General features: G+C 43.8%; 1 protein-coding gene across 4 annotated transcripts; it reads left to right on the top strand.

Moving 5' to 3' along the window:
• The first annotated feature begins 7,371 nt into the window (after nt 1–7,371).
• On the top strand, nt 7,372–91,089 carry LOC140203946 (TNF receptor-associated factor 3-like). Of its 4 annotated transcripts, none has more exons than XM_072270136.1 (11): nt 7,372–7,584; nt 37,467–37,735; nt 42,014–42,065; nt 43,457–43,561; nt 45,994–46,158; nt 57,532–57,609; nt 68,792–68,866; nt 70,558–70,650; nt 82,213–82,353; nt 83,346–83,538; nt 89,245–91,088. In XM_072270136.1, exons 2-11 carry the CDS (start codon nt 37,485–37,487, stop codon nt 89,820–89,822), a joined length of 1,731 nt encoding a protein of 576 aa, XP_072126237.1. In that variant the 5' UTR covers nt 7,372–7,584; nt 37,467–37,484; the 3' UTR covers nt 89,823–91,088. The 4 variants fall into 4 exon arrangements, with proteins under 4 accessions (XP_072126237.1, XP_072126239.1, XP_072126241.1 ...); XM_072270137.1 differs by lacking the exon at nt 7,372–7,584 and adding an exon at nt 20,034–21,047; XM_072270138.1 differs by lacking the exon at nt 68,792–68,866 and having other exon boundaries at nt 89,245–91,089.
• Nucleotides 91,090–144,179: the final 53,090 nt, after the last annotated feature.

The following is a 144,179-nucleotide window of genomic DNA, read 5'->3' on the forward strand; positions in this document are numbered from 1 at the left end:
AGTAGAGGGACACCAGGGGGAGGTGATAGGTAGGTGAGGAGGAGGAGAATGACACCAGGGGGAGGTGATAGGCAGGTGAGGAGAAGTAGAGGGACACCAGGGGGAGATGGTAGGTAGGTGAGGAGGAGAAGAGGGGTCCAGGGGGAGCTGATAGGTAGGTGAGGAGAAGTAGAGAGACACCATGGGGAGGTGATAGGTAGGTGAGGAGGAGGAGAGTGACACCAGGGGGAGGTGATAGGCAGGTGAAGAGGAGAAGAGGGGCACCGGGGAAGTGATAGGTAGGTGAGGAGGAGAAGAGGGGCAGCAGGGGGAGGTGATAGGCAGGTGAGGAGGAGAAGAGGGGCAGCAGGGGGAGGTGATAGGTTGGTGAGGAGCTGAAGAAGAGGGGACACCAGTGGACGTGATAGGTTGGTGAGGAGCTGAAGAAGAGGGGACACCAGGGGGAGGTGATAGGTAGGTGAGGAGGAGAAGAGGGACACCATGGGGAGTTGATAGGTAGGTGAGGAGGAGAAGAGGGACACCATGGGGAGGTGATAGGTAGGCAAAGAGAAGTAGTGGGACACCAGGGGGAGGTGATAGGTAGGTGAGGAGAAGTAGAGGGACACCAGGGGGAGGTGATAGGTAGGTGAGGAGGAGAAGTCGAGGGACTCCATGGGGAGGTGATAGGTAGGTGAGGAGAAGTCAAGGGACACCATGGGGAGGTGATAGGTAGGTGAGGAGGAGAAGAGGGACAACAGGGGTGGTGATAGGTAGGTGAGGAGGAGAAGAGGGACACCATGGGGAGGTGGTAGGTAGGTGAGGAGGAGAAGAGGGACACCATGGGAAGGTGATAGGTAGGCAAAGAGAGGTAGTGGGACACCAGGGGGAGGTGATAGGTAGGTGAGGAGAAGTAGAGGGATACCAGGGGGAGGTGATAGGTAGGTGAGGAGGAGAAGAGGGGCAGCAGGGGGAGGTGATAGGCAGGTGAGGAGGAGAAGAGGGGCATCAGGGGGAGGTGATAGGTTGGTGAGGAGCTGAAGAAGAGGGGACACCAGGGGGAGGTGATAGGTAGGTGAGGAGGAGAAGAGGGACACAATGGGGAGGTGATAGGTAGGTGAGGAGGAGAAGAGGGACACCATGGGGAGGTGATAGGTAGGGAAGTAGAAGTAGTGGGACACCAGGGGGAGGTGATAGGTAGGTGAGGAGAAGTCGAGGGACACCATGGGGAGGTGATAGGTAGGTGAGGAGGAGTAGAGGGACAACAGGGGTGGTGATAGGTAGGTGAGGAGGAGAAGTGGGACAACAGGGGTGGTGATAGGTAGGTGAGGAGGAGAAGAGGGGCACCAGGGGAGATGATAGGTTGGTGAGGAGGAGAAGAGGGACAGCAGAGGGAGGTGATAGGTAGGTGAGGAGGAGAAGAGGGGCAGCAGGGGGAGGTGATAGGCAGTTGAGGAAGAGAAGAGGGACAGCAGGGTGCGGTGATAGGTAGGTGAGGATGAGTAGCGGGGCAGCAGTGGAGGTGATAGGTTGGTGAGGAGCTGAAGAAGATGGATACTAGGGGGAAGTGATAGGTAGGTGAGGGGATGAAGAGAGCAGGGTGGGGAATAAAAGAAGAGAACAGGGAACCTTTTGGTCACCTATCTTGTTCTTCTCTTGTGGGATGAAAGGTGACTTGCTTCCGCTTCTTGGAGAGGTACTGCGCAGCCCAGAAACAGGGCCTTCAGACGAACAAACCAATGCCAGCTATTTACAATAATCTGCTATTAATTCCCACACTCTCACCCTCTCACCCCTAAATTCTACCACACACCCACTTTTGGGATGTAGGGAGAACCTGGTGCACCCGGAGAAACCCACACAGACACTGGGAGAACATAGAGACAGCACCCAAGGTCAGGATTGAACCCAGGTCTCTGGCACCATGGGACGGTGGCTCTACCTGCTGCTGCACTGTGCTGCCCAGCACCAACATCTCAGAGGATCAATCCTGATATTGGCGCAATCACAAAGAAGGTAATCAACAGGTATACTTCATTAGGAGTTTGAAGAGATTTAATAAGTCACAAAGACATTTACCAGTGGACTGTGGAGAGCATTCTATGTGGTGGCAGAATGGGACTGTCTGGTGTGAAGGCTCCTACACACAGGATGGAAAGAGGCTGCAGACCCAACCAGATCCATCACAGCCACAACCCTCCCCACCATCGAGGACATCTTCAAAAGGTGGTGCCTCAGAAAGATGGCACCTGCCATTAAGGACTGTCACCATCCAGGGCATGCCCTCTTCTCATTACTACCATCAGGGAGAAGGTACAGGAGACTGAAGACACACGTTCAATGTTTCAGGAACAGCCTCTTCCTATCTGCCATCAGATTTCTAAACCGTCCATGAACGCTACTGCAAATTGCGAGGTTCTGCAAATAGATTCTTTGTCAAGTACCTCCACTCCATCTGCCGAGAGCGGAATTTCCTGGTGGCCAAACACTTTAATTCCTCTCTCCATTCCCATTCTGACACGTTGCGTATACCCTCCCCTTTTGGCCATGATGAGGCTTCTCTCAGGATGGAGGAGCACCATTCCGTCTGGGTAGCCTCAACCTGATGGCATGAACATTGAGTTGTCCTTTCAGAAAAAAATTCCTTCCCCCTTCCCTCTTTGATTCCCTACTCTAGCCTCCTACCTTCTTCTCCAGCCCTTTACCTTTTCCACCCACCTGGCTTCACCTATCATATTCTTGCTGGTCCTCGGAGGCCAACCTCAGAACATCTTTCAAGAGGGCAAACCCTCGCAAGATGACAGGCCTTGATGGTAGGGCTCTGAAAACTTGCATCAAACGACTGGTAGGTGTATTCAAAGATATTTTCGGTCTCTCTTTGCTATAGTTGGAAGTTCCCACCTGCTTCAAAAGGGCACGAATCATACCAGTACCCAATAAGAATAGTTGTCACTGCCTTAACATCTATTGTTCAGTAGCACTCACCTCTATGATGATAAAGTGCTTTGAGAGGTTAGTTATAGCTTGAATCACCTTCTGCCTAAGCAAGGACCTGGATCCACTACAATTTGCCAGCACCACAATAGCAGATGAGATCTCAGTGGTTCTCCATGCAGCCTTGGATCACCTGGACAATACTAAATCTTACATCGAGCTGATGTTTATTAACTGCCGCTCAGTGTTAAACACAATCATTTCGACAGTTCTGATCAAAAAATCCAAAACCTGGGCCTTTGTACCTCCTGCTGCAACTGGATCCTCGACTTCCTCACTGGAAGACTGCAATCTATCTGGATTGGAAATAATATCTCCATCTCACTGATAATCGACACTGGCACACCTCAGGGATGTGTGCTTAGACCACCGCCCTACCCTCTCTACACCCATGACTGTGTGGCCGGGCACAGCTCAAATGCGAGAAGGCGTACAGGAGTGAGATACATCAGCTGGTTGACTGGTGTCGCAGCAACAACCTTGCTCTCAATGTCAGTAAGACCAAAGAATTGTTTGTGGAATTCAGGAAGGGTAGGATGAGGGAACACATACCAGTCCTCACCGAGGGATCAGAGGTGGAAAAGGTGAGCAATATCCCTCCCCACCGATCTCGCTCCTGGTACTGATCTTTGCAAGGGGATAAGTGCCACACCTGTCCCTACATCTCCTCCCTCATTACCATTCAGGGCCCCAAAAACTCCTGCCAGGTGAGGTGACGCTTTGCCTGTGAGTCTGTTGGGGTCACCTACTCTATCCGGAGCTCCTGGTGCGGCCTCTAGTATATCGGTGAGACCCGTCGTAGATTGGGAGACCACTTTGCCGAGCACCTACCACCGGAAAAATCGGGATTTCCCAGTGGCCACCCATTTCAATTCTGCTTCCCATTTCGACATGTCAGTCCATGGCCTCCTCATGCTGAAATGAGGTCTCACTCAGGATGGAGGCACCACGCTTTATATTCCGTCTGGGTAGCCTCTAATCTGATGTCATGAACATTGACTTCTCAAACTTCCAGTAATGGCCAACCTCCCCCGCCCCACTCCTCCCACTTCACCATTCCCCATTCCCTTTTCCCTCTCTCACCATAAACTCCTTACCTGCCCATCACCTCCCTCTGGTGCTCCTCCCCCTCCCCCTTTCTTTCATGATTTTCTGTCCTCTCCTATCAGATTCCCCCTTCTCCAGCCCTGTATCTCTTTCACCAATCAGCTTCCCAGCACTTTACTTCACCACCCCCCAACCCTCCACCGGTTTCCTGCTTTCACCTATCACCTACCACCTTGTACAGCTCCCTCCCCTCCCCTCCCCTCCACCAACCTTCTTACCCTGATTACTCATCTTTTTTTACAGTCGTGATGAAGGGTCTCAGCCTGAAACATCGACTGTTTACTCTTTTCCACAGATGCTACCTGGCCTATTGGAGTTCCTCCAACATTTTGTGTGTGTTGCTTTGGATTTCGAGCATTTCTCATGTCTGTCAGAATTACATCCTTGTTTTTATATTCTAGTCCTCTTCAAATGAATGCTAACATTGCATTTGCCTTCCTCACCTCTGACTCAACCTGCAAATTAACATGTGACATGTAAAGCTAATCTTTAACTCTTTCCTTCTCTTTGCCTGGATGACTGTTTGTTCCTGGTCCATTGGCACAAGGTTTTCAATATTATCCCAAACACTCCTTCCTTACTTTGAATGTTTGTAGGCTAAAGACTCCCAGCAGTGAGTGGGAATGGTGCATATCTTCAAGGAGAGTTGGAGAACATCCCTGAATTGTTTCCTCTGTTTATCTGGCATTCTCTACCCCGATAGAGAGTTGGGAGTCTGGTTGTAGAGACTGTGAAGGATATGGACTAACCAACTGAGTTTAACATGAGTTAAACGAGTTGAATCGGTCACAGGGAGAAATTGAAAACTAACGTAGGCAGCACCCGTGGGCAGGATCAATCTGGGGTCACTGGAAAAGACTCGACTAATTGCACTGCTCTGTCCACTGACAGTCTTTAATAATGAGATTGGGCTCCCATCACTGAATAGGCAAAGATATATGTGAACACAAGAAAAATTCCTGCGGAGCTCCCAGCAACACATTGGACTGTCGCCATGAACCACTTCTTTCTGGAATCATTACATCAAGCCCTTCTAAACACTGCAGAGATTTTACCAGGGAAGTCCCCAGATCCTCCATTTCCATGACAACGAGTAGTCAGTGCTCTCCCCTAGCCCGATGTCCCAGCGTCCAGGCTCCAAATACACCCAGCTGAGAAGTAAGGCTGACGCCAGTCTCCTAAAGCAGGTGATCTACACAGCCTTCATCCAGGTGGGAGATCAACAAGAGGAAAGAGGAAGTAAGTCATAATTATTTCTCAAGTCTCCTTGAAAATGTTCAATATCTTTGCCCGTCACTGGGAATCCTTTGCCAGTGACCACTCATAATACAGGGGAGTGCTAGGCCATAAGACCAAAAGTCACAGGTCTCAAAATTCAAAGTTCAAAGTAAATTTATTATTTATTTTATTTTATTTCACGATACAGCATGGACAAGGCCCGTCTGCCCCAACAAGTCTCACAACCCAGCAACACCCGATTTAACCCTAGCCTAATCACAGGACAATTTACAATGACCAGTTAAGCTTCCTACTGGTACGTCTTTGGACTCTGGAAGGAAACTGGATCACGCAGAGTGAACCCACACGGTCACGGGGAGAACGTACAAACTCCTACTAGAGGTCGCTGGAATCAAACTCTGAACTCCTACGCCCTGAGCTATAATAGCGTTGTGCTAACCGTGAAGTCAGTATATATCAACGAGGACAAATATAAATAAACAAACAGACATGTACGTAAATAACACTGAGGACATGGGTTACTGTGCACTTGGAAATGAGTGTTGTGGAATCAGTTCAGTGTTGAGGTGAATGAAGTTGTCCGTGCTGGTTCAGGAGACTGTTGGTGAAGAGTAATAACTGTTCCTGGTGGTACAGGACTTAAGGCCTGCTGGTAGTAGCGAGAAGAGAGCATGGCCTGGGTGGTGGGAATATCCTCAACATATTCACTCCATCCAGGCCTTTCAGTGTTTGGTAGGGTTAAATGAGAAACCCCTTCATTTGGTTAAACCACAGCAAGTGCAGGATCACACCCCTCAAACACTCATACATTAACCCTTTCTTTCCTGGAATCATCCTTGTAAACCTCCTTTGGACCTTCTCCAATGGCAACTCATCCTTCCTTAGATAAGGGGGCCAAAACTGCTCACAATCCTCCAAATGTGATATGACCAGTGCCTTATAAAGCCTCAATATTACATCATCAGGGATCAGATCTCTGTGAACCTGTTATGGCCAAAAGATTGTATATCAACTCAACCCCTGTCCTGTCAAGCTCCTCTGATCGAGGCTAACAGTCCCACAGCGACCCTAGAAGGGGTGGGGGAGGGGTGGGAGAGAAAGTCTTCCTGAGCCCTGAGGGGAAGACAGAAGATTTCTACAATGGTGCGTCCTACGTGCTCCAGCAGATAAATTCCGGAAAAAAACTCCATCTCAGTTTGAGGCGGCACACAGGGACTCACCCGATAGACCCCCTACCTCACTGACTCCCGGTACAATCCTGAACTCCAGTGTGGATTTCCCCCAGGCACTCTCCCCAACAATGTGTGTGTGTGGGGCGGGGGGGGAGGGTGGTGTTGGTGGGTTGTTTGGCCACAGCAGATTGCTTCTTGGTGGGTGTGTGTGTGTGTGTGTGTGAGAGAGAGAGAGAGAGAGAGAGAGAGAGCGAGCCAGCCAGCCAGAATCTGGGGCAGGTGGGGGGAGTTGATGGGGATGTGGGAGGATAATGTGGGATTAGTTAAGAATAGTGGATGTCGGATTAGTGAAATAGGAGGATCAGTCAGAAATGGGGCCGAGCAGGTAAGTGAGTGATTGTAACTGTGGTGAGCTGATGGGAAAGTGCGGAGAATGAACCACTATTGTAAATGGGTGCCTGATGTTCAGTTCGGTGGATGGAAGGGACTTCTTCTGCACCCTGAGAATCTCTCAAGATATATTTTTGGAAGCAATGTTCTTATTACTGTCTGTAGTAGCTTGCTGCACATAATGAGCTGCCTAGAGTTTGGCATTCTAACAGCAGAAAAGCTGCTGGAGACACTTTGAGAAACTCAGGCAAAGCGCTATGGACCTGGGCCTTTTACTATCTCAGATTTAGCTTGAGAAGTTGAGAGAGAGAGTTCTCTCATGGGGGCTGTGCACTCTCAGTTACACTGGTATTTTGCATCTTCCCCTTTGAGAGGCACAAATGAAATACTCTGTCTTGTACTGAAAGGGTTACAGACCAGATACAGAATGGGGATTTCCAAAGGAAATCATTTTTTTCTCTCTCTACACGCCTTTTTGGAAAGGGCCAATTAAGAAAGGGTACTTTCCGCAGCAGCAAGCAGAAAGTGAACAGTTGTGAGAAGGACTCCTTTGAGGACAGCTTAACTCAACTGTGCTCTCTGACTGAGCCCAGTCATTCATTGATAGGGTTCTCCAGGATGGGATGTGCATTGACCTGGGTCACAAATGGATTTTTAGCCTGACTGCGGAGACTACCCTGGTAATGGTTCCAAGGATCCTCTTAAGGTGAGTGTGTCCTAACGGATTCACTTCAACGTCCACTATCATTGTAGATAGTGATATTACTTAGCTTACTCCTTTGGGCAGGAATGTGTATCTTGTTCAGGGTGCTCCATTGAGGATGCTCTGATCATCACTGATCTGCGTTTTACATCGTTCTCTCTTCCTGGTGTCTTAGTGCCAGCTCTGAATGGTTAATCCTTCTGTGAAGCTGCTTTTACTGTGGGAAAGCAGCTATATCAATGTAAATTGTTGCTTTACATGTTTCCTTTTGGTATATATAGGCCTCCAAGTAGTAGCCAAGATGTGGGGTTGAGATTGCAAAGGGAGCTGGAAAAGGCATGTAATGAGGGTAATGTCACAATTGTAATGGGGGACTTCAATATGCAAGGGCATTGGGAAAATCAGGTTGGTGTCAGATCACAAGAGAGGGCATTGGTTGAATGCTTTTGAGATGGCTTTTTAGAGCAGCTTGTGCTCGAGCCTGCTCGGAAAGGCGATCTTAGATTGGGTGTTGTGTAAAACCTAAATCTTATTAAGGAGCTTAACATAGAGGAACCCTTAGGAGGCAATGATCATAATATGATATCATTCATACTGCAATTTGAGGAGAAGCTTAAATCACATGTATCAGTATCACAGTGGAATAAAGGGAATTACAGAGGCATGAGAGAGGAACTTGCCCACGTGGATTGGAGGGGGTTACTGGTGGAGATGACGGTGGAGCAGAAGTGGCTGGAGTTTCTGGGAATAGTTCACAAGGCACAGGATAGATATGTCCCACAGAAGAAGAAGTTCTCAAATGGCAGGGGTAGGCAATCGTGGCTGACAAAGGAAGTTAAGAACCGCATAAAAGCCAAGGAAAGGGCATATAAAGTAGCAGAAGTGAGTAGGAAGTTGAATGATTGGGAAGTTTTTAAAATACAACAAAAGGCAACTAAAAAAGCTATATGAAGGGAAAAGATGAAATTTGAGGGCAGACTAGCCAATAATATAAAGCAGGATACTGAAAGTTTTTTCAATTATGTGAAGAGTATAAGGGAGGTGAGAGTTGGGTACTTTGCATCTGTCTTCACTGTGGAAGACACCAGCAGTGTGCCAGAGGTCTGTGAGTGTCAGGGAGCAGGAGTGAGTGCCATTGTTATTACAAAACGTGCTAGGCAAACTCAGAGGTCTTAAGGTGGATAAATCACCTGGATCAGATGGATGCCATCCCAGAGTCCTGAAAAAGTTTGCTGAAGAGATTGCAGATACATTGGTCATGATCTTTCAAAAATCACTTGATTCTGGCATGGTTCCGGAGGACTGGAAAATTGCAAGTGTCACTCAACTCTTTAAGAAGGGAGGAAGGCAAAAGAAAGAAAATTATAGGCCAGTTAGCCTAACCTCAGTGGTTGCAAAGTGTTGGAGTCTTTTATTAAGGATGAGGTTTTGAGGTACTTGGAAATTAATGATAAAATAAGTCAAAGTCAGCATGATTTCTGTAAAGGGAGATCTTTCCTCATAAATCTGTTAGAGTCCTCAGAGGAAGTAACAAGCAGTATGGACAAAGGAGAAGCAGTGGATGTCATTTACTTAGATTTTCAGAAGGTATTTGAAAGGTGTTACACATGAGGTTTCTTAACAAGGTAAAACCCTATGGCGTTACAAGAAAGATACTGGCATGGTTAGAAGAATGGCTGGCAGGCAAGAGGTAGCGAGTGGGAATAAAAAGGGTTTTTTTCTGGTTGGTTGCTGGTGACTAATGGTGTTCCTCAGGGGGTCAGTATTTGGACCGGTACTTTTCACATTGTTTGTCAATGATTTCGATCATGGAATTGATGGTTTTGTGGAGGAGTAGGTAGTGGTGAGGAAGCAATGCGATTGCAGCAGGACTTAGACAAATTGGAAGAATGGGTAAAAAAGTGGCAGATGGAATACAATGTTGGGAAATGTATAATAATGCGTTTTGGAAAAAGGACTATTATCTAAATGGGGAGAAAATTCAAAGATCAGCAGTGCAAAGGGACTTAGGGGTCCTTGTGTAAGACTCCCAGAAGGTTAATTTACAGGTTGATTATGTGGTAAAGAAGGCAAATGCAATGTTGGCATTTATTTCAAGAGGAATAAAATATAAAAGCAAGGAGATAATGCTGAGGCTTTATAAGACAAAAGGCCTCACATGGAGTATTGTCAACAGTTTTGGGCCCATATCTCAGAAATGATGTGTTGTCATGGAGAGAGTCCAGAGGAGGTTAACGAGGATGATTCCAGGAATGAAGGGACTAACACATGAGAATCATTTGGCATCTTTGGTCCTGTACTCACTGGAATTTAGAAGAGTGCAGGAGATCTCATTGAAACCTACCGAATGTTGAAAGGACTGGATAAGGTGGACGTGGAGAGGGTGTTTCCTATCATGGGGGTATCCAGAACTTGAAGGCACAGCTTCAAAACTGAGGGGCAATCTTTTAGAACAGAGTTAAGGAGGATTCTTTTTAGCCAAAGAGTAGCGAATCTGTGGAATGCTCTGCCACAGACTGCGGTGGAGGCCAAGTCCGTGGGTATATTTAAGGTGGAAGTTGATAGTTTCCTGATTGGTCAGGGCATCAAAGGAGGAGGTGAGAAGGCAGGTGTATGAGTTGAGTGGGATCCAGGACCAGCTATGATGGAATGGTGGAGCAGACTCAATGGGCTGAATGGCCTAATTCTGCTCCTGTGTCTTATGGTCTTATGGTGTTATTCTGGTGATTTCAATTCTATCACAATGGTTAGTGACCTGTCGATACAGGGTAGTTGTGTCTGCTGGTGGCATTTTAATGGATAATAAAGATGGGCGGAATAGCCCATTCCTAAATTACTAAGTTTGAGAATGCAGGATTGTGGATTGTGTGTAGATAGAAAAACTTGACTATTCATTCCTCTGCCTGATCTGCTGTGCTCCTCCAGCATTTTGTGTTTCTACCTCAGGATTTCCAGCATCTGCAGAGCTCTTGTGTTTAGAAAAATTTGCATTTGTATAGTGTCCCCAACAGCCACAAGGCAACTCAGCACACCCAATGGAACATCTTGTCTGATCCAGTTCTTGTAATAACACAGGACACACATTAGCAGATCCCTATAGCCAATGAACATAAGAGATTGAACTGGAACCAAGCCATTTGCTCTCCTCATGTTGGTGTGACACTTAATACCATGATTGTGATTAGTTCCTCCAGTGCACTAACCCACACCTATTGATTTCCCTGATATACAAGTATACTTGTCCTTACCTTGGTAAAGCTGATTGAACTAACAAAGCTCTCCTGAGCAGAGCATTCCAAGGATTTGTCACCTCTGACCAAAGGAGTTTCTTCTCATCCCTATCCTGAATGATTCTTGAATCCTGGCCAGAGGCAGAATCAGATCGGTATCTTTCCTTTTGTATGGTTCAGTGAGATTAACTCTCACTCTTTTAAAGTAAGGAATGGTTAGGTCCAGTTTGTTTGCTTAGATAACAAACCCAGAAATATGGCTAACTTTCATCGTCTTAAACGTGAAAACCAGCGCCATGCACAATGACCAGGTAACTCTGTCTTACAGTAATGGTGGCTGAGGGGTATGTGTTGACCAGGATGTCATGTCCTTTCTCAGAAGAGTGACTTTTTCATCTCCCCCAAGAAGATTGAGACACAACTCACTGCAGTTGCTGGAATTTGTAGCAACACACACAAACCAAAACCTGGAGAAACTTAATATGTGAGAGAGCATCTGTGGAGAGAAGTGAAGAGCAGACATTTGGGGTCAAAACCCATTAACCTGGACTGATGAAGGATCTCAACCCAAAATGTCAGTTTGTCCATTCTCCTGACCCACTGAGTTCCACCAGCATCTTTTGTGTTGCAGCCAGGAAGATGAATTGGGTGAAAAATGTAAGAACATGAGGAATAGGATGAGGGGTCAGCCAGCCTACTTTAAGCCTGCTCTGCCATTCAATAAGATCATGGCTGATCTGACAGTGGACTCGAATCCAGAAGTTCTTCATGGCAGCAGCATGGTAGAGAGCAAAGAGAGAAGGCACATGGAATGCCAGATGGGGCACAGTGCACAAGTTATGGGAAAGCTTGATAAATTACTGTCGAGGCCACAAGCACTAATATTGTATGGTTTTTGTCATGGGAACATAAAGAAATACGAGCAGGAGTAGGTCATCTGACCTATGGAGCCTACTCCTCTATTCAATAAGATCATGACTGATCTGGCCATGGACTCAACTCCACCTACCTACCTTTCCCCCAAAACCTTTAATTCCCCTCTGTGCAATAATCTATCTAACTGTGCCTTAAATGTACTTAATGAGGTAGAATCTACTGTTTCCCTGGGCAGATAATCCCACAGAGTCACTACTGTCTGGGAAAAGCAGTTTCTCATCTCCGTCCTAAATCTACTCCCTCGAATTGTGAGGTATGTCCCCTAGTTCTAGTCTTACCGGTGGGAACAGCTTCCTTGACTCTATCTTCTCCATCTTTTTCATAAGGGATTTGGTGTGTGTTGCTCCGGACCTCCTGCATCTCAAAAATAATTTGTCACTGGATTCCGTAGGTTGTTGGCTCTCCTGGGTTTGGTGACTGCAGGCGATTTTAGGGACTGCTCTCTTGCAGCAGATGTATATCCAGTGTTCACTTTGATCAGTAAGGTTCTCAGGCTGGCTCCCTGGTTGGTTCCTCAGTGCTATGGACGTGGGTTGGGTGGAGGGGAATTAACTCGTACTCTCTAGAGAGAGTGTTTATGACTTTCCTTTCCTTGGTATTAATGTATGAGTATCATTTCAAGATGGTTTCTTAATCACTAACAAATTGCTTAAAGCTGTACAGAGACCCTGGGGGCTTGATGAAAGGAGTTAAGTCAGAGGACAGTTTTTGAGACAAAGGAGTTTAAGGTGCGATGTTTTAAATGTTGATAAAGATGCAATTAATTCCTCCCAGCCCCTCAAGAAAGGATGTTTGGATGATAAGGGCATAAAATATAGGAGCAGAATTAAGCCTATTATGTCTGCTCCTCCGTTCAATAATGGCTGATTTCTTTTTCAACTTCATTCACCCACCTTTTCCCTGTAACTCTTCGCCCCTTTACCAATCAATAATCTTTCGGTCTTGGCCTTAAATACACCCAATGATTTGGGCTCCACAGTCCTCAGTATAAAGGGAAACTGAGAAGAGGAGGAATTGCTTAAAACAGGGGGTGGTGAACCTGTGACAACAAATTCCACAGATTCACTAAGTTCTGGCTGAAGAAGGTCCTCCTCTTATCAGCTGTGAAAGATCATCCCCTTATTCTGAGGCTGTGCCCTTCAAACCTAGACCCTTTCACTAACTGAAACATTCTTTCCACATCCACCCTACCCAGGCCTTTCAGTGTTAATGAAATCCCACCCACTCTCTAATCCTTCTGAACTCCATTGAGCACAGGCCCAGAGACATCAAAAGTTAACTGTTAACTGTTGTGAGAGATTTTACCAGGATGCTGCCTGGACGAGACAACATATCCTGTAAAGGAAGGTTGAGTGAGCTGGGTGGGCAAAGGAGGATGAGAGGTGATTTAATGCCAGAGACTTTTCCCAAGGTGGAAATGACTAAAGTTAGTCTTGCGAGACCATGGATCTGCGCCTTAAGGTTGTATGGAAGACCAGCAGTTGCAAGTCTCCCCTCTCCACGACACCAATGCTGTCCAAGGCAAGGGCATTAGGACCCATACAGCTTGGCACCAGTGTCACCGTGGAGCAATGTGTGAAGTGTCTTGCTCAAGGACACTACACGCTGCCTCAGCCAAGGCTCGAACTAGTCCAATGCCTTAACCACTTGGCCACGTGCCCACTAATACAAGCAGGCATAATTTTAAGATGGTTGGAGGAAAGTACAAGAGAGATATCAGAGTTAAGTTCTTTACACAGAGAGTGCCACATGAAACGTGCTGCCATGAGTGATGGTAGAGGCAGATACATTAGGGGCCCTTAAGAATCTCTTAGATAGGCACATGGATGAAAGTAAAATGGAGGCTATGGAGAGTGAAGGGTTAGAGTAAGTTAAAATATTGGCACAACGTTGTGGATTAAAGGCTTGCACTGTGCTGTAATGTGTTATATCATGGCTGGGCTGAAGAGCAAGCTGCTAGAGATACCCGACTCAGTATTAATGAGAATAAACATAAAAGGAAAAAACAAAGTTGTCCAGTTTTCCTCTTTCCTCTTCAGAATGAAATTAGAAACATAGAAAATCTACAGCCCAATACAGGCCCTTCGGCCCACAAAATTGTGCCGAACATGTCCCTACCTTAGAAATTACTATGGTTACCCATAGCCCTCTATTTTTTAAGCTCCATGTACCTATCCAAAAGTCACTTAAAAGACCCTATCGTATCCACCTCCACCACCCTTGCCGGCAGCCCATTCCACGCACTCACCACTCTCTGCATTAAAAACTTACCCTGACATCTCCTCTGTACCTACTCCCCAGCACCTTAAACCTGTGTCCTCTTGTGGCAACCATTTCAGTCCTGGGGAAAAGCCTCTGACTGTCCACACGATCAATGCCTCTCATCATCTTACACACTTCTATCAGGTCACCTCTTATCCTCTGTCGCTCCAAGGAGAAAAGGCTGAGTTCACTCAACCTATTCTCATAAGGCATGCTCCCCAATCCAGGCAACATCCTCGTAAATCTCCTCTGCACCTTTTCAATGGTTTCCACATTCTATTTATTGGAGATTTAGTAGAACTTGAAGGTAGAGAGGTTAAATGAAACTGATAAGGCATGCATCAACTTGAGCTGCAGCTCTACCAGATGTATCTATCCAGCTGTCAGGTGTGCAGTTATCTTTGAAGAATAACTAGTCAATGTTTCCACCCAACACCCTTCAGCAAGAGAACAGGGACGTCAGGTTCTTATGAAAGGCCTCAGCCCGAAACATTGGCTCTTTATTCCTCTCCATGGATGCCAAGTTCTGCCAGATTTTGCGTGGGTTGCTCTGGACTTCCAGCATCTGCAGACTCTCGTGTGTTTGTGGATTGATCGTGTGATCACCATTTTGAAAACAGATTATAATGTGCAGCAACAGTACATTGCTTGAACAGAAGGCTCTGGAGGGCCATTCAGCTCACTTTGCCATTCAATGAAAACATCATTTATCTGACTCAACTTCACTCCACGCTTTACCTGCCACTATTTATATAAACGCATTCAGCCTCTGCTTCTACTGCCCTTCGAGAAAAACATTCCAAAGGCTCATGGCTTTCCAAGAAAAATACACTTAGTGCCCATTTATCAGGCATCTTCCTGGTCTCCTGCTGTTGTAGCCCATGCACTTCAAATTTTGAAGCATTGTGCATTCAGAGATGTTCTCCTGCACACCACAGTTGTAATGCATGATTATTGGATTACTGTCACTTCTTGTCAGCTTGAACCTCTCTTCTGACCTCTCTCATCAGCAAGGCATTTTCATCTACAAAACTGCCATTGTCACTGGACTTTTTTTTAATCTCACCATTCTCTGTAAATTCTAGAGACTGTTGCACATGAAAATCCCAGGAGATCGGCAGTTTCTGAGATACTCAAACCACCCTGTCTGGCACCTACAATCATTTCATGGTTAAAGTCTCTTAGATCACATCTCTTCTCCATTCTCATGTTTGATCTGAACAACTGAACTTCTTCACCATGCTTTTATGCATTGAGTTGCTGCTACATGATTGGCTGACTAGATAATTGCATTAACCAGGTGTACAGCTGTACCTAATAAAGTGGGCACCGAGTGTACTTTTCTGTTTTGAATGGAAAAGCTCTCCCTCTCCCTCTCCCTCTCCCTCTCCCTCTCCCTCTCCTCTCCCTCTCCCTCTCCCTCTCCCTCTCCCTCTCCCTCTCCCTCTCCCTCTCCTCTCCCTCTCCCTCTCCCTCTCCCTCTCCCTCTCCCTCTCCCTCTCCCTCTCCCTCTCCCCCCCAACCCCGCATTCACCCACAAGAGGAAATATCTTCTCCATATAGAGCCATACTGCAGGGAAAGAGACCCTCGGCCCAACCTGTCCCTGCAGACTATGTTGCCCAGCAAACTAGTTCCATCTGCTCACATTTAGCCCATAGCTTCTAAACTCCTCGTATCCAAGGTAGTTTTTATATGTCACTATTGTGTCTGTCTTAACCACTATTTCTGGCAACTCATTTCAAATTCACACCCATTTTGTGTGAAGAGGCAGCACTGATGTCTCTCTTAAATCTCCTTAAACTTATGTCCTCTTGCTTTTAGCAGCCCCTCCATGGGGAAAAGACTATGTACTTTCATCCTGTCTGTACCCCATATGGTCTTGTGTAATTTTATCAGGTCTCTCCATCAGGTTAAGGAATAAACTCCTAGTCTACACAAACTTTCCTTGTAACCAAGGCTCTCAAGTCTCGGCACCAGCACTCTTTCCAGTTGATTAACAACTTTCCTACAACAGGATGGTCCCGTACAGGGGCAGCACAGTAGTGTAGTGGTTAGCACGCTTTCCAGTACAGGTTCAATTCCTGTCATCTGTAAGGAGGTTGTACATTCTCCCTATGACTGTGGAGATTTCCTCCAGGTGCTCTGGTTTCCTCCCACGGTCCAGAGACATGCAGTGCCTATAAAAAGTATTCACCTCCCTTGGAAGTTTTCATGTTTTATTGTTTTACAACATTGAATCACAGTGGATTTAATTTGGCCTTTTTTGGCACTGATCAGCAGAAAGAGACTCTTTCATGTCAAGGTGAAAACAGATCTCTACAAAGTGATCTAAATTAATTACAAATATAAAACACAAAATAATTGATTGCACAAGTATTCACCTACTTTAATATGACAAACCAAATTATCACAGGTGCAGCCAATTGTTTTTAGAAGTCACATTATTAGTTAAATGGAGATCACCGTGTGCAGTCAATGTGTTTCGATTGATTGTAGTAAAAATACACCTCTATCTGGAAGGTCCAATTGCTGCTGAGTCAGTAACCTGGCAAAAACTACACCATGAACACAAAAGAACACTCCAAGCAACTCTAGGTAAAGTTTACTGAAAAGCACAAGTCAGGAAATGGATATAAGAAAATTTCCAAGTCCCTGAATATCCCTTGGAATACAGTTAAGTCAGTCATCAAAAAATGGAAAGAATATGGTACAGCTGTAAAACTGCCTAGAGCAGGCTGTCCTCAAAAACTGAGTGACAGTGCAAGAAAGGGACTAGTGAGGGAGGCCATCATGAGATCTGTGACAACTCTGGAGGAGTTACCAGCTTCAGTGGCTGAGATGGGAGAGACTGCACATACAACAACTGTTGTCTGGGTGCTTCACCAGTCACAGCTTTATGGGAGAGTGGCAAAGAGAAAGCCACTGTTGGAATAAAACTCACATGAAATCTCAGCCACAGTTTTCCAGAAGGCATGTGGAAGACTCTGAAGTCAGCTGGAAGAAAGTTCTATGATCTGATGAAACCAAAATTGAGCTTTTTGGCCATCAGACTAAACACTATGTTTGGTGTAAACCAAACACCACACATCATCAAAGACACACCATCCCTATTGTGAAACATGGCTGCATCATGCTGTGGGGATGCTTCACTGCAGTAGGTCCCAGAAGGCTTGTGAAGGTAGAGTGTAAAATGAATGCAACAAAATACAGGGAATTCCTGAAGAAAATCTGACGCAGTGTGCAAGAGAACCACGATTTGGGAGATCTGTTTTCCAGCAAGACAATAACCCCAAGAATAAAGCCAAAGCTACACAGGAATGGCTTAAAAACAGTGAGGTTAATGGCCTTGGGTGGCCAAATCAGAGACCAGACCTCAATACAATTGAGAATTTATGGCTGGACTTGAAAAGGGCTGTTCAGTCATGATCCCCTGTAATCTGACAAAGTTTGAGAAGTTTTGTAAAGAAGAATGGGGAAATTGCAGTGTTCAGATGTGCAAAGCTGATAGAGACCTATCCACACAGGCTCACGGTTGTAATTGCTGCCAAAAGTGCATCTACTAAATATTGATTTGAAGGGGATAAATTATTTTGTGTTTTATATTTGTAGTTAATTTAGATCACTTTGTAGAGATCAGTTTTCACTTTGTCTTTTTCTGTGTCAAAAAAACCAAATTAAATTCACTGCGATTCAATTTTGTAAAACAATAAAACATGAAAACTTCCAAAGGGGGGAATGAATACTTTCTATAGGTGCTGTACCGGTTGATAGGTTAATTGGTCATTATAAATTGTTCTGTGATTAGGCCAGGGTTAAAGTAGAGGGTTGCTGGGCAGCACAGCTTAAAGGGTGGGAAGGTCCTACTCCATAAATAAATTAATAAAACTGTACATCATGTTCCATGTTGACACCAAAATACACCCATGGTGTTTATAGCCCCAAACTCCTTTATACAATGCCTGGACTGATGAATCACCTAATCACCAGCCTGTCTTCCAAGTTCTGTGTTCCATTACACTCCCCAGGGCTGTATAAGTCCTACCCTCCCGAAATGAAACACTTCTCATTTAACTGGATTGAAAGCCATTTCAATCCGCAACCCACAGACTCAGCTCAGCAAGATCCCCTTGTAATTTTTCATAACTTTCCATACTGTCTAGAACAACAATAACTTACTATTTCCCCTAACTTCCACCCTATCAAGATTCTCAGAATTTTTTAAAAAATCAAATCATCTCTCACACCTCTAAACTTCTTCCTCACAAGTCAAGCAGCCCATTCCAGGGATTGGTCCAATGAGCTTTCTCTGAACTGTCTCCATCATGTTAACACTCTTTAAGTAAGGAGAGCAGTGCTGTAAAATATTCCTCTGGCCCTCACCTACCACCCTATGGGCCTTTGTAGGGTAGCAGTTCGCCCAAAACTATTACAGCTCAAGGCATCAAAGTTCAGAGTTCATTTCTGCCATTATCTGTAAGCAGTCTGGTAGAATGCATGGCTTTCCTCTTGATGCTCCGGTTTCCTCCCACAGCCCAAAGACATACTGGTTAGTAGGGTAAATGGGCATTGTAAATTATCCTGTGATTAAGGTGGGGTTGGCATGGCTCGAAGGTCTGGAAGTATATAGTGCACATTGTATCTGAATTAAGCATTCCCTGTAGCTTCCACCAACTTCAACAGGATACTTCCACCAAACACATCTTTCCCTCTCCCCCTCTCGACTTTATGCCTTCCACAGGGAACACTCTCTGCATGACTTCTTTGTCCACTCGTCCCTCCCTGCCTGGCACTATTCTTGCAGCGATACACCGGCTCCTACACCTCTGTCACCACCACTCAGGGCCCCTAACAGTCCTTCTATCTGAGGTAACACTTCATTTGTGAGTCTGTTGGGGTCACCTACAGCATCTGATGCCCCCAGTGAAGCCCCTTCTATGTTGGTGAGACCCAGTGCAGGTTGGGGGACTGCTTCGTCGAGCTCCTTTTTTCCATCCACCACAAAAGGTGGGATTTCTTAGTAGCCATCCATTTTAATTCCCGACTTCCCATTCCCATTCTGTTATATCAGTCCATGGCCTCCACTACTGCCATGATGAGGCCACTCTTAAGATGGACAGTCAACACTTTATGTTCTGTTTGCATAACTTCCATCCCAATGGCATGAACATTGATTTCTCTAACTTCTGGCAATTTATCCACCCTCCCCTTTCTCTCTTCTTCCATTACTCATTCTGGCCCTTCTCTAGCCCCTTCCCTTCTCCACACATGCCCTTCACCTCTCTCTCCCATGGTCTACTCGCCTATCCAATTCCTTCTTTTTCAGCCCTTTATCTCTTCCCAGCTTTTTACTTCAGTCTGCCTTACCCACCTGCCTTCTCCCTCACCTGGTCTCACCCAGCTTCAACTCCTCCCCCTCCCTCACCTTATTCTGGGTCCTTCCCCCTTCTTTTGCAGTCCAGATGAAAGGTCTCTGCCCGAAAAGTTGACTATTTATTCATTTCCGTAGATGCTGCCTGACCTGCTGACAGACGGTCACAAAAACAATAAAGCCAAAGTCCCTGAGTGTCATGAGCTGTAGATTAATGGTGCGTTGGATCTTGTCCTTGAGCTACGTTCCAAAGAACAAGCCCACAGCTGTCCTCGTCATGTGCCAGTGCGGCCGCAGACGACTGCAATTGAGCTCATCTTCCACTGAGCGAAATGGAATGCAGCACTGACAGGAGGGGCCGCCTGCCATGCCACACTGTCTACCCTGGGCTGCTGCAGCAGGCAATCCCGTGGCTTGAGGGCCTGGTCTGTGCAGCTTCCCCCGCCTTCGGTCTCGTCAAAGAACCAGTGAGCTGGGCTTACAGCATTCTGCAGTACAAATGCCCAGCAGGGCCTTGTGAGCACAAGAAAAACGTCCAAGACAATCAGTTCAATTGCTGTACCAGACTGTGATGCAACCATTCAGGAAACTTACAACAGTACTTTTGTAGAACTGCTGTTTTCAATACCAGGAATTGATTGCCACATATATATATAATAACCGCATTGTCTACTTTTGCACTAATGGATTGTGGGAGACTCACCATTGCTGATTCTAGCCAAGGTCTACTTGTCTGTTGGGTAGGGTCTATGAGACCCATTGAGTATGTCACTAAGTGTCCCCGGCAGAGCAAAGGAAACATCCTGTATTTCTGTAAAGAACAGGTACAGAAGAAAGCAACAAGGCCCCTCCACCAATCTCCAAGATCATGGACACAAGAGTTTCTGCAAATGCTGGAAAACCTGAGCAACACACACACAAATGCTGAAGAATCTGATCAGGCTAGGCAGAATCTGTGGAGAGAATAAACATAATGCTGCTGAAGGGTCTCGGCCCAAAATGTCAACCGTTCATTTCCCTCCATAGAGGCTACCTGACTCTCTCTGAAGATTTTGGCTTGCTGACTTTGACCTCAACTCCCCATTCAATTCCTTGCAATCCTCGACACTTCTTCGTGGTGCGAGTATCACCCTCCTTCAGTCCTTAGGGACTTTCATTCAAAGTACTTCTTCTTAAGCTCATCTGGGGCATAGGCCACCAATAACAACTCACCAGAGTCCTCTCTCCTGGACCAGTCTTTCCGTCTTTCAAAGTGTAACCCATCAAAGAGCCGTCCTCTCCCAGGAATGAGATATTGGGACCTTCTGTTGATATTACTGTAGCACTGGGCTTTTTTTGGATGGGATTGCTAGTCCTATGCTGTTTCACAGCCAGGCTTGGAAGTCCATGGCAGCATAGAAACATAGAAATCTACAGCACATTACAGGCCCTTTGGCTCACAATGTTGTGCCAACAACGTAACTACTCTAGAAACTGCCTGGAGTTTCCTTACCGCATTGCCCTCTATTTCTCTAAGCTCCATGTATCTATGTAAGGAAAAGAAAGGTACATCGCATCCGGAGTTTCTCCAGTTAATGAGCAATTTCCCTCCAGGCCTCTCTGACGTAGTGGGGAACCGCATACAAGGCAAGTTGCCAAGCAGCAGTGGGTTGCCATTGCCTTCTGCCAGGTGAGTTTCCAAAGAGATCAGCAGCTCGTAACCCTGCATGGATAGAAAACATGCAGGGGAGCCGGATGGATTCGAACGCGGGATCTTTTGTCCCGAAGTCAGATGCTGATGCCACTACGCCACCAGCCGGGTCACCTATCTAAGAGTCTCTAAAAAGACCCTATTGTATCCACCTCTACCACCATCGCCGGCAGTGCATTCCACGCACCCACCACTCTCTGAGTGAAAAACTTACCTCTGACACCCCCCTTGTACCTACTTCCAAGCACCTTAAAACTATGACCCTCTGTGCTAGCCATTTCAGCCCTGGGAAAAAGCCTCTGGCTATCCACACGATTAATGCCTCTCATCATCTTACCTCTGTCAGGTCATCCTTCATCCTCTGTTGCTCCAAGGAGAAAAAGCCAAGTACACTCAACCTATTCTTATAGAGCATCCAAGCCAGGCAACATCCTTGTAAATCTCCTCTTATATCTCTATAGTATCCACATTCCTCCTGTAGTGAAGTGGCGAGAACTGAGCACAGTACTCCAAGTGGGGTCTAACTAAGGTAACATTACCTCACGGCTCTTGTCAACCTGTGCAGCTGCTTTGAGTGTCCTATGGACATAGACCCCAAGATCTCACTGATTCTCCACACAGCCAAGAGCCTTACCATTAATATTATATTCTGTCTTCAAATTTGACCTACTGAAGTGAACCACTTCACACTTTGAAGTGGTTCAACTTCATCTGCCATGTCTCAGCCAGTTCTGCATCCTATCGCTGTCCCACTGTAAACTCTGACAACCCTCCAGACTATCCACAACACCCTCATCTTTTGTGTCATCAGCAAATTTACTAAGCCATCCCTCCACTCCCTCATCCAGGTCATTTATAAAAATCACGAAGAGTAGGAGTCCCAGAACAGATCCCTGCAAAATACCACTAGTCACTGTCTTTCATGCAGAATATGAACCATCCACAACCACCTCTTGCCTTCTCTGGGCAAGCCAATTCTGGATCCACAAAGCAAGATCTCCTTGGATCCCATAGCGTCTTATTTTTTGAGCCTTGCATGGGGAACCTTATCAAATGCCTTACTGAAATCCGTATACACTACATCCACTGCTCCATCTTCATCAATGTGATTTGCTACCTCCTCAAAGAATTCAATCAGACTTGTAAGGCACAACCTGCCCTTGACAAAGCCATGTTATCTGTCGTCAGATTATGTCTCTCCAAATGCTCATGAATTCTGTCTATCAGGATCTTCTCCAACAACTTGCCCACCACTGAGGTCAGACTCACTGGTCTATAATTTCCTGGGTTATGTCTACTCCCTTTCTTGAACAAGGGAACAACGTTTGCAACCTTCCAGTCCTCTGGTTCTTCTCTTGTCCCCATTGATGATGCAAAGATCATTGCCAGAGGCTCAGCAATCTCCTCCCTCGCCTCCCACAGTAGCCTGGGAGGCTACCCTAACCCTAACCCTGAGCCATCCCCACAATTGTCAAGGTCCTTTTCACTGGTGAATACTGAAGCAAAGTATTCATTAAGTACCTCTGCTACCTCTTCTGGCTCCATGCACATGTTTCCACTATTGCTGCTGATTGGTCCTATTCTCACATGGCTTATCCTCTTGCTCTTCACATACTTTAGGATGCCTTGGGGTTTTCCTTAACCCTGCTCACCAAGGCCTTCTCATGGCCTCTTCTAACTCTCCAAATTTCATTCTTGATCTCCTTCCTGGCACTCTTGTAATTTTCTAGAGCTCTAACAGTACTTAGTTTCTTGAACCTTTTGTAAGTTTTTCTTCTTAACTAGATTTTCTACAGCCTTTGTACACCAAGGTTCTTTTACCCTACCATCCTTTACCTGCCTCAGTGGAACATACCTATGCAGAGCACCAAGCAAGTGTTCCCTGAACATTTGCCAGATTTCTGCTGTGCATTTCCCTGAAAACATCTTCTCCCAGTTTATGCTCCCAAGTTCCTTTGCCTAATAACATCATATTTCTCCTTACCCTAAATGAATGTTTTCCAAATTGTCTGCTCCTATCCCTCTCCAGCACTATGGTAAAGGAGATGGTGTTGTGATCGTTACCTCTCCAATATTTTCTCCCCTCGAGAGGACTGACTTCTGAAGTGCTGTCTCTCCATTAATATAGGAGGTTCAGGGACAAATTGCACATAACAGGATCCCATGATAGGAATGTGATGACTTCCGTATGCCACCATGCTACCTGGTTTATTTATGTAATTTAATTTCTATTTAGAGATAAAGTACTCTAACTCGTCTTTCTGGCACAGTGAGACTGCACCACCCAGTTAACCAATTAACCAACTCACCCAAAAATCTTTGGAATGGGGAGGAATCTGGAGGAATGGAGGAAACCCACATGGTTATAGAAGAGCGTGCACACTGCTCACAGACAGCGGCAGGGATTGACCCAGGTCTCTGGTGTGGTAATACTGTCACGCTACCTGTTATGGAGAAGAGATAGGGATACCTCTGCCAATGATCCTGCAGACGGTGTCCCAGGAAAGTCAATTTTCCAATAGTTCAGGGTTTGGTGCAACGCTTTACAGTACTGGCTATAAGTTTGGGATTCAATTCCCGCTGCTGTCTGTATGGAGAAGAGGTTCTCTCTATGATGGTGTGGTTTAGTTCAGGTGCTCCAGTTTCTTCCAACGTTTCAAAGGCGAACGGTGAGGGTCAGTGAGTTGTGGCGTGCTATGTGGGCAGCGGAAGTGTGGTGATGCTTGTGGGCAGCCCCCCCAACACCCCACCCCAGCACAATCTCACCGATTTGATTTTATACAAATCAGGCATTTCACTGGATGTTTTGATGTACATGTGACAAATAAAGCTAATCTTTATCTCTTATTTCTTCAAAATTGCCATGGGAACAGGGGGCCCAAATCTGGTGCTTGAGTCTGACACTGACTATGGTGGTTCTCTCTCATTCCCTCCCTACCTCTCTGCCTTTCCTTCCATCTTCCTCCCCCTCTTCTTCTCCCTTGCCCCTTACCTCTGCTTCCCCTCATTGTCCCCTTCCCTCCCAATGTCTATACTCTCCCTTCCCCAGGGCATCCTTTATGCTTCCCTATTTGGGACCTGCAGTCACTCCATCCCATCTTTTCTCTGTCTCTTACACTCCCTCCCATCCTCTCACCCCTTCCTCCTTCTCATCTCCCACCAGGAGTGGAGAAAGTAGCAGTGTGAGGTGTGAGGAGGGAGCCAGCTGTGAAGGAGAATCACCGTCTGCCAGATGTGAGGAGGGAGCCCACACTTTCAGATGTTAGGGGCACATCCCTGCCAGATGTGCAGATAAACCACAATATGCCAGATGTGAAGTGGGAGTGCATATGAGAGTACAGGCTGCCTTCAGGCCTCCAACGTTCAGTTCCTGCCCGGACTGACAGACTCGCAGACACTAGGCCATCTGTGCAAATGTAGTAAACTTCCTTACTTGGACGGTCGACAACATTCATAGAGCCATTCAGTGTGGAATCAGGCTCCTTGGCCTACTGAATCCGTCCCGACAAAGTTGCCTGGTTGAGCTAGCCCTGGTCCTCTGATTTGGCCCAAATCCCTTTAAACCTTTCCTATCGATGCAACTCTGTAAATGCCTTGAAATATTCTGATTGTACCTGCCCCTACCACTTTCTCTGGCAGCTCATTTCATACATCCATCATCCTCTGTGTGAAAAATTTACCCCTCAGGCCCTGTTTGAATCTTCCCCTTCTCACCTTAAATCTGTGCCCTCTGGTTTCTGACTCCCCTACCCTGGACTGTGACTGGTCTGATGAAGAGTCTGAGCCCAAAAGGTCGACTGTTTATTCCTCTCCATGGATGCTGCCTGACCTGCTGAGTTCCTCCTGCATTTTGTATGTGTTACTCTGGATTTCCAGTATCTGCGACTCTCATGTTCAAAGTAAGTTTATTATTAAAGTACATACATGTCACCATATAGTATTCACAGCAGAATAGAGAGGTACAATAGCATCAATGAAAAACTACACACACGCACAGACAACTGATGTGGAAAAGAAAACAAACTACAAATAAAAAAATAAGTAATGAAATAATCAGGGAACATGAGTTGTATAATCCTTGAAAGCGAGTCCATTGGTTTGGAATCCATGTGTCTGAGATACTCGTTCAGGAGATAAGCTCCTAGATCATTATTTTTAACCATTCTGTAATTATTAAGCTGCACTGATTGAGTGAAAAAATCTAACTATTCTGAATGATACACATTAGAACGGAAGAAGAACATTAGGAAGTAGCGACAGAGTAGATCATTCTGCCCTGAACTCTGTCCCACACACTCAGAGGCCACTTTATTAGGTACACCTGAACACCTGCTCATTAATGCAAATATCTACTCTGCCAATCACGTGGAACCAACTCAATGCATAAAAGTACTGTGAAGAGGTTCAATTGTTCAGACCAAACATCAGAATGGGGAAGAAGTATGATTTAAGTTACTCTGACCATGGAATGATTGTTGGTGACAATGGTTTGAATATGTCAGAAACTGCTGATCTCCTGGAATTTTCGCACACAACAGTCTCTAGTGTAGGAGTTCCCAATCTCTTTGATGACATGGACCCCTACCATTAACGGGGGGTTCGTGGACTGCAGATTGGGTACCCCTGGTCTAGTATTTACAGAGGACAAAAAAAGTGTAGTTAGTGGCAGTTCTTTTGGTGAAAGCACCAAATGAAGGAGTTCAGAGGAGACTGGGCAGACTGGTTCAAGATGACAAGAAGGCAACAGTAACTCAAATAATCACACGTTACAATTGTGGTGTGCAGAAGAGCATCTCTGTGTGCACAATTCATTGAACCTTGAAGAGGATGGGTTACAATAGCAAAAGACTATGAGATACCTAATGAGTGTATCTGATCTGTCCCAGGTCTCATCCACTTTTCTCTGCCAGTTGTCCATTGTCCTCAGTTCCCCTGGTCTTTTAAACTTTTATCTCCCTCCACCTTAACTAGCTGCCAGTGATCTATCCTCCACGACCCATCTGTGGGGTAGAGAGTTCCAAAGCTTCATCAGCATTTGCATTAAGGGTTTTTGGTGTTAAACCCAATCTTGCTTTGAAGTATTTAATGAAATGCATATGAAATAACCAAATCTGTTTTGTTAAGGAAACACTGCCTTTGTGGTCGTGGGCGCCAGTGTTGTGCAAGTATATTAAAAGTGAACCATGTCCAATTTTATAAATGCATAGGCCTATCAAAACTGCTCCTCCGTTCCATCAAGGCTGATTCATCACCCCTCTCCACTCCATTCTCCTGCATTCTCCCTGTAACCTTTGACACCCTTGCAAATCAACCTCCACTCAGTGACCTGGCCTCCTCAGTCGATGTGGCAATGAATTCCACAGATTCACCACCCTCTGACTCAAGAAATTCCTCCTCTTCTCTGTTCCAAAGGGATATCTGGAGGCTGTGTCCTCTAGTCCGAGACTCTTCCACCATTGGAAACATCCTCTCCATATTCACTCTACCGAGACCTTTCAATATTCAGTGGGAATACATTGCAGGCCGCCTGACTACTAAGGAATGCTTGCTATTGTGCAAGATGGTGTTGTATTCAAAGGATTTTAAACATCTTGGACACATCAACTGACAGACAGGTTCACTGCCCAGTGCTATTAAGTAAACCGTTAATCATTGGATTTTAAAAGCCTTGAGAGGAGCATTTTAAGTCATTAGATAAAGGAGTTTACAAACTGGAATGACATTTTGTTTATTTTAGTTTATACTTTTCATGTACACTTTATATTATTTAAGTCTATGTTAGATCATGGTTTTATGTTTGTAAACTACTGCTGTAAGAAGATAATTTTCATGGCATCTATATCCTGGGTAAACTTCAATTTGATTATCAATGTGCTGTACAGATAGATAGTGGCCACTTTATTTACTACATCAGAATGGAGGAGTCAGATGATTTAGGTGACTTTGACCATGTTGGTGCTAGATGGGGTAGTTTGAGTTCTTCAGAAACTGCTGATCTGGGATTTTCATGCATCACACTCTCTAGAGTTTACAGGAAATGGTGTGAAAAACAAGAAACACCCAGTGAGTGGTGTCATTCTGTGGGTGAAAATGCTTTCTTAATGTGAGAGGTCAGAGGATAATGGCCAGACTGCTTCAAACTGATAGTAACTGAAAAAACCCATATGTTAAATCGAGGTGTGGAGAAGCGCATCCCTGAATGAACATTGAAGTGGATGGGCAGAAGACATGAATATTCACTCAGTGGCTACTTTTTTTTAGATACAGGAGGTAACTGATACAGTGATCACTGAGTGTATTTTCTGGATAGCTTAGTAGGAAGCTCAGGTTGTGATTAAACCATACAGACAAGGACTGGGTCAGTCCTGGGACCAAACTTTGGGAAAACTGAAAAAGTAGAGAGGGTGAAACAGTTGTTACTTTTTATTTTCATTATTATTATTTTTATCCTTTCTGACTCTTTCTTCATTCTTGCTTTCTTTCTTTCTCTCACTCTTTTCTTCTTTTTCTTCTTATCAAGGATCAACTTTATTACCACATACATTTACATGTATTAGGAACTTATAGAGGTGTATTTGTCAGAAAGCAACATGCAGCAGAAGGTAGCAACGTTCAGTAATTATAAAGAATAAATTATATAAAAATAAAGTTAAAGTACAAGTATGGAGTAAAATATACATAAAAGCCAGCATGTCTTTACAATGTAAACTGCATTATAAACAGTGGTTTAACAAGTCTACAGTGCAGTGACAGGGGTCACACATAGAGGGGGTAGGGGTAGCTAACTAAAATGGTTGCTCTGATTAACTGCCTGGGGGGGACAAAACTTTTAAGATGGGGTGGTTTTTGTTTTAATATCCCTATAGTGCTTTCTAGAAGTGAGGTGTTGGAAAGGCAATTTGCTAGGTGGTTAGTATGCACAATGATATCTTTCTACCCACTTTTTTGTTCTGAACACATACTAGTCTTGCAGTGATGGTAGACTGCAGGCAATGAGGTTGTATTATCTTCATTTACACTGTTGTTGTTGCATTCTTCACGGACTACACCCAATCCTTAACTTCATCATGAGTTAACATCAGACCGATGCTTTGAATTGACTTGCCAGTAGCTCGAATTACCTTACTCGTCATAAATGGAAGCACTGAGAACAATAGTTTGATAGAGGGTCAGAGGAGATTTACCAGGATGCTGCCTGGTCTAGAGACTGTGTTTAATGAAGATAAGTTGAAGGAGCTAGGCCTTTTCTCTTTGTAGCAAAGGAGAATGAGCAGTGATTTGATAGAGGTGTACAAGGTGAAGAGGCATAGATAGAGTGAAGTTTTCCCGGGGCAGAAATGGCTCACACAAAGGGGCATAACTTTAAGGTGATTGGAGGAGAGTGTAGGGGCGATGACCAAGGTAGATTTTTTACACAGAGAGTGGAGGGTGGGTGGATCTCCCTGTCGTGTGTGGTGGTAGAGGCAGGTACATCAAGGTCATTTAAAAAACTATTAAATAGACATGTGGATGATAGAAAAATGGAGGGTTACGGAGGGGGGAAGAGTTAGATTGATCCAAGAGTAGGTTATAGGGTTGGGACAACATCATGGGCCAAAGAGCCTGTCCTGGGCTGTGGTGTTCAAAGCGGAGTCTTCCTTTAACATATTTGCCCCATTGTAAAGATCGATCAGCATCAATTGGCTTGGTGTTGATGTTGCAATGTTTCTGATTTAATCTCTGAGTGAGGCCACTTTAACACATGGCCAGGTTGCTAGGTCTGCTGCCTGAGCTGCTTATTTCGAAACCAAAAGGCCGCTATCATGCACAGGCAGGGTAGACCACAATAGTTAGGCTGTTCAACCCAGTCCTTTGGTGCCCTGCCCTTCATAAATGAAAACATTGAGAATAAAAGAATAAAGGTCATGCTGAACCCTTGCGACGTGGTTGGGCCACAGATGGAGCATTGTGTGCAATTCTGGTCAGCTACTCCTTAGGATGGATGTGAAGCCCTTAAGAGCGTACTGGGGGTTGGGGGGGGAGGTGTGGAAGTATGTGGGGAGAAGGTTGGGAGAGCTGGGAATTTACCAAAATGGTATCAGTGATGGAGGATCATTAAGCCCAATCTTAGATTGGAGAAAGTGCCACTGTTCTCCTTAGAACAGGGGTTCTCAACCTAGGGTCCACAGACCCCGGGTTTAATCGTAGGGGTGTCATCCAGTTAGGATATGGCCCAAAAACGGAGCGAGAGACACTGAAGCAAGGTCGATAGTTCACAATGCGAACAGTGTTAAAGGGAAAAGAAAACAATAAACGTTAGGCCAAACAGGGCCCCTAACTAAAACTCTCAAATAGAAAACAAAGCCTACAAGCGGCTGAAAAGAACAACTAAGAATAAAACGAATACTGCTAGTCTTCAGAGTCAGTTGACTCGACAGTCCAATTTCTCAGGCAAGGCCAAATGCAAACAGGCAGTGGAGCATTTCTGTGCTGTGTCCAAGTCTCGACAAACACTACGGCGGAATGAATGGAGTTAAATACTTTACTATCACAATGAAATAATAATTAGCTGACACGTGCAAATTCACAAGCACAATTGCTGTATCTGCTGCGCTGCCAAATCTGTGGTGGTGACAAGGGTTCTTTGGCATAAAAGAGGTTGGGAACCCCTGCCTTAGAACGAAGGAGTTGGAGGGAAGATTTGATTGAGGTTATGTCTGTTCTATGGTCACAGACAGAACCAGAAAGGAAGAAGACCCTTTGGCCCGTAGAGTCTGTGACAACCATCAACTGACTCCTTGTACGCAAATCCCATTTTCCTTATTCCCCTCAAAATCCCATCAGCTCCCCCCTCATGTTCTACCACTCACCTACACACTAGGGGCAATTTACAGTGGGCATTCAACCTACCAACTTGTTCGTCTTTGCAAATGTGGGAGGAAACCAGAGTTTATGGAGGAGAGCCATGGAGAGACTCCACACATTGACAGTACCACACCTAGTCAGGATTGAACCCTGGTCCCAGGTGCTGTGAGGGCAGCGATTCTATGAGCTGTGCCTCCAGGACACCTTTAGTTTTGGGTAAGGGACATGGGGAGGGAATGTGAAGAACACTTTTACACAGCATGTGGTGATGATGCAGAATTTACTGCCAACAAGGGTGGTGCCCAGTATGAGAGTTTTGGAGGAATGACATTAACATTCTACAGAGAGCAAGAATGAGAGTCAATTGGCCAAATAGCCTCTTGTACTGCAACAACTCTATGACCCATTTACATAACATTAGTCATAGATCCCTAGAGTGATACAGCATGGAAACAGGCCATTCACCCCAACTCAATCATGCTGACCAAGAGGCCAATCTAAACCAGTCCCATTTGGTTCATGTCCCTCTACCCAAGAGATATGAACCAAATCCCTTTTTGATGCCATGGACCAATACCACTAAGCAAGGGGTCCATGGAACTCCGCTCTAAACCTTTCCTATCCACAGTCCTTGACTTACTCCCATCTCCCCACCAACCCAGGACCTTGGCATCCTCATGAACCTAATCATCTGGGTGAGACAACTCAACATCCAAGAATGATTAAAGATTAAAGCAACACACATCAAAGTTGCTGGTGAACGCAGCAGGCCAGGCAGCATCTGTAGGAAGAGGTGCAGTCGACGTTTCAGGCCGAGACCCTTCGTCAGGGTCGAGTTACTTCGTTAGTCCTGACGAAGGGTCTCGGCCTGAAACGTCGACTGCACCTCTTCCTACAGATGCTGCCTGGCCTGCTGCGTTCACCAGCAACTTTGATGTGTGTTGCTTGAATTTCCAGCATCTGCAGAATTCCTATTGTTTATGATTAAAGATTAGCTTTATTTGTCACATGTCCATCAAAACATTCAGAGAAATGTGTAATTTTGTGTTAGCAACTGATACAGTCCACATTGGGCAGCCACAAGGGTCACCATGCTTCCAGTGCCAACATAGCATGCCCATAACTTAATAACCCTAACCATATGTCTTTATGATGTAGGAGGGAACCAGAGTACCTAGCAGTCACAGAGAGAACGTACTAGACAGGTGTAAGAATTGAACCCTGGTCACTGATCACTGGCATCAAATTGTTGGGTGCATATGTTGACCAAACTTCTGAATATAATATACTATGGGAGCTTGTTTGTATGCATAGGTGTCCATCAGGGAGGAGGCACAGCAGCCTGTGACCCACATTCCACCTGTCAAATTTCTGAACAGCCCATGAAATCATGAACACTACCTCACCCTTCTGCTTTCCCACTAATCATTCCTTTTAGTTTTATTGTAACCTAGCGCAATGTTTTAATGTCCTGCACTGTACTGACACCACAAAAAAACAACATGGTTAAGAGGTTCAGTTGTTGTTCAGACCAAACATCAGAATGTGGAAGAAATGTGATCTAAGTGACATTGATTGTTGGTGCCAGATGGGGTGGTTTGAGTATCTCAGAAACTGCTGATCTCCTGGGATTTTCACACACAGCAGTCTCTGGAGTTTACAGAGGTTTGGTGTCAATTGAGACCAGTAATCTCATGGTCCGGGGGAAGAAGCTGTTTCCCACCCTAACAATTCTTGTCCTGGTGCCTGTAAAGAACATTAATGTCAGACCTGCACAAGCAGGGAGCTCCCAGTAACAACCAGCTAACAGGAGTCACCTGCCACTCGCTTCAAACTCATCATCTGCACCTAGCTCTCGTCCACAGTCCTTGTTCACCCAGCGATCCCGCCAGCCTCATCCACTTGCTCCGAGCCTTCAGTCACCTTGTAGCCCTGTCACATTAAATATACATTCTCCCTTGTTTTGTGGCTCCTAACGGCTCATTATTTTACAGTTTATCATTAAAGTGATCGCACACTGCTAAATCGTCTCCGTGGTGCTGCCTTTGTGTCTAGCCCCCTTCACACTTCCTGACAATTAATGCACGATCTATGAGTCTATAATTACTGTGAGTTGAAACTACATTTAGCAGACCAACAGACTTTTTTTGGCTTCTGAGAAGCTTTTGGTGTATTTTGAAAGAGTAAAATAGTGTTGGTAAATGTCAGACTGATAAAGCTGATAAACAAACAACTTTCAAAGTGAAATGCCACGACTTGTCAAAATAACTTACAGTTTGAAGTAAAGATACATTTGTGAAATATTCTTTTCTATACTCTGCTTGCTATTCTTTGAAGCAAGACTCATTTCAATGAGAATGTGTAAAAATGGTAATTCATGCGTGCAGCCTAAAGAGTTGGGGGAGATCCTAAATGCATTTTTTGCATCTGTATTTGCTCAGGAGATGGACACTTGAGTCTACAGAAATGAGGAAAACTGAGGCATCAACTTTATGGACCCTGTACAGATTACAGAGGAGGAAGTGTTTGCTCCCTTGAAGCAAATTAGGAAGGATAAATCTCCAGGGCCTGATAAGCTGTTCCCTCGAACCCTGTGGGAGGCAAATGCAGAAATTGCTGGGACCTTAGCAGAGATAGTTAAATCATTCTTAACAGCAGGTGAAGTGCCAGAGGATTGGGTGATAGCTAATGCTGTTCTGCTGTTTAAGGAAGGCTCTAAAAATAAACCAGGAAATATACGTTGGAGAGCCTGACATTAGTTGTGGGAAAGTTATTGGAAGGTATTCTAAGAGACCAGATGTATGAGTATTTGAATAGACAGGAATTGATTAAGGATAGTCAGCATAGCTTTGTACGTGGTAGTTCATATCTAATCAATCAAAGAGCTTTTGGAGGAAGTTGCCAGGAAAGTTTAGGGTAAGGCAGTGGGGGTTTTATAAGGTTTTTGATAAGATCCCACGTGGGAGTTCAGTCGCTCGGCATTCAAGATGAGATAGTAAATTGCATTAGACATTGGCCTTGTGGGAGAAGCCAGAGAGTGGTAGATGGTTGGCTGACTGAAGGCCTGTGACTAGTGGAGTGTGGCAGAGACTGGTGCAGGATCTGAATTTGTTTGTTAATTGATCAGCAAATTTGAGGATGCCACCAAGAAAGGGGGTGTTGGTGGACAGCGAGGAAGAATATCATGGCCCGCTGTGGGATGTGGAACAGCTGGGAAAATGGGTTGAAAAATGGCAGATGGAATTTAGTGCAGACAAGTGTGAGGTATTGTGCTTCGGTAGGATCAGACAGGGTCGGCCTGACACATTGAACTGTAGGGCACTGAAGAGTTCGGCAGAACATAGGGATCTAGGAATACAGGCCCATAATTCATTGAAAGTGATGTCACAGGTTGATAGGATTGTAAAGAAATCTTTTGGCACATTGGCCTTCTTAAATCAAAGTATTAAGTACAAGAGATGAGATGTTATGTTGAAGTTGTATCAGACATTGGTGAGGCCTAATTTGGAGTATTGCGTGCAGTTTTGGTTCCTCACCTACAAGAAAGATATAAGTAAGGTTGAAAGAGTACAGAGAAAATTTACGAGGATGTTGCCAGGTCTGCAGGACCTGAGTTATAAGAAAAGACTGAATAGGTTAGGACTTTATACCTTGGAATGTAGAAGACTGAGAGGAGATTTGATTGAGGTATACAAAATTATGAGGGGTAAATGCAAGCAGGCTTTTTCTCTGAGGTTGGGTAAGACTACAACCAGAGGTCATGGGTTAAGGGTGAAAGCTTCGAGTTAGAAGGGAACAGAGGGTGCAGAGAGTGTGGAACAGGCTGCCAGTGCAAGTGGTCCATGTGAGCTCGATTTCGATGTTTAAGGGAAGTTTGGACAGGTACATAGATGGGAGGGATATGGAGAGCTATGCTCCCGAGGCAGGTTGTCGGGAGTAAGCTGTTTAAATGGCTCAGCACGGACCAGATGGGCCAAAGGGCCTGTTTTTGTGCTGTACTTTTCAATGACTCTGAATAAGATGTAAGTGAAAAGTCACATATTGCTCTTGCAGAGCAGTGACTTACAGGCTCATCAATAATAATGAAGCTTGGAGTTATTATACACACCTGTCCCTTTAATATTATATTTAGAGAAACAGCACAGTAACAGGTCTGTACAGCCCAATAAGCCTGCCACGCTTGAAATCAGAGATACAAAATCAGTGGACAGTATCCTGACTGGTTACGTCGAAACACCAATGCCGAAGAACAGTAATGGATACAGCTCAGTTCTTCACAGGAAAAGCCCTCCCCAATATTAAGCACATATGCAAGGAGCGGTGTCACAAGAAAGCAGCATCCATCATCAAGGACCCCCCTCCCCCACCATCCAAGATGTGCTCTCTTCTTGCTGCTGCCATTGCACGGGAGGTAGCTCCATGCCTCCAGGTTCAGATGGTACCACACAACCACCAGGTTCTTCAATCTGCATTGACCACAGCACTGGACGTAACCTATGAGCTCACTTTTTACAACTTATCATCTCAGTTTTTTTTCAGGCATTTAGATTATTATTATTTGCTTTTTTTTGTATTTGCACAGTTTGTCTTCTTTTGCACATTGTTTTTTTTTTGTCAGAATCAATCTACACACATTCTATTGTATTTCTATGTTCTACTGTGAATTCCTGCAAGAAGATGAATCTCAGAGTAGTATTTTGGTAACATATACTTACTTTGATAATAAAGTTATATTGAACTTTGAAAGGGACTTGGGAGTTCTCATATAAATTTCTCTAAAGGTTAACTTATAGGTTGAGTCAGTGGTGAGAAAGGAAAATGCAGTGTTAGCATTCATTTCAAAGGGGTTAGAATATTAAAGCAAAGATGTAATGCTGAGGCTTTATAAGGCCCTGGTCAGACTGCACATGGAGTATTATGAGCAGTTTTAGGCTCTTTTTCTAGGAAAAGATGTGCTGGCACTGGAGAGGGTCCATAAGAGGTTCATGAGGATGATCTAGGGAATGAAAGGGTTAGTGTATGAGGAGCATTCGACGGCTCTGGGCTAGTGCTCCTCGGAGTTTACAAAAATGAGGAGAATCCCATCAAATATTGAAAGGCCTAGATAGAAAGGACGTGGTGAGGGTTTGCTTATACAGGATGATTCTAGGACCAGAGTGCACAGCCTCAGAATAGAAGGATGTCTCTTTAGAACGGAGATGAGGAGGAATTTGTTTAACCAGAGTTTGATGTATCTGTGGAATTCATTGCCTCAGTGGGCTGTGGAGGCCAAGTCATTGGGTATATTTAAAGTGGATGTTGAGAAGGCAGGAGAATGGGTTGACAAAGATAATAAATCAGCCTTGATGGTATGGCAGAACAGATTCAATGGGCCAAGTGGCCTAATTCTGCTCTTATGTTTAATGGACTTATGGCCCAATTACATCCATGTGACCAATTAATCTACTGAGCCATACATCTTTGAAATGTGGGAGGACACCAGAGTATCCGGAAGAAACTCACAGGGCCATGGAGAGGACACAAAAACTCCTTACAGACAGCACCCTGAACTGAACCCAGGTCACTGGCACTGGACTGAACTCCTTACACACAGCATCCTGAGCTGAACCAAGGTCACTGGCACTGTAATAGTATTATGCTATCTATGCCTCTTTGTAGTTCATTAGGTGGGCATGGAGAGCCATTGCCTCCAACCTCCCAAATCAGTGCCCTCTACTGCCAAGGATGTCAAAGGGATTTAGGTGCATGAGGACACCACCAGCTGAACAGCCCCTCTGTCTTGAACGATTCTGACTTAGAAATGTATCAGTGTTCCTGCAATGTGACTGGATCTAAATCCTGGAACTCCTGTCCAAAAAGAACTGAGGGAGTACCTCCACGGCACATTCAAGAAGGCAGATCACTAAGCTGTTATGTTTTGTAACCTTGAAACATTGAAGTAATTCAAAGGAAAACAAAGGAGTCTGAAATGCAAGTCTTAGTTCGTGTTTACTTTAAGTAAAGCACACACGGATCACGAGGTAGCATCATGACGCGTACAATTCACGTATTTTTACATATAACCTGTGGTGAACTATCTAAAGGGACATGAAAGCTTTTACAAGATTGCTATATATTACTGAAACACTAAATACAGAACACAAACGTTCTCAAGTATACCGCATTGGATGCTGTTGGGGGGGATGACTTACCTGGGACTAGCTGCAGTAGCCGGATCTCTGGCACTGAGTCTGGCTCTGCGGTGCAGAAGGGAGGGGGGAAAAAGAGGAGAGCGGTAGTGATAGAGGACTCGATAGTTAGAGGTGCAGATAGAAGGTTCTGTGGTCGTGACAGAGAATCCAGGATGGTTTGTTGCCTCCCAGGTGCCAGGGTCAAGGATGTCTCTGATCAATTGCATGACACTCTGAAGTGGGAGGGTGATCAGCCAGATGTCGTGGTGCACATCGGTACCAATGACATAGCGAGGAAGAGTGAAGAGGTCCTGGACAGTGAGTATAGAGAGCTTGGTAGGAAGTTGAAAAGCAGGACCTCGAGGGTGGTAATCTCAGGATTGCTACCTGTGCTAAGTGCCAGTGAGGGTAGGAATAGGATGCTCTGGAGGAGGAACAAGTGGCTGAGGAACTGGTGTAGGGGGCAGGGTGTCAGATTTCAGGATCATTGGGACCTCTTCTGGGGCAGGTGGGACCTATACAAGAGAGACGGGTAAAATTATGATGGGGATAAATAGAGTGAATGCAAGCAGGCTTTTTCCACTGAGGCTAGGGGAGAAAAAACCCAGAGGACGTGGATTAAGGGTGAAGGGGGAAAAGTTTAAAGGGAACATTAGCGGAGGCTTCTTCACACAGAGAGTGGTGGGAGTGTGGAATGAGCTGCCAGATGAAGTAGTAAATGCGGGCTCACTTTTAACATTTAAGAAAAACCTGGACAGATACATGGATGGGAGGTGTATGGAGGGATATGGTCCAGGTGCAGGTCAGTAGGACTAGGCAGAAAAATGGTTCAGCACAGCCAAGAAGGGCCAAAAGGCATGTTTCTGTGCTGTAATGTTCTACGGTTCTATTGTCACCTTCTTGACTAGGGACAGAATTCAGTCCTGATGGTGCAAAGCAGATCCGAGGTCAGAATTAGAGGGGCCGAGGATCCCCAGAAGGTTGTTGGGCTTGGAAGCAAATGGGAAAATGGGGGCAGGGTCAAAGTCAAAGTTGAGTTTATTGTCATTTGCACAAGTACATGTATGCACTACAGGTGCAATAAAAAACTTCCCTGCAGCAGCATCACAGACATGTTGCATCAGATAAACGGCATTCATAAGAAAAACATTAAAGAGAACACGCTTAGAGCAAAAACAAGATCTATTTTAGTTCCATTAGCTGCATCATGCATAGCTTATTGGAGGGGATTTTAAAAAAATATTAAAATTTCATAGGTGTGTGACTTTGTGGCTGGCTTGCACCAGGACACACAGAAATGATGTGGCTGGTTTGATATTGGTACATGGCTCCTGCCCAGTGTAAGACATCGAGAGGATAATTCTCTCTCTCTCTCTGCTTTCAGCCCGAGTACAGAGTGCCAATGGCGACAGGCTGCCTGTCAGACAGATTAAAACCATGTTTGTACCAGTCTCCAAAGGAGACTCCTCCCTCCAGTGTGTGTCTGTCTCTCGGGCTGGAGGCCGAAGAGCCGGAAGGGGGTTACGCCGAGGAGTTTGTGGAGCTGGTTGATGACAAGTACAAGTGTGAGCAGTGCCGCCGGGTACTGCGCAATGCCAAGCAGACGGAGTGCGGGCACCGGTTTTGCGAGAGCTGCATTGATGCTCTGCTCAGGTAAGTGCAGCATTCACTGGCATGGTACCTAGGGAGACCATAGAATTAGGCCATTCAGTCCATCGTGTCTGCTCTGCAATGCCACCATGGCTGACTTACTATCCCTCTCAACCACATTCTCCTGCCTTCTCTCTGTAATCAAGAACCGATCAACTTCCCCTTTAAACATGCCCAATGATTTGACCACCACAGCCGTCTGCAGCAACAAATTCCACAGATTCACCATCTTTTTGCTAAAGAAATTCCTCCACTTCTCTGTTCTAAAGAGCTGTCTGTCTATCCTGAGGTTGTGTCCTCTGGTCCTCGACTCTCCAACTGTAGGAATCAGAGTTGCTCTGTCAGTGGTACTGGCTATTTCAGAAGATATGAAACTGAGCCTTTGTATCTCACCTTTCTAGCAATGGTCAACCCCAACAAGAGAAGGCCTAACCCAATGAGAAAGCAGACTCATGGGCCAAATGGCCTAATTCTGCTCCTATAATCAATGCATTACTGTGATACCCACCTTTAAGGGAAGCCCTGAGATACAGGGAGACAGGCTAGAGTTTCTGTTCCGTTCTGGTCACCTCATTATACTGTAGGAAGGATGTAGAAGCTTTAGAGAGGGTGTAGAGGAGATTTATGGTGAGCTGCCTGCATTAAAGAACATGTCTCATGAGGAAAGGTTGAGAAAGCAAGGACCTTTCTCTTTGGAGTTAAGGAGGAGGAGAGGCAATTTGTACAGAGGTGTACAAATTGATAAGAGACAGATTGGCTGGTTAGCCAGAGATATTTTGCCAGGGCAGAAATTGCTTATATTAGTGGTTGTAATTGGAGGAAAACATAAGCTAGACTTTTTACATAGAGGGTGTTGGGTGTGTGGAATACTTTGCTGGGGTTCTGGTGGCAGATACAATAGGGACATTTAAGAAACCTTTACATAGGCACATGGAAAAATGGGGGGCTATGTAGGAGGGAAAGGTTAGACTCATCTTAGAGTAAGTTAACTGATTGGCACAACATCATGGGGAAAAGGGCCTGGACTATGCTGTAGTGTTCCATATTATATGTTCTACTTTTATGTGCACGCAAGAAGAGCCAGTAGCATTATACTATTTATTTTTTAGCTTGCATTGTAAATGCACCTTAAGAATTGTTAATTTGTTTGTGGTAATATCACTTTATATATTGTATGTGATAGATAGATAGACATATTTTATTAATCCCGAGGGAATTATATGTACTGTGTTGTGTGGAGGAACGTCTCGTTTGGCAGTATACTTTATACGTTGTATGTGAATTATATGTACTGTGTTGTGTGGAGGAACGTCTCGTTTGGCAGTATACTTTATATATTGTATGTGAATTATATGTACTGTGTTGTGTGGAGGTTTGGCGGTAAACATGTGTACAGTTAATGGCGATAAACTGGACTTGAACATAATGGATTGAGCAGTGACCTTATAGAGGTGTTTAAAATTGTGAGGGGCCAGAGAAAGTAGAAAGCAATATTTGGATTAGGAAAAGTAGGGGAAGATATGAAAATGTGCACCTTGACCAGTGTGGGCAAGATGGGCTGTAGGGTCTGTTTCCCAAGGTGTTTTGTTTTTATGACTCTATGACTCTATCAGTCTCCGACAGGTCACCATTGGCCAGAAACTCAATTGGACCAACCACATTTATACAAACATAAAATCTGTAGAGACAGAAACAAGGTTAACGTTTCAGGTCTGGTGATTCAGCGCTGGAATAGAGTGAATTGGAATTGGTTTATCATTCTCAGATATACTGTGATATGGTTAAAAACTTAGATTTAGGTGCCATTCACGCAGATCGGAACTATAAAATTAAAAGAAGTATAGATATGGTAAACGTAAATGGGCATTTTCCAAAGAGGTTTCCATAGAACTAAAGGTCATGGGTTAAGGGTGAAAGGGGAATCTAAGGGGGAATTTGTTCCCTCAGAGGGTGGTGTGAGTGTGGAACAAGCTGCCAGCAGAGGTTTAATGTGGGTTCAATTTAAACATTTAAGAGAATTTTGGATAGGTACCCGGATGGGAGGAGTGTGGAGGGATATGGTCCATGTGCGGGTCATAGGACTAGGCAGTTTAATAGTTTGGCATGGACTAGATAGGCTGAAGGGCCGTATTCTGTGCTGTAGTTCTATGACTCTCTGACTAAGCACATAGAGGTGGTCTGAGGGAAAAGCAATAACAGGGTGCAGGATACAGTTACAGAGGAGCACTGCAGCAGAAAACAAAATGCAGGGGCCCCTACACAGTAGATTGAGAGATGAAGAGTTAATTTTTTTTATCAGTGTCAGATGATCAGAGTTTTACTGTACCGGGGATGAACTTTCAGGCATGCGTGCCTTAACAATGGAAATGCTCCAAAACTTCCCCACTCCTGTATGTACAGTAAATCCCCCATTTTCACCCAAATCTCCTGGCTTCCGTGAGGGAGAATTCCAGCAGGGAGTAACCATGCACAATGGACCTAAAGTCTCTCCAGAAAAACCTACATTCCAGTATTTCAAGCAGGTAATCGCAGTCGACTGGCCCCTTGGGCCTTCAATGAACACAGCAAATGGAAGCAGGCGATCCACCCTGTTTCAACCATCAGCTCGGGCAGTGGCATCGTTATTGGTATTAGTTTAATATTGTCACATATATTGAACTATGGTGGAAAGATTTTAGAACATAGAACTCTACAGCCCACAATGCTGTGCTGACCTTGTAACCTACTCTGTGATCAATCTCACACATCCCTCGCACATAGCCCCCCATTTTCTTTTATGCTTGTGCCTTTCTAAGAATCTTCAACATGTCCTTAACGTATCTGCCTCTACCACCGCCCCGATAGCACGTTCAACACACTCTCAGTTCTCTGTTAAAAAAAAACATCCTTGACTTCTCCCCCATACTTCCCTCCAATCACTTTAAAATTAGTAATTTTTTCCCTGGGAAAAAGGTGCTTGGTTCCACTCTCTGTGTGCCTCGTATCATCGTACACACCTCTATCAAGTTACCTCTCATACTCTGCTACAAAGAGAAAAGCTCACTCAGCCTATCCTCATGGGACATGTTCTGTAATCCAGACAATATTGTGCAAGATCCCCTCTGCACCAAGGCCAGCAGAACTGAAGACAATCCTCCAAGTGTGGTCCAACCAGAGTTTTATAGAACTGCAACATTACCTCATGGCTCCTGAGCTCAATCCCTCGACTAATGAAGGCCAACACACCACATACCTTCTCACCCACCCTATCACAACTTGTACTGCAATGTTGAAGGATCTATGGACATTCCTCCATACTGCTAAGAATCATGCCACTAATCCTGTACTTTACCTTCAAGCTTGACCTTCCAAATGGAATCACTTTGCTCTTTGGTGACAAAGAGAAAGCTTTTTCTGTGTACCATCTAGATCATGCCAGGCATAAACACATTAAGGTAGTGAAAGAAAAGCAGAATGCAAGATATCTCAGACCAGCAAAACTCACCACCCTGAAAGATTATGGATTCTTCTGTCCAGAGTACACCACATTCACCCATCAGGTCTGCTCTGATACCACCTCCCAGACCCACCACCTCTACTGCCAAGTTGCACCCCATAATGAACAGTGGAATAAGTACTAGGTCATTACACCAAGAAAAACCATAAGGCCATAAAATATAGGAGCAGAATTAGGCCATTTGGCCTATTGATTTTGCTTCGCTATTCGATCATGGCTGATTTATTTTCCTTCTCGACCCCATCCTCCTGCCTTTGCCCTGCAACCTTCGACTAAAAGTACCTGTCAATATCCACTTAAATATACCCTATGACTTGGTCTCTGCAGCTCCCTGTAGCAATGAATTCTACAGATTCACCTCCCTCTGGCCAAAGAAATTCTTTCTATTCTTTGTTCTAAAGGGTGTCCTTCTGTTCTGAGGCTCTGCCCTCTGGTCCTAGACTCTCCCACTATTAGGAACATCCTCTGCATGTCCACTCTATCTAGCCTTTCAATATTCAGTAGGTTTCAATGAGATCTACCCTCATTTTTCTGAACTCCAGTGAGTCCAGGCCATCAAGTACGTTAAACCTTTCATATCCGGGATCATTCTTGTAAACCTCCACTGGACCCTCTCCAATGCCAACACATACAGATATTGCAGGAAGTATCTGGCTATGCAGGTTAACTATACAGGATACCCTTACACATCGTCCTGACCTACAAGCATTTTACCAAGTTCTAATACCAAGGTAATCACAACCTCTTACTTCCTGTTACATATTTTTAATGTGGTTTATTTTCAGGAATCCAGGTCAGGTTTGCCCAGCTGATCAGGAGATCCTTTATGGCACTGAGGTAATGGATGAATCAGTCTTCAGTCTTTTTCCTTTCTCTGTAACCTTTGCCCTGTGTTGAATCAAAGTTGGCACCTCCAGTTTACCACCTGTTCCTGAGTTCCACTCCTTCCATTTCCAGCCTTCCCTCTAATTATCTATCCTATCCATCTCATTATCTAATACACCTCAATCAGGTCACCCTTCAACCTCCGTATCTCCAAGGAAAACAAGCCCTGCTTATCCAATCTCTCCCTGTAACTAATGCCCTTCATTCCAGGCACCATCTCCTCTGCACTGTCTCTAATCCTCCTAAAGGTGAGCTTTATTTGTCACATGTACCTCAAAACCTCAAAACATACAGTACTGTGCAAAGGTCATAGGCACATATATGTAGTTAGGGTGCCTAAGACTTTTTTGCACAGTACCGTATGGAGCAGAGAATGGGCTTGTAAATCTGGTGGGAGCAAGGGCTGTTGGGAATGGTGAGGGTGGAACACTGCGGGAGGTGTGTGGGGCGGGTGGGAAAGAACGAGTGCTGGGGCGGGGGGTGGTGCAGATGCAGACACACCCAGATCTGAGACACCAGGCAAGGCCATTTGATTCCAGACAATTGGTTTATTGATCATTACAGAATGTCTCTCGGGTGCTTCCTTCTCCCTCCCCTCTCCCTTCCTGTTTTCCCAACCGTGATTCCCCTTCCCACTCTCAGTCTGCAATGGAGACCCATAACAGAATCAGGTTTATCATCACTCACATATGTCATGAGATTTGTCATGGGGAGAACATACGAAGCTGTAAAACATTTCACCAACCACTAATCTATCATTTCACCTTATTTCTAAACATTTCTTATTCTCTTGGTTGTTGGCATTGATGAGTAATGGCACAGGGATTTCTTCTGCTTGTTCATCTTACCCATCTCAGACATGTAGGAGGGAAGAGTTGACTCTTGTTAAGAGATTGAAAGATTAGCTTTATTTGTTGCATGTACATCGAAACATCAAAATGTACAGTGTAACGTGTCACTTGCGTCAAATTAAATGTTCTAGGCAGCCCGCAAGTATTGCCACACATCTCGTGCCAATAATTCACTATGCTCATACTATGCCCATAATTCACTAATCCTAACCATACGTCTTTGGACTATGGGAGGAAACCAGAGCACCTGGAGGAAACCCACACGGTCACGAGGAGAACATACAAAGTCCTTACAGGCAGAGTTGGGAATTGAACCTCGATCGGTGATCGGTGATCACTGGCGTTTAAAGCAATGTGCTAACTGCTACGCTACCATGCCACCCTCTCATTATCAAAGTGTCCGAAAGTGAGATGTCTCAGCTCAGCTGTGTGCTAAATGCACTTGCTTTCAGGCACTCCAGTTGTTAAGACCATCTCACTGTCTTTCTGCAGGTGTTCAATGATAACTGTTGTCGGAAGGAAATAATGGGGCTGATGGTTTATTGCAGGAACCACAAAAGTGGCTGCAAGGAGCAGATAGTCCTGGGTGCATTGGAGGTGAGAATTGGCCTATGCTTACAGTTACTTCTGAACTAAATGGAATGGAATCGAGTGAGCCAATGTTCAGTGGAGTTTAGGAGATGAGAAATAGATTTTATGGAAAGTTGTGACATTTGTAGCAACAGACACAAAATGCCACAGGAACACAGCAGGTCAGGTAGTGTATATGGAGAGGAACAAACAGTCCAAATTTCAGGCTGAGACACCTCAAGAGACTGAATGGGTTCAGGTCAGTTGGTGGATGGCTTGGTTTGATTGGCATGATTGGGGGTCACGGGGGTGGGTAAGTTGGATCATGATGGGAGCCAGTTGGGAAAGTTTGGAGTCAGGTGGAGATGGGATAAATGGGGTGAGGAGGGTTTGGGGTTGGATTAGAGTCAGTTTGATGGGTGGGGAGCAGTGGTGGGGAGTAGGGGTCACTGGATTTGAACTGGAGCCAATTGTTGATGCAGTTGGGTCAGCCAGTGGGTGGATTTGGGGCTAGGGTCATGGGATTGGGGTCAGTGGGGTGGGATAAGGTTGGGATCAGTGAGGTTAATTTGATGGGTAGTTGGGGCCAGTGGGATAGATGGAGTTCTGTAGAGTTGGTAGGGTTAGGGTCAGTTTGGCAGATGGAGTCAATGGGATTGGAGTGGGGCTGTTGTAGGTGCTTGAGGTTGGAGGTCACTAACGTGGGGTTGAAGTCAGTCGATTGCATGCAGTGATACCGACGATGTGGGGTAAGGTTAGAATCACTGAGGTTAGTTTGGTGGATGATTGGAGTTAGTGGGATGGGAGGGGTTGTGTCATGTTGGGTAGGGCAAGGGTAGATTGGTGGGTGGGTTGGATGTTGGTAAGGTTGGGCAGGGTTGGGGTTAGATTGGTGGGTAAGGTTAGGAGTTGAAATGGTTAGGTAGGGTTGGTGTCAGATTGGTGAGTGGGGTTGGGTGGAATTCGGGTTGGTAGGGGTTGAATAGGTTTGGGGTTAGATTGGTGGTTGGGGTTAGGGATTGGTAGGGATGGGGTCAGATTGTTGAATGGGGTTGGAGTTAAATTGATGGGTGTGGTTGGGTGTTGGGTAGGTTTGGGGTTCAATTGGTGGGTGGTGTTGAGGGTTGGAATGGTTGGGTAGGGTTGATATTAGATTGGTAAGTGGGATTGGTGGTTGCTAGGGTTGGGTATGGTAGGGGTTGAATTGGTGGTTGGGGTTGGGGATTGGTAGGGTTGGGGTCAGATTGTTGAGTGGGGTTGGAGGTTGGTAGGGTTGGGTAGAGTTGGGGTCAGATCATTGAGTGGAGTTGGGAGTTGGTAGGGTTGGGTATGGTTGAGGTCTGATTGGTGAGTGGGGTTGAGGGTTGGTAGGGTTGGGGTTAGATTGGTGAGTGGGGTTGGCGGTTGGATACGGTAGGGGTCAGATTAGTGGGTTAGGTTGTGGTTGGTATGGTTGGATAAAGTTGTGGTCAGCTTGGTAGGTTGAGTTGGGAGTTGGCAGGGTTGGGTAGGGTTGGAGTTGGATAAGGTAGGGGTCAGATTGGTGGGTTGAGTTGGAGGTTGGTGGGGTTGGGTAGGGTTGATGTCAGATTGGTGGGTGTGGTTGGGGTCAGATTGGTGGGTGTGGTTGGGGTCAGATTGGTGAGTGGGTTGGGGTCAGATTGGTGGGTGAGGTTGGTGTCAGATTGGCGGGTGTGGTTGGGGTCAGATTGGTGAGTGGGGTTGGGGTCAGATTGGTGGGTAGGGTTGGTGTCAGATTGATGAGTGGGGTTGGGGTCAGATTGGTGGGTGGGATTGGTGTCAGTTTGGTGGGCGGGGTTGGGATCAGATTGGTGGGTGGGGTTGGTGTCAGATTGGTGAGTGGGGTTGGTGTCAGATTGGTGAGTGGGGTTGGGGTCAGATTGGTGGGTGTGGCTGGGGTCCCTGGGTTTGGAATGGGGTCACTTGGTGGGTGGGTTGTTGTTGCTGATTGAGATGGGTGCATTGGGTGAGGGTTGGGCAGAGTTGGGATCATTTGGTAGGTGGGGCTGGGGTGCGAGGGGGTGGAATTGAGGTCTCTGGGATTGGGTTGGGGTCAATCGGCGGTAGGATTGTGCTGATTTGGTACGATTTGGGATACTGGAGTTGGGTTGGGATCTTTTGGTGGGAGGAGGTAGGGTCGGCATGGTAAAATGGGGTTCGGGTAAATGGAATTGGGATGGGGTGGGGTCAGTTTGGGCTCAATTGGTGGGTTTTAGGAAGTTGGGTGAGGTGTGTTTGGGTGGGGATCAGTTTGTGGTTGGGATTGCAGTTATTTGGTGGGTGGGGTTGGAGTCATTTGGTGCTTTGAATAAGAGTTGATTTCCTGGACCAACCTTGTTTCCTCTTACTTTGGTTGTTGCTAGGACAACTGATTGCAATTGAATGCAAGCTTGGTGATTGGACAGTCATTGTGTTTTTTGGCCTTAATCTCCTACCAGGGCCATTTGAAGACCTGTTCCTTCCAGCGAGTGCCATGCTCCCGTTCAGGTTGTACTGAGCTGGTTCTGCAGCAAAACCTCAGGGAACATCTGATGACCAAATGTAAACAGCGGGAAGTGAAGTGCGAACACTGTCAAAAGGAGACAACAGTGGCTGAGTTAAAGGTAATGAACTTCAGGGCAGTTCCAAGGCCCTGTTACCCAACACAGAAACATTCCTTGAAGTGCCTCCTGTAGCTAATAAAGTGGCCACTGAGTATAGATTCTAATGCAAATCAATGTGGTCTTTTATCATCCACCTAGTCCATGTGGGTTTAAAGTGATATGCAAGGCATCATTTACCCCTCCTTACAACAAATAAAATAATTATGTGCATATTCTTCCCTTTGAGCTTATCCTGCCCATTTGTATCTTCTGTCCAATTTGTATCTTCTCTCCCATTTTTCTGCCTTGTGTTCTCCCTAATTTATCAGCATCATCGAACAAAGCTTCCTCCATCTTGGCTAGCCCTCAGAGCATGACAATTCATCCATAAATTGTTTATAAGTTGGATCTATTTGATCACTTAATACTCAGTCCACAGATGCTGCCCGATCTACTAAGCAGTTTGGCAGAGTTGTAACACTACAACAAATGGCAGTAATATCATTGGACATGGGATGTCACTGGGTAGAATCATAAACACAAGGCCATGATGAAGCCTCACTCAGGGTGGAGGAGCAACACCTTATATTCCGTCTGGATAGGCTCCAACCCGATGTCATGAATATTGAATTCTCCTTCTGGTAAAAAAAATTCCCTCCCCTTCCCGTCTTTGTCTATTCTCCACTCTAGCCTGTTACCTCTTCTCACCTGCCCTATTACATCCCCCGGGTCCCCTCCTCCTTCCCTTTTTCCTATGGTCCACTCTCCTCTCCAATCAGATTCCTTCATCCGATTTTGAGCAGCAGCCAACTGGAAATCTGAAGCGTGAGAAGATGTAACTCACTTAAGTTCGCTGTCTGAGTGCCAAAAGCAACTACTCACAGCAGTTTGATGTTTTTGAGCAGTGGCCAATCAACGATCAGAATTGATTAGCAAGAGCAAATTAAAATAAGGCAGAGGCAAGCAAAATGGCCATTGTTAGAGTAGCCATTACCAGAGTGGACAGTTGTAGAATGGACAGTGTTAAAGTGGACAGTGTTAGAGTAGACAGTGTTAGAGTGGACAGTGTTAGAGTGGGCAGTGTTAGAGTGGACAGTGTTAGAGTAGCCATTGTTAGAGTGGACAGTGTTAGAGTGGCCATTGTTAGAGTGGGCAGTGTTAGAGTGGCCATTGTTAGAGTGGGCAGTGTTAGAGTGGCCTTTGTATGGGTGGCCAGTGTTAGAGTGGACAGTGTTAGAGTGAACAATACTACAGTGGGAATTTTGAGGCTTTAGTACTTTGACATTTCAGCAAAGTGAGGTTTCAGTCAGAGAAAGCAAAAAGCTGTAGGTAGGTTATTTTCTCCACAGTTTATTTATTGCTTTTCCTTCTTTATATCTGCTCATTTAGAACAGTAGAGATGCCAGGCAGGATAGTGGAATGTTCCTCTTGCAGGATGTGGGAAGACAAGAAGACTTCCAGCGTCCCTGACAACTACAATTACGAGAAATGCATCCAGCTGCGGCTTCTAACATTCTGCATTAAGGAACTGGATGAACTCCGGATCATTTGGGAGGCTGAGGGGGTGACAGGTGGGATATATAGAAAGGTAGTTGCACCCAAGGTGCAGAGTACAGGAAACTGAGTGACAGTCAGGAAGGGGAAAGGGGTTAAGGAGCCAGTGCAGAGAACCCCTGTGGCCATCCTCCTCAACAACAGGTATATCACTTTGACTACTGTTGGAGGGGATGACCTTGCAGAGGAAAGTCACAGCAGTTAAGTCTCTGGCACTGATTCTTGACTCTGCGACTCAGGAGAGGAGGGAGGAGAAGAGGTGACCTATGCTGATAGGGGATTCATTAGTTAGAGGAACAGAAAGGAGGTTCTGTGGATGTGAACAAAATTCTTGGATGGTATGTTGCCTCCCAGCTGCCAGGGTCCAGGACATCTCAGGTCAAGTCCACAGCATTCTTAAATGGAAGGGTGAGCAGCCAGAGGTTGTGCTCCATGTAGGTACCCATGACATAGTAGGCAGAGTGACAAGGTTCTACAAAGTGAGTTCAGGGAGTTTGGTGCTAAGTTAAAGGGCAGGACCTTCAGGGCTGTGATCTCAGGATTGCTAGCCATGCCACATGCTATTGTGGCCGGAAGTAGGAAGATTGTACAGGTTAACATGGAGCTAAGATGTTGAAGGGCATCAGATTTTTGGATTACTGGCTCTCTTCCAGGGAAACTGGGACTTGCAGTTGTAAGGGCTGCTAGAACTGCATGGGTGTGTGTGTGTGTGGGGGGGTGGGGGGGCGGTGTTAAATGAGTTGCAGAGGGATGGGAACCAGAGCGCCAGAACAGATAGTAGAGTGGTTGTGGAGACAGGTGTTGTTAAGACCTGAGTCAAAGCCGGGAAGCAAAAGATTGAGCATGGTATGACTAATGTACTGAGCTGCTTATATTTCAATGCAAGATGTATTGTAGGAAAGGCAGGTGAACTCAGGGCATGGATCAACACCTGGAATTATGACATTATATCCATTAGTGGGCTTGGTTTCAGGAGGAGCAAGACTGGCAGCTCAATATTCTGGGGTTCCGTTGTTTTAGAAGTGACAGGGTGGGAGAGTTTAAAGGGGGAGGGGTGGCATAACTAGTTAGGGAAAATGTGACAGCTATGCTCAATCAGGACAGACTGGAGAACTCATCCACTGAGGTGTTATGGGTGGAACTGAGAATAAGAATGATAGAACCATGTTAATGGAGCTATATTACAGACTATCCAACAGTTAATGGAATTTAGAGGAACAAATCTGTAGAGAGATTGCAGACTGTTGTGAGAAACATAAGGTTGTTATAGCAGGCGGTTTTAATTTTCCACATATTGTCTGGGACTCCCACAGTGTAAAAAAGGCTAGATGAGACAAAGTTTGCCAAATGTGTTCAGAAAAGTTTCCCTTAATCAATATGTAGAAGTCCCAAAGAGAGAGTGCACGATACTTGATCTGCTATTAGGAAATGAGACAGGGCAGGTGACATAAGTTTGTGTAGGGGAGCACTTTGCATTCAGTGATCAGAATGCTATTAGTTTCAAAGTAAATTTGGACAAAATAGATCTGGGATGTGGGTTGAAATTCTAAAGTAGAGAAAAGCCAAATTAGAAGGATGTGGCAAGTGTGGATTGGGACAGGCTGTTTTCTGGCAAAGGTGTACTTAGTAAGTGGGAGACCTACAAAATTGAAATTTTAAGAGGACAAAGCTTATATGTGCCTGTCAGAATAAAAGGTAAAGGTAACAGGTTTAGGGAACCTTGGTCTTCAAGGGATATTGTGGCCCTGGTTAGAAACAAAAGGAAGTCATAGCAGCTATAGGCAGGTAGGAATAAATGAGGTGCTTATGGAGTATAAGAAATGCAAGACAACACGTAAAAATACATCAGGAGGGCTAAAAGAGGGCACGAGTTTGCCCTAGCAGACCAAGTGAAAGAGAATCCAAAGGGATCCTACAGATATGTTAAGAGAAAAGGATTGCAAGGGAAAAAATAGTCCTCTGAAGTGGTAATCCATGTGTGGATCCAAAATAGATGATGGAGAGCTTAAATTGAATTTTTGCACCTGTATTTACTCAGGAGATAGACACAGAATCTATAGAAGTGAGGCAAAGCAGCATCAAGTTCATGGATCCTATACAGATTACAGAGGAGGAGTTGTTTTCTGTCTTAATAAATCCCCAGGGCTTGACAAGGTGTTCCCTTGAACCCTGTAGGAGGCAAGTGTAGAAATTGTCGGGGTCTCAGCTGAGATATTTAAATCATCCTTAGTGACAGGTGAGGTACCAGAGGATTGGAGGATAGCTAATGTTGTTTCCCTGATTGAGAAAAGCTCTAAAAATAAACCAGGAAATTATAGGCTGGTGAGCCTGACATCAATAGTAGGAATGTTATTGGAGTTGGACTAGATATATGAGTATTTGGATAGACATGGACTGATTAGGACAGCCAGCATGGCTTTGTGCATGGTAGGTTGTATCTAACCAATCTTAGAGAATTTTTCGAGGGAGTTACCAGGAAAGTTGATGAAGGCAAGGCTGTGGATGTTGTCTACATGGACTTCAGTAAGACATTTGATAAGGTCCTGCATGGGAGGTAAGTCAAGAGGGTTCAGTCGCTTAGCATTCGAGATGAGTTAGTGAACTGGATTAGACATTGGCTTTTTGGGAGAAGCCAGAGAGTGGTAAATGGTTGCCTCTCTGACTGGAGACCTGTGACTAGTAGAGTGCTGTAGGGTTGGTGCATTTATATCAATGATCTGGATGATAATGTGATTAACTGGATCAGCAAATTTACGGATGAGACGAAGACGATAGTGAAGAAGACTATCAGAACCTGCAAAGAGATCTAGATCTTTTGGAGAATTAGGCTGAAAATGGCAGTGGAATTTAATGAAGACAAGTGTGAAGTTTTGCACTTTGGTAGGATCAACCATCATAGATCTTAAACAGTGAATGGAGGAGAGCTGTAGAACAAAGAGATCTGGGAATACAGGTCCATAATTTATTGAAAATGGCATTACAGGTAAATAGGGTTGTAAACAAAGCTTTTGGTACATTGGCCTTCATAAATCAAATTATTGAGTACAGGAGGTGGGATGTTATGCTGAAGTTATATAAGATGTTGAGGCATAATTTGGTGTATTGTGTGCAGTTTTGGTCACCTACCTACAGGAAGGATGCAAATAAGGTTGAAAGAGTACAGAGAAAATATACAAGTCCTGCTGAAGGGTCTAGGCCTGAAATGTCAACTGTACTCTTTTCCATTGATGCTGTCTGGCCTGCTGAGTTCCTCCAGCATTTTGTGTGTATTACAAGGATGTTGCTGGTTCTGGAGAACCTGAGTAATATGGAAAGGAGGGAGGCAGCAGAAAGGAAATTATAGACCAGTTAGTCTAACTTGGAAGATGTTGGAGTCAATTGTTAAGGATGAGGTTATGGAGTACTTGGTGACAAAGGACAAGATAGGCCAAAGTCAGCATGGCTTCCTTAAGGGAAAATCTTGCCTGACAAACCTGTTGGAATTCTTTGAGGAGATTATAAGTAGGATAGATAAAGGAGATGCAGTGGATATTTTATATTTGGACTTTCAGAAGACCTTTGACAAGATGCCACATGTAGGCTGCTTACCATGCTAAGAGCCAGTGGTATTACAGGAAAGTTACTAACATGGTTAGAGCTATTGGCTGATTAGTAGGAGGCAGCAAGTGGGAATAAAAGGATCCTTTTCTGGTTGGCTGCCAGTGACTAGTGGTGTTCTGCAGGGATTGGTGTTGGGGTCATTTCTTTTTGTGCTGTATATAAATGATTTAGATGGTGGAATAGATGGCTTTGTTGCCAAGTTTGCAGATAATATGGAGAATGGTGGAGGGGCAAGTAGTGTTGAGGAAACAGGAAGGCGGCAGAAAGACTTAGATAGATTAGAAGAATGGACAAGAAGGTAGCAAATGAAATATAATGTTGGAAAATGCATGGTCATGCATTTTTGGTAGAAGAAATAAATGTGCAGACTATTTTCTAAATGGGGAGAAAATCCAAAATCTGAGATGCAAAGGGACTTGGGAGTCCTTGTGCAGAATACCCTAAAGGTTAACTTTCAGGTAGAGTCAGTGGTGAGGAAGGCAAATGCAATGTTAGCATTCATTTCAAGAGGTCTAGAATACAAGAGCAGGGATGTGATGCTGAGGATTTATGAGGCACCGGTGAGGCCTCACCTTGAGTATTATGAACAGTTTTGGGCTCCTCATCTTAGAAAAGATTGTTAGCATTGGAGAGGGTTCAGGGGAGTTCCACAAGGATGACTCTGAGAATAAAAGTGTTATCATATGAGGAATGTTTGATGGCTCTGGACCTGTACTCACTGGAATTTAGAAGAATGAGGAGGATCTCATTGAAATCTTTTGAATGTTGAAAGACATATAGAGAGTAGATGTGGAAAGGATGCTTCCCATGTTGGGGGAGTCTCGGATACAGCCTCATGATAGAGGGGTGTCCATTTAAAACAGAGATGCAGAGAAATTTCTTCAGGCAGAGGGTGGTGAATTTGTAGAATTTGTTAGCACAGGCAGCTGGGGAGGCCAGGTCACTGGGTATATTTAAGGCAGAGATTGATAGGTTCTTGATTGACCATGGCATCAAAAGTTACAGGGAGAAGGCTGCGGAGTGTGACTGAGGTGAAAATAAAAGATCAGCCATGATTGAATGGTGGAGCAGACTAATGGGCCAATTGGTCTAATTCTGTTCCTATGTCTTCTGGTCTTATGGAAAGATTGAATTGGTTAGGACTTTATTCCCTGGAACATGGAAGATTGAGGAGAGATTTGATCGAGGTGTGCAAACTGATGAGGGGTAGATATAGCCTAAATGCAAGCAGGCTTTTTCCACTGAGATTGGGTGGGACTGCAACTAAAGGTCATGGGATAAAGGTTGAAAGGTGAAAAATTTAACAGGAATGAGGGGAAATTTCTTCACACAAAGGGTTATGAGAGTGTCGAATGAGCTGCCAGTGCAAGTGGTGAATGCGAGCTTGATTTCAATGTTTAAGAGAAATTTGGGTAGGTACATGGATGGTAGGGACATGGAGGGCTATGGTTCTGGTGCAGGTCGATGAGATTAGGCAGTTTAAATGGTTTGGCATGGACTAGATGGGCAAAAGGGCCAGTTCCTGTGCTGTACTCTTCTATGACGCTATCTCCAGCCCTTTATCTTTCCCACCTACCTTGCTTCACCTATCACCTTTCTAGCTAATCTTCCTTCTCTTCCTCCCTCCTGTTTATTCTGCCGTCCTCCTTTCCTTTCCATTCCTGAAGAAGGGTCATCTCAACTGTTTGTTCATTTCCATGGATGCTGCTTGACTTGCTGAGTTCCTCCAGCATTTTGTGTATGTTGCTTTGGGTAGAATCATGCCTGTCAGGAAACTGGCTGCAACTTTTCTATGAGCGAAGAAGATACAAAAGCTTGAAAGCATGTATTATCATATTCAAAGACAACTTCTTTTCTGCTATAATCTCTAATCACTACAGTTTCGTGCTTAGCCCACTGCTCTACTCTCTCTACACCCATGCCTGTGTGGCTAGGCATAGCTGAAAGGCCATCTATAAATTTGCCAATGACACAGCTACTGTTGGCAGAATTTCAGATGGTGACAAGGAGGCGTACAGGAGTGAGATAGATCAGCTGGTTGAGTGGTGCAACAACAACCTTGCACTCAACGTCAATTAAGGAATTGATTACAGACTTCAGCAAGGGGAAATTGAGTGAATGCATAGCAGTCCTCATCAAGGGATCAAGAGTGAAAGGGTGAGCAGTTTCAGGTTCCAGGGAGTCAACATCTCTGAAGACTACCCTGGGTCCAACATGTCGATACAATTACAAAGAAGGCTTGACAGTGACTATATATCAGTAGAATTTCGAGAAGACTTGCTATATCACTAAAGAGTCTTGCAAATTTCTTCAGCTGTGCTGAGGAGAACATTCTGACTTGTTGCATCATCTGGTATGGAGGGGCAGTGCACAGGATTGGAAAAAGCTGCAGAAATTTGCAGTCTGAGCCAGCTTTATCATGGCCACAATCCTCACCATGATCGAGGACGCCTTCAGAAAGCAATGCCTTAAAAAAACAGCATCCATCATTAAGGACCCCCATCACCCAGGACATGCCCACTTCTCATTCTACCGTCAAGGAGGAGGTACAGGAGCCAGAAGACACACACTCAACATTTCAGGAACGGCTTCTTCCAGTCCTCATCTGATTTCTGAATGGACACTACTTTTCCTTTTTTTTTGCTCTTTTTTCACTACTTGATTAATTTATTTTTATATATAGTATTTCTCATTTAAATTTTATTTATTATCATGTAGTGCTGCTGCAAAACAACAAATTTCGCAACATAAGCAGGTGATATTAAACCCGATTCTGACGGTTTAGCGACATGATGACCACTTTAATCTCTTTGCACTGAAATGCCTTTTGTTGTGATGGTGTTCTCTCTTGTAAACATTATGCACTGTATAATTTCTGTTTTCCTGCGAATGCTGCTTCTCTGATGCCACGTGCCTGTGATGCTGCCTCAGGTGAGTTTTTCCCTTCACCTGTACACTCAGAGGCCATGTTATAGGTGATCATCATCACAAGCCTGGGTGGAAGGCATGGAGATCCTGAGATCCCCCTCCCAGTCTCACCACTGTAGTCCAAAGGAAAGTTTATGAAGCAATATGTTTGGCACCAGCTTGGCTGCAGGAGCTGCCGGAAGGATGTTCAATGACGTCCAGCCGCCTTAGAGGTTCCACTCCAGATTTGCAGTCTGGGTTTACTCCCGTAGCCTTTGTCTCTCCCAAGGCTGCCCACAAGGCAGCGGGGCAATCTACCCATTGCCGGGGATCTGGTTCACGAGTACCAGGGCGTATCCACACACCGGTGGGCCTGCATGCCATGTGTGCAGGGTCCAGACCTCCTCCCCATCCCCTGTGGTTCAGACTGAGTCTGAAAGGAGATCAATTTCTCTGTGTCGCCGGTGAGGAGCACTACTATCAGAGAGGCTATGTACTGGCAGGGAGAGACTTCCACATTCAGCTCTCCTTTTCACAAGATTGCTCACCAACAGTGGAAGCTGAAAGTGAGATCGGCAAGCACTATCACACTGGATGCATCACAACAATCATATTGACACAGGAGGTAAATTAGGTAGCTAATAAATTGGCCACTGAGCATATATTGCATTAACTTCGATCTCTCATATACTAAAAGATTAACTTGATCTCCCAATCTACCTTGTTGTGGTCTTTGCGCTTTTTTGTGACGGTAACACTTAATTCTGCAGTGTTTTACTATCTCAATGTATTTATAAAGATAAGCTAAAGATGAGTTCTTTATGTTACATGTAAATCGAAATGTAATTTGCTGAGCAGCTCGCAAATGTCGCCATGCTTCCCGTACCAACATAGCATGCCCACAACTTACTAACCCGAATCCGTACGTCTTTGGAATGTGAGAGAAAACCGGAGAACGTGGTGGAAACCCACATCGTCATGGAGACAACGTGCATTATGTTACCGCGCTGGCCGTTAATAGAGCACGATCTGTCCGGATGGTACGCAAACGAAAACTTTTCACTGTATCTCAGTGCACGGGAAAATACTACAACAACACTTTGAATCTGTGCACAAATCTAAATGAGAAAAGGACGTTTGTAAGTGTTAATAGGAGAGATTACTAATCAAATGTTCCTACGAACTGACAATGGGTTTGTGTAAATAGTGGTATTGGCAACACCATCAACACTAGAGACACACAAAGTACTGTGCAAAAGTCAACTTTGGCACAATTATACTGTAGCTAGGTTGCTCTAAGACTTTTGCACAGTACTGAATTTATCAACATGCAGTGGAGAGCAAGTTTGTAAATCTGGTGGGAGCAATGGATGTTGAGAATAGCGAGGGTGGAGTACCATGGGACGGATGTGGGACAGGTGGCAGAGAAGGAGTGCCAAGGGCAGGGGTGGTGTGGGTGCAGACCTACCCAGTCCTGAGTGGAGTCATTTGACAAACAGTGTGTCTCAGGTGTTTCCCACTCCATAAGACCATTAAGACATAGGAGCAGAATTAGGCCATTTGACCCATCGAGTCTGCTCTGCCATTCAATCTTGGCTGATCCCTTTTTCCCTCCTTAACCCCAGTTCTCAGCCTTCTCCCCGTAATCTTTGATGCCATGTCCAATCAAGAACAAAGGGCTCTCTCCCCTCTCCCTTTCCCTTTTCCCAATCATGATTCTACTCTCCTTGTCCCCTCCCCACTCTCTGTCCACAATAGAGACCCCTATCAGAATCAGGTTTATCATCGCTCACATATGTCAAGAAATTTGTTTTTTTTTGTGGCAGCAGTACAGTGCAATACATAAAGTTACTACAATACCATGTAAAAGTCTTAGGCACCCGAGCTATGTATTTGTGATAAGACTTTTGCACAGTACTGGATATTCTGATTGTGCCTTACAAGTCAACACATTTACTTGTATTGGTTTTTATTGGTTAATTATGTAACCAGCTACAGTGATCAGTATACTGTTCATATAATTACCCGGAGCATTGAGGTAAAACAATAACAATGCAGTATAAAGTTCAAAGGTACTGAGAAGATACAGAGGTAAACAAGGTAGACTGTGAGGCCAAGAGTCTGATAATAGTGGGATAGAAGCTGTTTTTGAGCCTAGTAGTATCTGGTACTGGTCTGGTCCCAAGGCAGCCGGGCTGGAGAATGTCAGTAACAGAATGTGAAGTTACAGGTGTGGAGAGTACAGGTATTCATCCCTTCAGTTTTTGTGGTAGTTACCTGTGGAAGTTACAGGTGTGGAGAGTACAGGTATTCAACTCTGCAGTTTTTGTGGTAGTTTCCATACTCTGCTGTTATGTGTCCAGACAGCATGCTTTCAATTAAAAAATGGTAAGAGTCAATGGGAACATGCCACATTCTTTTGTTCTTGTCAACTCATCAGTTTTTATTAATGTACCATAGAAAGCTTTCTTTCATTCTCCCCTCTGACATAACCCCGCAATTTTCTTTAATCCATGTGACTATCCTAGCTACTCTTAAATGTCCCTAGTGTATCTGCCTTCTGGCAGTGCATGCCACACACCCACCACTCTCTATGTAAAAGAACATCTCTGACATCTCCCCTGTACTCCTTAAAATTAGGCCGTCTTATATGAACTAAGCACTGGCTGTCCTCTCTTATCAATGCCTCTCATTATCTTATACACCTCGATTGTCATCTCTCATCCTCCTCACTCCTCACTCCTCCTTGCTTGCTCATCCGTTCCTCATCAGACATGTTCTTTAATCCGGGCAGCATTCTAGTAAAATCTCCTTTACACCTTCTTTAAAGCTTGCACATCCTTCCTATAACAAGGTGACCAGAACCAAACACAACACTCCAATTGTGGTCTAACCAGAATTTTAGAGAGCTGCAACATTACATTACACTCAACATTGAGCTCAATGTTCTTCGCCCATCTGCTTCTACCATCACTCCTGCTCGGGCTTTCCACACGCCCACCACTCTCTGTCCTCTAACCTCAGAGCTCCCCCTCTCTACTTTCCTACAATCACCTGAAAAGAATGCGTGCTTGTATTAGTCAATTCACCTTGGGTAAAAGACACCAGCTGTCACCTCTTATCATCTTGTACACCTCTGACAAGTGACTTCTCATCCTCCTTCACTCCAAAGAGAAAATCCCTAGCTCACTCAACATACTCTTTAATCTAGACAGCACCCAGGTAAATCTCCCTTGCACCCCCCTGCAAAGATTCCAGAACCTTCCTATAAAGAGTCTTTTGAAATATTAGTCATTTATACTTGGAATTAAAGTGAAAACACTTGCGTTTCAGAAACATGAAAGCAGTGAGTGTCCATCAACTCTGATCAGCTGTCCTAAGTACTGCGGTACACAGATTCATCGAGCTGAGGTACGTCTGGGTGGGGGCAGCTGTGCTTCATGTGATCCCAAATGGAGCAGGTGAGTTAAATTCATCAGGAGAAGGGACACAAGCTGACTGAACGTCACAGGTAAGTTGAGCACAGGATGTTGACTTGCTTAGGATGGATAATGTGACACGTGCACCAAGAAACTTTTGGTTGAAACCGGAGATGAGATTATTTTCATTAATAGTAACACCTACGCATTGTTTAAAAAAAAACAGCCCTGTTTTGGAGAGAATGCAGAACATAGAACAGGAACAGGTTCAGAGGATCACGACGTTGAGCCAAACTAACGATACCTAGTTACACTAACCCTTTCTGCCCATACGTGGTCTGTATCCGTCTATTGTCTGCATATTCATGTGTCTTTCTAAGAGCCCCTTTAGTATCTACTTCCAGCACCACCACGGCAGCATATTCCAAGCTCCCACCTCTCTTTAAAAAAATCTTGCGCCACGTATCTCCTTCTCAACTTAAATGCGCGCCGTCTAGTAATTTGACCCTGGGTGAAAGATTGTTGTTGTTCCTTCTCACGCCTTGTGGTGAATCAGGCGGCATCTTTGCTGCTTCCATAACATTTGACTGTTTTTTATGAGGCTGAGTTGCTAGGTTGATGCCCAACCCAGCACAGATGGAAAGCGTGCAAGGAGCAGGCTGGGTTTGAACTCAGGACCACAAAGTCCGGTGCTGATGCCACTACACCAGCACCCAGTCCTGGGTAAACAATACGGGCTGTCTACTCTATCATACCTTCCATAATTTATAAACTTTGATCAGGTCTCTGGCACTACAGAGAAAACAATCCTGGAAAACTGGAGAAGTTAAAGCCCCCGGATGTAAAAACTTTGGGTTTTATTTATATTACTCATTTACGTACGCCAAAGATGTTCAGCAGCTTGAAAGAGAACCGAGAAAATTTACAAAGCTGTTGCCAGGACTTGTGGACCAGAGTAATAGGGTAATGTTAAATAGGTTAGGATTTTATTCCCTGGAGTGCAGGAGAATGAGGGGAGATTTGTTAGTCGTATACAAAATTATGAGGGGTATAGATAGGGTGAATGCAAGCAGGCATTTTCCACTGAGGTTGGGTGAGAATAGAGGTCATAGGTTAAGGGTGATAGGTGAAATGTTTATTTATTTAGCAATACCGCACAGAGTAGGCATTTGCAGCCCTTCAAGCTATGCTGCCCCAGCAACCCCCGACAAACCCAATTAACCCGACCCTAATCACCGGACAATTTACAATCACCAATTAACCTACCAATATGTCTTTGGACTGTGGGAGGAAACCAGAGGACCTGGAGAAAACCCAGGCATGCACAGGGACTCCTCACAGAACGGTGCCGGTTCTGAACTCTGCAACACACAGAGGTATAGGAGTGTTGCAATGACCTCTACACAACTTCCAGACTCAGAGGGTGCTGAGAGTGTGGAATAAGCTGCCAGCAGAAGTTGTAGACATGGGTTCGACTGCAACGTTGAAGAGAAGTTTGGATAAGTACATGGACATAGAAACATAGAAAACCTACAGCACAATACAGGCCCTTTGGCCCACAAAGCTGTGCCGAACATGTCCTTACCTTAGAAATTACCTAGGGGTTACCCACAGCCCTCTATTTTTCTAAGCTCCATGTATCTATCCAGGAGTCTCTTAAAAGATCCTATCGTTTCTGCCTCCACCACCGTCACCGGCAGCGCATTCCACGGACTCGCCACTCTCTGCATAAAAAACTTACCCCTGACATCTCCTCTGTACCTACCTCCAAGCACCTTAAAATTGTGCCCTCTCGTGCTAGCCATCTGAGCCCTGGGAAAAAACTTATACACCTCTATCAGGTCACTTCTCATCCTCTGTTGCTCCAAGGAGAAAACGCTGAGTACACTAAGACATGCCCCCCCAATCCGGGCAACATCCTTGTAAATCTCCTCTGCACCCTTTCTATGGTTTCCACATCCTTCTTGCAGTGAGGCGACCAGAACTGAGCACAGTACTCCAAGTGGGGTCTGACAAGGGTCCTATGTAGCTGCAACATTACTTCTCGGTTCCTAAACTCAATCCAACAGTTGATAAAGGCCAATGAACTATATGCCTCCTTAACCACAGGTTTGAGTGTTCTATAGACTCGGACCCCAAGATCCTTCTGATCCTCCACACTGCCAAGAGTCTTACCATTAATACCTATATTCTGCCAACATATTTGACCTACCAAGATGAACCACCTCACACTTATCTGGGTTGAACTCCATCTTCCGCTTCTCAGCTTAGTTCTGAATCCTATCAATGTCCCACCGTAACCTCTGACAGCCCTCCACACTATCCACAACACCCCGAACCTTTGTATCATCAGCAAATTTACTAACCCATCCCTCCACTTCCTCATCCAGGTCATTTATAAAAATCACAAAGACTAGGAGTCCCAGAACAGATCCCTGAGGCACACCACTGGTCACTGGCCTCCATGCAGAATATGACCCGTCTACAACCACTCTTTGCCTTCTGTGGGCAAGCCAGTTCTGGATCCACAAAGCAATGTCCCCTTGGATCCCATGCCTCCTTACTTTCTCAATAAGCCTTGCATGGGGTACCTTATCAAATGCCTTGCTGAAATTCATATACACTACATCTACTGCTCTGCCTTCATCAATGTGTTTAGTCACATCCTCAAAAAATTCAATCAGGTTCATAAGGCATGACCCGCCTTTGACAAAGCCATGCTGACTATTCCTAATCATATTATGCCTCTCCAAATGTTCATAAATCCTGCCTCTTGGGATCTTTTTCATCAACTTACCAACCACTGAAGTAAGACTCACTGTTCTATAATTTCCTGGGCTGTCTCTACTCCCTTTCTTGAATAAGGGAACAACATCCGCAACCCTCCAATCCTCCAGAACCTCTCCCATCCTCATTGATGATGCAAAGGTCATTGCCAGAGGCTCAGCAACTTCCTCCCTCGCCTTCCATGGCTGGGGTACATCTTGTCTGGTCCCGGTGACTTATCCAACTTGATGCTTTCCAAAAACTCCAGAGCATCCTCTTTCTTAATATCTACATGCTCAAGCTTTTCAGTCTGTTGCAAGTCATCTCTACAATCACTAACATCCTTTTCTGTAGTGAATACTGAAGCAAAGTACCTCTGCTAGCAACTCCAGTTCCATGCACACTTTTCAACTGTCACACTTGATTGGTCCTATTCTCTCATGTCTTATCCTCTTGCTCTTCGCATACTTGTAGAATACCTTGGGGTTTTCCTTAATCCTGTCCACCAAGGCCTTCTCATGGCCCCTTTCTAATTTCATACTTAAACTCGTTCCTGCTACATGTGGGTATGGTCCAGGTGCACGTCAATAGTATAAGATCAAAGGTAAAAGTAACTTTATTATAAGTGTAAATACACGTCACCACATACAACCCTGAGATTTTTTTCTGTGGGCGTACTGAGGCAGAATAACAGTTCTGCATGGGCTAAGGGGACTGAGTGTACTTTCCCTGTGCTGTAGTGCTGTATGACTTCATAACTCTAGAATGCATCAAGCCATACAGGCTCAGAGTAACCACAACATTACAGTTTACATGAACATGCTGGCTCAGACTAACGGCAACAGTCCCATTCACACTAACGTACTAGCTCAGAGTAGCCACAACAGTCCCATTCACACTAATGTACTGGCCAGATTATTCACAACAGTCCCATTCACACTAATGTACTGGCCAGATTATTCACAACAGTCCCATTCACACTAATGTACTGCCTCAGAGTAACGACAACCGTCCCATTCACACCAATGTACCGGCTCAGAGGAAACACAATATTCCTGTTCACACTAATGTACTGGCTCTCAGAGTAACCACAACAGACCCATTCGCACTAACGTACTGGCTCAGAGTAATCATAATAGTATCATTCACACTAATGTACTGGCTCAGATTAATCACAACAGTCCCATTCACACTAATGTACTGTCTCAGAGTAACCACAATATTCCCTTTGACACTAATCTACTGGCTCAGAGTAACCACAGCAGACCCATTCACACTAACTTACTGCCTCAGAGTGACCATAACAGTTTCATTCACACTGATGTACTGCCTCAGAGTAACAACAACCATCCCATTCACACTAACAGATAGGATTCAGAGTGAGAACAACATTCCCATTCGTACTAATTTACGGGCTCAGAGTGACCATAATAGTTTCATTCACACTATCGTATTGTCTCTCAGAGTAACCACAACAGTCCCATTCTCACTAACGTACTGGTTCAGATTAGCCACAACAATCCCGTCCACACTGAAGTACTGGCTTTCAGAGTAACCACAACATTCCCATTCACACTAACGTACGGGCTCAGAGTGACCATAACAGTTTCATTCACACTATCCTATTAGCTCTCAGAGTAACGACAACCATCCCTTTCACACTAACAGATAGGGTCTCAGACAAACCACAGCATTCCCATTCACACTAACGTACTGGGTCAGAGTATCTACAATAGTCCCATTCACACTATCATACTTGTTCAGAGTAACCACAACTGTCCCATTCATACTAACGTACGGGCTCAGAGTGAGAACAACATTCCCATTCACACCAATGTCCTGCTTCTGAGTAACCACAACAGTCCCATTCTCACTAACGTACTGGTTCAGATTACTCACAACAGCCCCGTTCACACTGATGTACAGGCTCTCAGAGTAACCACAACATCCCCATTCACAATAATGTACTGGCTCTCAGACGAACCATAGCATTCCCATTCACACTAATGTACTGCCTCAGAGTATCTACAATAGCCCCATTCACACTAACGTACAGGCTCTGAGTAACCACAACTCTCCCATTCACACTAATGTACGGGCTCTGAGTAACCACAACTCTCCCTTTCGTAGTAACAGATAGGCTCTCAGACGAACCATAGCATTCCCATTCACACTAACGTATTGGCTCTGTGTAACCACAACTGTCCCATTCACAATAATGTACTGACTCAGAGTAACCACAACATGATTACCCTTTGCATTCTGTTTATTATTTGGTGTGAGTGAACGTGGTTGAAAATGCCAGCATCTATTGTTTTTCTCTTATTGTTGACCAGTATAGTTACAAGTCAAACACATCGGCGTGTCTGCAGTCACCTATGAACCGGACTGGGATAAGATGGCAGATTTCCTTCCCCTGACAATGCAATTGGATTAGATTCGATTGACTGTATGTGTCACATGTATATTGAAACATCAAAACATACAGTGAAATTTGTCAACACCTAGCACAGCCCATGGATTCAAGATTCAAGATTGTTTAATGTCATTTCCGGTACACAAGTGTCAAGGAGAACAAATGATTGTAACTCTGGATCTGAAGCAGCAGAGAAAAAACACAATAAGATAAAGAACACAATAACAAAAAGCACAATAAATATAAGTACATAAAATATCTTATGTAGATAGATTATATATAGGATTATATATATACAGAATGTGGTGGGGCAGCCCACAAGTATCATCATTCTTCCAGTACCAATTTTACATTGCCCACCCTAACGGCGTGCGGGAGGAAACCAGAGCATCTGGAAGAAAACCATGTGGTCATGGTGAGAACGTACAAATACAGACAGACAATGGCAGGAATTGAGCCCTGATGGCTGATCGCTGATGTTGTAACAACATTACGTTAACCACTAGGTTATTAAGCTGCCCTAGGTTGACTCTGTGACTCAGACAGGCTTCAATTTATTGAATGAATTAAAATTCCTCAGATGCTGTGGTGGGATTTGAGTACCTGTCTTGCATCAATGGTCCAGAGCCATTGATAAGACACAGGTTAGGCTGCTGTTGGGAGTGTTGTGTGCAGTTCCAGTTGCAACACTGTGGGGGCTGGTGCCAGTGGACAGGGTTCGATTCCTGCCACTGACTGAAAATAAGGATTCTGTACATTTTCCCTGCGACCACATGTGTTTCCGCCGGGTGCTCCTGTTTCCGCCTACATTCCAGAGCCATACAGGGTGTCTACATGATACGTTGTCACAAAACTTGAGAGTTTCTCCCAGCACATCCTCGGACTGTGTTGGTCACTGATGCAAATGACACATTTCACTGTATGTTTCAGTGTACCTGTGACAAGTAAAGCTCATCTTTAAGAGGGATGCGGCTGCACTGGGGAGAATGCTGAGGATGTTGGAGAGATTGGGCAGCCTGGGCTTGTTTTCCTTGGAGTAAGTAAGGCTGAGGAGTGACTTGAGGTATACACACAGTAACCATTTAATTTGGTATCTCTCATACCTAATAAAATGGCCACTGAGTGTATGTTCATGGTCTTCTGCTGCTGTAGCCCATCCACTTCAAAGTTCAACATGTTGAAAGATGCTCTGATGCACTGTTGTAACAAGTGGTTATTTGTTAATGTCAGCTTGAACCAGTCTGGCCTTTTTCTTCTGACCTCTCTCACTAACATGGCATTTGAGCCAACAGAATTGCCACTCACTGGATGCTTTTTGTTTTTCACACCATTCTCTGTAAACTCTAGAGACTGCTGTGTGTGAAAATCCCAGGATATTAGCAGTTTCTGAGATACTCAAACTACCCCATCTGGCACCAACAATCTTTCCCTGGTCAAAGTCACTCAGATCACATTTCTTCCCCATTCTGATGTTTGGCCTGAGCAACAAATGAACCTCTTGACCATGTCTGTGTGCTTTTATGCATTGAGTTGCTGCCATGTGACTGGTTGATTAGATATTTGCTTTAACATGCCCATGTACAGGCATACCGAATAAAATGCCCACTGAGCGTATAAGATTATGTGAAAGATAGAAGAAGATAATCAACATACTTTTTTCCATGGTAGTTGGATTTAAGATAAGAGTGCATAGATTTGTTGAGAGAAAGAGCAGAGCAGAGGGTTAATTTATTTCACGTAGAGTGTGTTTGATATCTGGAACGTGCAGGCAGAGGAGGTGGAGTCAGATAACAATTAAGAGTCATTTAGGCAAAGATGCATGGCAGTATATGGACCTAACACAGTAAAATGGATGTGATGAGCTGAAGCCTTGTTTCTGTTTTATACAACTCTGACTCCATGGATCTACTCTGACCGCATGTCCAGTTTGTTAATCTCTTTGCTCTCATACATCACACAATTAGAGATTAAATATTAGCTTTACATTTTTCCACATGTATGTACATCAAAACATCAAATGCATTGTTTTCATCAATGACCAACACCCGCAGTGTCGTCATGCTTCCACGCCAAGTAACAATGGCAGAGACAAGAGACCAGCGGGCAGAACTGAGAGGTACACCAGGGGTGAATTGCTAGAGGAGGTTCCCTGCAGGGCCACACACAAAATGCTGAAAAAACTCAGCAAGTCAGGCAGTGGCTGTGGAGGGGTAAATGAACAGTTAATGTTTCGGGTACAGCTGTAGATGCTGCCTGGCCTGTTGACCTCCTCCAGCCTTTCATGTGTATTGCTCTGGATTTCCAGCATCTACAGAATCCACTGTGTTTCTCTAGCAGCAACCGATCTGCTGAGGTTATTAGTCCCGCTTCCTGCTGCTCATAAAGTTCCTCTCCTCTGTGGTTCACTTCCATCCTGCTCCAGATTATTTGAGCACAGAATGTAGAATATTACAGACCAGTATAGGCTCTTCAACCCACTTTGTTGTGCCAACCACGATGGTTGCTCCAGATATTGGCATTTGCCATCTCTTGTGTCTACAAGATTCCCTGTGGATGGGTAACTTTTCCCAAACCCCTGTTCCATCCTTGAAGTGCGAAACAGGTGTTAGAGCCAACGAGAGGGATAGAATGTTTGTGCAAACTAATTCCTGGGTTGTGGTTTGTGGTGATATTCTTGTCACCATCTTTACCAGTGTCAGATAAGTTCATTGTGTACTTTCATGCTATCTAATCCAGCAATGAGGTTCGTTGTGAATGAGTAATGTCACTGGACTGCTACGAATCTCAGGCGTGGGTCAGCTGTCAGTCAGTTATGCCTTCAAGGCTGAGTGGGCAGTGGAGGCAGGTACTTCACACCATTTGAGAAATGCCTGGACCGACACTTGAATCACCAAGGCATGGAAGGCCATGGAGTAAGAGAGCAAAGTCCAAAGTAAATTTGTTGTCAAAGTATGTGCATATGTGTACCCATGCTCTACTCTGAGATTCATTATCTTGTAGGCATTCACAGTAAAATAAAGAAATACAATTGAATCAATGAAACACCACAAAGACTGACAAACAACCAACGTGCAAAAGAAGGCAAACTATGCAAATAAAACAAGTAAATTAATAATACCAAGAACATGAGTTGCAGAACCTGTTGGTTGTGGAATCAGTTCAGAGTTGTTGTGAGTGGTTACTCACGAAGGTTCTGGAGCCTGATGGTTGTAGGGAAATACATTGTTAATGAGAGGTGGGATCAGTGTAGGTGGATATGGTGAGCCTGTTTCTGTGCTGTTTAATTCTCGTGCCCCCCCCCACCCCACCCTCTCTCTAGCCTCATGCTAACACTGAGGGAGTGCCACACTATTGATGTTACTGTCTTTTAAGACATTAAACTGAGCTCCTGTCTTCTCTCTTGGGATCTTGCACTTCCAATTAAAGAGAAAGGCAATAACGTTGAGGGATATTTATCCCTCAGTTTGATCGAGGTGATTGGATGATCTAGCCAACCACCCTGCTTTTTGCAGGACCTTACTGCATACAAGTTACCACAACTCGCATCTTGCAGCTCCTCAGAAGTATTTAATTGGGCATATGCATTTTGGGAGATCTTAGGATGGTGAAATGTGCCACTAAGAATGTGAGGTTTTTATGTCAGAGACTGTTGCCGGTGGAGGCAGTGAGAGGCTCCCCTTTAAGGTGAGTCCTAGCTCAAGCCTGTTGTTCAGAGCCAAGAAAAAACTGCAGATTTGTGGAAAGTCTTACAGCTCTTTTCTCATTTCTCACTTTCGGATTTAACTTGGTACATTTTACACATTCTTGTTATTGACATTTCTGCAGGGATTTCCCCTCACTGAGATCTTTCTACAGTCTGAGCTGAAATGCACTCGTCAGTGCCCGAGAGACAGCCCTGTGTTGAGAAGACAAGCACGAGAAGCAGGCGTAGGGCACTCGGCTCCTCGATGCTGTCCCGGTTGCTGTTCCTCTCATCTTGGACTCAGTTCCATCTCCCTACCTGTTCCGCACAACATTTACAGAACAAAAACCTGTCCACCTCAGCCTGTATCAATGCAATAACCCTGTCTCAGTCATTCTCTGCGTTACAGAATTCCGAGATGAAATTCCCCCTCATCTCCATTATAAAACAGAAACTCTGCATTTTAAAGCTTGTTCTGGTTCCCATTGGGGGAAAAAAAAACATCCTTTCTGCATCCAATCCGGCCAACCCTCTCAGAATCATATCTGTAGGGTAAGGTGGTGGGTGCCTGTAATGGGCTGCGGGGTTAGTGGTGGAAGCAGATCCGATAGTGGTCTTTAACAGACAGACACTAAACTATACAGGGAATGGAGAGATATGGCAGGAGAGATTTAGTTTAAATCAACACTGTGTTTAGCATAGACACTATGGCCGGAAAGGTCTGTTCCTGCACTGTACTGTTCTATGTTCTATGTTCACCCTCCTCTCAATGTTCTCAACTCTCATGAGTATGGGCTCAACACTTCCTCAAAAGATGACTCCTCCGTTCCTGGAATCAACCTTTGCTGCACTGTCTCCACTGTACGTCCCTCCTCGAATAAGAAGGACTCCAAAAGCGTCTATAGTTCTCTGGGTGTAGTGTCACCAACATCGTGCAAAGCTGGAGTAAGATTTCTCAGAATCAGAAACAGCTTTATTATTATTGACATAAAAAATAACAGTAAGTTACAACAATATAAAAGGATAGATAGATAAATAGATACATAAATGATCAAAAGGGGAATAGAAAGGTAGTATTCAAGGGCCATTCAGAAACCTGATGGCAGAAGAGAACATTCCGTTCCTAAAACGTTAAGTATAGGTCTTCACCCTCCTGATCTTCCTCCCTGATGGTCGTAAGGATTCTCTGTTAATACCTTCCATTTTTTGCAGTCTATTACTTCCTTATTATTTCATGTTTCATGCTTGAAAACTCTGCAATCTTACCCAATATTCCAAAAACCTTTTCAATTTAATCAACGTTCTACTTTCCTTGTCAAACTGGAGCCCCTCATGTTGTAACCCATCTACAATATTCTTGCCCCACCACTTATCCTATCCATATCCCTTTGCTGGCTTTTTACATCCTCCTCAGAACTTACTTTCCCTTCTTTTTATTGTCAGCAGATTTGGGTACAAGACATTCAATTATGTTTCATTGTTGTAAGTGTAATTCAACACTGGTGTTGGCGAGTTGCCTGGAACCCTGGAAACACAAGCGATCACAGACACTGGGATCTGAAACAACTCAATAGGTCAGGCAGCATCTGGGGAAGGGATGGACAGTCAACAATGAAGGCTCTTGACCTGGAAATTTGCCAACCTATTTCCTGAGCCACCATTCAATTAAATTAGATCTTAATTCCTTCTATCAGCAATTGAAGATCTCTCATGGATGAAGGACCTTAAAACAAAATAACCAGACTGTCTGATGTATCATAGCATACGCTGGAAAACACTCCAAACTAATGGTAGTCTCACCCATGCAAGGAACCCAGCTCAGCTGAAGGCAGCTATAACAAAACACAGGCTGGCAGCTGGGCCAAGAAGTAGACTGGTCCTGGAGCCTGGTGGTACACACTTTCAGGTTCCTTCAAGAATGATCATCAATGAGAGTTCAAAGGTCTTGATAGAGCAGATGTGGGAGGACGTTTCCTGTGGTGCGAGTGTCTAAGACTAAAGGCCACAACTTCAGAATAGAGGGGCATTCTTTCAGAACAGAGATGAGGATGAATTTCTTTAGCCCGAGAGTGGTGAATTTGCGAAATTCTTTGCCACGGGCAGCTGTGGAGGCCAAGTCTTTATGTACATTTAAGGTAGAGGTTGACAGATTCTTGATTCGTCAGGGCATGAAGGGATATGGGTGGGAAGGTAGGAGATTAGGGCTGAGAGGGAAATGGATCAGCCATGATGAAATAGTGGAGCAGACTCAATGGGCCAAATGTCCCACTTCAGCTCCTATATATTATGGTCTTCTGGTTTTATTTACAGCTCAAAGACCACATGTTTGAGTGCCTCAAGGAGGAGAGGTGTTGCAATTTTAGTAGCTATGGATGCACCTTCAAGGTGAGTGTGGGTTCTGGAGTCCCAGTGGGGAGCAAGACTTGGGATTGATGTCTTGATGTCTTATGGGGTAATTCCAGAGGAGGGGATAGAGAGAGGTTTACCACTCTTGCTAATAGATATTGGTCTATCGCTGTCACATGTGCTGAACTACAGTGAAAATCCTAGATTCAGAATCAGTTTCAGATTTATTTATCACATGTACATCAAAACATACAATGAAATGTGTCATTTGTATTGACAAGCAGCATGCCCAAAGTTGTGCTGGGGGCTTCCCACAATAACAGAATGCAGAATCCTCCGTTACAGTTACAGTGAAACTATAGGTCAGGCAGACAATAAGGAGGAATGGCCATAATGAGTTAGATCAAGAGTTCCATTCAGTATACTTATAACAGCAGGATGGAGCCTGGTGATACTGTACGTGTTTCAAAGCTTTGGTATCCCCTGCACAACGGGGAGAAGAGAGAATTACCAGGAATCCAAACCTCAAAGGACAGTAATACAAGATATCCAAAGCCCAGCTGCCCAAACATAGAACATTTCTCTCAGACTTCATCACTACTTCCACAGCAGGGTGTTGGCCTAGCTCTCAGCCTGGAGTCAACCCAATCTGGTCCACAGCCCCACATGAGTTCTTGGAAGAGGATAACAGGATTACATGCAAAAACACAATAGTATATATCAAGTTTGAAGTACAAAACTTATCCAAAACTCAGGAAAATGCAATATGGTCTCAATCCCAAAGTTGGATTTTGGTTATTAGACACTGGAACTGAGGATTAGGAGAGAATGGTGTCAGCTAGTTGGCACGCACATGGTGGGCTGAAGTGCCCAGATTCCCCTCTTGTCTCTATATCTTCATGACTCAATGACTAAACATCTGAGCCAAGAACTTCTGATCCCAACCCTCTGACAAAATGGGATTCAGCTGATGTGCTCTGGTAGATATTTGCAACAGATATGGTCATTTCCCTCCATCAATATCATCCAACTCTTTGATGATGTATTTCCTCAGCCCTGGTGAGAACATGCCCAAATTGTAACCCAGTTGAAACTCCACAGTGTCTTTTCCAGCTCAAGAGAGGACAGAAATGGCCAATGTCAGGGAGCATAATTTTAAGGTGATTGGTGGAAAATTATTGAGGGAGGGGGTGTTACAGGTACATTTTTTTTACACAGGAAGAGGTGGGTGCACGGTGGCAGATAGATAGGGGGAGTTTGAGAAACTTTTACGTAGGCACATGGATGATAGATGAATGGAGGGCTATGTTGGAGGGAAGGGTTAAATAGATCATAGAGTGGGTTAAAAGGTTGGCACAACATTGTTGGCCAAAGGGCCTGTACTGTGCTGTACAGTACTGTTCTATGCTCTAAGGAAACCCTGACGTTTCAAACCCCATTCACGTTACTTATCTGGAGAAAAGAATTACATTGCATGCACACAGTCAGGCTAACAACAGATTAGTAGGTTAATTGGTCATTGAAAGTTGTCCTGTGGTTTTAAATAAGGTTAAATAGGTGGGTTGTTGGCGGTGTGACTCGTTGGGCCAGAAGGGCCTGTTTCACACTGTATCTCTAAATAAATAAACAGGAAAATCTTGCGGACCTAACATTAAAATATATATATATTTTTCCCTTTCTACAGGGATCAAATGTTCAACATTAAAATATGTTTTTTTTCCTTTCCACAGGGAACAAATCCTCGCCTTAAAGAGCACGAGATACAGTTTACTCATCAACACTTGATGCTAGTTTTGTTAAAGAACAAGACGCTGGAGGAGAAGGTAATGGATCTGGGCTGAGGGACACTCAGGGAGGTAACTCCAGTTTAGAACTGGAAGGAGCCTTTCTACTTAAAACTCAGGATTTTCAGGTCACTGGAGCTGGTAAACTTCCCGGCAGTTGCTAAACTGTCAACCAGGAGTTGGGAAGATTCTGGGATTTTCATCCGAACCTGTACAAGTTTCTTCTGTACAAGTAGCTTATTTATCTTGGGGAAGGAAAAATGAGAAGTTTGGAGGGAGAGATGGTGAAAGGGTGAGAAGCACTGAGGGGTAGAGGGAAGCAGAGTTAGGGTGCATTCATGGATATTTTTGGCGAAGTATCCCTTAGCTTAGACAAACCTCCATTTGAAAAGCCATAGGTGCGAAAGATTAGTTGAGGAATAAAATCAGAATCAGAATCAAGTTTAATATCACTGGCACATGTTATGAAATTTGTTGTTTTGAGACAGAAGAACATTACAATACATAATAAAAAATTATGAATTACAGTAAGAAATATATTTTAGAAGATTAGATTAAGTAAGTGATGCAAAAAGAGCAACAAAAGAAAGAGAATAGTAAGGTAGTGCAGATGGGATTATTGTCCATTCAGAAATCTGATAGCTCAGGGGAAGACGCTGTAAGAATGTGTCTTAAACCTCCTGTGCCTCGTTGCTGATGGTAACAATGAGAACAGGGTGATAGGGACCCCTAATGATGGATGAAGCCTTCTGTGAGGCTTCGCATTTTGAAGGTTCCTTTGGTGCTGGGGTGGCAAGTGTCCAGGATGGAGCTGGCTGAGTTTGCAACTTTCTGCAGCTTTTTCCCTTCTGGCGCAGTGGCCCCTCCACGCCGGATGGTGATGTGGCCAGTTAGAATGCTCTCCACACTACACTTGAAGAAATTTGAACTCCTTGAACTCCTAATGAAATATAGCTACTGTTGTGCCTTATTGGTAACTGCATTGATATCACAAGAGATTCAGCAAAGCTGAAAACCCAGGGAGAGAGAGACACACACACAAACACACACACACATTTTCCAGCAGCCCAATCAAATTTTGAGTGAGAGAGGTGACTCACAGGTCCCTGAGGGAGATTTAAAAAAGACCATTCACCAGCTTTTGACATTTCCTGGCAGCTCAGTCAAATCACAATCCATTAGCAGGGACGAATAAAAATAAGGTAGGAACAAGCAGAATGTCCATTGTGTGAGAGAACCAGGGTTAGAGTAGGGAGGTTTGGACCAAATTAGGCTTCAACAAAAACAGGCTTGGATGAGGTAGGTATCTGGTAAGTTTTTTCTTCTTCATTCTTCATTCCTCGTCTGTTCGTACATAGTCAGAGCAGTGAGGATGGCTCCAGAGGTTGTGTTGTGTTCTTTGTGTGAGGTGGAGGGATTTTGGGAGACCTCCAGCCTCTCAGATAGCCACCTCTACACCAGATGCACTGAGCTGCAGCTCCTCAGAGGTGAGTTAAGGAACTGGAGCTGTAGCTCGATGATACTTTGGCACTTACGGCAAACTGAAGAGGTGATTGATAGGAGCTACAGAGAGGTAGTCACCCTAAATTGCAGGATGCAAGTACCTGGGTGACTGTCAGAAGAGGGAAAGGAAATGGGTAGCCAGGAAAAAGTACCTCTGTGGCCGTTCCCCTCAAAAATGAGTATACCGTTTTGGATACTGTTGAGGGAATGACCTATTGCAGAAAGCCACAGTGATCGGGTCTCTGGCACTGAGTCTGGCGCTGTGGCTCAGAGAGGAAAGGTGTGAGAAGACTGCAGCAGTGATAGGCGATTTCATTGTTACAGGAGTAGACAGGTATGCTGCCTCCCAGGTTCCAGGGTCAGGGATGTTTTGGATTGGGTCTATGGCATTCTAAAGGGGGAGGGTGAGCAGTCAGAAGTCTTAGTATATATTGGCACCAATTACATACGTAGGAAAAGGCAGGAGGTCCGGAGGAGAGAATTGAGAGAGCTAGGTAGAAGGCTGAAAAGCAGGACCTCCAGGGTCGTAATCTCTGGATGGCTGTCTGTGCCACATGCCGGTGAAGGTAATAAGATGATTTGGCAGATGAATGCATAGCTGTGGAACTAGTGTAGGGTGCAGGGTTGCAGTGCTCTGGATCATTGTGATCTCTTCTGGGGAAGGTGTGACCTGGACGAAAAGGATGGCTTATGCCTGGACCCGAGGAAGACTGATATCCTACAGGGCAGATATGTTAGAACTGTTGTGGAGGCTTTAAACTAATTTTGCAGGGCGATTGGAAACTGATTGATAGAGCTGAGAGTGGGGCAGTTGGTATACAAGCAGAGCCAGGATGGACAGGCAGATGATCGGGCAAAATTACAGTCAGTGGCTTGAGTTGCAGTGTAAACGGGGATCAAATTTGAAAAGGGTAATGTATACACGACTGAAGGTGTTATATTTGAATGCACCCAGTATGTGGAATAAGTTAGATAATCTTGTAGCACAGTTAGAGGTTAACAGGTATGAAATTGCAGGCAACACTGACTTGTGGTTGAAAGAAGATTGTAGTTGGGAGCTTAACATCCAAGGATACACATTGTATCGAAAGGACAGGCAGGTAGGCAGAGGGACTGGCATGGCTCTGTTAGAAAGAGGTAACGTAGAATCCAGAGGTGTAGAATTCTCGTGGGTAAAGTTAAGAAAATGCAATGGTAAAAAGACCCCAATGGGAGTTTTATACAGGCCTCCAAACAGGAGCCAGGATGTGGTCGACAGATCACAATGGGAGATAGAAAATGCATGTCAAAGGGCAATGTTACGATAGTCATGAAGTATTTCAATATGTAGGTAGATTAGGAAAATCAGGTTGGTGCTAATTTTGAGTCCCAACGGAGAGGATTCGTAGAATACCCATGAGACAGATTTTTAGAACAGCATGTGGTCGAAGCCAGATTAACCATTCTGGATTGGGTGTTGTGCAATGAATCAGATTTGATTAGGGAGCTTAAGGTAAAGGAACCCTTTGGAGACAGTGATCATAATATAAGACAATAAGACCATAAGCTATAGGAGCAGAATTAGGCCATTTGGCCCATCGCAATTGTTCTGCCATTTCATCATGGCTGATCCACTTTTCCTCTCAGCCCCAGTCTCCTGCCTTCTCCCCTTTATCACTTCATGCCCTGACCAATCAAGAATCTGTCAACATCTACCTTAAATATACCCAATGACTTAGCCTCCACAGCCACCTGTGACAACAAATTCCACAGATTGACCACACTAAAGAAATTCGTCCTCATCTCCATTCTAAAAGGACACTCCTCTATTTTGAGGAGGTGTCCTGGTCTTAGACTCTTCCACTGTAGAAAATATCCCCACCACATCTGTTCTATCGAGGCCTTGCAACATAGGATAGGTTTCCTTGAGGTCACCACTCATTCTTCTGAACTCCATTTCAAGCGGGAGTGTGATGGACTTGAAAAATTTGGACAGTAAATCAGCGGTTAATCAATGAAGAAGAGAGGTAAAACTGTGGAGAGACCCAGTAAAGGAATGGGCTGATGTTTTGGAGAGGATATGTTCCTATCAGCGTATCAAGGGAAATACTAAAGTAAAAAACACCTCCTGAAGGTTTAGTGGGACGATGTATCCATGCAGATTGAAGGTATTTATGCTTGAGCCACATTTGACACAGGCTCTCAAGTTACCTTGCTTTATGGATCCTTTTAAACTGGTATTTGCCATTGAATCCACGCGGTGCCCTTGCAATTCTTCTTTGTACTTATGAGTTATGGTTACTTGTTAAAACTGGAGTTCTCTCAACCAGATGTTGCAGTAACTGAGACTATTGTCACACCAGTGTTGGTCTTCTAGGAGCATAATGAAAAGGGTGGAGCTTCCATTCTTGTGGGGCAAATACTTCCATTGTGAGAAGGCTCATGGGAGCATGCAAGGAGAGAGATGGAGAGAACTCTTTGAAAACCTTGTCCATTCACCTTGTGTTCGGAACTGCTTTTGAGAAGGTGCAAGTTCCTCCTAAACAGGATTATGAGCAGAAATGAGGAACTGTGTGATACACCCTGTCTAAACCTGACATGCTATGTCCTGGAGGAGTAGCAAGAGTGACAGGAAGCCCTAAATTTGCTAGAATGTTCAAGGAATGGAAAAGAAAATTAACTGAGAAGATGTTGGGATGCGAAGATGCCTTTTCTCCTGACGAGTCTGATGTTGATTACTCCAAGAGTACTTGCCACACTATTAGAGTAACTGAGGATACCCCTTTCTGAGAGAGGTCTCATTGGTTAACACCAATGGAAGTTGAAGATTTTTGGCAGCACCTGCTTAAACTGAAAGGAGCTAAGTTCAGTCGTGGAGCATAGGGACCTGAGCAGCTGGAAGACACGAGTGATAGGAGAAGGCACCCTCTAGTAGACAGGAAGGGTCGCAAGGTGTGGTTGAAGTTGGAGGAGCTGAAGATGGGATAAGGAGGGATAAGGATCCCCGAAGATGGGATAAGGAGTCAGGAAACCCCCCCCCCCCCATATACACTGACTATGAACAGAGTGTTGCATCTATCCCATCCCTTTAGTGAGACATGCCACTAACATTTACAAATGGATTGAAGGTCCTGATATCATGATATCCTTTGAAAACTGTTATTAATGATGGATTGATAAATTTCAAAGTCACGAGGACATGATTATTTTTGGTGGGAGCGAGAGTGTAATGCTGTGGTTAAGACTTTTACTGCTGTGCTGTAGATATTTCACTTTAGCAGTTCTGTAAGGACAGACTGTTCTGCTTTTAGCTTGTTTGAATTTCAGCTAAAGATAAGAGGCTATGTTGTTCAATTTAGGAATGTTGTGTCAGCCAGCCAGGCTGGTGGAATTGGGAGAGGTTTTCGTGATGGACACTGATGTAGGTCGAGGACTTATTGGTGGGAGCTGGGAGAAGACAGGAGGGAAGATGGCTGAGGAAGCTGTTCCTGTTGCACAGGGTGCTTTGTGCAGATGAATGGCTTCAAGGAGGAAGGACCAATGCTCCGGTGGGAGAGCCCAATTATTTGAGGTGGATTTTGAGTGAAATTCAGAACCTAGAGCATGCTTTCATGCAGACCATGGTCCAAAGCATAAGATAAGGACAACTTCAAGATGAGCTCCAACTTGTGTGCATATTTGGACTGGGTTAATGGCCCTTTTTTATTTCTTTCCTTTTCTTTTTCCTACTAACCGTTCGATAAAGCTAACGTTTGTAAATGTACTTCCTTTATAATTGTAAGCAGTGTACGGTCTGTTATTTCTTGCCGACGGGTGATTGCAGTATTCGCACAGATCGGGGTTCGGGTGGCTGACACATCTCAACTTCCAGGTTTTGGTGGGACCCAAGTAACACTGACCCTAGATGTATGGAGTTTGAGAAAGGTGGTTTTCTCACCGCTGAGTCTAGTGGCTCTTAGTGAGGGGCTAATGAGCCACAGCTCTAGAGATGCCCGGTAAAGAGGGGTTTCTTACCTTATTCAGTATACTGCACGCATTCAGATAGAACACCTTCAGTCCTGTATTCGCCTTTTCAATTTTGTCCACCTTCCAGGGATTACTATCCTGGAGGTCCTCTTTCACAGATTTCTACCCAGCTCCCTAAAATCTCTCTTCAGGACCTCCTCACCTTTTCTTCCTATGATATAGGTGCCAATATGTACCAAACTTCTGGCTGCTCACCCTCCCCTTAGAATGCCATTTGCCCGATCCGAGACTTTCCTGATCCTGACACCTGCGAGGCAACATACCACCCCGGTGTCTCTATCACAGTCACACAATCTCATCTTTGTTCGTCTGACTATGGAATCTCCGATCACCACTGCAGTTCTCTTTACCTCTCTTCTGAGCCCAGCACCAGACACAGTGCCAGGGACCCGGTCACTGTAGATCCCCCCGAGGGTTGTCCCCCTTAACACTATCTAAAGTGGTGTACTTACTGTTGAGGGGAATGGCCACAGGTGTACTGTGCACTGGCTGTGCATTTCCCTTTCTTCTCTGGATAGTCACCCAGTTACCCGTCTCCTGCAGCCTAGGCGTGATGACCTCCCTGTAGCTCCTATCTATCACCTTCTCATTCTCCCTTATGAGCCGAATGTTATTGAGCACAGCTCCATGGAGGACAGGAACAAAAGTGCCTGAACAATTAGTGGAGACAGATGTTGTTAAGACCTCAGACAAAGTGTGACTAATGTCCTGAACTGCGTATATTTGAATGCAAGTTTCGTAGGATTGGCTCAGGGTATGGATCGACACCTGGAATTATGATATTGTAGCCATTGGTGAGACTTGGTTGCAGGAGTGGCAGGAATGGCAGCTCAGTATTCTGTGGTTCCATTGTTTTAGATGCAAAAGAGCGGGAGGGGTTAAAGGAGAAGGGCTGGTGTTACTAGACAGGGAAAATGTCCCAGCAGTGCTTGGACAGGGCAGACTAGAACTCATCTAGTGAGGTGTCATGGTGGAACTGAGAAATAAGTTAATGGTATTATCTTACAGATCATCCAACAGTCTGAGGGATTTAGAAGGACAAATTTGTAGACAAATCGCAGACTGTTGAAAGAAATATAAGGTAGTAGGTGATTATAACTTTCCACATATTATTGGGACTCACACACTGTAAAAGGACTAGATGGGATAGAGCTTGTCAAGTATGTTTAGAAAGTTTACTTAATCAGTATATAGAAGTCCCAATGAGAGAGTGTGTGATACTTGATCTACTATTAGTGAATGAGACAGGGCAGGTGACAGAAGTTTGTGTAGGAGAACACTTTGCATCCAATGACCACAATGCCATTAGTTTTAAACAAAAAGATAGGTCTAGTCCACAGGTTGAGATTCTAAATTGGAGAAAAGCCAATTTTGATGGTATCAGAAAGGATCTGGCAAGTGTGGATTGGGACAGGCTGTTTAGTGGCAAAAGGTGTATTTGGTAAGTATGATGCCTCAAAATTGAAAATTTGAGAGTACAATGCTTGTCTGTGCCAGTCAGAATAAAAGGCAAGGATAACAGGTTTAGGGAACCTTAATTTTCAGGAGATATTGAGGCTCTGGTTAAGAAAAAAAAGGAGGTGCATAGTAGGTATTGGCCAGTAGGAACAAATGAGGTACTAATGGAGAATACTTAAAAAAGAGAACACTTAAGCAAGAACTCGGGAGAGCTAAAAGGAGGTATGAGGTTGTCGTAGCAAACAAGGCAAAGGTGAATCCTAGGGGATTCAACAAATATATTAGAGCAAAAGGATTGCAAAGAACAAAATTGGTCCACTGGAAGATCAGAGTGGTAAACAATGTGTAGAGCCAAAAGAGATGGAAGAGATCTTAAATTAATATTTTGCATCTGTATTAACCCCGAGGGACAGATACAGAGTGTATTGAAGTGAGGCAAAGTGACATCAACTTCATGGACCTTGTACAGATTACAGAGGAGGAGATATTTGCTGACCTGAGGCAAATTAGGGTGGATAGATCCTCAGTGCCTGACAAGGTGTTCCCTCAGACTCTATGGGAGGCAAGTACAGTAATTACCAGGGCCCTAACAGAGGTATTTAAATCATCTTTAGCAACAGGAGGTACCAGGGGACTGGTGGACAGCCAATGTTGTTCCACTATTTAAGAAAGGAGCTAAAAATAAACCAGGAAATTATAGGCCAGTGAGCCTGATATGAGTAGTAGGGAAAGTTATTGGAAGATATTCTAAGGAACTGGATATATAAGGATTTGGATAGACATGGACTGATTGACAATAGTCAGCATGGCTTTCTGTATGGTTGGTCATGTCTAACCAATCTGATTGACAGTTTTGAGGAAGTTACTAAGAATTTGGATGAAGGCAAGGCAGTGGGTGTTCTCTACATGGACTTTAGCAAAATATTTGATAAGGACCTAATGGGAGGTTAGTCGGGAGAGTTCAGTCACTCGGCATTTAAGATGAGGTTAAATTGGATTAGACATTGGCTTTGTGGGAGAAGCCAGAGAGTGGTAGGCGATGGTTACCTCTCTGAATAAAGGCCTGTGACTAGTGAAGATCCACGGAGATCAGAGCAGGGTCTGTTGTTTTTTGTCATCTATATCAATGATTTGGATTATAATGTGGTTAACTGGATCAGAAAATTTATGGAGGACACCAGGTTTGGGGATGTAGTGGACAATGAGAAAGGCTATCATGGATTGCAGCCAGATCTGGACCAGGTTGGAAAGAGAGCTGAAAAATGGCAGATGGAATTTAATACAGACAAGTGTGACATGTTGCTCTTCAGTACCAAGCAGGGTAGGTCTTACACAGTGAACAGTAGGGCACTGAGGAGTGCAGTAGAACAAAGGGATCTGGGAATACAGGCCCATAATTCATTGAATTATGCCACAGGTGGATAGGATCGTAAAGAAAGCTTTTGTCACACTGGCCTTCACATATCAAAGAACTGAGTACAGGGGAAGGGATTTTATGTTGAAGTTGTATAAGACATTAACGAGGTCTAATATGGAGTACTGTGTGCAGTTTTGGTCACCTACCTACCTACTCATTCGTAAGGCCAGTGATGTTGTGGGGACAGAACTGGACTCTCTCACAGTGGTGTCTGAAAGGAGGATGCTGTCTAAGTTGCATGCCATCTTGGACAATGTCTCCCATCCACTACATAATGTACTGGGTGGGCACAGGAGTACATTCAGCCAGAGACTCATTCCACCGAGATGCAACACAGAGCATCATAGGAAGTCATTCCTGCCTGTGGCCATCAAATTTTACAACTCCTCCCTTGGAGGGTCAGACACCCTGAGCCAATAGGCTGGTCCTGGACTTATTTCCTGGCATAATTTACATATTGCTATTTAACTATTTATGGTTTTATTACTATTTATTATTTATGGTGCAACTTTAACGAAAACCAATTTCCCCCGGGATCAATAAGGTATGACTATGTCTATGACTAGGAAAGATGTAAATTAGTTTGAAAGAGTACAGAGAAAATTTACAAAGATGTTGCCAGTCTGGGGGCCCTGAGCTGTAAGAAAAGACTAAATAGGTCAGGACTTTATTCCTTGGAATGTAGAAGATTGAGAAGTATTAAAAGTTGAGGTATTTTTGATAATTTATCAACAATTTTGATATTTTTTGATGATTTATCAACAATCTATCAACAATTTTGATAGAGGTATTCAAAATTGGGTATAGATAGGGTAAATGCTATTAGGCTTTTTCCACTGTGTGGGGGTGGGACTGCTACAGGTTAGGGTTAAAAGTGAAAGGTGAATGGTTTGGATGGGTACATGGATAGATGGGGTAAGTAGGGCTATGTTCCCAGTACAGGTCAATGGGAGTAAGCAGTTTAAGTGGTTTGGCTTGGCTTAGATGGACCAAAAGGCCTCTTTCTGTGCTGTACTTTTCTATGACTCTAGAGTGGAATAAAGGGGGATTACAGAGGCATGAAAAAAGAAGCTAGCCAAAGTTCATTACGAGATCATACCATCAGGAATAACAGCAGTGCAGAAATGGCTGGAGTTTCTGGTAGCAATTCAGGAGACACTGGATAGATACAGCTCAAAGAAGAAGGACCAGATTGACTACATTTCATGGTTCTGATAGAGGTAGCAAAAGACGTTGTGGAAGCATTAATAACACTCTTTCAAGAATCAATAAATTCTGAAGACTGAAAAATTACAAATGTCACTCCGCTCATCAAGAAGGGAAAGAGGCAGAATAAAGGAAATTATAGGCCAGTTAGCCTGACCTCAATGGTTGGGAGATGTTGGAGTCGATTGTTAAGGATTAGGTTTCGGGTACTTAGTGGCACATGGCGTAATAGGCCAAAGTCAGCATGGTTTCCTTAAGTGAAAATCTTGCCAGGCAAATCTGTTGAAATTCTTTCAGGAAATAACAAGTAGGCTAGACAAAGGTGAACTGGTGGATGTTGTATATATGGATTTTCAGAAAGCCTTTGGCAAGGTGCTACACATGAGGATATTTAGCAAGATAAGAGCCAACTGTATTACAATAAAGATTCTAGCATAGACAGAGCAGTGGCTGATTGGCAGAAGGCAAAGAGTGGGAATAAAGGGGGTGTTTTCTGGTTGGCTTCCAGTGACTAGTGGTGTGCCACAGGGTTCAGTGCTTCTTTTTATGTTGTATGTCAAAGATTTGGATGATGGAATTGATGGCTGTGTGGCCAGGTTTGCGGATGATACAAAGATAGGTGGAGGGCATGTAGTGTTGAGGAAGCAGGGAGACTGTAGAAGGATTTGGACAGATTAGGAGAATGGGCAAAGAAGTAACAAAGGATTACTGTGTCGGGAGGTGTGTGGTCATGCACTTTGGCAGAAGGAATAAAAGCTTAGATTATTTTCTAAAAGGAAAGAAAATTCAAAAATCCAGTGCAAAGAGACTTGGGAGTCCTCATGCAGAATTCCCTAAAGATTAACTTGCAGGTGGAGTTGGTGGCGAAGAAGGCAAATGCAATGTTTCTAGAGAATTAGAATGTAAAAGCAGGTATATAATGTTGAGGGTTTATAAAGTACTGGTGTGGTCTCACTTGGAGTATTGTGCACAGTTTTGGGCCCCTTATCTAAGAAAGGATGTGCTGACATTGGAGAGGGTTCAAAGGAGCTTCACAAAAATGATTCTGGGATTGAAAGGCTTGTCATATGAAGAGTGTTTGATGGCTCTGGGGCTCTACTCACTAGAATTTAGAAGAATGGTGGGGGGGGGGGGTGATCTTATCGAAACCCACCAGATGTAAAGAGACCTGGTTAGGGTGCATGTGGAGAGGATATTTCTTATAGTGGTGGAGTCCAGAACCAGAGGGTACAACCACAGAATAGAGAGATGCTCATTTAGAATGGAGGTGAGAGGAACTTCTTTAGCTAGAGAGTGGTGAATCTGTGGAATTCATTGCTACAGGTTGCCTCACCTGGAAGGATTGTTTGGGGCCCTGAACAAGGTGAGGGAGGAGGTAAATGGGCAGGTGTAGCATTTCTGTTGTTTGCAGGTATATGTGCCAGGAGGGAAATTAGTTGGTAGGGGCAGATGGACAAAGAAATCATGGAGTGAGTGATCCCCATGGAAAGTGGAGAGTGGTGGAGGGAAGTAAAGATGTGTTTGATGGTAGAATCCCTTTCGAGATGGTGGAAGTTGTGGAGAGTGATGTGCTGGATGCAGAGGCTCATGGGGTGCTAGGTGAGGACAAGAGGAACTCTAACCCAGTTAAGGTGGCAGGAAGATGGGATGAGTGTGGATGTCTGGGAAGAGGAGGAGATGTAGGTGAGGGCTGCCGTAATAGCATCAATATGTTGGGCCCTTGAATTGAACACTGGTGGTGTGAACCCTTGTGCAACAAGAAATCAGAATCAGAATCAAGTTTATTACCACCGGCATGCGTCATGAGATTTGTTAACTTCTGTACTTGCCTCTGCAGTTCCTACTAAATCTCTCCACTCTCACCTTAAACCTATGTTTTCTTGGTCTTGATTTCCCAGCCCTTAAAGAAAGATGAATGCATTCACTGTATCTATACCCCCTCATGGACTTATACACTGAGAATTATCTGAAGATTCAAAATCTTTAACAATTGCCTTGTTTTATCCCTCCAGGTCTCCGATCTTGAAAGTGAGATAACAAAAAAGCAAACGGTCTTAGACAGGCTGTCCGGCAAGATTCAGGAAATGGAGAAGGAATTAGCTTCGAAAAGCCAATTGGCTAATAAAAGTGATGTTGAAATGAACTCGTTAAAGGTCAGTTCTGTAGCAACAGGATTTAATTCAGTCAATCAAAGGTCAATTCTAAAGAGCATATTCAATGAACTCCAGATTGACTATATAATAAAGTCATTTTATTGGAATTATATGGAAATCCTGAGCAACTATGAGCTTTACTGAACAACTTCTGGAAATTCAACCAATCACAGGGACAGGCCAATTACTAATTGCAAATTGACCCAATCACAGGTCGGTACTCTGGAAACTGAACCAAATGGAGGCCAACCATTTAAATTTGACTTGCTATTCCCATTCTGATATGTCTGTTCATGGCTCTTCTATACTACCATGATGAGGCCAAACTCAGGCCAGAGGAGCAACACCTCATATTCTCTCTGGTTAGATTCAAAATTGATGGCATAAATATCAATTTCTCCATGTTTTGGTAATCTTTCCTCATCCCTCTTTCTCTCTTTTTCTATTTCCCATTCTGGTTACTCTCTCTCCTCTTCAGTTCTCCTCACCTGTCCATCACCTCCATTTGGTTCACCTGCACCTTCCCCTCCTTCCATGGTCCACTGTCCTTTCCAGGTGAGGAGATGCAGAGAGGTGAAGGGGAACTGGAATAGGGAACAGACAAAGAGAGGAGGAGGAAAAGGGGAGAAATCATTAGAACTTGAAGAAATCAATGCTTATGCCATCAGGTTGGAGGCTACCTAGATGAAATATCGGATGTTGCTCTTCTAACTTGAATTTGGCCTCATCATTGGAGTAGAGGATGGCATGGACAGACATTATAATGCAAAGACGAATTGAAATGAGTACTGGGAGACACTTCCTTTTGTGGTAGACAGAGAATCACAAGAAGGGTACATGATTGGAGCTCAAGTAATCACAGGACAGCTTTCCACACAGCCGGATTGGCCAATGTAGTGGTCATAGCCAATCAGAATCACCATTACTGTCTGGTGAACACAAGCAGCACTATGGCAACTTAAAATAGGGCAAAATCTATTGTTCCCTTGCAGAAGATATTGGCTGCACATGCTGAGAAGCTGCATAAAGTTGAGAGTGATCTGCTGGAGAGGCACAAGCTGGAAGACGTTTTAAAACAGGACATTCTGTGGATAAAATATAAAACAGAGAACCTGAGCAGCAGAGTTTCAAGTGTAGAAAACAATCAGAGCGCACTGTGCCTGTACAGGGGCAGCAGCATTCCAGGTGAGTTGTACCTCACTAATTTTGCACAACTTTATTTTTATTTATTTACTCTTGGTGACCACTTTATTCGGTACAGGAGCGGAACCCGGTGTGGTGTTCTGCTGATGTAGCCATCTACTTCAAGGTTTAAAAACGCAAACACGAGGAAATCTGCAGGTGCTGGAAATTCAAGCAACACACGTCAAAGTTGCTGGTGAACGCAGCAGGCCAGGCAGCATCTCTAGGAAGAGGTACAATCGACGTTTCGGGCTGAGACCCTTCGTCAGGGCTAACTGAAAGAAGAGATAGTAAGAGATAGAAAGGGAGAGGGGGAGATCCAAAATGATAGGAAAAGATAGGAGGGGGGAAGGGATGGAGCCAGGAGATGGACAGGTGATTGGCAAAAGGGAGATGAGAGGATCATGGGACAGGAGGTCCAGGGAGAAAGAAAGGGGGAGGGGGGAATCCCAAAAGATGGGCAAGGGGTATAGTAAGAGGGACATAGGGAGAAAAACAGAGAGAGAGAGAGAAAAAAATATATATAATAATAAATAAATAACGGATGGGGTACGAAGGGGAGGTGGGGCATTAACGGAAGTTACAGAAATCAAAGTCCATGTCATGAAGTTGGAGGATACCGAGACGGAATATAAGGTGTTGTTCCTCCAACCTGAGTGTGGCTTCATCTTGACAGTAGAGGAGGCCATGGATACACATATCAGAATGGGAATGGGATGTGGAATTAAAATGTGTGGCCACTAGGAGATCCTGCTTTCTCTGGCGGACAGAGCGTAGGGGTTCAGTGAAACAGTCTCCCAGCCTGCGTCGGGTCTAGCCAATATATAGATGGCTGCATCAGGAGCACCGGACACAGTATATCACCTCAGCCGACTCACAGGTGAAGTGTCCAGGTGAGGCAACACTTCACCTGTGAGTCGGCTGGGGTGATACACTGCGATATACAATCTCTGTTGTTGTGAGATGGTGGCTCCACGCTCAGCATCACTGTGCTACTCTGAACATCTTCCCAGTTGCTTTCTCCCAGAATGCCTTGTGGTGAGGGATCACCTGCACCACCAATGGAACATTTCAATGCAAGAAGCATCAGGAACAAGGGTGATGAACTGAGAGCTTGGATACATACATGGAATTATGTTCTAGTGGCCATTACAGAGACTTGGCTGGCACCAGGGCAGGAATGGATTCTCAATATTCCTGGATTTCAGTGCTTTAGAAGGGATAGCGAGGGGGGAAAAGGGGAGGAGGGGTGGCATTACTAGTCAGGGATACTATTACAGCTACAGAAAGGGTGGGTAATGTAGCAGGATCCTCTTTTGAGTCAGTATGGGTGAAAGTCAGGAACAGGAAGGGAGCAGTTACTCTATTGGGAGTATTCCATAGGCCCCCTGGTAGCAGCAGAGATACCAAGGAGCAGATTGGGAGAAAGATTTTGGAAAGGTGCAAAAATAACAGGGTTGCTATCATAGGTCACTTTAACTTCCCTAATATTGATTGGCACCTGATTAGTTCCAAGGGTTTGGATGGGGCAGAGTTTGTTAAGTGTGTCCAGGACGGATTCCTGTCACTGTATGTTGACAGGCTGACTATGAGGTATGCCATACTAGATCTAGTATTAGGTAATGGAATGGGCTGAGTACAGGTCGGTGGGACTAGGTGAGAGTAAGAGTTTGGCACGGACTAGAAGGGCCGAGATGGCCTGTTTCCGTGCTGTAATTGTTATATAGTTATATGGTTATATGGGTCAGGTCACAGATCTCTCAGTGGCTGAGCGTCTGGGGGACAGTGACCACCGCTCCCTGGCCTTCAGCATTATCATGGAAAAGGATAGAATCAGAGAGGACAGGAAAATTTTTAATTGGGGAAGGGCAAATTATGAAGCTATAAGGCTAGAACTTGCGGGTGTGAATTGGGATGATGTTTTTGCAGGGAAGTGTACTATGGACATGTGGTCGATGTTTAGAGACCTCTTGCAGGATGTTGGGGATAAATTTGTCCCGGTGAGGAAGATAAAGGATGGTAGGGTGAAGGAACCATGGGTGACAAGTGAGGTGGAAAATCTAGTCAGGTGGAAGAAGGCAGCATACATGAGGTTTAGGAAGCAAGGATCAGATGGGTCTATTGAGGAATATAGGGAAGCAAGAAAGGAGCTTAAGAAGGGGCTGAGAAGAGCAAGAAGGGGACATGAGAAGGCCTTGGCGAGTAGGGTAAAGGAAAACCCCAAGGCATTCTTCAATTATGTGAAGAAAAAAAGGATGACAGGAGTGAAGGTAGGACCGATTAGAGATAAAGGTGGGAAGATGTGCCTGGAGGCTGTGGAAGTGAGCGAGGTCCTCAATGAATACTTCTCTTCGGTATTCACCAATGAGAGGGAACTTGATGACGGTGAGGACAATATGAGTGAGGTTGATATTCTGGAGAATGTTGATATTAAGGGAGAGGAGGTGTTGGAGTTGTTAAAATACATTAGGACGGATAAGTCCCCGGGGCCTGACAGAATATTCCCCAGGCTGCTCCACGAGGCGAGGGAAGAGATTGCTGAGCCTCTGGCTAGGATCTTTATGTCCTCATTTTCTTCAGGAATGGTACCGGAGGATTGGAGGGAGGCGAATGTTGTCCCCTTATTCAAAAAAGGCAGTAGGGATAGTCCAGGTAATTATAGACCAGTGAGCCTTATGTCTGTGGTGGGAAAACTGTTGGAAAAGATTCTTAGAGATAGGATCTATGGGCATTTAAAGAATCATGGTCTGATCAGAGACAGTCAGCATGGCTTTGTGAAGGGCAGATCGCATCTAACAAGCCTGATAGAGTTCTTTGAGGAGGTGACCAGGCATATAGATGAGGGTAGTGCAGTGGATGTGATCTATATGGATTTTAGTAAGGCATTTGACAAGGTTCCACATGGTAGGCTTATTCAGAAAGTCAGAAGGCATGGGATCCAGGGAAGTTTGGCCAGGTGGATTCAGAATTGGCTTGCCTGCAGAAGGCAGAGGGTCATGGTGGAGGGAGTACATTTGGTTGGAGGGTTGTAACTAGTGGTGTCCCACAAGGATCGGTTCTGAGACCTCTACTTTTCGTGATTTTTATTAAAGACCTGGATGTGGGGGTAGAAGGGTGGGTTGGCAAGTTTGCAGACGACACAAAGGTTGGTGGTGTAGATAGCGTAGAAGATCGTCGAAGATTGCAGAGAGACATTGATAGGTTGCAGAAGTAGGCTGAGAAGTGGCAGATGGAGTTCAACGAGAAGAAGTGTGAGGTGGTACACTTTGGAAGGACAAATTCCAAGGCAGAGTACAAAGTAAATGGCAGGATACTTGGTAGTGTGGAGGAGCAGAGGGATCTGGGGGTACGTGTCCACAGATTCCTGAAAGTTGCCTCACAGGTAGATAGGGTAGTTAAGAAAGCTTATGGGGTATTAGCTTTCATAAGTCGAGGGACAGAGTTTAAAAGTCGTGAGGTAATGATGCAGCTCTATAAAACTCTGGTTAGGCCACACTTGGAGTACTGTGTCCAGTTCTGGTCACCTCACTATAGGAAGGATGTGGAAGCATTGGAAAGGGTACAGAGGAAATTTACCAGAATGCTGCCTGGTTTAGAGAGTATGCATTATGATCAGAGATTAAGGGAGTTAGGGCTTTACTCTTTGGAGAGAAGGAGGATGAGAGGAGACATGATAGAGGTGTACAAGATAATAAGAGGAATAGATAGAGTGGATAGCCAGTGGCTCTTCCCCAGGGCACCACTGCTCAATACAAGAGGACATGGCTTTAAGGTAAGGGGTGGGAAGTTCAAGGGAATATTACAGGAAGGCTTTTTACTCAGAGAGTGGTTGGTGCGTGGAATGCACTGCCCGAGTCAGTGGTGGAGGCGGATGCACTAGTGAAATTTGAGAGACTACTAGACAGGTATATAGAGGAACTTAAGGTGGGGGGTTATATGGGAGGCAGGGTTTAAGGGTCGGCACAACAATGTGGGCCAAAGGGCCTGTACTGTGCTGTACTATTCTATTTCTTACAGTTTTAGGAGGCCATTTGGCAAGCCACATCCATGCTAACCTTTGAAGGTCAAAGTAAATTTATTATCAAAGTACGTACTGTATATGCCACAATATACTATGTTGAGGTTCATTTTCTTGCAGGCATTTACAGGAAAATAAAGAAATGTTTCATGTTCTATTGACCGGGGCTTTATAGAGCTGTCACATTATGTCCGATCTTTGTGCTCTGCCACTGACTATAGTGTTTCATGCTAGCTCCTTGTCAGAAATCCTTTGTTAATCTTGGCCATTCCAAGGCCCATTCAAAGGCTGTCTCTCAAACATTTTTAAAGGCATTAGCTTTACTTATCAGATGTACATTTAAACATCAGACAGTGAAATTCATCACCTTGTGGTGACGACCAGCGCAGTCTGAGGGCAGCCTACAGGTGTTGCCATGTTTCCGCCACCAGACGGGCCCACAACGCTCTGACCCTAATCCGTACATCTTTGTAACGTGGGAGGAAACCCACACTGACACAAGAATATACAAACTCCTTATGGAATGTAGTGGGAGTGTTGCAATAGATTGAGGAATCCTGAATGGATGTGGGAAGATGCTTGGTTTAACTGGCTGCTGGAAATCACCCCTCGTAGAACTTAAAACATGGAATAGAGGAAAAAGCCCTTCGGCCCACAGGGTGGTTCGTGCAGAGCCAGCTAAAAAGTAAATCAAAACCCCAAAAAACCTAATCCCACCAACCTACACAATGTCCATATCCCTCCATCTTCCTCATATTCTACACCTATATAAACATCTCCTAAAAGCCTTTAATGTATTTGCCTCTACCACCATACCAGGCAGCACATTCCAGGCACTTATCGCTCTTTCAGTAAAAAAGTTACCTCTCACATCCCCCTTGAACCTATCCCCCTCTCACCTTCAATGCCTGCCCTCTGATATTAGACATTTCTACCCGGGAAAACAGATACTCTCTGTCTATTCTATCTATGCCCCTAATACTGTTATAAACCTCTATCAGATCTCCCCTCAGCCTCCGGCTCTCCAAAGAAAACAGCCCAGTTTACCCAACCTCTTATGATGGCACATGTCCTCGAAACCAGGCAGCAACCTGGTCAACCTCTTCTGCAGCCTCTCCAAAATCTCAATGCCCTTCCTACAGTGGGGTGACCAGAACTGTGTGCAATAATCCAGATGTGGCCTAACTAGAGTTTTATAAAGTTGCAACATAACGTCTTGACTCGATGCCTCAACTAATAAAAACAAGCATGCCATTAGCCTTTTTAACCACCTTATTGACCTGTGTAGCCACTGACAAGGAGCTGTGAACTTCCTGTGACAAATAAACCAAATTCCTCAGTAGACACTACCTCATTACATAAATTTGAGACACAGTTAGATAGATTTTTGCCTAGCAGGAGAATTAAGGGTTAATGGGAGAAGATAGGTGGGTATAGCTGAGTCCATGGCAACATCACTCATGATCTTATTGAACAGCCGAGCAGGCTCGTTGGGCCAGACAGTCAGCTCCTGATCCCAGTGAAGGGTTTCAGCCCAGAAGGTCGACTGTTTATTCCTCTCCATTGATGCTACCTGACCTGCTGTGCTCCTCCAGCATTTTGTGTGTGCGTTGCTCTGGATTTCTTGCATCTGCAGAACCTCTTCTTTCCCCCCTCTTCTTTCTCACGTTCTTGCTCCGTTTCTCCTGTAGTCTCGATCGAGCATCAGGTGACACAGCATGATGAAATGCTCGGCATCCACGAGGTCCGTCTGGCAGACATCGACCTGCGTTTCCAGATGCTGGAGACAGCGAGCTACAATGGAAGGCTGATATGGAAGATTCAGGATTATGAACGGAGGAAGCGGGAGGCCATCTCTGGGAAGACACTCTCGCTCTACAGCCAACCATTCTACACCAGCTCGTTCGGATACAAGATGTGCGCCCGTGTGTACCTCAATGGGGACGGAATGGGTAAGGGCACGCACCTGTCGGTCTTCTTTGTGGTGATGCGCGGAGAGTATGACTCCCTGCTGCCCTGGCCCTTCAGGCAGAAGGTGACCCTCACCCTGCTTGACCAAGGACTAGGCAAGGGCCACGTGTCGGACACATTCAAGCCCGACCCCAACAGCAGCAGCTTTGGACGGCCCCAGGGGGAGATGAACGTGGCGTCGGGTTGCCCTCTGTTTGTCGCCCAGACGGTTCTGGAAAACAAAAACCGGCAGTATATCAAAGATGACACCATTTTCATCAAGATAACCGTGGATGTATCAGACCCCTCTGAGCTTTGAAACCTCTTACTAAGTCCACCGGAATCGTGCAATAGTCCCATGGTCAAGAGCTCATTGTTTTGAAAGTGTTCAGAAGTGTGCTTGACACCGTCCTTTTGAGACTGAGATCTGGGGCCAGACAGTAAATTATAAAACTCTGCTAGCTTTGTTAACTGTTATCAAAGTATTTTATATGATATAGTATTATTAGCCTCTGATATGATAATGTATTATTATTCACTGTTATTTCTCTCCCATGTTTAAAGGAAAGTACATCTTTGTTTCAGATATATTTTTATGGAAAGAATAATTAAATCTTTAATTGTTATTGCAAGAGTGCAGGATGCATTTCATTTTCATGTCTATTGGTACAGCAAGATCCCAAGAGGGTTGGAAGAGCAGGCTTGAGGAACGGGTGGGGGTGTGCAATGGATGGCCCCCCTAACTGCCTAAAACCTTGACTTGACCTTGATTACCAAAACATAGCACACACACTCCGCAGCCACTTTATCAGTGATACCTGTACACCTGCTCGTTAATGCAAACACCTAATCGGCCAATCATGTGGCAACAACTCAATGCATGGAAGCATGCAGACATGGTCAAGAGGTTCAATTGTTGTTCAGACCAAACATCAGAATGGGGAAGAAATGTGACCTAAGTGACTTTGACCGTTGGTGCCAGATTGGGCAGTTTGAGTATCTCAGAAACTGCTGATCACCTGAGATCTTTACACACAACAGTGTCTAGAGTTTACAGAGAATGGTGTGAACTACAAAAAAAAACATCCAGTGAGTGGCAGTTCTGTGGGCAAAAATACTTTGTTAATGAGAGGAGTCAGAGGAGCTTAAGCTGACAGGAAGGTGACAGTGACCCAGATAACATGTTACAACAGTGGTGTGCAGAAGAGTAGAACTGAATGCACAACATGTCGAACCTTGAGGTGAATGACCTACTGCAGCAGAAGACCACAAACATATGCTCAGTGGCCACTTTATTAGGTACAGGAGATGTTACTTACAAAGAAAGTGCAGCACAGGAAGACGGTAAGAAGCAAAGCCATGTTGAGCCAGACAGTGAGGTCAAGAGCCCGTCGTATTGCACAACAGATCTTTTCAAGAGACTAACAACAGCAGGATACAAGCTGTCTTTGATCCTGGTGGTACGTGTTTTCAGGCTTTTGTATCTTCTGTCCGGTGGGAGGGGGGAGAAGAGAGGATGCAGGGGCTTTGCTGAACAACCCAGTCTAATTTTCCCTGCAGTGCTGCAAAAGGAGTGTTTCCATGGAAACAGCACCACCTCACCGACGCTTAAGTAATATCCATAGCACATAGCTGAGTCACACCAGGTGTCTTTGACCAGAGGACAGCAAAGCAAATGGAAACACTTCATGATTCAACTGAATTTCAGCCACGTCATGTTGAAAATTAACACCATGACGTGGCCGAGTTTCTTGGCCTTAATTTTCTAAGCAAACTGACCTCATTTTTGCATAATTAGGTGTTTGTCAGGACTCCATTAAATATTTACAAATTCTCTTGTATTTAATCCAGTGGAAATATAGCACTGTGCACAAGTGTCGGGCACGTGTAGCTGATGTGTCAAAGACTTCTGCGCAGTACTGAAGTAGCCTATAAACATGAGGAATCCTGCAGATGCTGGAATTCCAAACAACATACACAAAATACTGGAGGAACTCAGCAGGTCAGTCTGCATCTATGAAAATGAATAAACAGTCGCCATTTCAGGAGCCCTGAAGAAGGGTCTTGGCCCGAAATGTCGACTGTTTATTCATTTCCATAGAAGCTGCCAGACCAGCTGAGTTCCTCCAGCGTTATGTGTGTGTTACTGCAGTAATTTTATGTATTACATTGTACTGCTGCCGCAAAACAGAACAAATTTCATGACAGATGTGAGTGACAATAAACCTGATTCTGATGTGGGACTCTGTTGTGGACTGAGGGAGGGAAGAGGGCAGGGAGAGGGGAATCATGGTTGGGAAAGGGGGAAGGGAGGGGGAAGCACTAGAGAGACATTCTGTACTGATCAATAAACCAATTGTTTGGAATCAAATGACCTTGCCTGCTGTCTCAGGGCTGGGTATGTCTGCACCCACGCCACCTGCCTGGCCCTGGCACTCCTCTGCCACCTGACCCACACCCTTTCCGCAGTGCTCCACCCTCACCGTTCTCAACATCATTTGCTCCCACAAACTTGCTCTCCACTTCACGTTGACAAACACAGTACTGTGCAAAAGTCTTAGGCACGTTAGCTCTATTCTTGTGACCAAGACTTTTACACAGTAGTGTTCCTGCACCACCAGCTTAATGAAACCTTTTCCTAGGAGCATTGTCTTAGATTTTTGTTTATAGATCAGGAGTGGACAAGGTCGCTCCAACCTGCTCTGTCCTTTAAATGTCACAGCTGATCTGATTGTAGAAACATAGAAAACCTGCAGCACAATACAGACCCTTCGGCCCACAAAGCCAACACAATTTTCGTCCCTCTTCCCTCCGGGAGAAGGTTCAGGAGCTTGAAGACTCGTACGGCCAGATTTGGGAACAGCTTCTTTCCAACTGTGATAAGACTGCTGAACAGATCCTAACCCGGATCTGGGCCATACCCTCCAAATATCCAGACCTGCCTCTCAGTTTTTTTTTGCACTACTTTACTTTTCATTTTCTATTTTCTACTTATGATTTATAATTTAAATTTTTATTATATTTACTATCAATTTGTACTCCAGGAAGCGCGAAGCGCAGAATCAACTATCGCTGTGCTGATTGTACCTTCTAGTATCAATTGTTTGGTGACAATAAAGTAATAATAATAATAATAAAGCTGTGCCGAGCATGTCCTTACCTTAGAACTACCTGGGCTTAGCCGTAGCCCTCTATTTTTCTAAGCTCCATGTACTTGTTCAGGAGTCTCTTAAAAGACCCTATCGTATCCGTCTCCACCACTGTTGCCGGCAGCCCATTCCACGCACTCGCCACTCTCTGCGTAAAAAAAACTTACCCCTAACATTTCCTCTGTACCTATTATAATCTCAGGTTAATTGGTCTTTGTCAATTGTTGTGTGATTGGGCTCCTATTACTCGGTGGGTTACTGGGCAGTGCAGAATTTTCTGTTTTGTACTGTATCTTTAAATACATGAGTAAGGTGCAAGATCCCAAGAAGATAGATTGTGAGGTCAAGAGTCTATCTCGGGGACCATTCAAGTGTCTGCTAACAGTGCGACAGAAACTTGAGCCTCGTACTAAGTGCTCTGCAGCTTTGGTGTCTTCCGTCCAGTGGAGATGGGGATAAGAGCCAATGTCCAGGATGGGAAGGGTCCTTGCTTATGCAGTGGGTAGTGTGGATGGGTGTATTCCCGATAACAAGAGCACATGTGATTGCACTAACATGTCTTTAATCTTCTACCAAATCATCTTGCAATAAAAAGCAATGTGCCATTTGCTTTCCTAGTTGCTTGTTATACCTGCAAGATAAACTTGAAGTGACTCCTGTACAAGGGCTCCCAAGTCCATCTGAACTCTGATATCTGTCAGTCTCTCACCATTGAAATAAAATAAATTGCCCTTCCAATTTTTTTCCCAAATTGAGGAAGTACTACCTACCAAAGTAGATATCAGTCCCCTCTCTCCTATCCCTGTTATCAGGATCCCGATCCCAGTGCTCACCAGCCTTTGGTCTCTCAGTGGCTTTAATTAAACCTGGAGCCCGGGGATAATAGACAATAGACAATAGATGCAGAAGTAGACCATTCGGCCCTTTGAGCCTGCACCGCCATTCTGAGATCGTGGCTGATCAACTATTATGAATACCCGGTTCCTGCCTTGTCCCCATAACCCTTGATTCCTCTATCCATAAGACACCTATCTAGCTCCTTCTTGAAAGCATCCAGAGAATTGGCCTCCACTGCCTTCTGAGGCAGCGCGTTCCACACCTCCACAACTCTCTGGGAGAAGAAGTTCCTCCTCAACTCTGTCCTAAGTGACCTACCCCTTATTCTTAAACCATGCCCTCTGGTACTGGACTCCCCCAGCATCTGGAACATATTTCCTGCCTCTATCTTGTCCAATCCCTTAATAATCTTATATGTCTCAATCAGATCCCCCCTCAATCTCCTTAATTCCAGCGTGTACAAGCCCAGTCTCTCTAACCTCTCTGTGTAAGACAGTCCGGACATCCCAGGAATTAACCTAGTGAAACTACGCTGCACCTCCTCCACAGCCAGGCTGTCCTTCCTTAACCCTGGAGACCAAAACTGCACACAATACTCCAGGTGTGGTCTCACCAGGGCCCTGTACAAATGCAAAAGGATTTCCTTGCTCTTGTACTCAATTCCCTTTGTAATAAAGGCCAACATTCCACTAGCCTTCTTCACTGCCTGCTGCACTTGCTCATTCACCTTCCGAGACTGATGAACAAGTACTCCTAGATCTCTTTGTATTTCTCCCTTACCTAACTCCACACCGTTCAGATAATAATCTGCCTTCCTGTTCTTGCTCCCAAAGTGAATAACCTCACACTTATTCACATTAAACGCCATCTGCCAAGTTTCTGCCCACTCACCCAGCCTATCCAAGTCACCTTGAATTCACCTAACGTCCTCATCACATGTCACACTGCCACCCAGCTTAGTATCATCAGCAAACTTGCTGATGTTTTTCACAATGCCTTCCTCTAAATCATTGACGTAAATCGTAAACAGCTGTGGTCCCAATACCGAGCCCTGTGGCACCCCACTAGTCACCACCTGCCATTCCGAGGAACACCCATTCACTGCTACCCTTTGCTTTCTATCTGCCAACCAGTTTTCTATCCATGTCAATATCCTTCAATATCCTCCCCCCAATGCCATGAGCTCTGATTTTACCCACCAATCTCCTATGCGGTACCTTATCAAATGCCTTCTGAAAGTCAAGGTACACCACATCCCCTGGATCAGGAGAAAGGAGGATAATGAGGGAAAATTGTTTCTGAAATGAAAGGATGATCTTGGAATGTAACAATCATAACAAATGTAATAATATAAAGCAGCACTTGTTGGCTGATGTTATGTTACTCATTCTGGGTGATTTTCCCTGGAAATGGTGAATACGAGGTTGATGAACAGCAAAGGTGAAGAGGAGGTGGGAGAGGGAAAAGGAGATAGGTGAGGGAGAGGGAGGTGGGTGAGAGAGAGGGAGATGGGTGAGGGAAATGGGAGATGGTGAGGGAGAGGGAAGTAGGTGAGAGGGAGATGGGTGAGGGAAATGGGAGATGGCGAGGGAGAGGGAGGTGGGTGAGGGAAATGGGAGATGGCGAGGGAGAGGGAGGTGGGTGAGGGAGATGGGAGATGGTGAGGGTGAGGGAGGTGGGTGAGGGAAATGGGAGATGGCGAGGGAGAGGGAGGTGGGTGAGGGAAATGGGAGATGGCGAGGGAGAGGGAGGTGGGTGAGGGAAATGGGAGATGGCGAGGGAGAGGGAGGTGGGTGAGGGAAATGGGAGGGTGAGGGAAATGGGATATGGGTGAGGGAAATGGGAGATGGCGAGGAAGAGGGAGATGGGTGAGGGAGATGGGAGATGGTGAGGCAGAGGGAGGTGGGTGAGGGACATGGTGAGGGAGAGGAAGGTGGCTGAGGGAGATGGGAGATGATGAGGGAGAGGGAGGTGGGTGAGGGAGAGGGAGGTGGGTGAGGGAAATGGGAGATGGCGAGGGAGAGGGAGGTGGGTGAGAGCAAGGGAGATGGGTGAGGGAGAGGGAGGTGTGTGAGGGAGATGGGAGATGGTGAGGGTGAGGGAGGTGGGTGAGTGAAATGGGAGATGGCGAGGGAGAGGGAGGTGGGTGAGGGAAATGGGAGATGGTGAGGGAAATGGGAGATGGGTGAGGGAAATGGGAGATGGCGAGGAAGAGGGAGGTGGGTGGGGGAGATGGGAGATGATGAGGCAGAGGGAGGTGGGTGAGGGACATGGTGAGGGAGAGGGAGGTGGCTGAGGGAGATGGGAGATGATGAGGGAGAGGGAGGTGGGTGAGGGAGAGGGAGGTGGGTGAGGAAAATGGGAGATGGGTGAGGGAAATGGGAGATGGCAAGGGAGAGGGAGGTGGGTGAGGGAGAGGGAAGTGGGTGAGGGAAATGGGAGATGGCGAGGAAGAGGGAGGTGGGTGAGAGAGAGGGAGATGGGTGAGGGAAATGGGAGTTGGCGAGGAAGAGGGAGGTGGGTGAGAGAGAGGGAGATGGGTGAGGGAAATGGGAGATGGGTGAGGGAAATGGGAGATGGCGAGGGAGAGGGAGGTGGGTGAGGGAAATGGGAGATGGTGAGGAAGAGGGAAGTGGGTGAGAGAGAGGGAGATGGGTGAGGGAGAGGGAAGTGGGTGAGGGAAATGGGAGATGGCGAGGAAGAGGGAGGTGGGTGAGAGAGAGGGAGATGGGTGAGGGAAATGGGAGTTGGCGAGGGAGAGGGAGGTGGGTGAGGGAAATGGGAGATGGGTGAGGGAAATGGGAGATGGCGAGGGAGAGGGAGGTGAGTGAGGGAAATGGGAGATGGGTGAGGGAAATAGGAGATGGCGAGGGAGGTGGGTGAGGGTAATGGGAGATGGGTGAGGGAGAGGGAAGTAGGTGAGAGAGAGAGGGAGGTGGGTGAGGGAAATGGGAGATGGTGAGGGAGAGGGAGGTGAGTGAGGGAAATGGGAGATGGAGAGGGAGATGGGTGAGGGAAATGGGAGATGGTGAGGGAGAGGGAGATGGGTGAGGGAGATGGGAGATGGCGAGGGAGAGGGAGATGGGTGAGGGAAATGGGAGATGGCGAGGGAGAGGGAGATGGGTGAGGGAGATGGGAGATGGTGAGGGAGAGGGAGGTGGGTGAGGGAAATGGAAGAGGTGAGGGAGAGGGAAGTAGGTCAGAGAGAGGGAGGTGGGTGAGGGAAATGGGAGATGGCGAGGGAGATGGTTGAGAGAGAGGGAGATGGGTGAGGGAGATAGGAGAGGAAGAAGGAGATGGGTGAGGAGATAGGAGAGGGAGAGGGAGGTGGGTGAGGAGATAGGAGAGGGAGAGGGAGGTGGGTGAGAGAGAGGGAGGTGGGTGAGGAGGTAGGAGAAGAAGAGGGAGATGGAGAAAGAAGATAAAATGTGACAGAGAGAAGAGAAAATAATGAAAGAATTGACAGAGAAAGAACTAGGAGATAGAAAAAGGAAAAGACAGAACATTGGAGGGAAATGGGATTGGAACAAAAGTACTGGGAGGAAATTAAAAGGCAGCTTACCCACCAGCACCTCAAGGAAAACTGGGATAGGCAACTAAATGCTTGCTCAGTCTGCAAAATCCATTATAAATGGAAAATAAGCAAAATATAGTAGAAAGCAGGTTGATGATTTATGCTTTAGCACTCCTTAATTCATTAAGCCAAGGGCATGTTAATTTACATATGATTTCCCCCCCCCACCCCACCCCCCGGTCCATTGCTCTTTTCTCTCCTCCTTTAACCCCAAACAAAGTCCTTCACACGTAACCTGAAGACTGAGATTCTGCCCACGTACCTCAAATTATATAAAATTCCCAGCTACTAAGACATGTCGTACTGAACCACTCAATGCTCCCCATCACACTCTAACTCACGGGGCGACCCCATGGCTTAACTTCATTTGCATTCTTTCACTTTTATTTTTATCAGCTTCAGTAGCCTGCTTAAGTCACAGGTTTAAAGATGGGAAGGAAAGCAGATGTCTGCTTAGGGACAGGGAAGCACTGGAGGAAGTTACAAAGACAGACAAGGGTTTGGACAATGCTTGGGTGAAAATATTTAAAGTGGTTTAGTACAACTTGTCTCAGTAGCTGGGAGTTTTATATAATATGTAATATATATTATATAAAATGCAAAAACAAAGGAGCAGGTTGAGTTACAGGAGGAATGGAGACGGGCTAACCCCTATTGACATAATGGATCTGGGGTTGAGAGAGTAAACAGCTTCAAGTTTCTCGGCATCCACATCACTGAGGACCTCACGTGATCTGTACACACCAGCTGCGTGGTGAAAAAGGCACAACAGCGCCTCTTTCACCTCAGACAGTTGACGAAGTTTGATATGGGCCCCCAAATCCTAAGAACTTTCTGCAGGGGCACAATTGAGAGCATCCTGACTGGCTGCATCACTGCCTGGTATGGGAATTGTACCTCTATCACAGGATTCTGCAGAGAGTGGTGCAGACAGCCCAGCGCATCTGTAGTTGTGAACTTCCCATGCTTCAGGATATTTACAAGGATAGATGGGTAAAATGTGTGCAATCATTGGGGACCCAAGTCATCCCAACCACTATCTATTCCAGCTGCTACCATCCGGGAAGCGGTACCGCAGCATAAAGGCCAGGACCAACAGGCTCCTGGGACAGCTTCTTCCACCAGACCATCAGACTGATGAGCTCACGCTGACTTGAGTGAACTTTATATTACATTGACTGTTCTATTTTTTATAAATTACTATGATTGCACATTGCACATTTAGATGGAGACGTAATGTAAAGATTTTTACTCCTCATGTATATGAAGGATGTAAGAAATAAAGTCAATTCAATTCAATTGAACCAGTTGGGCACCCTCCTGAGAGCCCCACCATCACTGAAGCCCATCTTCACTCTGGCATGGAAACACCAACACCCAGGAACAGAAAGACGTATAAAAAAGTGTTGGATACAGCCCAGTTTATCACAAGCAAAGCTCTTCCCACCACTGAGCTCATTTACAAGGAGTGTTCCACAAGAAAGAATATCCATCATCAAAGACCCCCACCATCCAGGCAATACTCTCTCCTCACTACTACCATTAGGCAGAAGGTCCACCAGGATCAGGAATAGTTATTAGCCCACAACCACCAGCCTCTCGAACTGCCATCAATGACTTCATTCACCACTTTGAACCAACTTCATGTTCTCAGTGTTATCTTCATTTGCACTGTTTTTCTTTTGTGCTTTGGTTGTTTGTCAGTCTTTGCTCATGCATAGTTCATTTATTGCATTTCTTTTTTTCTGTAAATTCTGAAACTCAATGTAGTATATGGTAACTTTGATAATAAATTTACTTCGTATTTTGACCTTTGGACTGCCCTCAGCCTCCTCCATCTTTATACACTGATTAAATATGGAGTCAAATTTTACATGTAAAGCATGTAAAAGGCGTCAGACTGAAATATTGACTGCTTATTCCCTTCTCCAGACGTTGCTTGACCTGCTGAGTTTCCATGGGTGTTGCTTAGGCTTGTATCTTGGAGTTTAGTAGAATGCAAGGTTGCTTGATTGAAACATGTAACATGCTAATTGGTCTTAACAGGGAGGACATTGTAAGCCTGTTCCTGTGCAGTACTGCGTGTTTCCTCTTTTGGGAAAATTTAGAACTGGGGTCTCTGTTTAATAATAAAGTTTATTCATTTAACTCAGATAGGTTTTCTTTTCCTCTGAGTTTGAGAGTCTTTGGAACTCTCTTCCTCAGATGTCATTGGAAGAAGTCCCTGAAGATATTGATGGCAGAAGGAGATAGATTCTTGGTGAGTAAAGAGTGAAAGGTTACCTGGAGTACAAAGTCAAAGTCGACTTTATTATCATCTGCACAACTACACGTTTGCACAGGTTAATGAAAAACTTACTTGTAGCATCACTGGCACATTGCATCCTGTTAGCTGCCTCATGAAAAATGCATAATCAAAGACCCCATGTACCCTGGCAATTCTCTCTTCTCTCCTCTTCCATTGGACAGAAAATACAAAAGCCTTAAATCATGTACCATCAGACTTAATGAGAGTTCTTATCCCATTGATATAAGAATATTAAATGGCTCCCTAGGATGGTAAGATAGACTCTTGACCTCACAATCTATTTCATTATGATTTTGCACCTTGTTAACCTACACTGTACTGTTTATAGTTTTCCCTTGAACTTACTCAATGCTCTGTTATGAATTGATCCGTACAAGACAAGCTTTTTGCTCTATATGTGACAATATTGACACAGTGGTGTCAAGAAAACAACCTCTCCCTTAATGTTGTAAAAACAAAGGAGCTGGTTGTGGACTACAGGAGGAATGGAGGCAGGCTAACCCCTATTGACATCAATGGATCTGGGGTTGAGAGAGTGAACAGCTTTAAGTTCCTTGGCATCCACATCACCGAGGATCTCACGTGGTCTACACAACAGCGCCTCTTTCACCTCAGACAGTTGAAGAAGTTTGGTATGGGCCCCCTAAATCCTTAGAACTTTCTATAGGGGCACAATTGAGAGCATTCTGACTGACTGCATCACTGCCTGGTATGGGAACTGTACTCCCCTCAATTGCAGGACTCTGCAGAGAGTGGTGCAGACAGCCCAGTACATCTGTAGATGTGAACTTCCCACTATTCAGAACATTTACAGAGACAGGTGTGTAAAAAGGACCTGAAGGATCACTGGGGACTGAGTCATCCCAACCACAAACTGTTCGAGATGCTACCATCTGGGAAATGGTACCACAGCATAAAAGCCAGGACCAACAGGCTCTGGGACAGCTTCTTCCACCAGGCCATCAGACTGATTAATTCATCCTGACACAATTGTATTTCTATGTTATATTGACTGTCCTGTTGTACATACTATTTATTATAAATTACTATAAACTGCGCTTTGCACATGTAGACAGAGACGTAACATAAAGATTTTTACTCCTCATATATATGAAGGATGTAAATAATAAAGTCAATTCAATACAATAATCAAATGTAAATCAAACACAATTTTTACAAGAAAGAACACAATTAGAGAGAAGATTTATTAGAATGTTACCTGGGTTTCATCATCTAAGTTACAGAGAAAGGTTGAACAAGTTGGGTCTTTATTCTTTGGAGCGTAGAAGGTTGAGGGGGGACTTGATAGAGGTATTTAAAATTATGAGAGGGATAGATAGAGTTGACGTGGGCAGGCTTTTTCTGTTGAGAGTGAGGGAGATTCAAACAAGAGGACATAAGTTAAGAGTTAAAGGGCAAAAGTTTAGGGGTAACAAGAGGGGGAACTTCTTTACTCAGAGAATGGTAGCTGTGTGGAATGAGCTTCCAGCAGAAGTGGTTGAGGCAGGTTTGATGTTGTCTTTAAAATTAACTTGGATAGATATATGGACAGGAAAGGAATGGAGGGTTATGGGCTGAGTGCAGGTCGGTGGGACTAAGTGAGAGTAAGAGTTCGGCATGGACTAGAAGGGCCGAGATGGCCTGTTTCCATGTTGTAATTGTTATATGGTTATATGGTTAATTAGAAGAACAAAAACGTTTATTTTAGTACAGAGTGATCAAAGGTTTATTATCTCTGACATATGTCATGAAATTTGTTGTTTTGTGGCAGCAGTACATTGAAATAAATAAAAATTACTATCTTATAATAACATATAAATAAATACTGCGAAAAACAGCAAGATTGTGAGGTAGTATTCAATGGTTCATCGGATGGTGGAGGGGAAGAAGCTGTTCGTAAGATGGTGAGTGTGTATCTCCTGGTTCCTGTACCTCCTCCCTGATGATGGCAATGAGAAGTGGGCATACTGTTGCTAAGCTCTAGTGATTCGCTCTGTGCAGGATGGCTCAAGGGAAGTAGCTGTTCTTGAACCTGGTGATGTGGAAATTCAGGTATCTGCCTGATGGCAGCTGCAAAGAGAGGGAATGGCCCTCTTCTCGTAGCTAGCATGCATAAACCGGGAATGTGGATCTGAGATTACAATCAAATCGGCTGTGACTTAAAGGTCAGAGCAGGCTGAAGCAGCCCATTGTCTCCTGATCTGAATTGGTACTTTTGTATAAACAAAAATCTAAGACAATGTTCTTATTAAATGTACTTTTTGAAACCTATTGAAAAGGTTTCACTAAGCTGGTAGAGCAGATATTTCTACTGGATCAGGTATAAGCAAGTTGGTAATTATTTAATGGGGTTCCTGCAAACAACCAATTATGCAAAAATGATGTCAGCTTACTTAGAAAACTGAGGCTGAAAACTCGACCACACTGAGGTGTTAATTTTCAGTTGAATCACTAGGGGTTTCCATTTGCTTTGCTATCCTCTGGTCAAAGACTCCCTGGTGTGAGTCAGTTCTTGTGCTATGGATATTACTTAAGCGTCAGTGAGGTGGTGTTGTTTCCATGGAAACACTCCTTTTGCAGACTTGCAGACTAGGTTGCACAGTGAGGCCCGGATATTCTCTCTTCTACCCATTTCCACTGGACAGAAGATACATAAGACTGAAAACACATACCACCAAGCTTAAGACATGGCAAGAAAATAAATTGAGCTTTGACCAGCGACCATTTCGGACATTGGAAGTTTGAGAGGAGGGAATTTCACTCAGGTCCTCTGCCTGAGTAGAAGATGGTAGCAGTGGATTGTGGCAGTGTAAACTGTGTTCAGACCATAGACCACTCTGCTTTTGGAATTGGTTAGCAAGGGCAAATTAAAGGAAGGCATGGGCAAGCGCAGCAGTTATCGTTGTAGTGGTTGTCGTCTGAGTGGACAGCATTAGAGTGGTGATCTTGAGGCTTTAGCTCTTTTTTCTTCCCTTATTTACATCTGCTCAGCTAGGCAGTCAGGATGCCAGGCAGTATAGTGGAATGTTCCTCTTGTGGGATGTAGGAAGGCAGGGAGACCTCCAGTGTCCCTGACCACTACAACTGCAAGAAGTCCATCCAGCTGCAGCTTCTAACAATCCATGTTAAGGAGCTGGAGCTGGAACTGGATGAACTCCGGATCAATCGGGAGGCTAAAGGGGTGATTGATAGATCATATAGAGAGGTAGTTACACCCAGGACACAGGAAACTGGGTGACAGTCAGGAAGGGGAAAGGGGTTAAGGAGCCAGTGCAGAGAATCCCTGTGGCCATCCCCCTCAACAACAGGTGCATCACTTTGAATACTGTTGGGGGGGATGACCTTGCAGAGGAAAGTCAGAGCGGTGAGGTTTCTGGCACTGATTCTTGACTCTGTGACTCAGAAGAAGCACTGACCTGTGGTGATAGGGGATTCGTAAGTTAGGGGAACTGAAAGATTCTTAAACAGTATATAGAAGTCCCAATGACAGAATGTGTGACACTTGATTTACTATTAGGGAATAAGACAGGGCAGGTGACAGAAGCTTGTGTAGGAGAACACTTTGCATCCAGTGACCACAAGCCATTAGGTTCAAACTAAATATTGAAAAAGATAGGTCTAGTCCAGAGGCTGAGATTCTAAATTGGAGAAAGGTCAATTTTGATGGTATCAGAAAGGATCTGGCAAGTGTGGATTGGGACAGGCTGTTTTCTGGCAAAAGTGAACTTGGTTAGTGTGATGCCTTCAAAAGTGCAAATTTGAGAGTACAGAGCTTGTATGTGGCTGTCAAAATAAAAGGCAAAAATAACAGGTTTAGGGAACCTTAATTTTCAAAAAAGTATTGAGGCTCTGGTCAAGAAAAAAAGAGGAGGCATATGGCAAGTATTGGCCGGTAGGAACAAATGAGGTACTTATGGAGTATACTTAAGAAAGAGAACACTTAAGCAAGAACTCAGGAGGGCTAAAAGAAGGTATGAGGTTTCTGTAGCAGACAATGTGATGGAGAATTCCAAGGGATTTAACAAATATATCCATACTTTATGGGCTCACACTGAACTTTGACTCCATGTTCGCGCCCCCCCCCCCCCCAGAAAGTTATGTCCACCCTTTGAGTCAGTTTAAGGTAATAACTAAGTACTATGTACTATAAACTCTGTTCCTTCTTCCTGGGATGCTGCCTGCCTCTCTGGGTATTCCCAGTAACTGCTGTTATTATTCCAGATTTTCAGCATCTGCAGGTTTTTATTTTCCTGCCCTACCTACAGCAAAGATATTAAAAAGATTGAAAGAATGAGAGAAAAATACTGAAGGGATTTGAGGACTTGGGTTACTAGAAAAGGTTGACAAGGTTAGGACTTTATTTCCTGAGATGTAGGTGAGTAAGGGGAGATTTGAAAGAGGTTTGCAAAATTATGAGGGTTATATGCAAGGGTAAATGCAAGCAGGCTTTTTTCCTCTGCGGTGTGTCCAGACAGGAACTGGAGGTCATAGGTTCAGGGTGAAAGGTGAAATGTTTAAGGGGAACATGGGGGTGGGGGAATCTTCTTCAATCAGAGGGTGGTGAGACCATAGAATTGGCAGCCAGCAGAAGTTGTGGATGCCAATTCAGTGTCACCACTTGAGAAAGGTACATGCATGGGAGGGATCGGGAGGCCTATAGTTCAGGTGCAGGTCAATTGCACTAGGCAGAGTAACAGTTAAGCATAGATCTGATGGGCTGAAGGCTGTTTCTGTGCTGTAGTGCTCCATGATCCTTTCTCACGTTGCCTCCAGCACAAAGGTAAACCCCAGCCAACACCACCCACAAAGATTGAGCATGGACCTGGTTCACTCTACTGACTATTCTAACCCTACCCGTGACCTCACTGGCTCCTGATGGTGGCTGTGACCTCCTCCCCTTCAACCTGGGCAACTGCGCAATCGCTTGCCGCAGCCCTTCGATTTCTTTCTTTCTGAAGAGTGCACCTCCAATCTCTGACCCTCCTGAGCAGCTACGTCCTCACACCCTACCCACTGGCTCTCTCTCACCCCAACTCTTAAGTTGGACAGTTTTGAGAAATGAACTCACATACTCTGTGGGACCCTGTGAGTGCCAGCTTGTTTTCAGCAGTCATCATAGGCAGACCTTTGTGTTTTACACAGTGATAACCCTGTGTTTTGTGCTTACTCTCTGCTCTGTGCTGTAAAAATACTGCTGAAAATGTCAGAAAGGCCTGCAGTTACCCCTGTGGGTAATAGTGAAAAGAAAAATAGAGGAAGCACTTATGTGTCTCTATAACAGTGTGTCAGGTTGTTGGAAAAACTTGACAGCAGTGTAAGCGTGAAGCACCTGACAGAGGAGTTTGGTGCAGGGACAACCACCATCAATGCCGTGAAGAAACAGAAGGTTCTGTTAAATATCTTGCTAAAAGAAATGAACAGAAATTGAATGAAAAATAGAAAGTCATTGCAACAAGTAAATAATGAAGATCTCGAATATGCATTGAAGGACTGGATTCAGCAGCGTTGGAGTGAACACATGCTGACCATGAAACAAACAAAGATCTATCACAACAAACTGAGAATTGAAGGTAATTGTGAATATTTAGCAGGCTATTTGTAAAAATGTAAGAAAAGGCATGGCATTAAATTTTTAAAGATTTTTGGTGATAAAACATCTGCTGATCACAAAACAGCAAAGAAATTCATTACTGAGATTACCAAGATCACCACTGTTGAAAATCTAACACACTGAATGACTGCATATGTGTGATGAGCAAGTCTAAGTCAAAGACTGCTGATCGATAGCTCATAAATTCAGAGTTGGAAATGATGGAGAAGCCAAACAGGCACTGACTGTCTACTGGCGGCTGAGGCAGTGATAGCTCACCTTTCTGATGGCTTACGCACAAAATTCTTCACAATATTATATAAAACTACCTTCAGGATAAACTGTATATGTAATGTAAGTAAATTTTGTGTTTAGGCTTGGGTCTCATTCTCAAGGTAGCTCATTATATAGGTTCAAATATTCCAAAATCTGAAAAAATCTGAAATCCAAAACAGTTCCGGTCCTAAATATTTCGGATAAGGGGTGCTCAACATATACATACTTTGATAATATATTTACTTTGAATTTTGAACTCCTCCCTCCTTCCCTCCCTCATTCTTTCTCTCACCAACTCTCTGTCCTCTCTCTCCATGACACATTTTCTTTTACTTTCCTCTCTCTCTCATGGCTTTCTCTTTTGTACACTCACACCCTTGCTTGCACTTTCTTTCTTTCTCTCACCCGTTTCTGTCACCACCTTTGTCGACCCCTCTCTGTGTGTCTCTCATACCCCACTCTCTTACTCTCCCTCACTCCCTCTGTCTCCATCTATCTCACACAAAGCCCTCTCTCCACCTTACCCTTAATACACACTTTCTCTCAACAAATACACCCACCTACACACCATCCTCATCTCTTTCACTCTCTCATTTCCCACACCCCACTTCCTCTCTCGCTCTCTTTCTCTTGTCCTCACTCTCTCTCTAACTTCCCCCATCAGTTTGAATACAAACCAGTGAAGCCAGCTCTGTGCTACTGCCATATGCTCTGGGTAAGGGTTATCTTTGATCTTTACATCGAGCCACAATTGAAACCTCCTTATGACTTGTGACACTAGCAATTTGCAAAAACATCTGCTCAGGTGGCTCTGCAGTAGTTACAAATGTGAGAAAAACAGTCTAATTGTTTGTGGAGTTTGAAGTGAGGGCCCTTTAGAGTTGGATGCTAATAAATGTCATGGACAGTTCTGCGTAATGTTGACTGTGGTCAATCTAAACTTGAAATGGGTGTAAATGACCCAACCAAACATTGGCTCAATTCAACTCAGCCATGGCCAATCCAAATCCAGCCTAACTTCACTTGATTATAGCCTACACCTGACCCAACCATGCCAATCCAAACTCAAACAAACTCCACTCAATCATAACTAACTCCAATCCAGACCTGACCCAAACATGGCCAATTCAAACCCAACCAAATCTAATGAGTATCAATCCAAAACCAGTCCAGACCCAGCCTTGGACCTCCTAAACCCAGCTCAACTCCACTCAGTCTTGGTGAAGAGAAACTCAACCCAACCCACCCCTATATGCCCAATCCAAACCCAACCGGAAGACTTCCATTGCAGCCCCACACAAACACAGCCAATCTCAGCTCAACCCAACCAAGTCTAACAAGTATCAATCCAAATCCAATGTTGACCCAAACTTGGACAGTCCAAACCCAACCCAATTCTACCCAAACATGGCGAAGACAAACCCAACACAACATGGCTATTTGAAATCCAATCTAATGAAACCCATCCATGGCCAATCCAAACTCAATCCAACCAAACCCATATATGCCCAATTCAAACCCAACCAAATGACTTTCAGTGCAGACCCCATGTCAGCAGGGCCAATCTGACCTGAACCCAACCATGTCTAACCCAAACAACCTGACCAGAGCCATTCCAAATCTGTCCCGACCACTTCCAGTCCAGATCCAGCCCAACTGAGGCTGCTGCACCTCTGACCTGACCATGGTTGAACTGAACCCAATTGTACCACTGCCAACCTGACCCAATCATGGCCAATCTGGACCTGATCACAGCCAAACAGATCCTACCCAGCCCAAACCAAAACAATGATCAATCCAGTCAAATCATAGCCAGAGCTCTCATAATTTTTTCACCCCAATCTAACCTAGCACATATCAAGTCCAGTCAGGCAGAGCTAGGTGCTCCCTCTGGTCACCTGAACCCATGTGTTGAAAACTTATCCAAACTACCCCCCACCACTTTGCCTCTGTTTTGAGCCACTTGGGCTGACACCTCCCCGTGAAACCTTGTATCAGATAGTATTTTGATGACATTACTATAAAACACCTAGATGCTGTCCCTTTGATTATTTCCCACTCTTTTGCCTGTGTGTTCTGTTAGCTGCCACTGAGTCAACCATTGAGCAACTTTGTCTGCAGTCAAAATTTTGGGGAAACCACGAATTTCCTTTTAAAAGATCAGGGGCAAATGTTTAACTGGTGTCTGGGACCACAGACATCTGACAACTGGTAGATAACCAGCAACTGTTAGACTGCAATGAGTAACCAGTTCATGAAACATAGCCCGAACAGACGAACATTTGCATCTCTGTGCTCATGGGGACGTTTTATGTGTTTTAGGCACTTGCTTCTACCAGAACTACCTGTGTGGGTGGCTGTCAGGGTGAGAGTCCATGGAACATTGAGTCAGGATGTTTATAGGGTCGTCTACTGCTTCTGGGCTGTGATCTGGATTACTCCAAGAGTGTTCTGTCAATCAGTAACAATCCCAGCCAGAGTGTAAATAATCCTGTCACATTAAGTCAGAGATCAGGGCAAGCTAATATTCATCGAGTAACTTCCTCATTAATAAACAAAGTGTCTGGCTTATTGGTATTAACATAAAAAAGAAACTTCAGGTTTCCACCTAGTACAGTTTCTTTTCTTGATTTTCATTATGATTTGTGTTTTGTTTGAGTGTAAAATGCACCATTTCCCTTACTGCAAAATTTACATTGCTTTTTGTGTGAGAAAGGGATCGATAACATTGCCCTGATGGATTTTGTGTGAGAAAGCGATCGATAAATTTGCCCTGATGGATTTTGTGTGAGAAAGGGATCGATAACATTGCCCTGATGGATTTTATGTGAGAAAGCAATCGATAACATTGCCCTGATGGACTTTCTGTGAGAAAGCGATCGATAACATTGCCCTGCTGGATTTTGTTGGAGTAAGCGATCGCAACATTGCCCTGAAAGATTTTGTGTGAGAAAGGAATCGATAACATTGCCCTGATGGATTTTGTGTGAGAAACCGATGGTAACATTGCCCTGATGGATATTGTGTGACAAAGGGATCGATAACATTGCCCTGATGGATTTTGTGTGAGAAAGTGATGGTAACATTGCACTGATGGATTTTGTGTGAGAAAGGAATCGATAACATTGCCCTGATGATTTTGTGTAAGAAAGCGATGGTAACATTACCCTGATGGATTTTGTGTGAGAAAGTGATGGTAACATTGCCCTGATGGATTTTGTGTGAGAAAGTGATGGTAACATTGCCCTGATGGATTTTGTGCGAGAAAGGGATCAATAACATTGCTCTGATAGACTTTGTGTGAGAAAGCAATCGATAACATTGCCCTGTTGGATATTGTGTGAGAAAGCGATGGTAACATTGCCCTGATAGATTTTGTGTGAGAAAGCAATCGATAACATTGCCCTGATGGATTTTGTGTGAGAAACCGATGGTAACATTGCCCTGATGGATATTGTGTGAGAAAGGGATCGAGAACATTGCACAGATGGATTTTGTGTGAGAAAGCGATGGTAACATTGTCCTGATGGATTTTGTAAGTGAAAGCGATGGTAACGTTGCCCAGATGAATTTTGTGTGAGAAAGCGATGGTAACATTGTCCTGATGGATTTTGTAAGTGAAAGCGAAGGTAACATTGCCCTGATGGATTTTGTGTGAGAAAGGGATCAATAACATTGCCCTGCTGGATTTTGTGTGAGAAAGCGATGGTAACATTACCCTGAAGGATTTTGTGTGCGAAAGCGATGGTAACATTGCCCTGATGGATATTGTGTGAGAAAGGGATCGATAACATTGCCCAGATGGATTTTGTGTGAGAGAGGGATCGATACCATTGCCCTGATGGATTTTGTGTAAGAAAGCGATAGGTAACATTGCCCTGATGGATTTTGGAAGTGAAAGCGATGGTAACATTGCCCTGATGGATTTTGTGTGAGAAAGTAATGATGACATTGCCCTAATGCATTCTGTGTGAGAAAGCGATGGTAACATTGCCCTGATGGATTTTGTGTGAGAAAGCGATGGTAACAATGCCCTGATGGATTTTGTGTGAGAAAGGGATCGATAACATTGCCCTGATAGATTTTGTGTGAGAAAGCAATCGATAACATTGCCCTGATGGATTTTGTGTAAGAAGGCGATAGATAACATTGTCCTGATAGATTTTGTGTGAGAAAGCGATCGATAACATTGCCAGGACGGATTTTGTGTGAGAAAGCGATGGTAACATTGCCCTGATGGATTTTGTATGAGACAGAGATTGATAATATTGCCCTGATGGATTTTGTGTGAGAGAGGGATCGATAACATTGCCCTGATGGATTTTGTGTGAGAAAGTGATCGATAACATTGCCATGATGGATTTTGTGTGAAAAATCGATGGTAACATTTCCCTGATGGATTTTGTGTGAGAAAGGGATCGATAACATTGCCCTGATAGATTTTGTGTGAGAAAGCGATCGATAACATTGCCCTGATGGATTTTGTGTGAGAAAGCGATGGTAACATTGCCCTGATGGATTTTGTGTGAGAAACCGATGTTAACATTGCCCTGATGGATTTTGTGTAAGAAAGCGATGGTAACTTTACCCTGATGGATTTTGTGTGAGAAAGTGATGGTAACATTGCCCTGATAGATTTTGTGTGAGAAAGGAATCAATAACTTTGCCCTGATGGATTTTGTGTGAGATACCGATGGTAACATTGCCCTGATGGATATTGTGTGAGAAAGGGATCGATAACATTGCCCAGATGGATTTTGTGTGAGAGAGGGATCGATACCATTGCCCTGATGGATTTTGTGTAAGAAAGCGATCGATAACATTGCCCTGATGGATTTTGTGTGAGAAAGTGATGGTAACACTGTCCTGATGGATTTTGTAAGTGAAAGCGAAGGTAACATTGCCCTGATGGATTTTGTGTGAGAAAGCGATCAATAACATTGCCCTGATGCATTCTGTGTGAGAAAGCGATGGTAACATTGCCCCAATAGATTTTGTGAGAGAAAGGGATCGATAACATTGCCCTGATGGATTTTGTGTGAGAAAGTGATGGTAACATTGCCCTGATGGATTTTGTGTAAGAAAGCGATGGTAACATTACCCTGATGGATTTTGTGTGAGAAAGTGATGGTAACATTGCCCTGATGGATTTTGTGTGAGAAAGTGATGGTAACATTGTCCTGATGGATTTTGTAAGTGAAAGCGATGGTAACATTGCCCTGATGGATTTTGTGTGAGAAAGTAATGATGACATTGCCCTAATGCATTCTGTGTGAGAAAGCGATGGTAACATTGCACTGATGGATTTTGTGTGAGAAAGCGATGGTAACAATGCCCTGATGGATTTTGTGTGAGAAAGGGATCGATAACATTGCCCTGATAGATTTTGTGTGAGAAAGCAATCGATAACATTGCCCTGATGGATTTTGTGTAAGAAGGCGATAGATAACATTGTCCTGATAGATTTTGTGTGAGAAAGCGATCGATAACATTGCCAGGACGGATTTTGTGTGAGAAAGCGATGGTAACATTGCCCTGATGGATTTTGTATGAGACAGAGATCGATAATATTGCCCTGATGGATTTTGTGTGAGAGAGGGATCGATAACATTGCCCTGATGGATTTTGTGTGAGAAAGTGATCGATAACATTGCCATGATGGATTTTGTGTGAAAAATCGATGGTAACATTTCCCTGATGGATTTTGTGTGAGAAAGGGATCGATAACATTGCCCTGATAGATTTTGTGTGAGAAAGCGATCAATAACATTGCCCTGATGGAATTTGTGTGAGAAAGCGATGGTAACATTGCCCTGATGGATTTTGTGTGAGAAACCGATGTTAACATTGCCCTGATGGATTTTGTGTAAGAAAGCGATGGTAACTTTACCCTGATGGATTTTGTGTGAGAAAGTGATGGTAACATTGCCCTGATAGATTTTGTGTGAGAAAGGAATCAATAACTTTGCCCTGATGGATTTTGTGTGAGATACCGATGGTAACATTGCCCTGATGGATATTGTGTGAGAAAGGGATCGATAACATTGCCCAGATGGATTTTGTGTGAGAGAGGGATCGATACCATTGCCCTGATGGATTTTGTGTAAGAAAGCGATCGATAACATTGCCCTGATGGATTTTGTGTGAGAAAGTGATGGTAACACTGTCCTGATGGATTTTGTAAGTGAAAGCGAAGGTAACATTGCCCTGATGGATTTTGTGTGAGAAAGCGATCAATAACATTGCCCTGATGCATTCTGTGTGAGAAAGCGATGGTAACATTGCCCCAATAGATTTTGTGAGAGAAAGGGATCGATAACATTGCCCTGATGGATTTTGTGTGAGAAAGTGATGGTAACATTGCCCTGATGGATTTTGTGTAAGAAAGCGATGGTAACATTACCCTGATGGATTTTGTGTGAGAAAGTGATGGTAACATTGCCCTGATGGATTTTGTGTGAGAAAGTGATGGTAACATTGTCCTGATGGATTTTGTAAGTGAAAGCGATGGTAACATTGCCCTGATGGATTTTGTGTGAGAAAGTAATGATGACATTGCCCTAATGCATTCTGTGTGAGAAAGCGATGGTAACATTGCACTGATGGATTTTGTGTGAGAAAGCGATGGTAACAATGCCCTGATGGATTTTGTGTGAGAAAGGGATCGATAACATTGCCCTGATAGATTTTGTGTAAGAAAGCAATCGATAACATTGCCCTGATGGATTTTGTGTAAGAAGGCGATAGATAACATTGTCCTGATAGATTTCGTGTGAGAAAGCGATCGATAACATTGCCAGGATGGATTTTGTGTGAGAAAGCGATGGTAACATTGCCCTGATGGATTTTGTATGAGACAGAGATCGATAATATTGCCCTGATGGATTTTGTGTGAGAGAGGGATCGATAACATTGCCCTGATGGATTTTGTGTGAGAAAGTGATCGATAACATTGCCATGATGGATTTTGTGTGAAAAATCGATGGTAACATTTCCCTGATGGATTTTGTGTGAGAAAGGGATCGATAACATTGCCCTGATAGATTTTGTGTGAGAAAGCGATCGATAACATTGCCCTGATGGATTTTGTGTGAGAAACCGATGTTAACATTGCCCTGATGGATTTTGTGTAAGAAAGCGATGGTAACTTTACCCTGATGGATTTTGTGTGAGAAAGTGATGGTAACATTGCCCTGATAGATTTTGTGTGAGAAAGGAATCAATAACTTTGCCCTGATGGATTTTGTGTGAGATACCGATGGTAACATTGCCCTGATGGATATTGTGTGAGAAAGGGATCGATAACATTGCCCAGATGGATTTTGTGTGAGAGAGGGATCGATACCATTGCCCTGATGGATTTTGTGTAAGAAAGCGATCGATAACATTGCCCTGATGGATTTTGTGTGAGAAAGTGATGGTAACACTGTCCTGATGGATTTTGTAAGTGAAAGCGAAGGTAACATTGCCCTGATGGATTTTGTGTGAGAAAGCGATCAATAACATTGCCCTGATGCATTCTGTGTGAGAAAGCGATGGTAACATTGCCCCAATAGATTTTGTGAGAGAAAGGGATCGATAACATTGCTCTGATGGATTTTGTGTGAGAAAGTGATGGTAACATTGCCCTGATGGATTTTGTGTAAGAAAGCGATGGTAACATTACCCTGATGGATTTTGTGTGAGAAAGTGATGGTAACATTGCCCTGATGGATTTTGTGTGAGAAAGTGATGGTAACATTGTCCTGATGGATTTTGTAAGTGAAAGCGATGGTAACATTGCCCTGATGGATTTTGTGTGAGAAAGTAATGATGACATTGCCCTAATGCATTCTGTGTGAGAAAGCGATGGTAACATTGCACTGATGGATTTTGTGTGAGAAAGCGATGGTAACAATGCCCTGATGGATTTTGTGTGAGAAAGGGATCGATAACATTGCCCTGATAGATTTTGTGTGAGAAAGCAATCGATAACATTGCCCTGATGGATTTTGTGTAAGAAGGCGATAGATAACATTGTCCTGATAGATTTTGTGTGAGAAAGCGATCGATAACATTGCCAGGACGGATTTTGTGTGAGAAAGCGATGGTAACATTGCCCTGATGGATTTTGTATGAGACAGAGATCGATAATATTGCCCTGATGGATTTTGTGTGAGAGAGGGATCGATAACATTGCCCTGATGGATTTTGTGTGAGAAAGCGATCGATAACATTGCCATGATGGATTTTGTGTGAAAAATCGATGGTAACATTTCCCTGATGGATTTTGTGTGAGAAAGGGATCGATAACATTGCCCTGATAGATCTTGTGTGAGAAAGCGATCAATAACATTGCCCTGATGGAATTTGTGTGAGAAAGCGATGGTAACATTGCCCTGATGGATTTTGTGTGAGAAACCGATGTTAACATTGCCCTGATGGATTTTGTGTAAGAAAGCGATGGTAACTTTACCCTGATGGATTTTGTGTGAGAAAGTGATGGTAACATTGCCCTGATAGATTTTGTGTGAGAAAGGAATCAATAACTTTGCCCTGATGGATTTTGTGTGAGATACCGATGGTAACATTGCCCTGATGGATATTGTGTGAGAAAGGGATCGATAACATTGCCCAGATGGATTTTGTGTGAGAGAGGGATCGATACCATTGCCCTGATGGATTTTGTGTAAGAAAGCGATCGATAACATTGCCCTGATGGATTTTGTGTGAGAAAGTGATGGTAACACTGTCCTGATGGATTTTGTAAGTGAAAGCGAAGGTAACATTGCCCTGATGGATTTTGTGTGAGAAAGCGATCAATAACATTGCCCTGATGCATTCTGTGTGAGAAAGCGATGGTAACATTGCCCCAATAGATTTTGTGAGAGAAAGGGATCGATAACATTGCCCTGATGGATTTTGTGTGAGAAAGTGATGGTAACATTGCCCTGATGGATTTTGTGTAAGAAAGCGATGGTAACATTACCCTGATGGATTTTGTGTGAGAAAGTGATGGTAACATTGCCCTGATGGATTTTGTGTGAGAAAGTGATGGTAACATTGTCCTGATGGATTTTGTAAGTGAAAGCGATGGTAACATTGCCCTGATGGATTTTGTGTGAGAAAGTAATGATGACATTGCCCTAATGCATTCTGTGTGAGAAAGCGATGGTAACATTGCACTGATGGATTTTGTGTGAGAAAGCGATGGTAACAATGCCCTGATGGATTTTGTGTGAGAAAGGGATCGATAACATTGCCCTGATAGATTTTGTGTAAGAAAGCAATCGATAACATTGCCCTGATGGATTTTGTGTAAGAAGGCGATAGATAACATTGTCCTGATAGATTTTGTGTGAGAAAGCGAACGATAACATTGCCAGGACGGATTTTGTGTGAGAAAGCGATGGTAACATTGCCCTGATGGATTTTGTATGAGACAGAGATCGATAATATTGCCCTGATGGATTTTGTGTGAGAGAGGGATCGATAACATTGCCCTGATGGATTTTGTGTGAGAAAGTGATCGATAACATTGCCATGATGGATTTTGTGTGAAAAATCGATGGTAACATTTCCCTGATGGATTTTGTGTGAGAAAGGGATCGATAACATTGCCCTGATAGATTTTGTGTGAGAAAGCGATCGATAACATTGCCCTGATGGATTTTGTGTGAGAAACCGATGTTAACATTGCCCTGATGGATTTTGTGTAAGAAAGCGATGGTAACTTTACCCTGATGGATTTTGTGTGAGAAAGTGATGGTAACATTGCCCTGATAGATTTTGTGTGAGAAAGGAATCAATAACTTTGCCCTGATGGATTTTGTGTGAGATACCGATGGTAACATTGCCCTGATGGATATTGTGTGAGAAAGGGATCGATAACATTGCCCAGATGGATTTTGTGTGAGAGAGGGATCGATACCATTGCCCTGATGGATTTTGTGTAAGAAAGCGATCGATAACATTGCCCTGATGGATTTTGTGTGAGAAAGTGATGGTAACACTGTCCTGATGGATTTTGTAAGTGAATGCGAAGGTAACATTGCCCTGATGGATTTTGTGTGAGAAAGCGATCAATAACATTGCCCTGATGCATTCTGTGTGAGAAAGCGATGGTAACATTGCCCCAATAGATTTTGTGAGAGAAAGGGATCGATAACATTGCCCTGATGGATTTTGTGTAAGAAAGCGATGGTAACATTACCCTGATGGATTTTCTGTGAGAAAGTGATGGTAACATTGCCCTGATGGATTTTGTGTGAGAAAGTGATGGTAACATTGCCCTGATGGATTTTGTGTGAGAAAGCGATGGTAATATTGCCCTGGTGTATTTTCTGTGAGAAAGTGATGGTAACATTGTCCTGATGGATTTTGTAAGTGAAAGCGATGGTAACATTGCCCTGATGGATTTGTGTGAGAAAGCGATCGATAATATTGCCCTGATGGATTTTGTGTGAGAAAGTGGTGATTAAATTGCCCTGATGCATCCTGTGTGATAAAGCGATGGTAACATTACCCTGATAGATTTTATGTGAGAAAGCGATGGTAACATTGCCCTGATGGATTTTGTGTGAGAAAGGGATCGATCACATTGCCCTGATAGATTTTGTGTGAGAAAGCAATCGATAACATTGCCCTGATGGATTTTCTGTCAGAAAGCGATCGATATTATTACCCTGCTGGATTTTGTGTGAGAAAGCGATGGTAACATTGCCCTGATGGATTTTGTGTAAGAAAGCTATGGTAACATTACCCTGATGGATTTTGTGTGAGAAAGTGATGGTAACATTGCCCTGATGGATTTTGTGAGAGAAAGTGATGGTAACATTGCCCTGATGGATTTTTTGTGAGAAAGTGATGGTAACATTGCCCTGATAGATTTTGTGTGAGAAAGGAATCAATAACTTTGCCCTGATGGATTTTGTGTGAGATACCGATGGTAACATTGCCCTGATGGATATTGTGTGAGAAAGGGATCGATAACATTGCCCAGATGGATTTTGTGTGAGAGAGGGATCGATACCATTGCCCTGATGGATTTTGTGTAAGAAAGCGATCGATAACATTGCCCTGATGGATTTTGTGTGAGAAAGTGATGGTAACACTGTCCTGATGGATTTTGTAAGTGAAAGCGAAGGTAACATTACCCTGATGGATTTTGTGTGAGAAAGCGATCAATAACATTGCCCTGATGCATTCTGTGCGAGAAAGCGATGGTAACATTGCCCCAATAGATTTTGTGAGAGAAAGGGATCGATAACATTGCCCTGATGGATTTTGTGTGAGAAAGTGATGGTAACATTGCCCTGATGGATTTTGTGTAAGAAAGCGATGGTAACATTACCCTGATGGATTTTGTGTGAGAAAGTGATGGTAACATTGCCCTGATGGATTTTGTGTGAGAAAGTGATGGTAACATTGTCCTGATGGATTTTGTAAGTGAAAGCGATGGTAACATTGCCCTGATGGATTTGTGTGAGAAAGCCATCGATAACATTGCCCTGAATGATTTTGTGTGAGAAAGTGATGATTACATTGCCCTGATGCATCCTCTGTGAGAAAGCGATGGTAACATTACCCTGATAGATCTTGTGTGAGTTGGCGATGGTAACATTGCCCTGATGGATTTTGTGTGAGAAAGGGATCGGTAACATTGCCCTGATGGATTTTGTGTGAGAATGTGATGGTAACACTGTCCTGATGGATTTTGTAAGTGAAAGCGATGGTAACATTGCCCTGATGGATTTTGTGTGAGAAAGCGATCAATAACATTGCCCTGATGCATTATGTGTGAGAAAGTGATGGTAATATTGCCCTGATGGATTTTGTGTGAGAAAGCGATGGTAACATTGCCCTGATGGATTTTGTGTGAGAAAGGGATCGATCACATTGCCCAGATAGATTTCGTGTGAGAAAGCAATCGATAACATTGCCCTGATGGATTTTCTGTCAGAAAGCGATCGATATTATTATCCTGCTGGATTTTGTGTGAGAAAGCGATGGTAGCATTGCCCTGATAGATTTTGTGTGAGAAAGGGATCGATAACATTGCCCTGATGGATTTTCTGTGAGAAAGTGATGGTAACATTGCCCTGATGGATTTTGTGTAAGAAAGCGATGGTAACATTACCCTGATGGATTTTCTGTGAGAAAGTGATGGTAACATTGCCCTGATGGATTTTGTGTGAGAAAGTGATGGTAACATTGCCTTGATGGATTTTGTGTGAGAAAGCGATGGTAATATTGCCCTGGTGTATTTTCTGTGAGAAAGTGATGGTAACATTGTCCTGATGGATTTTGTAAGTGAAAGCGATGGTAACATTGCCCTGATGGATTTGTGTGAGAAAGCGATCGATAATATTGCCCTGATGGATTTTGTGTGAGAAAGTGGTGATTACATTGCCCTGATGCATCGTGTGTGATAAAGCGATGGTAACATTACCCTGATAGATTTTGTGTGAGAAAGCGATGGTAACATTGCCCTGATGGATTTTGTGTGAGAATGTGATGGTAACACTGTCCTGATGGATTTTGTAAGTGAAAGCGATGGTAACATTGCCCTGATGGATTTTGTGTGAGAAAGCGATGGGAACATTGCCCTGATGGATTTTGTGTGAGAAAGGGATCGATCACATTGCCCTGATAGATTTCGTGTGAGAAACCAATCGATAACATTGCCCTGATGGATTTTCTGTCAGAAAGCGATCGATAACATTGCCCTGATGGATTTTCTGTGAGAAAGTGATGGTAACATTGCCCTGATGGATTTTGTGTAAGAAAGCGATGGTAACATTACCCTGATGGATTTTCTGTGAGAAAGTGATGGTAACATTGCCCTGATGGATTTTGTGTGAGAAAGTGTTGGTAACATTGCCCTGATGGATTTTGTGTGAGAAAGCGATGGTAATATTGCCCTGGTGTATTTTCTGTGAGAAAGTGATGGTAACATTGTCCTGATGGATTTTGTAAGTGAAAGCGATGGTAACATTGCCCTGATGGATTTGTGTGAGAAAGCGATCGATAATATTGCCCTGATGGATTTTGTGTGAGAAAGTGGTGATTACATTGCCCTGATGCATCCTGTGTGATAAAGCGATGGTAACATTACCCTGATAGATTTTGTGCGAGAAAGCGATGGTAACATTGCCCTGATGGATTTTGTGTGAGAAAGGGATCGGTAACATTGCCCTGATGGATTTTGTGTGAGAATGTGATGGTAACACTGTCCTGATGGATTTTGTAAGTGAAAGCGATGGTAACATTGCCCTGATGGGTTTTGTGTGAGAAAGCGATCAATAACGTTGTCCTGATGCATTCTGTGTGAGAAAGCGATGGTAACATTGCCCTGATGGATTTTGTGTGAGAAAGCGATGGTAACATTGCCCTGATGGATTTCCTGTGAGAAAGCAATCGATAACATTGGCCTGATCGATTTCGTGTGAGAAAGCCATTGAAAACATTGCCCTGATGGATTTTGTGTGAGAAAGTGATCGCTAACATTGCCCTGATAGATTTTGTGTGAGAAAGCGATGGTAATATTGCCCTGGTGGATTTTGTGTGAGAAAGTGATGGTAACATTGTCCGATGGATTTTGTAACTGAAAGCGATGGTAACATTGCCCTGATGGATTTTGTGTGAGAAAGCGATCAATAACATTGCCCTGATGCATTATGTGTGAGAAAGCGATGGTAACATTGCCCTGATGGATTTTGTGTGAGAAAGCGATGGTAACATTGCCCTGATGGATTTTGTGTGAGAAAGGGATCGATCACATTGCCCTGATAGATTTCGTGTGAGAAAGCAATCGATAAAATTGCCCTGATGGATTTTCTGTCAGAAAGCGATCGATATTATTATCCTGCTGGATTTTGTGTGAGAAAGCGATGGTAGCATTGCCCTGATAGATTTTGTGTGAGAAAGGGATCGATAACATTGCCCTGATGGATTTTCTGTGAGAAAGTGATGGTAACATTGCCCTGATGGATTTTGTGTAAGAAAGTGATGGTAACATTACCCTGATGGATTTTCTGAGAGAAAGTGATGGTAACATTGTCCTGATGGATTTTGTGTGAGAAAGTGATGGTAACATTGCCCTGATGGATTTTGTGTGAGAAAGCGATGGTAATATTGCCCTGGTGTATTTTCTGTGAGAAAGTGATGGTAACATTGTCCTGATGGATTTTGTAAGTGAAAGCGATGGTAACATTGCCCTGATGGATTTGTGTGAGAAAGCGATCGATAATATTGCCCTGATGGATTTTGTGTGAGAAAGTGGTGATTACATTGCCCTGATGCATCCTGTGTGATAAAGCAATGGTAACATTACCCTGATAGATTTTGTGTGAGAAAGCGATGGTAACATTGCCCTGATGGATTTTGTGTGAGAATGTGATGGTAACACTGTCCTGATGGATTTTGTAAGTGAAAGCGATGGTAACATTGCCCTGATGGGTTTTGTGTGAGAAAGCGATCAATAACATTGTCCTGATGCATTCTGTGTGAGAAAACGATGGTAACATTGCCCTGATGGATTTTGTGTGAGAAAGCGATGGTAACATTGCCCTGATGGATTTTGTGTGAGAAAGGGATCGATCACATTGCCCTGATAGATTTTGTGTGAGAAAGAAATCGATAACATTGCCCTGATGGATTTTCTGTCAGAAAGCGATCGATATTATTATCCTGCTGGATTTTGTGTGAGAAAGCGATGGTAGCATTGCCCTGATAGATTTTGTGTGAGAAAGGGATCGATAACATTGCCCTGATGGATTTTCTGTGAGAAAGTGATGGTAACATTGCCCTGATGGATTTTGTGTAAGAAAGCGATGGTAACATTACCCTGATGGATTTTCTGTGAGAAAGTGATGGTAACATTGCCCTGATGGATTTTGTGTGAGAAAGTGATGGTAACATTGCCCTGATGGATTTTGTGTGAGAAAGCGATGGTAATATTGCCCTGGTGTATTTTCTGTGAGAAAGTGATGGTAACATTGTCCTGATGGATTTTGTAAGTGAAAGCGATGGTAACATTGCCCTGATGGATTTGTGTGAGAAAGCGATCGATAATATTGCCCTGATGGATTTTGTGTGAGAAAGTGGTGATTAAATTGCCCTGATGCATCCTGTGTGATAAAGCGATGGTAACATTACCCTGATAGATTTTGTGTGAGAAAGCGATGGTAACATTGCCCTGATGGATTTTGTGTGAGAAAGGGATCGGTAACATTGCCCTGATGGATTTTGTGTGAGAATGTGATGGTAACACTGTCCTGATGGATTTTGTAAGTGAAAGCGATGGTAACATTGCCCTGATGGGTTTTGTGTGAGAAAGCGATCAATAACATTGTCCTGATGCATTCTGTGTGAGAAAGCGATGGGAACATTGCCCTGATGGATTTTGTGTGAGAAAGGGATCGATCACATTGCCCTGATAGATTTCGTGTGAGAAACCAATCGATAACATTGCCCTGATGGATTTTCTGTCAGAAAGCGATCGATAACATTGCCCTGATGGATTTTCTGTGAGAAAGTGATGGTAACATTGCCCTGATGGATTTTGTGTAAGAAAGCGATGGTAACATTACCCTGATGGATTTTCTGTGAGAAAGTGATGGTAACATTGCCCTGATGGATTTTGTGTGAGAAAGTGATGGTAACATTGCCCTGATGGATTTTGTGTGAGAAAGCGATGGTAATATTGCCCTGGTGTATTTTCTGTGAGAAAGTGATGGTAACATTGTCCTGATGGATTTTGTAAGTGAAAGCGATGGTAACATTGCCCTGATGGATTTGTGTGAGAAAGCGATCGATAATATTGCCCTGATGGATTTTGTGTGAGAAAGTGGTGATTACATTGCCCTGATGCATCCTGTGTGATAAAGCGATGGTAACATTACCCTGATAGATTTTGTGTGAGAAAGCGATGGTAACATTGCCCTGATGGATTTTGTGTGAGAAAGGGATCGGTAACATTGCCCTGATGGATTTTGTGTGAGAATGTGATGGTAACACTGTCCTGATGGATTTTGTAAGTGAAAGCGATGGTAACATTGCCCTGATGGGTTTTGTGTGAGAAAGCGATCAATAACGTTGTCCTGATGCATTCTGTGTGAGGAAGCGATGGTAACATTGCCCTGATGGATTTTGTGTGAGAAAGCGATGGTAACATTGCCCTGATGGATTTTGTGTGAGTAAGGGATCGATAACATTGCCCTGATAGATTTCCTGTGAGAAAGCAATCGATAACATTGGCCTGATCGATTTCGTGTGAGAAAGCCATTGAAAACATTGCCCTGATGGATTTTGTGTGAGAAAGTGATCGCTAACATTGCCCTGATGGATTTTGTGTGAGAAAGCGATGGTAATATTGCCCTGGTGGATTTTGTGTGAGAAAGTGATGGTAACATTGTCCGATGGATTTTGTAACTGAAAGCGATGGTAACATTGCCCTGATGGATTTTGTGTGAGAAAGCGATCAATAACATTGCCCTGATGCATTATGTGTGAGAAAGCGATGGTAACATTGCCCTGATGGATTTTGTGTGAGAAAGCGATGGTAACATTGCCCTGATGGGTTTTGTGTGAGAAAGCGATCAATAACGTTGTCCTGATGCATTCTGTGTGAGGAAGCGATGGTAACATTGCCCTGATGGATTTTGTGTGAGAAAGCGATGGTAACATTGCCCTGATGGATTTTGTGTGAGTAAGGGATCGATAACATTGCCCTGATAGATTTCCTGTGAGAAAGCAATCGATAACATTGGCCTGATCGATTTCGTGTGAGAAAGCCATTGAAAACATTGCCCTGATGGATTTTGTGTGAGAAAGTGATCGCTAACATTGCCCTGATGGATTTTGTGTGAGAAAGCGATGGTAATATTGCCCTGGTGGATTTTGTGTGAGAAAGTGATGGTAACATTGTCCGATGGATTTTGTAACTGAAAGCGATGGTAACATTGCCCTGATGGATTTTGTGTGAGAAAGCGATCAATAACATTGCCCTGATGCATTATGTGTGAGAAAGCGATGGTAACATTGCCCTGATGGATTTTGTGTGAGAAAGCGATGGTAACATTGCCCTGATGGATTTTGTGTGAGAAAGGGATCGATCACATTGCCCTGATAGATTTCGTGTGAGAAAGCAATCGATAAAATTGCCCTGATGGATTTTCTGTCAGAAAGCGATCGATATTATTATCCTGCTGGATTTTGTGTGAGAAAGCGATGGTAGCATTGCCCTGATAGATTTTGTGTGAGAAAGGGATCGATAACATTGCCCTGATGGATTTTCTGTGAGAAAGTGATGGTAACATTGCCCTGATGGATTTTGTGTAAGAAAGTGATGGTAACATTACCCTGATGGATTTTCTGAGAGAAAGTGATGGTAACATTGTCCTGATGGATTTTGTGTGAGAAAGTGATGGTAACATTGCCCTGATGGATTTTGTGTGAGAAAGCGATGGTAATATTGCCCTGGTGTATTTTCTGTGAGAAAGTGATGGTAACATTGTCCTGATGGATTTTGTAAGTGAAAGCGATGGTAACATTGCCCTGATGGATTTGTGTGAGAAAGCGATCGATAATATTGCCCTGATGGATTTTGTGTGAGAAAGTGGTGATTACATTGCCCTGATGCATCCTGTGTGATAAAGCGATGGTAACATTACCCTGATAGATTTTGTGTGAGAAAGCGATGGTAACATTGCCCTGATGGATTTTGTGTGAGAATGTGATGGTAACACTGTCCTGATGGATTTTGTAAGTGAAAGCGATGGTAACATTGCCCTGATGGGTTTTGTGTGAGAAAGCGATCAATAACATTGTCCTGATGCATTCTGTGTGAGAAAACGATGGTAACATTGCCCTGATGGATTTTGTGTGAGAAAGCGATGGTAACATTGCCCTGATGGATTTTGTGTGAGAAAGGGATCGATCACATTGCCCTGATAGATTTTGTGTGAGAAAGAAATCGATAACATTGCCCTGATGGATTTTCTGTCAGAAAGCGATCGATATTATTATCCTGCTGGATTTTGTGTGAGAAAGCGATGGTAGCATTGCCCTGATAGATTTTGTGTGAGAAAGGGATCGATAAGATTGCCCTGATGGATTTTCTGTGAGAAAGTGATGGTAACATTGCCCTGATGGATTTTGTGTAAGAAAGCGATGGTAACATTACCCTGATGGATTTTCTGTGAGAAAGTGATGGTAACATTGCCCTGATGGATTTTGTGTGAGAAAGGGATCGATCACATTGCCCTGATAGATTTCGTGTGAGAAAGCAATCGATAACATTGCCCTGATGGATTTTCTGTCAGAAAGCGATCGATATTATTATCCTGCTGGATTTTGTGTGAGAAAGCGATGGTAACATTACCCTGATGGATTTTCTGTGAGAAAGTGATGGTAACATTGCCCTGATGGATTTTGTGTGAGAAAGTGATGGTAACATTGCCTTGATGGATTTTGTGTGAGAAAGCGATGGTAATATTGCCCTGGTGTATTTTCTGTGAGAAAGTGATGGTAACATTGTCCTGATGGATTTTGTAAGTGAAAGCGATGGTAACATTGCCCTGATGGATTTGTGTGAGAAAGCGATCGATAATATTGCCCTGATGGATTTTGTGTGAGAAAGTGGTGATTACATTGCCCTGATGCATCCTGTGTGATAAAGCGATGGTAACATTACCCTGATAGATTTTGTGTGAGAAAGCGATGGTAACATTGCCCTGATGGATTTTGTGTGAGAATGTGATGGTAACACTGTCCTGATGGATTTTGTAAGTGAAAGCGATGGTAACATTGCCCTGATGGGTTTTGTGTGAGAAAGCGATCAATAACATTGTGCTGATGCATTCTGTGTGAGAAAGCGATGGTAACATTGCCCTGATGGATTTTGTGTGAGAAAGCGATGGGAACATTGCCCTGATGGATTTTGTGTGAGAAAGGGATCGATCACATTGCCCTGATAGATTTCGTGTGAGAAAGCAATCGATAACATTGCCCTGATGGATTTTCTGTCAGAAAGCGATCGATATTATTATCCTGCTGGATTTTGTGTGAGAAAGCGATGGTAGCATTGCCCTGATAGATTTTGTGTGAGAAAGGGATCGATAACATTGCCCTGATGGATTTTCTGTGAGAAAGTGATGGTAACATTGCCCTGATGGATTTTGTGTAAGAAAGCGATGGTAACATTACCCTGATGGATTTTCTGTGAGAAAGTGATGGTAACATTGCCCTGATGGATTTTGTGTGAGAAAGTGATGGTAACATTGCCCTGATGGATTTTGTGTGAGAAAGCGATGGTAATATTGCCCTGGTGTATTTTCTGTGAGAAAGTGATGGTAACATTGTCCTGATGGATTTTGTAAGTGAAAGCGATGGTAACATTGCCCTGATGGATTTGTGTGAGAAAGCGATCGATAATATTGCCCTGATGGATTTTGTGTGAGAAAGTGGTGATTACATTGCCCTGATGCATCCTGTGTGATAAAGCGATGGTAACATTACCCTGATAGATTTTGTGTGAGAAAGCGATGGTAACATTGCCCTGATGGATTTTGTGTGAGAAAGGGATCGGTAACATTGCCCTGATGGATTTTGTGTGAGAATGTGATGGTAACACTGTCCTGATGGATTTTGTAAGTGAAAGCGATGGTAACATTGCCCTGATGGGTTTTGTGTGAGAAAGCGATCAATAACGTTGTCCTGATGCATTCTGTGTGAGAAAGCGATGGTAACATTGCCCTGATGGATTTTGTGTGAGAAAGCGATGGTAACATTGCCCTGATGGATTTTGTGTGAGAAAGGGATCGATAACATTGCCCTGATAGATTTCCTGTGAGAAAGCAATCGATAACATTGGCCTGATCGATTTCGTGTGAGAAAGCCATTGAAAACATTGCCCTGATGGATTTTGTGTGAGAAAGTGATCGCTAACATTGCCCTGATGGATTTTGTGTGAGAAAGCGATGGTAATATTGCCCTGGTGGATTTTGTGTGAGAAAGTGATGGTAACATTGTCCGATGGATTTTGTAACTGAAAGCGATGGTAACATTGCCCTGATGGATTTTGTGTGAGAAAGCGATCAATAACATTGCCCTGATGCATTATGTGTGAGAAAGCGATGGTAACATTGCCCTGATGGATTTTGTGTGAGAAAGCGATGGTAACATTGCCCTGATGGATTTTGTGTGAGAAAGGGATCGATCACATTGCCCTGATAGATTTCGTGTGAGAAAGCAATCGATAAAATTGCCCTGATGGATTTTCTGTCAGAAAGCGATCGATATTATTATCCTGCTGGATTTTGTGTGAGAAAGCGATGGTAACATTGCCCTGATGGATTTTGTGTGAGAATGTGATGGTAACACTGTCCTGATGGATTTTGTAAGTGACAGCGATGGTAACATTGCCCTAATGGGTTTTGTGTGAGAAAGCGATCAATAACATTGTCCTGATGCATTCTGTGTGAGAAAACGATGGTAACATTGCCCTGATGGATTTTGTGTGAGAAAGCGATGGTAACATTGCCCTGATGGATTTTGTGTGAGAAAGGGATCGATCACATTGCCCTGATAGATTTTGTGTGAGAAAGAAATCGATAACATTGCCCTGATGGATTTTCTGTCAGAAAGCGATCGATATTATTATCCTGCTGGATTTTGTGTGAGAAAGCGATGGTAGCATTGCCCTGATAGATTTTGTGTGAGAAAGGGATCGATAACATTGCCCTGATGGATTTTCTGTGAGAAAGTGATGATAACATTGCCCTGATGGATTTTGTGTAAGAAAGCGATGGTAACATTACCCTGATGGATTTTCTGTGAGAAAGTGATGGTAACATTGCCCTGATGGATTTTGTGTGAGAAAGTGATGGTAACATTGCCCTGATGCATTCTGTGTGAGAAAGCGATGGTAACATTGCCCTGATGGATTTTGTGTGAGAAAGGGATCGATCACATTGCCCTGATAGATTTCGTGTGAGAAGGCAATCGATAACATTGCCCTGATGGATTTTCTGTCAGAAAGCGATCGATATTATTACCCTGCTGGATTTTGTGTGAGAAAGCGATGGTGACATTGCCCTGATGGATTTTGTGTAAGAAAGCTATGGTAACATTACCCTGATGGATTTTGTGTGAGAAAGTGATGGTAACATTGCCCTGATGGATTTTGTGAGAGAAAGTGATGGTAACATTGCCCTGATGGATTTTGTGTGAGAAAGCAATGGTAACATTGCCCTGATGGATTTTGTGTGAGAAAGGGATCGATCACAATGCCCTGATAGATTTCGTGAGAGAAAGCAATCGATAACATTGCCCTGATGGATTTTCTGTCAGAAAGCGATCGATATTATTATCCTGCTGGATTTTGTGTGAGAAAGCGATGGTAGCATTGCCCTGATAGATTTTGTGTGAGAAAGGGATTGATAACATTGCCCTGATGGATTTTCTGTGAGAAAGTGATGGTAACATTGCCCTGATGGATTTTGTGTAAGAAAGCGATGGTAACATTACCCTGATGGATTTTCTGTGAGAAAGTGATGGTAACATTGTCCTGATGGATTTTGTGTGAGAAAGTGATGGTAACATTGCCCTGATGGATTTTGTGTGAGAAAGCGATGGTAATATTGCCCTGGTGTATTTTCTGTGAGAAAGTGATGGTAACATTGTCCTGATGGAGTTTGTGTGAGAATGTGATGGTAACACTGTCCTGATGGATTTTGTAAGTGAAAGCGATGGTAACATTGCCCTGATGGGTTTTGTGTGAGAAAGCGATCAATAACATTGTCCTGATGCATTCTGTGTGAGAAAGCGATGGTAACATTGCCCTGATGGATTTTGTGTGAGAAAGCGATGGTAACATTGCCCTGATGGATTTTGTGTGAGAAAGGGATCGATCACATTGCCCTGATAGATTTTGTGTGAGAAAGCAATCGATAACATTGCCCTGATGGATTTTCTGTCAGAAAGCGATCGATATTATTATCCTGCTGGATTTTGTGTGAGAAAGCGATGGTAGCATTGCCCTGATAGATTTTGTGTGAGAAAGGGATCGATAACATTGCCCTGATGGATTTTCTGTGAGAAAGTGATGGTAACATTGCCCTGATGGATTTTGTGTAAGAAAGCGATGGTAACATTACCCTGATGGATTTTCTGTGAGAAAGTGATGGTAACATTGTCCTGATGGATTTTGTGTGAGAAAGTGATGGTAACATTGCCCTGATGGATTTTGTGTGAGAAAGCGATGGTAATATTGCCCTGGTGTATTTTCTGTGAGAAAGTGATGGTAACATTGTCCTGATGGAGTTTGTGTGAGAATGTGATGGTAACACTGTCCTGATGGATTTTGTAAGTGAAAGCGATGGTAACATTGCCCTGATGGGTTTTGTGTGAGAAAGCGATCAATAACATTGTCCTGATGCATTCTGTGTGAGAAAGCGATGGTAACATTGCCCTGATGGATTTTGTGTGAGAAAGCGATGGTAACATTGCCCTGATGGATTTTGTGTGAGAAAGGGATCGATCACATTGCCCTGATAGATTTTGTGTGAGAAAGCAATCGATAACATTGCCCTGATGGATTTTCTGTCAGAAAGCGATCGATATTATTATCCTGCTGGATTTTGTGTGAGAAAGCGATGGTAGCATTGCCCTGATAGATTTTGTGTGAGAAAGGGATCGATAACATTGCCCTGATGGATTTTCTGTGAGAAAGTGATGGTAACATTGCCCTGATGGATTTTGTGTAAGAAAGCGATGGTAACATTACCCTGATGGATTTTCTGTGAGAAAGTGATGGTAACATTGCCCTGATGGATTTTGTGTGAGAAAGTGATGGTAACATTGCCCTGATGGATTTTGTGTGAGAAAGCGATGGTAATATTGCCCTGGTGTATTTTCTGTGAGAAAGTGATGGTAACATTGTCCTGATGGATTTTGTAAGTGAAAGCGATGGTAACATTGCCCTGATGGATTTGTGTGAGAAAGCGATCGATAATATTGCCCTGATGGATTTTGTGTGAGAAAGTGGTGATTAAATTGCCCTGATGCATCCTGTGTGATAAAGCGATGGTAACATTACCCTGATAGATTTTGTGTGAGAAAGCGATGGTAACATTGCCCTGATGGATTTTGTGTGAGAAACGGATCGGTAACATTGCCCTGATGGATTTTGTGTGAGAATGTGATGGTAACACTGTCCTGATGGATTTTGTAAGTGAAAGCGATGGTAACATTGCCCTGATGCATTCTGTGTGAGAAAGCGATGGTAAAATTGCCCTGATGGATTTTGTGTGAGAAAGCGATGGTAACATTGCCCTGATGGATTTTGTGTGAGAAAGGGATCGATCACATTGCCCTGATAGATTTCGTGTGAGAAAGCAATCGATAACATTGCCCTGATGGATTTTCTGTCAGAAAGCGATCGATATTATTATCCTGCTGGATTTTGTGTGAGAAAGCGATGGTAGCATTGCCCTGATAGATTTTGTGTGAGAAAGGGATCGATAACATTGCCCTGATGGATTTTCTGTGAGAAAGTGATGGTAACATTGCCCTGATGGATTTTGTGTAAGAAAGCGATGGTAACATTACCCTGATGGATTTTCTGTGAGAAAGTGATGGTAACATTGCCCTGATGGATTTTGTGTGAGAAAGTGATGGTAACATTGCCCTGATGGATTTTGTGTGAGAAAGCGATGGTAATATTGCCCTGGTGTATTTTCTGTGAGAAAGTGATGGTAACATTGTCCTGATGGATTTTGTAAGTGAAAGCGATGGTAACATTGCCCTGATGGATTTGTGTGAGAAAGCGATCGATAATATTGCCCTGATGGATTTTGTGTGAGAAAGTGGTGATTACATTGCCCTGATGCATCCTGTGTGATAAAGCGATGGTAACATTACCCTGATAGATTTTGTGTGAGAAAGCGATGGTAACATTGCCGTGATGGATTTTGTGTGAGAAAGGGATCGGTAACATTGCCCTGATGGATTTTGTGTGAGAATTGATGGTAACACTGTCCTGATGGATTTTGTAAGTGAAAGCGATGGTAACATTGCCCTGATGGGTTTTGTGTGAGAAAGCGATCAATAACGTTGTCCTGATGCATTCTGTGTGAGAAAGCGATGGTAACATTGCCCTGATGGATTTTGTGTGAGAAAGCGATGGTAACATTGCCCTGATGGATTTTGTGTGAGAAAGGGATCGATAACATTGCCCTGATAGATTTCCTGTGAGAAAGCAATCGATAACATTGGCCTGATCGATTTCGTGTGAGAAAGCCATTGAAAACATTGCCCTGATGGATTTTGTGTGAGAAAGTGATCGCTAACATTGCCCTGATGGATTTTGTGTGAGAAAGCGATGGTAATATTGCCCTGGTGGATTTTGTGTGAGAAAGTGATGGTAACGTTGTCCGATGGATTTTGTAACTGAAAGCGATGGTAACATTGCCCTGATGGATTTTGTGTGAGAAAGCGATCAATAACATTGCCCTGATGCATTATGTGTGAGAAAGCGATGGTAACATTGCCCTGATGGATTTTGTGTGAGAAAGCGATGGTAACATTGCCCTGATGGATTTTGTGTGAGAAAGGGATCGATCACATTGCCCTGATAGATTTCGTGTGAGAAAGCAATCGATAAAATTGCCCTGATGGATTTTCTGTCAGAAAGCGATCGATATTATTATCCTGCTGGATTTTGTGTGAGAAAGCGATGGTAGCATTGCCCTGATAGATTTTGTGTGAGAAAGGGATCGATAACATTGCCCTGATGGATTTTCTGTGAGAAAGTGATGGTAACATTGCCCTGATGGATTTTGTGTAAGAAAGTGATGGTAACATTACCCTGATGGATTTTCTGAGAGAAAGTGATGGTAACATTGTCCTGATGGATTTTGTGTGAGAAAGTGATGGTAACATTGCCCTGATGGATTTTGTGTGAGAAAGCGATGGTAATATTGCCCTGGTGTATTTTCTGTGAGAAAGTGATGGTAACATTGTCCTGATGGATTTTGTAAGTGAAAGCGATGGTAACATTGCCCTGATGGATTTGTGTGAGAAAGCGATCGATAATATTGCCCTGATGGATTTTGTGTGAGAAAGTGGTGATTACATTGCCCTGATGCATCCTGTGTGATAAAGCGATGGTAACATTACCCTGATAGATTTTGTGTGAGAAAGCGATGGTAACATTGCCCTGATGGATTTTGTGTGAGAATGTGATGGTAACACTGTCCTGATGGATTTTGTAAGTGACAGCGATGGTAACATTCCCCTGATGGGTTTTGTGTGAGAAAGCGATCAATAACATTGTCCTGATGCATTCTGTGTGAGAAAACGATGGTAACATTGCCCTGATGGATTTTGTGTGAGAAAGCGATGGTAACATTGCCCTGATGGATTTTGTGTGAGAAAGGGATCGATCACATTGCCCTGATAGATTTTGTGTGAGAAAGAAATCGATAACATTGCCCTGATGGATTTTCTGTCAGAAAGCGATCGATATTATTATCCTGCTGGATTTTGTGTGAGAAAGCGATGGTAGCATTGCCCTGATAGATTTTGTGTGAGAAAGGGATCGATAACATTGCCCTGATGGATTTTCTGTGAGAAAGTGATGGTAACATTGCCCTGATGGATTTTGTGTAAGAAAGCGATGGTAACATTACCCTGATGGATTTTCTGTGAGAAAGTGATGGTAACATTGCCCTGATGGATTTTGTGTGAGAAAGTGATGGTAACATTGCCCTGATGGATTTTGTGTGAGAAAGCGATGGTAATATTGCCCTGGTGTATTTTCTGTGAGAAAGTGATGGTAACATTGTCCTGATGGATTTTGTAAGTGAAAGCGATGGTAACATTGCCCTGATGGATTTGTGTGAGAAAGCGATCGATAATATTGCCCTGATGGATTTTGTGTGAGAAAGTGGTGATTAAATTGCCCTGATGCATCCTGTGTGATAAAGCGATGGTAACATTACCCTGATAGATTTTGTGTGAGAAAGCGATGGTAACATTGCCCTGATGGATTTTGTGTGAGAAAGGGATCGGTAACATTGCCCTGATGGATTTTGTGTGAGAATGTGATGGTAACACTGTCCTGATGGATTTTGTAAGTGAAAGCGATGGTAACATTGCCCTGATGGGTTTTGTGTGAGAAAGCGATCAATAACATTGTCCTGATGCATTCTGTGTGAGAAAGCGATGGTAACATTGCCCTGATGGATTTTGTGTGAGAAAGGGATCGATCACATTGCCCTGATAGATTTCGTGTGAGAAAGCAATCGATAACATTGCCCTGATGGATTTTCTGTCAGAAAGCGATCGATATTATTACCCTGCTGGATTTTGTGTGAGAAAGCGATGGTGACATTGCCCTGATGGATTTTGTGTAAGAAAGCTATGGTAACATTACCCTGATGGATTTTGTGTGAGAAAGTGATGGTAACATTGCCCTGATGGATTTTGTGAGAGAAAGTGATGGTAACATTGCCCTGATGGATTTTGTGTGAGAAAGCAATGGTAACATTGCCCTGATGGATTTTGTGTGAGAAAGGGATCGATCACATTGCCCTGATAGATTTCGTGAGAGAAAGCAATCGATAACATTGCCCTGATGGATTTTCTGTCAGAAAGCGATCGATATTATTATCCTGCTGGATTTTGTGTGAGAAAGCGATGGTAGCATTGCCCTGATAGATTTTGTGTGAGAAAGGGATTGATAACATTGCCCTGATGGATTTTCTGTGAGAAAGTGATGGTAACATTGCCCTGATGGATTTTGTGTAAGAAAGCGATGGTAACATTACCCTGATGGATTTTCTGTGAGAAAGTGATGGTAACATTGTCCTGATGGATTTTGTGTGAGAAAGTGATGGTAACATTGCCCTGATGGATTTTGTGTGAGAAAGCGATGGTAATATTGCCCTGGTGTATTTTCTGTGAGAAAGTGATGGTAACATTGTCCTGATGGAGTTTGTGTGAGAATGTGATGGTAACACTGTCCTGATGGATTTTGTAAGTGAAAGCGATGGTAACATTGCCCTGATGGGTTTTGTGTGAGAAAGCGATCAATAACATTGTCCTGATGCATTCTGTGTGAGAAAGCGATGGTAACATTGCCCTGATGGATTTTGTGTGAGAAAGCGATGGTAACATTGCCCTGATGGATTTTGTGTGAGAAAGGGATCGATCACATTGCCCTGATAGATTTTGTGTGAGAAAGCAATCGATAACATTGCCCTGATGGATTTTCTGTCAGAAAGCGATCGATATTATTATCCTGCTGGATTTTGTGTGAGAAAGCGATGGTAGCATTGCCCTGATAGATTTTGTGTGAGAAAGGGATCGATAACATTGCCCTGATGGATTTTCTGTGAGAAAGTGATGGTAACATTGCCCTGATGGATTTTGTGTAAGAAAGCGATGGTAACATTACCCTGATGGATTTTCTGTGAGAAAGTGATGGTAACATTGCCCTGATGGATTTTGTGTGAGAAAGTGATGGTAACATTGCCCTGATGGATTTTGTGTGAGAAAGCGATGGTAATATTGCCCTGGTGTATTTTCTGTGAGAAAGTGATGGTAACATTGTCCTGATGGATTTTGTAAGTGAAAGCGATGGTAACATTGCCCTGATGGATTTGTGTGAGAAAGCGATCGATAATATTGCCCTGATGGATTTTGTGTGAGAAAGTGGTGATTAAATTGCCCTGATGCATCCTGTGTGATAAAGCGATGGTAACATTACCCTGATAGATTTTGTGTGAGAAAGCGATGGTAACATTGCCCTGATGGATTTTGTGTGAGAAACGGATCGGTAACATTGCCCTGATGGATTTTGTGTGAGAATGTGATGGTAACACTGTCCTGATGGATTTTGTAAGTGAAAGCGATGGTAACATTGCCCTGATGCATTCTGTGTGAGAAAGCGATGGTAAAATTGCCCTGATGGATTTTGTGTGAGAAAGCGATGGTAACATTGCCCTGATGGATTTTGTGTGAGAAACGGATCGATCACATTGCCCTGATAGATTTCGTGTGAGAAAGCAATCGATAACATTGCCCTGATGGATTTTCTGTCAGAAAGCGATCGATATTATTACCCTGCTGGATTTTGTGTGAGAAAGCGATGGTAACATTGCCCTGATGGATTTTGTGTAAGAAAGCTATGGTAACATTACCCTGATGGATTTTGTGTGAGAAAGTGATGGTAACATTGCCCTGATGGATTTTGTGAGAGAAAGTGATGGTAACATTGCCCTGATGGATTTTGCGTGAGAAAGCGATGGTAACATTGCCCTGATGGATTTTGTGTGAGAAAGGGATCGATAACATTGCCCTGATAGATTTCCTGTGAGAAAGCAATCGATAACATTGGCCTGATCGATTTCGTGTGAGAAAGCCATTGAAAACATTGCCCTGATGGATGTTGTGTGAGAAAGTGATCGCTAACATTGCCCTGATGGATTTTGTGTGAGAAAGCGATGGTAATATTGCCCTGGTGGATTTTGTGTGAGAAAGTGATGGTAAATTTTTCCTGATGGATTTTGTAAGTGAAAGCGATGGTAACATTGCCCTGATGGATTTGTGTGAGAAAGCGATCGATAGCATTGCACTGATGGATTTTGTGTGAGAAAGTGATGATTACATTGCCCTGATGCATCCTGTGTGAGAAAGTGATGGTAAAATTACCCTGATAGATCTTGTGTGAGTTGGCGATGGTAACATTGCCCTGTTGGATTTTGTGTGAGAAAGGGATCGGTAAAATTGCCCTGATGGATTTTCTGTCAGAAAGCGATCGATATTATTACCCTGCTGGATTTTGTGTGAGAGAGCGATGGTAACATTGCCCTGATGGATTTTGTATGAGAAAGCGATCAATAACATTGCCCTGATGCATTCTGTGTGAGAAAGCGATGGTAACATTGCCCTGATGGATTTTGTGTGAGAAAGCGATGGTAACATTGCCCTGATGGATTTTGTGTAAGAAGGCGATTGATAACATTGCCCTGATGGATTTTGTGTGAGAAAACGATCGATAATATTACCCTGCTGGATTTTGTGTGAGAAAGCGATGGTAACATTGCCCTGATAGATTTTGTGTGAGAAAGGGATCGATAAAATTGCCCTGATCGATTTTGTGTGAGAAAGTGATGGTAACATTGCCCTGATGGATTTTGTGTAAGAAAGCGATGGTAACATTACCCTGATGGATTTTGTGTGAGAAAGTGATGATTACATTGCCCTGATGCATTCTGTGTGAGAATGTGATCGATAACATTGCTCTGATGGATTTTATGTGAGAAAGCGATCGATAACATTGCTCTGATAGACTTTGTGTGAGAAAGCAATCTATAACATTGCCCTGATAGACTTTGTGTGAGAAAGCAATCTATAACATTGCCCTGATGGATTTTCTGTCAGAAATCGATCGATAATATTACCCTGCTGGACTTTGTGTGAGAAAGCGATGGTAATATTGCCCTGATGGATTTTGTGTGAGAAAGGGATCGATAACATTGCCCTGATAGATTTTGTGTGAGAAAGCAATCGATAACATTGCCCTGATGGATTTTGTGTGAGAATGCGATCGATAACATTGCTCTGATGGATTTTATGTGAGAAAGCGATCGATAACATTGCTCTGATAGACTTTGTGTGAGAAAGCAATCTATAACATTGCCCTGATGGATTTTGTGTGAGAATGCGATTGAGAACATTGCCCTGATGGATTTATGTGTGAAAACGATGGTAACATTGCCCTGATAGATTTTGTGTGAGACAGGGAACGATAAAATTGCCCTGATGGATTTTGTGTGAGATAGCAATGGTAACATTGCCCTGATGGATTTTGTGTGAGAAAGCGATGGTAACATTGTCCTGATGGATTTTGTTGAGAAAGCGATGGTAACATTGCCCTGATGGATTTTGTGTGAGAATGCGATCGATAACATTGCCCTGATAAATTTTGTGTGAGATAGCGATGGTGACATTACCCTGATGGATTTTGTGTACGAAAGCGATCGATAAAAATTCCCCCGATGAATTTTGTGTGAGAAAGCGATTGAAAACATTGCCCTGATGGATTTTTGTGAGAAAGCGATGGTAACATTGCCTTGATGGACTTCGTGTGAGAAAGCGATCGATAACATTGCCCTGATGGATTTTGTGTGAGAATGCGACCGATAATATTGTCCTGATCGATTTTGTGTGAGAAAGCGATGGCAACATTGCCTTGATGGATTTTGTGTGAGAAATCGATGGTATCATTGCCCTGAAGGATTCTGTGTGAGAAAGCGATGGTAACATTGCCCTGATGGATTTTGTGTGAGATAGCGATAGTAACATGGCCCTGATGGATTTTGTGTGAGAAATGGATCGATCACATTGCCCTGATAGATTTTCTGTGAGAAAGCAATCGATAACATTGCCCTGATGGATTTTGTCTGAGAGAGTAATCGATAACATTGCCCTGATGGATTTTGTGTTAGAAAGCAATGGTAACATTGTCCTGATGAATTTTGTCTTGGAAAGGGAACGATAACATTGCCCTGATGGATTTTGTGTACAAAAGCGATCGATAAAAATTACCCTGATGGATTTTGTGTGAGAAAGTGATCGGTAACATTGCCATGATGGATTTTGTGTGAGAAAGCGATGTTAACATTACCCTAATGGATTTTGTGTGAGAAAGTGATCGATAACATTGCCATGATGGATATTGTGTGAAAAAGCGATGATAACATTGCCCTGATGGATTTTGTCTGAGAAAGGGATCAATAACATTGCTCTGATAGACATTGTGTGAGAAAGCAATCGATAACATTGCCCTGATGGATTTTGTGTGAGAAAGCGATCGATAACATTGCCCTGCTGGATTTATGTGAGAAAGCGATGGTAACATTGCGCTGATGGACGTTGTGTGAGAAAGCAATCGATAACACTGCACTGATCGATTTTGTGTGAGAAAGGGATCGGTAACATTGCCCTGATGGATTCTGTGTGAGAGAGTGACGGTAACATTGCCCTGATAGATTTTGTGTGAGAAAGGGATCGATAACATTGCCCTGATGGATTTTCTGTGAGAAAGTGATGGTAACATTGCCCTGATGGATTTTGTGTAAGAAAACGATGGTAACATTACCCTGATGGATTTTCTGTGAGAAAGTGATGGTAGCATTGCCCTGATGGATTTTGTGTGAGAAAGTGATGGTAACATTGCCTTGATGGATTTTGTGTGAGAAAGCGATGGTAATATTGCCCTGGTGTATTTTCTGTGAGAAAGTGATGGTAACATTGTCCTGATGGATTTTGTAAGTGAAAGCGATGGTAACATTGCCCTGATGGATTTGTGTGAGAAAGCGATCGATAATATTGCCCTGATGGATTTTGTGTGAGAAAGTGGTGATTACATTGCCCTGATGCATCCTGTGTGATAAAGCGATGGTAACATTACCCTGATAGATTTTGTGTGAGAAAGCGATGGTAACATTGCCCTGATGGATTTTGTGTGAGAAAGGGATCGGTAACATTGCCCTGATGGATTTTGTGTGAGAATGTGATGGTAACACTGTCCTGATGGATTTTGTAAGTGAAAGCGATGGTAACATTGCCCTGATGGGTTTTGTGTGAGAAAGCGATCAATAACGTTGTCCTGATGCATTCTGTGTGAGAAAGCGATGGTAACATTGCCCTGATGGATTTTGTGTGAGAAAGCGATGGTAACATTGCCCTGATGGATTTTGTGTGAGAAAGGGATCGATAACATTGCCCTGATAGATTTCCTGTGAGAAAGCAATCGATAACATTGGCCTGATCGATTTCGTGTGAGAAAGCCATTGAAAACATTGCCCTGATGGATTTTGTGTGAGAAAGTGATCGCCAACATTGCCCTGATGGATTTTGTGTGAGAAAGCGATGGTAATATTGCCCTGGTGGATTTTGTGTGAGAAAGTGATGGTAACATTGTCCTGATGGATTTTGTAAGTGAAAGCGATGGTAACATTGCCCTGATGGATTTTGTGTGAGAAAGCGATCAATAACATTGCCCTGATGCATTATGTGTGAGAAAGCGATGGTAACATTGCCCTGATGGATTTTGTGTGAGAAAGCGATGGTAACATTCCCCTGATGGATTTTGTGTGAGAAAGGGATCGATAACATTGCCCTGATGGATTTTCTGTGAGAAAGTGATGGTAACATTGCCCTGATGGATTTTGTGTAAGAAAGTGATGGTAACATTACCCTGATGGATTTTCTGTGAGAAAGTGATGGTAACATTGTCCTGATGGATTTTGTGTGAGAAAGTGATGGTAACATTGCCCTGATGGATTTTGAGTGAGAAAGCGATGGTAATATTGCCCTGGTGTATTTTCTGTGAGAAAGTGATGGTAACATTGTCCTGATGGATTTTGTAAGTGAAAGCGATGGTAACATTGCCCTGATGGATTTGTGTGAGAAAGCGATCGATAATATTGCCCTGATGGATTTTGTGTGAGAAAGTGGTGATTACATTGCCCTGATGCATCCTGTGTGATAAAGCGATGGTAACATTACCCTGATAGATTTTGTGTGAGAAAGCGATGGTAACATTGCCCTGATGGATTTTGTGTGAGAATGTGATGGTAACACTGTCCTGATGGATTTTGTAAGTGAAAGCGATGGTAACATTGCCCTGATGGGTTTTGTGTGAGAAAGCGATCAATAACATTGTCCTGATGCATTCTGTGTGAGAAAGCGATGGTAACATTGCCCTGATGGATTTTGTGTGAGAAAGTGATGGTAACATTGCCCTGATGGATTTTGTGTGAGAAAGGGATCGATCACATTGCCCTGATAGATTTTGTGTGAGAAAGCAATCGACAACATTGCCCTGATGGATTTTCTGTCAGAAAGCGATCGATATTATTATCCTGCTGGATTTTGTGTGAGAAAGCGATGGCAGCATTGCCCTGATAGATTTTGTGTGAGAAAGGGATCGATAACATTGCCCTGATGGATTTTCTGTGAGAAAGTGATGGTAACATTGCCCTGATGGATTTTGTGTAAGAAAGCGATGGTAACATTACCCTGATGGATTTTCTGTGAGAAAGTGATGGTAACATTGCCCTGATGGATTTTGTGTGAGAAAGTGATGGTAACATTGCCCTGATGGATTTTGTGTGAGAAAGCGATGGTAATATTGCCCTGGTGTATTTTCTGTGAGAAAGTGATGGTAACATTGTCCTGATGGATTTTGTAAGTGAAAGCGATGGTAACATTGCCCTGATGGATTTGTGTGAGAAAGCGATCGATAATATTGCCCTGATGGATTTTGTGTGAGAAAGTGGTGATTAAATTGCCCTGATGCATCCTGTGTGATAAAGCGATGGTAACATTACCCTGATAGATTTTATGTGAGAAAGCGATGGTAACATTGCCCTGATGGATTTTGTGTGAGAAAGGGATCGATCACATTGCCCTGATAGATTTTGTGTGAGAAAGCAATCGATAACATTGCCCTGATGGATTTTCTGTCAGAAAGCGATCGATATTATTACCCTGCTGGATTTTGTGTGAGAAAGCGATGGTAACATTGCCCTGATGGATTTTGTGTAAGAAAGCTATGGTAACATTACCCTGATGGATTTTGTGTGAGAAAGTGATGGTAACATTGCCCTGATGGATTTTGTGAGAGAAAGTGATGGTAACATTGCCCTGATGGATTTTGTGTGAGAAAGTGATGGTAACATTGCCCTGATAGATTTTGTGTGAGAAAGGAATCAATAACTTTGCCCTGATGGATTTTGTGTGAGATACCGATGGTAACATTGCCCTGATGGATATTGTGTGAGAAAGGGATCGATTACATTGCCCAGATGGATTTTGTGTGAGAGAGGGATCGATACCATTGCCCTGATGGATTTTGTGTAAGAAAGCGATCGATAACATTGCCCTGATGGATTTTGTGTGAGAAAGTGATGGTAACACTGTCCTGATGGATTTTGTAAGTGAAAGCGAAGGTAGCATTACCCTGATGGATTTTGTGTGAGAAAGCGATCAATAACATTGCCCTGATGCATTCTGTGCGAGAAAGCGATGGTAACATTGCCCCAATACATTTTGTGAGAGAAAGGGATCGATAACATTGCCCTGATGGATTTTGTGTGAGAAAGTGATGGTAACATTGCCCTGATGGATTTTGTGTAAGAAAGCGATGGTAACATTACCCTGATGGATTTTGTGTGAGAAAGTGATGGTAACATTGCCCTGATGGATTTTGTGTGAGAAAGTGATGGTAACATTGTCCTGATGGATTTTGTAAGTGAAAGCGATGGTAACATTGCCCTGATGGATTTGTGTGAGAAAGCGATCGATAACATTGCCCTGAATGATTTTGTGTGAGAAAGTGATGATTACATTGCCCTGATGCATCCTCTGTGAGAAAGCGATGGTAACATTACCCTGATAGATCTTGTGTGAGTTGGCGATGGTAACATTGCCCTGATGGATTTTGTGTGAGAAAGGGATCGGTAACATTGCCCTGATGGATTTTGTGTGAGAATGTGATGGTAACACTGTCCTGATGGATTTTGTAAGTGAAAGCGATGGTAACATTGCCCTGATGGATTTTGTGTGAGAAAGCGATCAATAACATTGCCCTGATGCATTATGTGTGAGAAAGCGATGGTAACATTGCCCTGATGGATTTTGTGTGAGAAAGCGATGGTAACATTGCCCTGATGGATTTTGTGTGAGAAAGGGATCGATCACATTGCCCTGATAGATTTCGTGTGAGAAAGCAATCGATAACATTGCCCTGATGGATTTTCTGTCAGAAAGCGATCGATATTATTATCCTGCTGGATTTTGTGTGAGAAAGCGATGGTAGCATTGCCCTGATAGATTTTGTGTGAGAAAGGGATCGATAACATTGCCCTGATGGATTTTCTGTGAGAAAGTGATGGTAACATTGCCCTGATGGATTTTGTGTAAGAAAGCGATGGTAACATTACCCTGATGGATTTTCTGTGAGAAAGTGATGGTAACATTGCCCTGATGGATTTTGTGTGAGAAAGTGATGGTAACATTGCCTTGATGGATTTTGTGTGAGAAAGCGATGGTAATATTGCCCTGGTGTATTTTCTGTGAGAAAGTGATGGTAACATTGTCCTGATGGATTTTGTAAGTGAAAGCGATGGTAACATTGCCCTGATGGATTTGTGTGAGAAAGCGATCGATAATATTGCCCTGATGGATTTTGTGTGAGAAAGTGGTGATTACATTGCCCTGATGCATCCTGTGTGATAAAGCGATGGTAACATTACCCTGATAGATTTTGTGTGAGAAAGCGATGGTAACATTGCCCTGATGGATTTTGTGTGAGAATGTGATGGTAACACTGTCCTGATGGATTTTGTAAGTGAAAGCGATGGTAACATTGCCCTGATGGGTTTTGTGTGAGAAAGCGATCAATAACATTGTCCTGATGCATTCTGTGTGAGAAAGCGATGGTAACATTGCCCTGATGGATTTTGTGTGAGAAAGCGATGGGAACATTGCCCTGATGGATTTTGTGTGAGAAAGGGATCGATCACATTGCCCTGATAGATTTCGTGTGAGAAAGCAATCGATAACATTGCCCTGATGGATTTTCTGTCAGAAAGCGATCGATATTATTATCCTGCTGGATTTTGTGTGAGAAAGCGATGGTAGCATTGCCCTGATAGATTTTGTGTGAGAAAGGGATCGATAACATTGCCCTGATGGATTTTCTGTGAGAAAGTGATGGTAACATTGCCCTGATGGATTTTGTGTAAGAAAGCGATGGTAACATTACCCTGATGGATTTTCTGTGAGAAAGCAATCGATAACATTGCCCTGATGGATTTTGTGTGAGAAAGCGATCGATAACATTGCCCTGCTGGATTTATGTGAGAAAGCGATGGTAACATTGCGCTGATGGACGTTGTGTGAGAAAGCAATCGATAACACTGCACTGATCGATTTTGTGTGAGAAAGGGATCGGTAACATTGCCCTGATGGATTCTGTGTGAGAGAGTGACGGTAACATTGCCCTGATAGAATTTGTGTGAGACAGGGATCGATAACATTGCCCTGATGGACGTTGTGTGCTAAAGCGATCGATAACATTGCAATGATCGATTTTGTGTGAGAAAGTGATGGTAACATTGCCCTGATGTACTCTGTGTGAGAAAGGGATCGATAACATTGCCCTGTTAGATTTTGTGTGAGAAAGGGATCGATAACATTGCCCTGATGGATTTTCTGTGAGAAAGTGATGGTAACATTGCCCTGATGGATTTTGTGTAAGAAAACGATGGTAACATTACCCTGATGGATTTTCTGTGAGAAAGTGATGGTAGCATTGCCCTGATGGATTTTGTGTGAGAAAGTGATGGTAACATTGCCTTGATGGATTTTGTGTGAGAAAGCGATGGTAATATTGCCCTGGTGTATTTTCTGTGAGAAAGTGATGGTAACATTGTCCTGATGGATTTTGTAAGTGAAAGCGATGGTAACATTGCCCTGATGGATTTGTGTGAGAAAGCGATCGATAATATTGCCCTGATGGATTTTGTGTGAGAAAGTGGTGATTACATTGCCCTGATGCATCCTGTGTGATAAAGCGATGGTAACATTACCCTGATAGATTTTGTGTGAGAAAGCGATGGTAACATTGCCCTGATGGATTTTGTGTGAGAAAGGGATCGGTAACATTGCCCTGATGGATTTTGTGTGAGAATGTGATGGTAACACTGTCCTGATGGATTTTGTAAGTGAAAGCGATGGTAACATTGCCCTGATGGGTTTTGTGTGAGAAAGAGATCAATAACGTTGTCCTGATGCATTCTGTGTGAGAAAGCGATGGTAACATTGCCCTGATGGATTTTGTGTGAGAAAGCGATGGTAACATTGCCCTGATGGATTTTGTGTGAGAAAGGGATCGATAACATTGCCCTGATAGATTTCCTGTGAGAAAGCAATCGATAACATTGGCCTGATCGATTTCGTGTGAGAAAGCCATTGAAAACATTGCCCTGATGGATTTTGTGTGAGAAAGTGATCGCCAACATTGCCCTGATGGATTTTGTGTGAGAAAGCGATGGTAATATTGCCCTGGTGGATTTTGTGTGAGAAAGTGATGGTAACATTGTCCTGATGGATTTTGTAAGTGAAAGCGATGGTAACATTGCCCTGATGGATTTTGTGTGAGAAAGCGATCAATAACATTGCCCTGATGCATTATGTGTGAGAAAGCGATGGTAACATTGCCCTGATGGATTTTGTGTGAGAAAGCGATGGTAACATTCCCCTGATGGATTTTGTGTGAGAAAGGGATCGATAACATTGCACTGATGGATTTTCTGTGAGAAAGTGATGGTAACATTGCCCTGATGGATTTTGTGTAAGAAAGTGATGGTAACATTACCCTGATGGATTTTCTGTGAGAAAGTGATGGTAACATTGTCCTGATGGATTTTGTGTGAGAAAGTGATGGTAACATTGCCCTGATGGATTTTGAGTGAGAAAGCGATGGTAATATTGCCCTGGTGTATTTTCTGTGAGAAAGTGATGGTAACATTGTCCTGATGGATTTTGTAAGTGAAAGCGATGGTAACATTGCCCTGATGGATTTGTGTGAGAAAGCAATCGATAATATTGCCCTGATGGATTTTGTGTGAGAAAGTGGTGATTACATTGCCCTGATGCATCCTGTGTGATAAAGCGATGGTAACATTACCCTGATAGATTTTGTGTGAGAAAGCGATGGTAACATTGCCCTGATGGATTTTGTGTGAGAATGTGATGGTAACACTGTCCTGATGGATTTTGTAAGTGAAAGCGATGGTAACATTGCCCTGATGGGTTTTGTGTGAGAAAGCGATCAATAACATTGTCCTGATGCATTCTGTGTGAGAAAGCGATGGTAACATTGCCCTGATGGATTTTGTGTGAGAAAGTGATGGTAACATTGCCCTGATGGATTTTGTGTGAGAAAGGGATCGATCACATTGCCCTGATAGATTTTGTGTGAGAAAGCAATCGACAACATTGCCCTGATGGATTTTCTGTCAGAAAGCGATCGATATTATTATCCTGCTGGATTTTGTGTGAGAAAGCGATGGCAGCATTGCCCTGATAGATTTTGTGTGAGAAAGGGATCGATAACATTGCCCTGATGGATTTTCTGTGAGAAAGTGATGGTAACATTGCCCTGATGGATTTTGTGTAAGAAAGCGATGGTAACATTACCCTGATGGATTTTCTGTGAGAAAGTGATGGTAACATTGCCCTGATGGATTTTGTGTGAGAAAGTGATGGTAACATTGCCCTGATGGATTTTGTGTGAGAAAGCGATGGTAATATTGCCCTGGTGTATTTTCTGTGAGAAAGTGATGGTAACATTGTCCTGATGGATTTTGTAAGTGAAAGCGATGGTAACATTGCCCTGATGGATTTGTGTGAGAAAGCGATCGATAATATTGCCCTGATGGATTTTGTGTGAGAAAGTGGTGATTAAATTGCCCTGATGCATCCTGTGTGATAAAGCGATGGTAACATTACCCTGATAGATTTTATGTGAGAAAGCGATGGTAACATTGCCCTGATGGATTTTGTGTGAGAAAGGGATCGATCACATTGCCCTGATAGATTTTGTGTGAGAAAGCAATCGATAACATTGCCCTGATGGATTTTCTGTCAGAAAGCGATCGATATTATTACCCTGCTGGATTTTGTGTGAGAAAGCGATGGTAACATTGCCCTGATGGATTTTGTGTAAGAAAGCTATGGTAACATTACCCTGATGGATTTTGTGTGAGAAAGTGATGGTAACATTGCCCTGATGGATTTTGTGAGAGAAAGTGATGGTAACATTGCCCTGATGGATTTTGTGTGAGAAAGTGATGGTAACATTGCCCTGATAGATTTTG

Source organism: Mobula birostris, chromosome 10 (assembly GCF_030028105.1).
Source record: "Mobula birostris isolate sMobBir1 chromosome 10, sMobBir1.hap1, whole genome shotgun sequence".
Taxonomy (NCBI): Eukaryota; Metazoa; Chordata; class Chondrichthyes; order Myliobatiformes; family Myliobatidae; genus Mobula; species Mobula birostris.

Coding starts and splice junctions, on each gene's coding strand:
- LOC140203946 (XM_072270136.1), top strand. CDS start 37,485: ATGGCGACAGGCTGCCTGTCAGACAGATTAAAACCATGTTTGTACCAG. Junction 57,610..68,791: donor CACAGATTCATCGAGCTGAG/GTACGTCTGGGT, acceptor TTTTATTTACAG/CTCAAAGACCACATGTTTGA. Junction 82,354..83,345: donor TTGAAATGAACTCGTTAAAG/GTCAGTTCTGTA, acceptor GTTCCCTTGCAG/AAGATATTGGCTGCACATGC.